The sequence below is a fragment of the Schistocerca nitens genome, chromosome 9 (genome assembly GCF_023898315.1).
Source record: "Schistocerca nitens isolate TAMUIC-IGC-003100 chromosome 9, iqSchNite1.1, whole genome shotgun sequence".
In the NCBI taxonomy this organism is placed as follows: domain Eukaryota; kingdom Metazoa; phylum Arthropoda; class Insecta; order Orthoptera; family Acrididae; genus Schistocerca; species Schistocerca nitens.
In genome coordinates, this window is record NC_064622.1 from 277,020,519 (window position 1) to 277,164,697 (window position 144,179).

Consider the following 144,179-nt stretch of genomic DNA (forward strand, 5'->3'; position numbering starts at 1 on the left):
TTTCAGGTCTTGCGTCAGAATGGTCTTCGCTTGAGGAAGGACAAATGTGTGTTTTTTGCTCGGGACTTACCCTACCTGGGGCATGTCATAAATGCCCAAGGTATACATCCGAGTCCAGAGCACCTCCGTGCCATACAGGACTTACCTGCTCCGCAAGATTTGAAACAGCTACAGAGTGTGCTGGGTAAAATTAATTATTATAACAAATTTCTGCGAAATGCTTCTTCCATTTCAGCTCCGCTTCATCGCTTACGCCGTAAAGGTGTTCCGTTCGTCTGGACGACGGAATGCGAACGCGCCTTTCGCCACTTGAAATCGGCGTTACTTTCAAATACTTGCCTTACGCCATTCGATCCCCGAAAACCTCTTTTGTTGATGGTAGATGCATCGGATTTCGGGATCGGTGCTGTGCTTGCGCACAAAGATGGCTCGCATGATCGCCCTATTGCCTTTGCGTCAAAATTGCTCTCATCTGCGCAAAGAAATTATTCACAAATAGAGAAAGAAGCTTTAGCTCTCGTGTTTGGTGTTACCAAGTTCCATGACTTCTTGTATGGTCGTCACTTTACAATCATCACGGACCACAAACCTTTGACATCGCTTTTTCATCCGAACAAGCCTGTACCTCCACGTACAGCGCAGAAATTCATTCGCTGGTCACTTTTTCTCTCGCAGTACCGCTACGATATCTTGTATCGGTCCACTGCTCAGCACGGCAACGCTGATGCGTTGTCCCGTTTGCCTGTTGCTGAGGATAAAGCATTCGATTCTTCCGAACTTGCTTGCATGTTCCTTGATTCGGAAGCCGATGACGTGGTCGCATCGTTTCCGATTGATTTTCGTCGTGTAGCTACAGCCACTGCTGCTGATCCTGTCCTTGCTACTGTTTTGCGTTTTGTTGCTACGCAATGGCCCTTGTCAAAGTCACGGATCGCGGATCCTTTGGTTCGCCGTTTTTTTGCTCACAAGGAGAGACTTTTTGTACGACGTGGTGTTTTGTTGTTGCGTTCCGATAATGATCAATCCCGAGTCGTGGTCCCACGATCGTTACAGTCCTCTGTCTTAAAGCTTCTTCACCAAGGACATTGGGGTATAGTGCGTACGAAACAACTTGCTCGTCAGCACTGTACTTGGTTCGGAATCGATGCTGCGATTACGCATATGTGCTCCTCTTGCGTGGCGTGTGCCGAACAACAATCCGCACCGCCGCGGAAATTCTTTGCATGGCCGAAAGCCACTTCCCCTTGGCAACGCTTGCACATCGATTTTGCTGGTCCATTCTGGAATGCTCGATGGTTGGTTGTGGTCGATGCTTTCAGTAATTTTCCTTTTGTTGTCCGGATGTCTTCCACGACGTCTTCTGCCACAATCCAAGCCTTGTCTGCTATCTTTTGCATTGAAGGTCTTCCGCAGACTGTTGTTTCCGACAATGGCCCACAATTCATGTCCGCAGAATTTCAGTCATTCTGCAAAGCCAATGGTATTCAACATCTGACTTCCGCGCCGTTTTCGCCTCAGTCAAACGGTGCCGCTGAACGATTGGTCCGGACTTTCAAGTCCCAGATGTTGAAATTGAAAGAGTCGCATTCTCGGGAGGACGCTTTGTTGCTCTTTTTGTCTTCGTATCGCTCTCAGCCCGGCGATGGCCGCTCGCCGGCTGAATTGCTCCATGGTCGATCTCATCGCACCCTGATGTCTTTGCTGCATCCGCCGCATCAGGTTCCTGTGCAGCGGCAGACTCCGGTTTTTGCTCCTGGCGACGTTGTCTATTATCGCAGCTATCGCGGTTCACGGCGTTGGCTCGCAGGGCGCATTCTTCGCTGCCTCGGCCGCGCGATGTATTGGGTTTTGGGGGCCTCTGGTGAGGTGCGTCGGCATCTCAATCAGCTGCGCCTCTGTCGTCGCCTGGGTTCTGCCGCTCCCCGTCTGCTTTCAGCGACGGTGCCGTCAGGTCAGCGCCCTGGGGACCCATCTACTGGCTCGCCTCATCCCCAGGTGTTACCGACGCTGCCTTCCATTTTGCCTCATGGCGTCGCGCCGCCGCCGCCGCAGCCGCCGCCGGCGCCGCCCGCAGCGGACGCTTCGCTGCAGCCGCCTGGCGCCTCCCTGGGTCACGCGCCGCCGCTCGCTTCCCGTGACCAGCCGTCCTCCGCCATGGACCTCTTGCCCGCTCCGGACCAGATGTCGTCTTCGCCCGTCGGGTGCTCCGACCACATGGAGGTCGACCCTTCGGCCCCTCTTGTCTCCTTACGTGCGCATACACCTCATGTTGACGTGCACCCTGGACTAGGTTTGCAGGCGTTTCCTAGCTCCCCTCGGACCGAATGGCCGGGTGCGGGTGGCACAGCCTCGCCTGTTGTTAGGCTCCCCACCTCATCGCATACGTCAACATGGGGTCCTCCCCACGGCGGGCGGAAGCCTTATCTCACGACCGTTCGCCGATTTGCGGGGGAGGAATGTGGTGTCACCGCCAGACACCACACTTGCTAGGTGGTAACTTAAATCGGCCGCGGTCCTGTAGTACATGTCGGACCCACGTGTCGCCACTGTGTAATCGCAAACCTAGCGCCACCACATGGCAGGTCACAAGACACGGACTAGACCTCGCCCCAGTTGTACGGACGACATTGCTTGCGACCAGACGTACGAGCCTTCCTCTCATTTGCCGAGAGACAGATAGAATAGCCTTCAGCTTAGTCCATAGCTACTACCTAGCAAGGCGCCATTTGTATCAGTGCTAATAGCGTACTAATATTCAAGAGAGATGTATTCCAACAAGAGAATAAAGATAAGTATTAAACGCATCTACGTACTTTTCCTCTTATTCATTAATAAGTCTCATGTTCCAGAACTTCAAGCCCGTCTGCGTTAGTTTAGCGTGCACCTAGCTACCTCATTGTGTCTATGCTTTCTGAAATAGACACAACAAACAGGGAAGATGCTAGGTGGGTAAGGACAATGACTAACAAAGGTTGAGGCCTGCACGGTTGTGGGAACATAGGTTATGGGAACATAAGATATATGGGCGAGAGAGTTCCCACCTGCACAATTCAGAAAAGCTTTTCTGAATTCAACCTTTGTTAGTCATTGTCCTTACCTATATATCTTCTTCCCTGTTCCCATTCCAGCACTAAACAGCCCTCTATTCCACCAACGCACCCCGTCTTTTTACTTCTCTCCTTTATTGCTACCCCCCACCCTCTCTCCCCCACCCCCAGTCTAACCTCCTGACTGCACTTAGCTGCCCTACCCTCTCTCCTCCCCGTCCCTGCATGCTCCCACAGCAGCTCTTTACCGTCCCCCACCCTTACCCTGCTATCTCTCCCCCTTATCCCCACCCAGTTGCCTCTCCCATCATGCACTGCTGTTCATAGTCTGGCTCCAGCTGCCAGAGGCTGTGGTCTTGTGTGTGTGAGTTGTGTCTGCATGAATGTGTGTGTGTGTGTGTGTGTGTGTGTGTGTGTGTGTGTGTGTGTGTGTGTGCCTGCTGTCTTTTTTGACAAAGGCTTTGTTAACTGAAAGCTTATTGTGTGACAGTGTTTTTGTTGCGCCTATCTGCAACTCAGCATCTCCAGTATATAGCTAGTAGCAATTATCCTTATCATAACATTGTCACATTCCATCCTGGATGTTCCTGTTGGCTGGATGTTTTTCCCATTTACAACCTTCAGCACAATCCCTTTCATATCATGTAACGTAGCCTGCTTTAGCTAACATCGATAAACGTTTGACATTACAGAGAAGGAAGCCCAAGAGACAACTAGATTGTGGACTGGTTGGCTGTTGATGATGACATCAAAAAGATTTCCTGGCATCTTGGTGACTTTTGTTCATGGAGCATTTTCATCTGTGGCAGCTTCACATCCATAGATGGTCACCTCACCCTGATTTCAGTGGCTAGGTGACATGCTGGTACCTCTGTATGGTGGTATGGAATGGCTATAGCATTCCAGAGTATGGCAATTGGCTTCATCCGACAGCTGACTATAATTGTCCGAAGTTGAATGGTGTGGATACAGCTGATGTAATGGTTGATTTTGTGTGGTATAACAGGCAATGAACACATGTCTTCTCTCTCTCCAGTAGTGTACATTTTGTTGGATTCTGTACAATTCAGATTCACATTGTGGCATAGGGCCAAAACATTCTGTGTGTAGGACTGTGTCATTTAACAATGACACTGGGCACTGTTCTTCAATTATTCTGCTAAGTGGACTTGGTGCTGATTGTCATCAAACTTTTCTTCTGCTTGGCCTGGTATTTGTTGCAGTGATTGAGCTTCTCTTTTGTGTCCTAAAACCACTGCTGGGCTGTGCCATCCAAGTAAAAGTACACGTTTACCAAACACATCATGTCATCCCATCTGTTGTATTTGGCAACTTGGTCAAGACAGAACCATTGTCTCTGCATTACAGTGATGGATGTCTAATTTGCAGCTGACTTACTGCTGTTTCAGAATCCACTTGTTTCCTGAACATACTGATATTAAGAACAATGTACTTTTTGTATTTCAGTCCCTGTCCATGTAGGTTATCGCTTTTACATTATGTAGTTGGAGCCGTGGTGATGTAGATACTTTGAAATACCTGGCATTCCCACCAAAGAATGTCCCATTGAAACCACACTCAAGTCCATGTCTGAAAGGGCCATCAATGAGATACAACACTTAGCACTGAAAGCATGTTTAATAGACCACCACCTTATACTCATCACAGAACTGAACTGCTGGGCTGAGGATGCAGCTATTTAGACAAACATAAAATATCCCAGGATGCTAGTGTTCATACAAAAATCAAATGTTGCAGGATATACAAACATTATGTACTTCAAGAACCTCCTAGGAATGGCAAATATAGAATAACAAAAAATAATTGCTGGTGGTTGGGTTTATACTACCAACCCTCATCACACCAACCAATTGTGCTAACAATTCCACCACACTGCATGCACCATTGGTTGCAGCACTATTCCTAGATTCCTCATTTAAAACTCGTTCTTGAAACTTTTGCAAGTAAATTTTTATGGTATAGTGTCCACGTATCTTCAAATATCTGCCAGTTCAGTTGTTTTAGCATCTCTGTGGTTCTCTCCCAGAGGTCAAACAAACGATCATTTGTGCTGTGCTTCTTTGTAACTGTTCAGTATCCCCTGCTAGACCTATTTGACATGGGTACCATGCAATTGAACAATGTTCTGGGATGGGTTGCACAAGTTCTTTGTGGGCTATCTACTCTGTAGACTGATTCCATTTCCCAAGTATTCTGCTTTACTTATGACTGAGCCTGATGTGATTGTGCCATTTAATATCACAACAGACTGTTGTGCCCAGGTATTTGTATGAGCTGGCAATTCCATTTGTAACTCATTGATATTGCAGTCATTGGATACTGCAATTTTTTTTCTTTTTTTTTGTGAAATGCACAGTTTTATATTTCTGAACAATTAAATGAACTAGCAGTTCTTCACACCACTTTGAAATTTTATCACAATTTGACTCAATATTTGTCCAAGGTTTTTCTGACAGTATTTTATTATATATTACAGCACTATGTGTGAAAAGTCTGAGGTTGCTGTTAACCCTGTCTCCATCATACAACATGCACAAGTGTCCCAGCACACTTTCCTGGAGCATGCCTCTAAATAATTCTCCATCTGTTAATGAATCTCCATGAAATATAACATGCTACTTCCTTTCTAAAACTAAATCCTCAATCCAGTCACAGATTTTGGTTGATATCCCACACAGTCAGATTTTTGTTAGTCGAAATCAGTGTGGAAATGAGTTAAATGCATTTTGAAAGTCAAGAAATATTCATATAACTGACTGCCTTTGGCTATGGCTTTCAGGATGACATACGAGAAATGCACAAGTTGGGTCTCAGATGTCTGATGTTTCCAGAATCAATGCTTCCTGGTGTGGGGTGGTGGCTTTTGTTTGAGATACTTCATTACATTTGAGCTTAGAATATGCTCTGCAGTTCTACTACAGAAGGATGTCGAAGACACTGAACAGTAGTTCTGCAGGTCATTTCTGCTATGCTTGTTGCAGACATGTTGTTTGTTGTTGTTGTTGTGGTCTTCAGTCCTGAGACTGGTTTGATGCAGCTCTCCATGCTACCCTATGATGACAGAACTGGGGAGGAGAGTGCCATTTCCATCTCTGCATCATCACCAGCAGACAGGTCCCAGTGCAGAGGAGATGGGGCTAGCCCCACCAGCAACAATGGCAGAGGCAATGATGATGAGGGGGTTGGTGCAGGCGGCCCAAACAGAACAGTAGGCAACAAACCTGACTCTGGGGGCATGACGATGTGCTGGGTGAGCACTGGAGCACAGGGTTGGAATGCATAGGGGGTGTGGACATGCCAGAGGGTGGTGAGGTCATGAGGAGCCTGATGACAGAACTGGGGAGGAGAGTGCCATTTCCATCTCTGCATCATCACCAGCAGACAGGTCCCAATGCAGAGGAGATGGGGCTAGCCCCACCAGCAACAATGGCAGAGGCAATGATGATGAGGGGGTTGGTGCAGGCGGCCCAAACAGAACAGCAGGCAACAAACCTGACCCCAGAGATGGAGTGGCACCCAACACTGGGAAGCTGGGATGAAGCTGGGACCCCAGGGTGGTGCACATGGAGGAAGCAGCCAATGGGATGTGGGCACCTCCACAGCAGGCGATGACAGGCTCGAGGCAGAGGCTGCATCTGCGGACTGGTACCTTCTGGCAGTGAGCAGGGGCACAGCTAATCAAAGTTGTGCATCATCAGCCCATCGGCTGTACAGACGTCACAAAGATAGGATACCCAGCAGTGGACAATAGTAGTCGGTATCCATTTGGGCCGGCAACCAAACCTTCACACCCACACCAATGATCCTGTGCGAAGTGACCCAACAAACCCGATCATGGCAGGTACAGTGCAAGTTACAGTAGGTGGAGGAGCATTCATGGCTGCCAGCCATGATGCAACTCAGCTTGGCTCCACTCCCCCATAGGTGTGAAATGATAGGTGCTCAGAAAAATGAGAAGGACATCGTCTGGCAAAGAGTCCCACATCAGATGTTTTCATTTGGATGTTGAACATATGCACTAGTTATTCCACCTCACCGTTTGATTGAGAATGGCAGAGCTGTAACATGACAAATGCCATGATGGGAACAAAACAATTGAAAGATGTGAGAAACGAACTGGGGTCCATTATCAGAGACTTAGGTACATGGAAACCTCTCAGTAGAAAAAACCTTCAAAAGTGTATGAACTGTGGCCTCAGCCAATGTCAAAGCATACTAGAGAATGTAAGGAAACTGGGAATATGCATCCACAACCAAGAGTCAATAGGAATTGAAGAAGGGACCCGCAAAGTGTACATGAATACATTCTGTTAGCAGGGTGCCATTTTCCTCCAATCCACTTCACCCAATTCGTCACTCTTGATTCAAAACCATATCCCTCTCCACTCTTCCCTCAACCCTCCTCCAAACATCTACCCACACAAATCCCTTCCTCCCACCAACTTTAAATGCTACATTCCCATGATACCCTTATCCCATGGTACCTCATCTATGTACCTATTTTGATCACTCAACACATCAGCTTTTCCATTTTGCCTTACGCAACTGTCTCTCTGCTTTTATATATTCATGTCTGAAACTCATTTATCTGTGTCTACCTTTTAATGAATCACCAAATCATCTTTTTACATTTTAACTTATGCAACTGACAATCTGTCTTTTTATTGCACAAAATGTATCCAGCTTTTATATTATGTCTTCAAAATTGAAGTGTGGCAAATTGCACCCCCTGACAGCCCATCCCCTGCCCCTACAGGACAGAGAGGATGAAATAACAAAAAGGAAACTGTCAGATTAAAGCTTCCTACTTTGTAAGAACTGCACTCATACCTTACCGTTTGGGCAGATACTGTGTTCATATAGTTTTGTCTTTGTGATTCCGGTGTCCCTTCTGTTACCACTATACATAAAGCAATGGTATATATCTGATCCAGTTGTAGATCATCCCTACCTTTTCACTTGCCTACAATCATAATATGGTACAGATCATTATTTCCATGGATCCACCTGTGGATCCACCTGACCACGGATTAGACCATCTCCTTTCTACAGGTCCACCTATCCCTTACTCTCCAACACCTAATAGCTGGTTAAAGTCAGTAGGCTAAGGGAAAACTTGGCCAGGCAAATTTGTAAGAACAAGGGTGTTAAGCTGTGCATACAGTTTCAAAAATTTTAGATAGGGTGGACCTAACTTTATGTAAGTGGATGGAGTTCATGGTCAGGCCAGGGAAGGTGATTAAAGTTTCATTGGGAGAGGATGTGAAAGGAGTGGAGGTGTATTGTTGGGGGAATGTGAAAGTATAGTTGTGGCAGAGTACTGGAATCAGTGAGCAGGGGGGGAACTAGGGGGTGGATAGTGCCAAGTTTATGGATATGTAGGATATTCAGAGGTGTTCAAGGTGGAAGTGTAGGCTGAGAAATTTTATAAGTTGGTAGAGAATGTGGGTGGGGAAGGGTAAGCAGATCCAAAAGCCTAGGTGAAGTGAGGGTCTGTAGGTTATGATAAAACGGGGGTGGAGCAGAAGTCCATGCCACATTGGCACAGCAGAGGATGGTCGGAATCAGGGCTTTATAGATGTGGAGAATTGTGGAACTGTGCAGTCCTCATGTTTGGGTGGTTGGTGGGTCTAGTACTTTTAGTCTATTGTGGACTTTTTGTTGAATGGTTAGTAGACGGGGCTTCTACATTAGTCAGCAATCAAATATTAGTCTGAGGTATATAGTGTGTTAGTTAACTGAATAGGATGGTCATAAATGGTAAGGCAGTGGTGATGGGGGAGGGGGGGGCGAGGTTTGGGTGGTTCAGCCTGTAATTATTGCCTTGGTTTTAGTTTTGGCAGGGTTGATTTTGGGGAGCCACTGGTTCCACCAGGAAGTGAAGTGATTGAGATGGAACTGGAGGGATTGGTGGGATTTCTGGAGGATAGGTAGAGGAAGGCTGTGTCATTGGCATACTGGATGAGATGACCAGGAGGAAGGGGCTTTGACATATCGGCACTGTTGAAGAAATACAGGAGAGGCGAGAGGACAGAAACATTGGGTTGGGGCATACCTATAGTGGGCTGCTAGGTATTGGAGTTGGTGTTGTTGATAGTGACATAAGATGGGCAGTTAGACAGAAAGCATGTGATGAGGTGGACATAATTTTTGGGAGGTGCATAGATCTGGAGCTTAAAGAGGAGCCCAGAATGCCATATATGGTCATACGCTTTCTCAAAATCTAGGGAGACAAAAATGATGGTTTTCCAGTTGTTGATTTGGTGGGACAGGATATGAGTAAGGCACAGGAGCTGATAATCAGAGGAAAAATTGAGATGGAAGCCACATTGATGGACAGGAATGGGTAGCCATTGTTGTAGGAATTAATGGATACGTCAGGATAGGGTAGACTCAAAGATATTGTTAAACACAGAAGTGAGTCTGATGAAATGGTAGGTGAAAATGTCAGTGTCAGGTTTATTAGGTTTGAGGAAGAGGAGGATTTGAGAGGTTTGATGTCGGATACTTGCTCCGAGGAAATATTGTGCAATTTGCACAACATGATCCACTAGCAAACCCGTGAAGACTATTTACCACATTTCATTAGTTTATGCAAAGTACACAAAAGCATATACAGTACTTGAGCTAGTGGTGAGAGAAAATCAAATTAGTTTCATGATGACTAGTGAAATAGTTTTAAGATTTCATGACACATAGTTCTGGGTACACTTACTGTTAGTCAGTATCCTCAACAGGTTGCCACTATTTTGCTCCTGCTGTATACACTTATCAAAGTACATCTTTTTACATTATCAAAAAACAAAGATGATGAGACTTACCAAACAAAAGTGCTGGCAGGTCGATAGACACACAAACAAACACAAACATACACACAAAATTCAAGCTTTCGCAACAAACGGTTGCTTCATCAGGAAAGAGGGAAGGAGAGGGAAAGACGAAAGGATGTGGGTTTTAAGGGAGAGGGTAAGGAGTCATTCCAATCCCGGGAGCGGAAAGACTTACCTTAGGGGGAAAAAAGGACAGGTATACACTCGCACACACACGCATATCCATCCGCATATACACAGACACAAGCAGACATTTTGGCTAAAAATGATCAGTGATGTGAGAAAAACGGAAATGGAAATAAAGCAAAAGTTAATAGAACTAGCCAAAATGGTTGTTTAATAGGTGAAAGGAACTGTTTGTGAACTAGAAACGGTGGATTTTATAGCAGCGGTAGTGTTGAAAGCGGAAAAAAAAAATTTTTTTTGGTTATGGTTTGGAAGTGGGTTACGTATTATTACGTATTATTGAGTATATATCGGCGGGATAAAATTATATAGTAGAGTACGGTAAAAAGGAGAAGGTAAATACAAAGTGAAACTACTGGCAAAAACAGAAAGAGAAAATAAAACGACAGAAAAGATTTCGAAATGCAACAGTGACAATAACAAACGTAATTGTTGGGTTCAAATTAATGATATGAATATAACAGCGGGAAACATTCCACATGGGAAAAATATATCTGAAAACAAAGATGATGAGACTTACCAAACAAAAGCACTGGCAGTCGATAGACACACAAACAAACACAAACATACACACAAAATTGTGTATATGCGGATGGATATGCATGTGTGTGCAATTGTATACCTGTCATTATATGTCTAAACAAAGCTCAAATACCTTTATCAGTACTTCTGTGATAATGATTCTGAAAGAAGAATCTTCGTGAACAAAAACATCACATCACAGCTGACTAATAGATCAGAACTGTTCAGTTTCAATGATTTTAGCTTGCCAATGAATTCCCAGAGTTCTGCAAGTGATTATTACATATTTCCATAAGAGGCCTTAATAACAGCACCAAGTGTGTAACACTTATAGTTTGGAGAGCCAGTGTTACTCACTACTGGATGCATAGGAATTTCTTTCTTATGGATGAAAATGAATGTGTGTTTGCATTGTTTGTCTTGTGCACTGTCTTAGGGGGAGAAGCACTGGAGGCTCTTGAGCAGACTGGATACTGTTCACTGGTATTGTGCCAGAAGTTGAAGTGGCTGGCCTATGACGGGATATATGCCACATTGATTGTTTGTCATATAAATACATGTTGTATGCTTGATCTTTTTTATAATTTGAAGTAGAACAAAACAAATGAAATGACAGTATACAAGGTGTGATTGGAAAGTTTTAAGAACGGATCTGCTACTGCTTACAGGTTTGGCGGACAGGTACACGGAGGGTGGGGAGTGAGTCATTGCCTTGTCCTTGAAACGCCCTCTGACAGGAAACTGCATTTCCTTTATTCAGTTCACTGTGACAGCTGTTAAGGTGCGGGTCTGTTAGGGCTTGTTGCCAGATACTGTCTGCATGAAAATGGACATAAAAATGGAGCAACGAGCTTGTGTGAAATTTTGTTTTAAAACTGGGAAGTCAGCTTCTGAAACTTACAAACTATTAAAAACAGATTTTGGAGATAATTGTATGAGCCCGTCAGATATTTTTGTCTATTTCAACAGATTTAAAAATGGCTGTGAATCATTTGAAGATGAACCACAGTCTGGCCGTCCTTCCACCTCAAAAACGAATGAAAATGTTGTGAAAGTTCGCCACTTAGTGCACTATGATCATAGACTTACAATTAGGGAGTTGGCTAATGAACTTAATTTAAGTTTCTATGGAGTTCGGTCAATTTTAACTGAAGATCTGAACATGCATCAAGCATCCACAAAATTTGTTGCAAAAGTGTTGTCAAGTGACTAGAGACAATACCGACTTGAAGTGTGCCAAGAACTGATTAATCAGACTAAAAACGACCAAGATTTGTTAAATAGGGTAATTACAGATGATGAATCATGGGCATATGGATATGATCCTGAAACCAAAGTACAGTCTTCGCAGTGGAAGACTCTAGGTTCACCACGACCAAAAAAAGCACGACAAAGTCAGTCGACAGTGAAGACAATGTTGGTGATTTTTTTTTATTCACTGGTATTGTGCATCATGAATTTACCCCTGGAGGACAGACAATTAACCAGCAATACTACAAATGTGTCCTTGAGTGTTTGCACGAAAAGGTGCGGAAAGCCTACATTGTGGAAAGACAGGAGTTGGGTGCTACACCATGACAACGCCCTGGCTCATCATGCCTTCTCCATCATTGAATTTTTGACCAAATTCAAAATTCCTGTGCTTACACAACTGCCATATTCCGCTGATTTGGCCCCTGTGAACTTCTACCTGTTTCCTAAACCGAAATTTTCACTGAAAGGGAAGTGATTTGACTCGATTGAAGACATCCAGGCAAATACGGAGAGCGTCCTTAACACACTTCAGGAAAAAAATTTCCAGGAATGTTTCCAAAAGTGGAAACACCATTGGAGTCAGTGTGTTTAGTCAGAAGGGGACTACCATATTTACTCGAATCTAAGCCGCACTTTTTTTCCGGTTTTTGTAATCCAAAAAACCGCCTGCGGCTTAGAATCGAGTGCAAAGTAAGCGGAAGTTCTGAAATATGTTGGTAGGTGCCGCCACAACTAACTTCTGCCGTTGAATATATGTAGCGCTACACAGGCATGCTTTACAGGCACAAAGATAAATACTGGCGCCAAAACCTCTGCGTCAGTAAATAAATTTTAAAAAAAGGTGGAAGACGAGCTTTTTTGTCCGCCCCGAATTTCGACCACTGCATTTTCATACATTATCCAACGAAGTAAATACAAATTCCGTATTGTTCATCTTCGAATGTAGCAGCGTTTCAATGTACTACGAAAATCCGACTGGCAAGACCGTTTGCGATGTTAAAACCTCTGCGTCAGTAAATAAATTTAAAAAAAAAGGTGGAAGACGACCTTTTTTCTCCGCCCCGAATTTCGACCACTGCATTTTCATACATTATCCAACGAAGTAAATACAAATTCCGTATTGTTCATCTTCGAATGTAGCAGCGTTTCAATGTACTACGAAAATCCGACTGGCAAGACCGTTTGCGATGTTAAAACCTCTGCGTCAGTAAATAAATTTAAAAAAAAGGTGGAAGACGAGCTTTTTTCTCCGCCCCGAATTTCGACCACTGCATTTTCATACATTATCCAACGAAGTAAATACAAATTCCGTATTGTTCATCTTCGAATGTAGCAGCGTTTCAATGTACTACGAAAATCCGACTGGCAAGACCGTTTGCGATGTTTGTCAGAATGGCCAATTCTACGTTCTGATTTTTTTTTCTACCTGTGAGAAGAGATGGTTGCTAATGGGAACTTTTGTGAATTCTGAATCACATGCAGTATTCTCTTCACCATAAGAATAATACGAATATAAACATTTTGCCATGTATTCTTTCGTGTTTGCTGCTATCTCATTTAAATTCTGTCTGCCTAATAAACTACGAAACTAGAGTGAGACAACACAAACGCGGAAGTATACACATATGTCATGTTCATATTCGTATTATTCTTATGCCTAATAGTGATACAGTCAGAAATGAAGCACGGCAATTGACTAGATTTTTAAATCTAAGATGACTCTAATTTCTGTGCAGAAAATAATGTACTAAAGAGGCGTCTGCAAAGATTTTCAAACGGAGAAAAATTTTCGCTAAACTCTCGTTCAGAACATCTTCTATCATACGCAGTTTATTATTTGGTTCTTGTTGATCATTATCAAAGAAAGCAGCAGTGTAAATAACAACAAATAGCAGTCTCTTGCCATTGTTTCGCTACTGAGACAAATACTCTCTCTTTTTTTTTATTGTAAGCGGCGGTAGCACGCACAAAAGCAAACCATGCCGCGAGCGGCGACAGGTCGTGAACATTCATTATCGGAATGCGACAAACAATGCATGACACAGTACAGTAATGCATTTTCAGCTTAGAGTGACGAAAATACCTATAACAAAGAGAACGGGAATTATCAGATCAAAGAATAATAAGCAATCAATTCAAACCAGACGAAGCACGTGAAAAACGAAGGGTACCCGCATAAAAAAGGACGGAGCGCCTGACGCATAGCAATGGCTACCTGGTAAAGCTTAACTGCTAAGCTTACGGCTCGAACCAAACTACTGTAGCTGTATCGTCATTCATTCGACCTGAATTCTGTCTCATATTACAATGGACCAACTTTGTTTCGATTTGGAGGTGCGGCCTAAAACTTTTCTCTCCCCTTGAATTTCGAGTCTCAAATTTCAGCTGCGGCTTTGATTCGGGAAATTATTTTTTCCTTTATTTCGAGTCTCATTTTTCAGGTGCGGCTTAGATTCGAGTGCGGCTTAGATTCGAGTAAATACGGTATTTTGAAGGCGATGCATCACAGTAGCATGTAAGTACCACCATTGTTAAGTTACAAGCCCATTCTTAAATTTCAGATACAAATGTTAGAAAAATGAAAGCTTAAATAATTATATCCCTAGTTAAGAATTTATAATTTTAGTTATTAGAAAAACAATGTAAGGATTGATGAAATGCAAACTTATTAGATCTCACTATCATTCTATTATTTTAATTGTTAGTGATACACACAATGTGAGTTTTGGTTTGAAGAAATGCAAACTTACTAGATCTTATTATGGAAATTTTAATTTTTTATTACTATTTGTAATTACAACAAAATTTAAATGTTTTTGTCAATAAAGCATGTACTTATTCACAGTGTTAAAATATTTTTATACTTCTGAGAGTGCATCTGCCAACCAGTACCAGTATTTGCAGAAGAGTACAAGTCATTATAGGGCAGTGAATATCAGGTTGCATCTGTGTAATCTTTGTTTTCACAGAAATGTGCTTAAAATTTTATGAAATGAGCAAGTGAATTTATTTGAGATGTATAAGTTTTTATTTAAAAATTATCCAGTCACAAGTGACAAGTAGAGTGGTGGCAAAATTCAACAGGAATGGCTTCAGACCTATTTTATTGCAACAAACAGATACAAACAACTAATTTTCTCAACAACTGGATATACAAGTTAGTATTATTTTACTGGCTGCTTGAAGAGACTAACATTGCACAAAGTTTAATAATAATTTTGGAGCAACAGCAATTAATATTCTGATTTCATCAGTATTGTAAGCAGGGTATGTTACAAAAGACAAGTAAATTACATAGCCTCTCCAGCCTTTTTGCTTGTTTCCTCCATTGTCATGTCTTGCTCCACTTCTCTGTCAGCAGAAACCAGTAAAAATCAGAAGATTTTGGTCAAATAGGATATGTGCTTCAGAATCTGCTATCCAATCTCAGAGATCCTACAATACCGTAGCAAAGTAGCAGCAAGAATTTTATATTTTATTGTTGAATATTAGTGAACTGTGTAGATGGCAGCTGCCTGAACTGATAGCACTGCTGCCACACAAACCACATTAGCAATAGATCTCTGTTCAGAAGCAGAAGTTTCTTTAGGATGCTACTTGGACAAAATGACATTGTGACAACTGAATGCATTTACATAGTCCAGGGACAGGGTTGTTCTTATATAGAGAATATAGAAACATGAGAATAGAACTCCTGTACCTCTCCTGGTTGATTTTTAAACCATCTCTTTCTCCTGGTCAGTTTTTGCACCACTTCTTTCCCTTTGCCTCTGGCCATGGGTCTATCCTGCTACCCATTTGATGGGTCTACTCTCATGAGTCAGTTCTCTAGCTGTTTGAGGTAAGTTTAAGAAAAGATGTTCTGTACAATCTCATGCAAATATTTCTCCCTAGCCTCTATTTAATAACATGAATGTATAGCTGGCAAGTGGAAACCTCCTCCTATTAGTATAGCATGATTGGAAAGTTTACCTGCAATATTTTTCAGGTTTCTCTGAATCATTCTGCCACTGTAGCTGCTGAGACATATGTCTACAAAAACCCATATGCAATGTTTATCCGCACATTATTTGCATTCAAAATTTGTAATAACTTCCCCACTTGCTATTAAGTTTCCTACATCAAAAAATACATACCTTTGGTGTACAGCATAGCTTTGCAATACATTTTTCAATTAGAGTTTAAGATTTCACTGTTATTTATTTCTGGTTTCTGTCAGCTTTCTATTCCTAATCTATATGGTTATTATTACTGTCAATAAATAGGAGTATTTATAATACCTTACCACAGATGCTCTTGCAGTTAAGTAATGCAATGCAAACATTTTCTCTTTCTGATCTGTAAGGAGAAACATTTTTATTTTGCATGTAATTTGGCTCACCTACACCTTTCTTTGATTACGAAAGTTCATCATTGACATGTTGACTGCTGCACATACAGTGATGGACTTTTCATCAGCAGGCTAGGCCAGGCTATGGCAGCAGGCACGGGGCAGTACTGTGGCAGCTGGAGATTCCTCTAGACCAAAAAAGCAACCATGTGTAGACAACACACACTTTTGTATCCGAATAATCAGTTCCTTATCTGGTAAAGAGGGCCTTACAATTCTCCACACGATTTTAGATTGTCACAGAACTATCTGAGATTCTGATGTAAACCCTACATTAGGCTCAAAGCCAGTGGACCACAATAAAGTCTGAGTATGATACTGCAATTTGAAGGTGGTGCTTCCATCTGTATGCAATGCTAGCTGCCTTGACTTATTAAGCCAGTGGTCTAAAGGTATCAAGAATTGTCCTTGAATGCAGGTTGCAGGGGTCATGTGTGTCAACATGAGCTACTATGTCCAGTTGGTTGCACCGAGTGTATTCAATAGCTACCAACAGAGTCCGCCCCCCCCCCCCCCTCCCCTTATCATTTGAGGTGGGGTCTCTTAGAAGACAAGTGTCCACTGTCTTTCCTACTCAACCAGTCAAATATTTTTTGGAAGTGCTCCTTTAGCCACCTAAAATTATAGATCCTCAGTGCTTGTCCAAACTTTACATGAAATTCAGCCACAGGCCCTACACACAAGGAATTTTGTGCTCGGTCTGATGTGCTTCTGTCAGTGAGCAGCTGTGGGTTTTCTCAGCCAACAATACCATACAACATTTATACCTTATATCTTTTGCTAAGGAATATGGGACATTAGTGTCGCCAGTACACTCATTTGCTTTCCACCCAGATATTTGTGAAGTTAGCATAGTCCAACATTTCCAGGAATGCTGAAGGTGCCATGGCTTTTGCCACTGTAACTCACGGGTATCTTGAACATGTTGATCATGATCATCACTGCTTTTAGTTGTTTCCAAACAGTGGACAACTATCCTTGTGTTAGCACATCAAAAGTACAGTACTATCCATTTCTCACTGTTCAGAACCATGTCATTACATGAGATTTTGTGCTAATCAAAGCAATTAGAGAGTAACAGAGAAACTACAAAAGCTCTACTTTGTGGTCCAGATGGGCCAATTGGGGCCAACCAACTGCTGTGTCACCTTCTGCAAGCACCATCATTTGGATTGAGTGTTGAGAGGCATAGGGTTACCACACTGCTCTCTCGGCTGTTGTTGGCTTTCTTGACCTCAAGCCACTACTTTCAGTAAAGTAGCTTCTCAAATGGCATCATGGGGCTGAGTGTACCCTGTTCTATTCCTCCCACCAAGGACAAATCCCTGACAGTACCAGGAATTGAATCCAGATCCCCTGCATACAGCCAGACAAGTTGATCACTGAACTATGGAGTCATTCAGAGAAACTACAAGGAGATTGTTATCAGTAGAGATCAGACTGCAGGGCTGTTGCACTGTATGCAGTGCAAAGCTACACTGCTAAAATCATGATCTACAAAGAATTAACACAGGAAAATGGAAATGAACCATGATGCTTCTAGACAGCAGTAATTATAACACACTAAGTTCTTCCTTGAGAACTGAACCTGAAGTTACTGAGAATGACACTGACACTACTGCATTGCACACTGACTGCAGCTCTGTAGGTTTCAGAAAAAAACTAGGTAAGAGCTTTCTGTTGCTTGCAGTATTTTTGGGGTGAATATAGGCAACTATCTTGAAGGAGTTTCATCGAATTTACAAAATTTCAGGTGAAATTTCAGTGAATGTGCAGTGTTGCTTATGTTACATTGCACACTAAAAGTCTGATTGTGTGCCCTCTGGTATGAGAAGGTGAATATTCTTAAACAAAAGGACTGAATGAATAGTATGTATGTAACTCTTTGAGCTGAGAGAACTAAAGTAAAAGAAATGAAGATTCTTGCAGCCATCATTTCAACATCTACATCTGCATCTATCCTCTGAAAACCACTGTTGGAGGGTAAAATTCATTCTGCCATTCCTGTATGGATCATGGGAGGAATGCTTGTCTGAATGCCTCTGCATGTGTAGTAATTATTCTAATCTTATCCTCATGGTCCCTATGTGAGCAACACATAGGGGGTTGTAGTATAGGCCTAGAGTAATCATTTAAAGATGGTTCTTGAAACTTTGTTAATAGACTTTCTCAGTATAGTTTATGCCTGTCTTCAAGACTCCTCCAGTTCAGTTCCTTCAGTATCTCTGTGACACTCTCCCACAGATTAAATAAATCTATGACCATTCATGCTGCCCTTCTCTGTATACATTCAGTACCCCTGTCAGTCCTATCTGGTATGGGTTCCAGAATCAGTTGCACGAGTGATTTATAAGTAATCTCTTTTGTAGACTGATTACACTTCCCCAGTTTTCTACCAATATATTAAAGTCTACCACCTACTTTTTTCATGACTGAACCTATGTGCTCATTCCATTTCATATCCTTACAAAGTGTTATACCCAGGTATTAGTATGAATTGGCTGATTCCAACAGTGTCTTGTCGATATTTTAGTCATAGGATGCTACATTTTTTTCATGTTCTGAGGTGCAGAATTTAAGATTTCTGAACATTTAGACAAGTTGCCAATCTCCGCACCACATTGAAATCTTATCAAAATATTTATGCAGCTGCTTTCAGATAGTACTTGATTACAGATAACTGCATCATTTGCAAAAAGCATGATTTTTACTATTAATATTGTCTGCGAGGTCAATAATATACAACATGAACAGCAAGGGTCACAACACACTTCCCTGGGGCACATCTGAAGTTACTTCTACATCTGATGATGACTCTCATTTTCACTAAATTCCAATTATTCTGCTTCATCACATAAGACAACACACTCAACTTAAATATAATTAGCTATTTTTTTTACCTCTAAAGCAAATTCATTTCCTGGATTTATCTTAGATGTCATTTTGTACTGCGTGCTGAGCATTTTTTATCTTTGGAGATGACTTTTGTTTTCTTAGAAATTTTGTAATGTACGTGAACTCTTGACCACCACTGTTTCTTGATATTATATGTAGTCTTCTCTTGGCTGTACAAAATATTTTGAGCTCTTAAACCCAAGGTTTGGACACAGTTAAAATACTTACCTGGCTGATTATTTACCATATCAACTTTAAGTCCTCATATAACTTTAAGCTATGCATACACACACACACACACACACACACACACACACATATACAGTTCATTTTTTATACTTGCCATTTTAGCATCATAACTTGTAATAACTTGTATGGCAACCAATTTACATAGCCGATCAATATACTAATACTGATTCTGTTTGTTTCAACAGTGGATTGTAGGGAAAATGTGGTTAGCTATAATGCTTTGGATGTTTCACAAACTCAGTTACTTCATAAGCTAAGTCAACAAATAAGACTTCGCTCATGAAGTACGAGGGCTATTTGGAAAGTAAGGAACGATAGGTCACAAAATGGAAACCACAGTGAAAATCAAAACTGTTTTATTTGCAATGGTTAGCTACACTTTCCAGCTACTTCTCTACACTGTTGCCACTCAGACTTAGACATCTGTCGTAGCATTGTACCAGCTTTTCAATTCCCTCGTTATAGAAGATAGTCACCAGCGCTTTTTGACAATTTTCTACTCTGGACTGCAGCTCGTTGTCTGTGTCAAAATATTGTCTTCATAGCCAGTGGTTCATTTGAGCAGATATGCACCTCAGGGGTAGCCAATCTGTGCAAAGCTTCATCAGATTGTTCCTTACTTTCTGAATAACCTTTGTATTTTTAAGGCCTTATATAGACTTGTATGACAAATATGACTACATGATCTTTTAGATGTGTGAGTCCTCTTCTGCTGATGACAGTATTGTGGGTGATCAAACACTTCTTATCGAAAACGCTGCAGGAGCATCTTCATTGCCCCTACAGAGTGCGGCCGAGAATTGTCATATAGAATGAACCGCATGACAGTTCTGTTATGTGGATGGCATAGCTTCAGGTGAAATCTTTCGCCAGGCCCTCATACATGGCAGGAGACACTAATTTCTAGCCATATTTACGTTCTCACTGTCAGCTCAGAATGGAAAAGAGTGACATGAAGCAATCGATGGGCGTACTAGACACAGTGTCCAATGCATCTGTGCTAAGCTTTATCAGATTTTCACTGTATTTTCCATTTTGTTACCAATTTTTCCTTACTTTCCGAATAACCTTCATTATTTTTAAGGCCTTATATAGACTTGTATGACAAATATGACTACATGATCTTTTAGATGTGTGAATTCTCTTCTGCTGATGACAGTATTAAGTTATCTTCCAGTTTTATTTAACTAAGAAATAGTTTACAAAATTGATACTGAATTTTCTTAACATTTTTTGTAGACTCTTGCCTGATATAAACTACAATATTAGCCAGATACAAATTATCATGGCACTTGCAACTAGTAATAGAGGAATTCATCAATCCACAGTTGAACGATGGCATTCTAGAGGAGAGTGATAGTGCATGGGGAGCAGCCATTGTTATCATGCCAAAGAAATCTGATGATGATAGGGGTGAAGAAATATAGGTTTTGTTGCAATTACCAACAACTGAATGCAAGAATAGTGGCAGGTGCATATCCTACATTGAATATAATGGAAACATTGGACAACCTTGGTCAATTTAAATACTTCTCCGTGATGAATTTAAAAAGTGAATATCGACAGTTGAAAGTTGTTCCAGAAGACTGGGTGAAGACTGTGTATACCAGTCCATGGGGTCACTATCAGTGTTGACAGATGTTTGGACTTAAGGATACACCAGCTATCTTTCAAAGATTATCAAACGGAGTGCTAAGGTGATTAAAGCCTTGTCAGTGTATGATCTATTTAGATAATATTATTATGTTTTTTAAAGATTTAGAGGAACACACACAATGGCTGGAAGAAGTTTTTAAGAGATTTTGTTTGGCATATTTAAGTTATATGTAGAAGAGTGTCATTTCATGTCCACAAAGTTAAACCATATAGGTCAAGCGATTAGCCAAGACAGTGCAAAGACTGACATAAGATTAATATGGGCTGTCCATCATCTCTTATGTCTGCAAATAATGAAACAACTCAAATCATTTTAGGTCTATGTAATTATTATAGAAAACTTGTCAAGGGATTTTCTGAACTGTTAATTTCCTTGTTAAAAAAGGTCTGAAATTCTAATGGACAACCAAATGCCAAACTGCATTCAAGAAATTGAAAGAGATGCTAACAACTAGCCTGGTATTAACATTTCCAATTTATGGAAACAAATTTAGCCTATCCTGTGATGCAAGTAACAGATAATTGAATGTATTCTGAGTCAGGACATAAATGGCAAGGAAAATCCAGTAGCATATGCATCAAGGCAGCTGAATAAAGCTAAACAGAATTACCCAACCACAGAGAAAGATATGTTGAGTGTCATATATGGTATTACCTATTACTGTTGTTATCTGTACAGTAGGGAATTCAAAGTTATAACAGATCAGGCAGCATTAAAGCAAACCACAACAGGCATACATTTTCAGGAAAATCTATGTGTTTCTTCATTTACTTGTCAATAGTTATAAACATGTTTGCCCTAATAATTAAATTTAATTAAAATTAGTAAGTAGTCAAATAACATGAAATTCACTAAAACTTCTTGCAAATACAGATGGTTTTTCAAAATTGTATTATCTTTCAAATGTCATATAAAAATATGATCAGTGATAAAAAACAAGAAAAGAAAAAAAAATTGGAGCAGGAGCCAAGCCGTCACCTCACAAATGTTTGTCTTACTATGCTCGAACCCACTTTGCTTCCTTTTAGGCTCGTATTGTAAGTAACATTTAACTACTGTATCTCAGTAAGATGTATATACACTATACATTTATTTACATCTAATTGCATTTACATTGCAAAATAATTTATTGTTTAATAAGACAGTTAATTACATAAATGAAACACACATTGCAGCTGTTTCTCAATATATTTGCTTTCAGTAAGAATGTTAGCTATGTAACAGTGATATTTAAATAAAATGAAAAATATGATGCAAAAGCTGAATGATTGTAGATGATATGTTAGTGATTCAATGAACAGTTTCCACCAAGCTACTTCTTGCCAGTGGCATCATCATATTGTTTCTTAAATACCATAACGTGTTGACGATAATTTTCTTCATATGACTTCACTGCTGTCTTTGCTCGTTTGAACCATGCATCAACATTAGGATATTTCTTGATGTTAAAACCAACAGCCTGTAAACAGTAAACTCAAATTAATTAGTTAATGCATTTGTATAACTAAAAAAGGATACCTTGCAGATATACTAATGAGCAATCAACTAAATTTCAAAATTTTCTGCTCAGATTTATGTTTTGAACAGACTGCTTTACAGTTTTTAGACTAAATATAATTATTATTTCTGTATACCATTTGGCACGTAGAAATTTTGAAAACATTATCGCACAAACAGAATATTGTTTATGTAACCTGACACTTCTCATGCCAACAGTAGCATTCTGAGATGATTTTAGTGTACATGTAGAGGACAGAAGGACAAAAGGGAGAGTTCCTTGAATTTAGTAAACACTTATGAGCTACTTCCAACAACTGGTGATCCCTATCTGAAACCATTATCACAAACATAGATAGCAGGAATTTACAAATTAAATGTAGCTATGCAAAGTTAGCAGATTACAGTGCACTAATTATGGAACTACACACAAAGGCTATGAGCAATCAGCAGTGAAATATATGGCAATCAAATTATGAGTTCCACAGAAGAGTTGTTACAAAGGGAAAACTAGTTGCACTCAGCACTGCACAGTCTGAGATTGACTGTGGACAGAAAATTGAAGAAATGGTACCTAATGAAACATTAAATTGCTGTTCCAGAGACTTGAAAACCTAGTTAATGATGTGTTTGCACTGATACCTAAAAAATTCATATGGTCAAATCAAAAGAAAGACAGAAAATTATCAAAGAAAATATGGGATGACTATAATTAAAGTGCAACTGCTCACATAGATCCAGTGGGGGCTGTAATTATCATATGACAATGAAATTAGGTAGACATCTACTGTGTTCGAGTGGAACCAACTGCAGATCTGGCACTGTGCACTGTCTGTATGACAGTATGACATCTATACTCTCAGTTGACAAGCCATAGTGTGAGTGAACAGCATGGCTGATGAGAAGAGAGACTGTGCACTGTTAGTGAAACTACACACATCATAAAGTTTTGCATCACCCTGGTTCCCAGAACTCCTGAAGGTAGACGTTGACTGTGGATATTGTATCACAGACACAGTCCCTTTGACTGTCCAGAGATGTCACTAAAACCACCCAAAGATGTAAACAACCATGCATGAGCAGCGGCTATTAGACGGAGGGGGTCCGACAGCTGATCAGTTCCAGTCATTCCACCAGGAAGGAAGTACATAGCTCCTGTTGTCTGTAGTTCAACCATGCCTAGATGGTCAATACTGTGGTTTGATCATGTCTGCACTGTTACTTTGTGCAAGGAAACGCTCTCAACAAGGGAAGTGTTCAGGTATCTCATAGTGAATCAAAGCGATGTTGTTCGGACATGGAGATGATACATAGAGACAGGTACTATCGATGACATGCCTTGCTCAGGCCACCCAAGAGCTACTACTGCAGTGGATGACCACTACCTATGGATTATGGCTTGAATGAACCGCGACAGCAACGCTACCATGGTGAATAACACTTTTCGTGCAGCCACAGGACATCAAGTTATGACTCAAACTGTGCGAAATAGGCTGCATGATGCACAACTTCACTCCCTATGTCCACGGCGAGGTCCATCTTTGCAACCATGCTGAATGGACCACTCAGGATTGGCATGATGTTCTCTTCACCCATGAGTGTCACATATGCCTTGAACCAGGCAATCATCGAAGACATGTTTGGAGGCAACCTGCTCAGGCTGAACGCCTTAGACATGCTGTCCAGTGAGTGCAGCAAGGTCAAGGTTCCCTGTTGTTTTGGGATGGCATTATGTAGGACCGACGTATGCCGCTGGTGGTCATGGAAGGCACCGTAATGGCTGTACGACACATAAATGCCATACTCCAACCAACAATGCATTCATATCAGCAGCATATTGCCATGGCATTTGTCTTCATGGATGACAATTCACACCCCCATTGTGTACATCTTAAGAATGACTTTCTTCAGGATAACAACATCACTCGACTAGAGTAGCCAGCATGTTCTTCAGACTTGAACCCTATCGAACATGCCTGGGATAGATTGAAAAGGGCTGTTTATCGAACAACGTGACCCACCAACCACTCTGAGGGATCTATGCTGAATCGCCATTGAGGAGTGGGACAATCTGGACCAACATTGCCTTGATGAACTTGTGGATAGTATGCCATGACGAATACAGGCATGCATCAACGCAAGAGGACGTGCTGCTGGGTATTACAGGTACCAGTGTGTACAGCAGTCTGGACCACCACCTCTGAAGGTCTCACTGTATGATAGTATAACATGCAATGTGTGGTTTTCATGAGCAATAAAAAGGGCAGAAATGAAGTTTATGTTGATCTTGATTCCAATTTTCTGTACAAGTTGCGGACCTCTCAGAACCAAGGCAACACAAAACTTTTTTTGATGTGTGTATTTTATGTGAACAGCAGCAGTTGCATTACTAGATTGAGAGAGTATCACCAAATGAAATGTATGAGGAGAAACATGATGTCATTATTGGGTTTAAACAAGACAATAATGAAATTTGAGAACACAGGTGAGCGTAGTGTAGAGGAAGGCACTCTATCCCAGTGGAAGTTACGGACAAGGCTGCTGTTGCTGTAACTGATCATACAGTAGGTGCTGCAGGTACTACTAGTGTTCAAGCAGTGTAAGGAGGTTGTCCATCCCATGGTCAACAGTACAGAAAGTTTTTTGGTCTATTTTACACTGGTACCCATACAAAATCCAGACAGTCCGGCAACTGAAAACTCAGGACTCTTAGCAGCATTCTGAATTTCCTCTTTGATTGCTACTTTAACAATATGGATCTTCATTATATTAACATTAATTATTATTATAGACATAATATTTCTTTAAAAATACTGAAACTATAAAGATATATCTAAAAACAAAGATGATGTGACTTACCAAACGAAAGCGCTGGCACGTCGATAGACACACAAACATACACACAAAATTCTAGCTTTCGCAACCAACGGTTGCTTCGTCAGGAAAGAGGGAAGGAGAGGGAAAGACGAAAGGACGTGGGTTTTAAGGTAGAGGGTAAGGAGTCATTCCAATCCCGGGAGCGGAAAGACTTACCTTAGGGGGAAAAAAGGATGGGTATACACTCGCACACACACACATATCCATCCACACATATACAGGTGTCTGTATAGAATTTTGTGTGTATGTTTGTGTTTGTTTGTGTGTCTATCGACGTGCCAGCGCTTTCGTTTGGTAAGTCACATCATCTTTGTTTTTAGATATATTTTTCCCACGTGGAATGTTTCCCTCTATTATATTCATGTCATTAATTTGAAACTATAAAGAGATATAATTCAATTAATTACCAAGTATTTCATTTACACTGAAAATTTTTCTGTGCAAATCAGGGTGTCTTGATTATTCAATGTATTATGGCATTGACTGAAACTGATGACATGTGGCTGGACAATATTCCATGGGGTGACAAGGCACATTTTACACCATGGGACGCAGCAAACACACAGAACTGCCAAATTTGGGGTCTGTTAAATAGCATATTTTTCATGAAGGGCCATTGCGCTTGCCATATGTGACGTAGTGGTGTGGATTCATAAGTACCTTTATTTACAGTCCATTCTTTTTTTAAAAGAATACACCCAGAGAGCCTGTCAGGAGTACCATGATGTCTGCACCTTATGGAGACCTCCTTGCACAGCACATGATTCTTGCTTGGGAAGAGCATACCTGTGTGGAAACCATTGGTTTTATGTAAAATGGGGCAACACTTCATGTCACTTGCCCAGTTAAAGAACAGCTGGATGCAACCTTCCATGAACGTGTTATCTCCAGAGATTTTCCAGATGCATGCCTGCACAATCACCTGATCTGAATCTATGTGACTTTTGGTTCTGGGAATATCTAAAGGAATACACTTACCAGAGATGCAGTGGTCTATATCTAATATGAAAGCCAGTGTATAGGAATACATTACTCAGATTCCACCAGAACTGCTGCAAGCAACTGTTAATCACATCGTTTTGTGGATGAACATCATGTCTACATCTATGGTGCTTGTCTACATCTACATCTACACGATTACTGTGCAATTCACAATTAAGTGCCTAGCAGCAGGTTCATGGAACGACCTTTAAGTTACTTCTCTACCATTCCACTTGTGAACAGTGCACAGGAAAAATGAACACTTAAATCTTACCATGCAAGGCAGGATTTCTCTTATTTTGTTATTATGGTGGTCATCTCTCCCTATGTAGGTGGACACCAACAAAATAATTTCACACTCTGAAGAGACAAAATGGAAATTTCATGAGAAGGACCTGTGTCGGCAAAAAATGCCCTTGTTTTAATGACTGTCACCCCAATTTGTGTATCATATCCATGTCACTCTCTCCCTTATTTTTTGATAATACAAAATGAGCTGTCCTTCTCTGAACAAATTGTGTAATTGTTGGTTAATGATAAAATCATCATATGTTATGTCTTTCTCACTTCTTTGATCTTTTCTGCCCAGGTCCCATTCCTAATCCATTACATACCCAAACGTTTCTATACGTCTTTCTTGTATTCACATTGCCAGATTTGCAGCTGGTGGCCAAAATTGGAATCAATTTTTGACCACACTAAACTGGTTTCACATAAACATATTAGAATATCTACCAAATTTCTCTGCCATACAATAATTAAAGCCCAGATTGGACCTCCATGAGTAGCTGCACCTTAATTATAACCAGATAGTACATACCTGAACTAGCTAACTGAAAAAAAATTGTTCTTATCTTGAATGACCTGTTCAAGGTGGCCACAGACTTTGAAACAACGTGTGCATTTCATTGTAATTAATTAAAAGCTGGAAAGTTATACAGAAGAGAGGTAGAGGAAGGAAAGAAGAAGAACAACAATAGAGTTATAATAGAAGCCTACAACCCACAAGAAGCAGACTGGAATCTAACAAATAGCCATGGGAAAAAGCCTACCTTCTCCTTAAAAGCTTGCAGTGTCAATAATTTTATCAACTACTTTACTGGAGTTATAGAAAACACTATATATGACATTGCATGCTGGGTATAGCTCCTGTTGTGACTATAACACATAAAACATATCATAAAATGGAAAACTGAAAGAAAGTGAAACCTAATGGCATCTGAAAATAGTGAAAGCACACAAATCTTCAAAGAATGAAGATATTTATAGGATAACCTGTACAGTTCTTAAGGAAATTATTTTGAAATATTTCAGCCAGTAACCAGAGCAATAAACAATTTCTTATTCACTGGAATCTTCCCAGACTTGAAATTGGCATGGTCAGTACCATTTTACAAAAAGGGAGACCAATGCTTTGTGTCAAGTTACAGGCCAATTTCAATTATTCCACTCATAGCCAAGTAATGGAATCAGTAATGAAAAACCAGATTCTGGACTGCTTTGAGAAAAACAATTGTGTCTGTGCTGCACATCATTTTTGAAAGGGAATAACAGACTGCAGATGTCAATCCAAGAGGTAACATCTCAGGAGCAGAAGTTAGAATACAGTGTTCTGCAAGGTTCTGTCATTGTCTTTCTTCTTTTATTTTCATTTTTGTAAATGATATAAGCCAATTTGCTGATAACACTACTCTTATTTCCAAAGAAAATAAGTTTCAGTCAGTACTGGAATGAGATGTGTCAGTCAGAAAGACCAAGGAGTGGTCCATCTCATATCAGACAAACACAAAATAAAAAAAACTTTGCATGTGGTACTCAGCCTCAGCAAAAATATGTGCTAGGGCTACCTACGAATCATTGAACTTTGCAATAGATCACATAATTTCATGGAATGGACACAATGAGCATGTATGCTGTGGCTAAGGAATGATGCATAAATACTAATATATTGTCAGATACTGCTAAAACACAGCATTTCACGACTTCAGTAAGAATAATAATGTCTTACAACATGAACTTGCAGCAAAACAAGCTAGGATCAATTCCCATTTTGTTTTGTTATTTTCCTCCTTAAAAAAATATTTATTTATTTATTTTGTCATTAGTGTTAGTGAGACACATACCATAAGATAGAGCTGTCATTTTGCTATTCCAAGTATAAGACCAAGCCCAACTTTGCTAAATTACATTAGTCAGAATAATTTCCTAATTAATTTAAACCATTTCAAGAAACTAGTTTTGCTAAATTTCAGTTCAATTAGCTAGCAGTAATTATTTCCTATTCCAGTCACAGTGGTGACATGTAAACAGATGTAATTACTATATTACTGATAAAGTTATGAAAATAACCCATAGAAGTCCTTGTTGTTGTTGTTGTTGTTGTTGTGGTCTTCAGTCCTGAGACTGGTTTGATTCAGCTCTCCATGCTACTCTATCCTGTGCAAGCTTCTTCATCTCCCAGTACCTACTGCAACCTACATCCTTCTGAATCTGCTTGGTGTATTCAACTCTTGGTCTCCCTCTACGATTTTTACTGTCCACGCTGCCCTCCAATACTAAACTGGTGATCCCTTGATGCCTCAGAACATGTCCTACCAACCAATCCCTTCTTCTAGTCAAGTTGTGCCACAAACTTCTCTTCTCCTCAATCTTGTTCAACACCTCTTCATTAGTTATGTGATCTACCCATCTAATCTTCAGCATTCTTCTGTAGCACCACATTTCGAAAGCTTCTATTCTCTTCTTGTTCAAACTATTTATCGTCCATGTTTCACTTCCATGCATGGCTACACTCCATACAAATACTTTTAGAAACGACTTCCTGACATTTAAATCTATACTCGATGTTAACAAATTTCTCTTCTTCAGAAGCACTTTCCTTCCCATTGCCAGTCTACATTTTATATCCTCTCTACTTCGACCATCATCAGTTATTTTGCTCCCCAAATAGCAAAACTCTTTTACTACTTTAAGTGTCTCATTTCCTAATCTAATACCCTCAGCATCACCCGACTTAATTCAACTACATTCCATTATCCTCGTTTTGCTTTTGTTGATGTTCATCTTATATCCTCCTTTCAAGACACTATCCATTATGTTCAACTGCTCTTCCAAGTCCTTTGCTGTCTCTGACAGAATTACAATGTCATCGGCGAACCTCAAAGTTTTTATTACTTCTCCATGGATTTTAATATCTACTCCGAATTTTTCTTTTGTTTACTTCACTGCTTGCTCAATATACAGATTGAATAACATCAGGGAGACGCTACAACCCTGTCTCACTCCCTTCCCAACCACTGCTTCCCTTTCATGCCCCTCAACTCTTATAACTGCCATTTGGTTTCTATACAAATTGTAAATAGCCTTTCGCTCCCTATATTTTACCCCTGCCACCTTTAGAATTTGAAAGAGAGTATTCCAGTCAACATTGTCAAAAACTTTCTCTAAGTCTACAAATGCTAGAAACGTAGGTTTGCCTTTCCTTAATCTAGCTTCTAAGATAAGTCGTAGGGTCAGTATTGCCTCATGTGTTCCAATATTTCTACGGAATCCAAACTGATCTTCCCCTAGGTCAGCTTCTACCAGGTTTTCCATTTGTCTGTAAAGAATTAGCGTTAGTATTTTGCAGCCGTGACTTATTAAACTGATAGTTCGGTGATTTTCACATCTGTCAACACCTGCTTTCTTTGGGATTGGAATAATTATATTCTTCTTGAAGTCTGAGGGTATTTTGCCTGTCTCATACATCTTTCTCACTAGATGGTAGAGTTTTGTCAGGACTGGCTCTCCCAAGGCCGTTAGTAGTTCTAATGGAATGTTGTCTACTCCCGGGGCCCTGTTTCGACTCAGGTCTTTCAGTGCTCTGTCAAACTCTTGACGCAGTATCATATCTCCCATTTCATCTTCATGTACATCCTCTTCCATTTCCATAATATTGTCCTCAAGTACATCGCCCTTGCATACACCCTCTATATACTCCTTCCACCTTTCTGCTTTCCCTTCTTTGCTTAGAACTGGGTTTCCATCTGAGCTCTTAATATTCATACAAGTGGTTCTCTTTTCTCCAAAGGTCTCTTTAATTTTCCTGTAGGCAGTATCTATCTTACCCCTAGTGAGATAAGCCTCTACATCCTTACATTTGTCCTCTAGCCATCCCTGCTTAGCCATTTTGCACTTCCTGTCGATCTCATTTTTGAGACGTCTGTATTCCTTTTTGCCTGCTTCATTTACTGCATTTTTATATTTCCTCCTTTCATCAATTAAATTCAATATTTCTTCTGTTACCCAAGGAGTTCTACTAGCCCTCGTCTTTTTACCTACTTGATTCTCTGCTGCCTTCACTACTTCATTCCTCAGAGCTACCCATTCTTCTTCTACTGTACTTCTTTCCCCCATTCCTGTCAATTGTTCCCTTATGCTCTCCCTGAAACTCTGTACAACCTCTGGTTTAGTCAGTTTATCCAGGTCTCATCTCCTTAAATTCCCACCTTTTTGCAGTTTCTTCAGTTTTAATCTACAGTTCATAACCAATAGATTGTGGTCAGAGTGCACATTTGCCCCTGGAAATGTCTTACAATTTAAAACCTGGTTCCTAAATCTCTGTCTTACCATTATATAATCTATCTGAAATCTGTCAGTATCTCCAGGCTTCTTCCATGTATACAACCTTCTTTTATAATTCTTGAACCAAGTGTTGGCTGTGATTAAGCGGTGCTCTGTGCAAAATTCTACCAGGCAGCTTCCTCTTTTATTTCTTAGCCCCAACCCATATTCACCTACTATGTTTCCTTCTCTCCCTTTTCCTACTACCGAATTCCAGTCACCCATGACTATTAAATTTTCGTCTCCCTTCACTATCTGAATAATTTCTTTTTTTTCGTCATACATTTCTTCAATTTCTTCATCATCTGCAGAGCTAGTTGGCATATAAACTTGTACTACTGTAGTAGGCATGGGATTTGTGTCTATCTTGGCCACAATAATGCGTTCACTATGCTGTTTGTAGTAGCTTACCCGCATTCCTATTTTTTTATTCATTATTAAACCTACTCCTGCATTACCTCTATTTGACTTTTTATTTATAACCCTGTATTCGCCTGACCAAAAGTCTTGTTCCTCCTGCCACCAAACTTCACTAATTCCCACTATATCTAATTTTAACCTATCCATTTCCCTTTTTAAATTTTCTAACCTACCTGCCCGATTAAGGGATCTGACATTCCACACTCCGATCCGTAGAACGTGTTTTCTTTCTCCTGATAACGACATCCTCTTGAGTAGTCCCCGCCCGGAGATATGAATGGGGGACTATTTTACCTCCAGAATATTTTACCCAAGAGGACGCCATCATCATTAACCACACAGTAAATCTGAATGCCCTTGGGAAAAATTACGGCTGTAGTTTCCCCTTGCTTTCAATTGTTCGCAGTACCAGCACAGCAAGGCTGTTTTGGTTAGTGTTACAAGGCCAGATCAGTCAATCATCCAGACTGTTGTCCCTGCAACTACTGAAAAGGCTGCTGCCCCTCTTCAGGAACCACGCATTTGTCTGACCTCTCAACAGATATCCCTCCATTGTGGTTGCACCTATGGTACGGCTATTCATTTAGCCAATTTCCAAAACATGGTAGAAACATCAACATTTGATTGGTTTCCAAATAACTTACACTTTTGTGGGTAGTGTTGTTTAGTTAGCTATTTTTGCAGTTTTCATCATCAAGGCTTACTTCAGTCGAAACTCTTATTGTAACGTAAAGTTCACACCAAAACCAATTTTTCTGCACTACTCAATTAATTTCTAATTGTATTATTGAAATTGTTTATTTAACAATGTGAAACTTTAGTAGCCATTTTTGCAAAGCTATATAAGCACTGGACCTGAAGCCATTTTTAAAGTCAGTCTGTTCTGAGAGTGGAATCTGTGTCAGTCACAACAGCAATAAGGTAATGATGCAATGACATGTTGTTATGAATAAGAAGACAGACAGTGACAGGGATAATAAACAATGACTGCTGATTAACTGTAATATAAAAGTGCTGCATGTATTGTTCATTGGAGTGAGACTGCTGTTGGTTGGTTAGGTTATAATGCATAGTGACTATTGATGTGTAATTAGAAGGTGCAGTATGTGCATGCTTTGTAAACTAGATCTACCTGCATAATTAAGACACAGACTGGCCATAATTATTTTAGTGAAGGGTCTGACATTTATGGAAGTAAAACTGGTAGAACCAAATGTGTCTGTGTTGATCACATTATTGGATACAGATAGTGCTGTACCCAACCATAATTACAGCCAATTTCTCACCATGACTGCTGCCACCAAGGAATTACAAGCTGATTTTTGACCAGGTATGTTGCAAACTGTCCTCAGATACAGAAGAAGAGCTTAGATCATACATAGCTACAAAAATACTAGCACCAATGATCCACATAACAATCCTCCATTATCAGTCATCTTTATCTGTACCAGTATTACATATCGTACTCTGAGAACAGACATAACGGCCAATATGAAAATAGTGATGATCACTGTCAAAGTCTCTACTGATTCTGTAAACATAAATCACGTAAAGCCAGCTTGCATTCTTTACGCTTGATGCCTTAAGTGCTAAGGATAGAAGTATGAAGGTGGGTTTGTTATTTCTGCTCTCTCAGAGCTTGTGATGCAACACCACGCAAGTGCCTAATAAATGAAACATAATGCATAGTGCTGGATGGAGAGCCATCCACCAACACAGAAGTAATATCTGGTGTGGTTCAGGGATTTGTAACAGGACAGTACTGTTCAGGTAATAATACTTGCAGTCCCAGACTCCTTGCAGATGATTGGTTGTCTGTAAGGAAGAATTATTTAATAAGAGTTGTGGCATTGTACAGTTATTTCTTGAGAAAATGTCAGCTGGGTGTAAAAGCTGCCATCTATCTATAAATGTGGAGAAATGTAAACTTCTGCAGTTCACAAAATATAAAAATTGTAGCAGCCTTATATTATGTGATTAATGAATGTCATTTAGTCTGACATATTATAAAAGTAGCTGGGAATAACAATATATAAAGGTATTATCAAAACCAGTAAATAAATTTAGTTTTTGTTAGACGTGGGATTACTTGTAAGATACTGAAAAAAGAACAGTTTGTCTATAAACAAGGTTTATTATAGAACAGTTATATGCCTTATACAGAATACTGCTCAAGTGTGCAGTATCTACTTTAGTTCAGATTAAAAGGTGACCTCAAACATATACAATGTAGGATGGGGCAAATAGTCACAGGCATGTTTGACTAGTGTGAGAGAACAGAAATATTGACAAATTGCAGCTGAGAGATGATAGAAGAATGTACAGTGAGTATCAAGAAAACCTCCTTACAAATTCAAAGAATGAGGTTTTGGGATGGAAACTATGAATACTGAATGTACGGTTCTTGGGTCTGACACTAGATCACTTTTTGTGGATTTGATAGTATTTATCTGAGGCAACTGGTTGACATACTTAGATGGTTGCTGCTGATTAACCATCAAGGGAATATAGTGGAATTTATATAGTGTGCTCCGGCAACTGTTCTAAGAGCAGTATATTCAACAGAAGTGTCACAAAATACAAATTTTCTTCAGCTCCCTTTGCATTCATCTACTAGAGGTAAGCTGACAAAACTGGAGTAATAACGGCTTGATCAGAGGTACACAAGCAGCTGTTCTGGCACTAGTCATAGTATTATTCATCTGAAGATCATGTTTGCAAGAATAGCAGTAATAGAGTGTGCACTGAAAGTTGCCTTCAAAGCATTGTGGCACATGATACAGCAATATTGAAACTGCATGCATTGCCATAGCCCAAGGGTGGTACTGAAATGAAATGATTGCATGGCATTGTTGGCCAGTATGTCCCAGTTAGGTTCGGCTGTCAAGTGTAAGTCTTATTTCAGTCGGCACCACAACTGGTGACTTGCGGCCAATGATGAGGATTAATTGATGATGAGGACAACACAACACCCAGTCCTTGAATGGAGAAAATCTCCGACCTGGCTGGGAATTGAACCCGGGCCCAATGCATGGGAGGCAAGCATGTAACCACCCAGCTAAGCAGGCGAATTAAGGGTGGTACTTATCATGTACGAATCCTTTTACTAGAGAAGAGGCATAAAGGACATCAATAGGTGTTATGTGATGCCTTCACATAGCAATTCAACTTGCACAGTGACTCATATTACTATAGACCAGACAACTCAGTATGAGTAATGCATCCCATTGGCCATTGCTTGACAAGCATCAGCTGGAGACCAGAATCATCCTTGCTAGGGTGTGTGGGTTGAAATCCTTTAACCTAGAGTGTCCCATGAATGTTTAATTGGATGTAAGTTTGGAAAGCGAGATAGTCAGTCTAGATACATGATGTCTTCATGGATACAGGTGCTTTTCCTTTGGGTCGATGCTGTGTTATCTGTCAGGAAACACGTGCTGTGGCACACATGCTCATAATGTGATTTTGAAGCTGTCATATCTGTCCATATGACTTAAATACTGGTATGCCAAACACAAACAATATACAGTCACAACCAGTTGATCAAGACATCTGCGCACACATACTGTTGTCTGCACTCATAAGTCTGGCTTCAGCTGCCAGAGACTCTGGTGATGTGTGTGAGAGTTGTGTCTGTATTTATGTGTATGTGTGTTTTTTGTCTGTTTTTGACAAAGGCCTTGTTGGTTGAAAGGTCATTAAGTGACAGTATTTTTGTTGTGCTTATCTGTGACTCAGCAGCTCCAGTATATGGTGAGTAGCAATTAACCTTTTCATAATATTGTTACATTCCATCCTGGTTTTTCCATTGTTTGATATAGTAATGGTAGATGTTTGTAGGAGAAGTGGCTTATCATCCATATGAGATAGCTGAGTTTATTATGTGAAATGTTAACACTATTGTATGTGTAAGAGCAGTGCAATACATGTTATGGCATGTAGTTTCTTTAGCAACCTGTCAGTATTTAGATTTCGCCTTAGTTTACAATCGCTGTGATTATAAAAGAATTCATTTAAATGATAAACTCTAGAACACATAGTATTATTCATAATGTTTTCACAAACAGTACTTACATCTGCAGTACTAACTGATGTCAAAATTGCATAATCAGCAATGGTCATTGATGTACCAGCTACCCACTGCTGTCCCTCAAGAAATGTATTCAAGAATTCATAGGCTGTCTCCAATTCCTTTAGTTTCACAGGATCAAATTGTTTTGCTCCCCAGAACATTACAGGATACTGTTAACAAAATGATTTGTATTATGCCAAATGAAGAATAATTTAAATTAGAGACAAATACATTATAAAAACTCTACACCATCATCATCATCATCATCATCATAAGTCATTTGTCATCTTACTGGGGTCATTCTGTTAATTTTCAACACTTTATTTCTAATGTACTAAAACAATAAATATAATAACTTTTGAACTGATTATGTGACTTAGTTGTTAAATTTGTTCAGTTTTCTTTCTGATGGATTGATTATACATTATTACGATCTTCAAATCAAGTTTGACTCCTCCTTTCGCTACTAAGCTCTTCCATTAGTTGTACTTGTTTGACTGAAGCATAGGCAAATAGTGCAGTGCCATCAGCAGACTGAAGGTGATTCAAGTATACTGCTTTGAAATGGTTTTTTTTTTCCAATTTATGGGTGTGAAGACATCCCCTAGGTCTATTGACAATATGTTTCATTATATGGAATATCCTCACCTGACTATTACATCTTCTGAATTTCCCATTATAATTATGAAATCTGATGGAAACCATAACAGCACTGATCAGTTTTGGGGTAATTGTGTACCTCTAACAACATTGTGTACATAATTTTATAAACTCCTTTTGTATCACATTGCCTTCAGCTTTAATCATTTCTAGTGAAACACCATCCTCTTGAGGCACCTTCATCTCATGATATCTCCAATAGTTTTCTACATTTCACTTTAATTACTAATTGCCTTTGTCCCTTGATTACCTCTTGAGCTTTAAAAACATTTACAGAAGTCTTCAAATTCTTGTTCAGATTTCCCTCTGTTGGTGGCTTCTGTGACATTTCCCACATTAACTCTTTGAACATGATGTCTATCCAAAATAGTTTTCTGTTTTTAGTTTTAATTCTCTAAATGTTTTCAGTTGGTCCTCTAATCAAAGTTGCCTTACACCTTTTCATACCATCTTGAAGATACTATACAATTTTTTTAAATTTAATTCTGCATATTCTATGTCAGTATTATCACTTGTGTGTAATTCTAGACACCTCTTTAATAGGTACCTTGTTACATTTGAGATTTTCTTTTGTTTAGCCTTCTTGCTACTTGCCAACTCTTTTGCTATGTGCCTAAGTAACTCTGTTAAATAATATCACGTATGTCTCTATTATCTTTTAAATTATGAGACAAAACTGATGGCCACTACTTAAAGAGGCAATATTTGTAGTACTGCTGATAGACACATACAAAAGTAAAGGTGATAACAGTACACTAGCTTTTAGAATTATTAGTCCTGCCCTCAGGGAGGGGAGGGGATGGTTTGGGCAAGATTAAAAAGGGAACACATGCCAATGAGAGCAACGAGCAAAAGAACACACCCATAGTGAAAAGGAAGATAGGCCAATAAACTGCATTTTCCAAGATGATGGAGTTGTCATTTAATGTAGTCTAATATATCTCCCTATTTTTATTGTAAATTTTCATAATCTACATTTCTCATTTTCTGCCTGATGATATATTTTCTGTCCAGCTTTTTATGTAATTTCATTGTGCATCTAACTAGTCTATGATCATTTGGAAATTGAAATAGTTTCAGTTGACTTGAGTGGACTACATTACATTATTTTTGTAATAATCAGTCAATGATTCAGGACATATCTTTTTGGCATTCTTAATGATGCTGTACTAAACCTACATAAAAAACTACAGAAAATTGAATCACCTTTAATTAGAGCCCTCTTCACTTCTCTTGGTGTTTTCAAAAGTTTTTGAGGGATTGTTCTAGAATATTGACTCATGTTTCTGAGCATAACTTGTTAATTGCTTCTCTCTTTGGTTTCTGTGAAGAATTCTCTATGGAGGAAGTCATATAGTAACTAACATACAAAGTACTGGTAGAGATAAACAAGAAAAAATATCCTGTTAGGATGCTCTGTGATTTTGCCAAAGCCATTGATTGCAAGGAGCACAAAATTCTATTTGGAAACAGTAAAATATTGTGGTATCAAAGGCATCCTTCTAGCATCAAGAAGTATTACCTTCATTGTAGAAAGCAGAAGGCTGTATTTGTAGACTGTCACATACATGGAACTGACAGCAGAAAAGGAAACAAAAATATACATTGGACCACATGGGACAGTACTGAGTACACTCTTTTACTTAATCTTTACAATCAGTCATCCAGTGATTTTAAAAAAATGTCCAACTGTAATGTTTGTTGGTAGCATAAGCATGTGACTCAGAGATCCATACTGAAACTTAGCTCTCAAGTGCTAGTCTCATAATGACTCGCAATGTGTAATTCTAAACATGCAAAAATTGATCTGCAAACACCGGAAATAGACACTAATGTCCATATATTAAATGATACACCATAAGTAATGTTTCTTTGATGTCCAGTTGGATAACAAGGGAAAATAGTCAACACATAGAAAAACTAATCAAGATCTCCAGTTCACCAAGTTTCTCTGTAGTGGAAGTAGTCTATCTCTCACTCAATTGATGTAAAGACAAGGGTGTTGGTCCATTTTGTATATTTTAATTTTTTGTTGTCCCATGGAAGTATTTTCTGGTGCAGTGCACCTCCAGCAAATACAGTATGTGTTCATCAGAAGTGAACAGTGAGAATATTGTGTAAAGTGGACAAATGTTCATCTTGCAGAGATCATTTCAATGATATTGGTATTCGTACATTCACTTCCCAGTACATTTACTTTGCAATAGTTTCTGCTGTTGAAAATAAAAATAAGTTTCAGCCAAAATGTGATTTCACAGTTAGAATAGAAGACACAGTACAGCAGTGGTATTCTAGTGTAAAAGAATCCAGCGAACTATTATCTAACATAAAGCATGAAGCCAAAGATCCCCACCAATTCAAAATAAATTTAAAAATGTGCCTCATAAATGAAAATTCTTATTAACTACTCTTCTCATTGATAGTACCTAAACAGGAGCTTTTAGAAATGTTTGCATTCCTAAGGTCACTATTATTTCTGTTTTAATCTAAGACACTTTTTCTCATACCAGCCTGTAAGTCTTTCCTGACTCAGGGTTCTGGGTGATTTTTCCATAACTCTCTCAATTTTCTAAATGTCACCAGTCCTTTTCCTTTATTCATCGTCCTTCTCATTCAACCCTTCTGCCAAAACAAGGAGCCACTGGCTCCAAAAGCTTGCACATTTCCTTAACTTCTGTATGTTTCTGCTCCTCATTGTAAATGTGGTAAAGGGAAGTCCTGGGAGAAATACAAAAAGTGGAAGGAGTAAAGGTAACAACTCACTGTTTAGTTAAGGGGTGAGCAGTCAAAAATCACATGAAAAAGATGGGAAATTTTCAACCAATATCTTACGTTGGAGTTAACTAAATCAGAAAACTCTCTCTCTCTCTCTCTCTCTCTCTCTCTGTGACACACACACAGACCTATATCGTCCCATGTAGTTGCACTGATAATGCAGCTTGACTGCAGTGAGGCATTGTCTCTGGTGGAATGCGTGAGAGGACAAAAGAGGTGAGGGAAGGGGGAGGGGCACAAGGGTGGTGACAAAGATAGCTGATGGATGAGAGAGTGAGATAGCCGGAAGATGGATAGAAATGTGGCATGGTGAACTCGTTCTGGCACAGGCATGAAGGGAGCTGTGTGTGGCACATAGAAAGTGTAGAAATGTAGCTCTGCATGTGTGTGTGTGGTTTTTTTTTCTGCATCAGTTAGCACTAAAGAAGGGGTTTTCATCTGGAGGCTGAAGTGCCTATGTTTACTTACAAATATGTTGTTTTTGGATGGGCTCCAACTTGAGCAAACACAATTTTTTTCTTATTTTACCAAGCCATATTTCATTGTAGTTACAGCATTGTCAGTGGATCTCATTTTCTTTCTATTAACAGAGAAATTGTTCTTTGAAGCAGGAGACTGTCTGATAGCTTAGCAACATTTTTGATCTTGTTTATGTGCTTCTTAATTGCTTGATACCTCAAATATGAGGGGTGCTCGTAAGTCATATGTTTGAAAAAAATTAATCCTGCTTTTCTGTTTGGGTCCATATGACCCAAAATGGTTATACATTTCATTTCTTATTATTTAAGTATCAAAATAACTTTATGAAATTTGGTGATTTTGTCTGAAAGTGCAAGGACACTATGTAGTTAAATAAGATTTATAATATTTTAAGTCATCTGGTCATAAACCTAAAGAGTTACATATGTAATGTTTGGGTCAATAAGACACAATATTAAAATGACTATTCTAAAGTTAAATACTTTCTGGTTGCCTTATATTTTTATAGTAGTAATGACTTTCATTGTTCATTCTTACTCTCAACATTCAACAAGTTAACAAAGGCGCTGCATCTACTACAATGGACTTGTTACTATGACTTTTCAACTCATCGAATTATCCATTGTTTCTGCTCAGTTTGTGTTCTCTATTGTTTGTGATCAGTCTGAATTGTGACATTGTGGCGATTACATCATTGACTGATGCTGAGTTGGAAGAATTAGTAAATAGCTCAACAGACAAAGGATCACTTTCCAAGTTCGAAGATCATGTCAGTAATGCATCTGAAAGTGAGTGTTCTGATGACATTGATGAAAGTCCACAGCCTATTCAAAGTAGTGTACAGGCTCTATTTCTAAAAACAGGAATACAGAATGGCAGTTGCAACCACTAGCACAACACGACTGCCTACCTGCTTTGAATGTCATCAGGAGTACCCCGCGAGTTATCCAGGTATGCAAGCAGTTGAATAAATGATATAAAAAGTTCATTTGAAGTATTATTTTCTACAGCACTTCAGAGTGAAATAACAGATATGTCAAATATTGAGGGGCACTGAGTTTATGGTAAACAGTCAACAAACATTGATGATTCCCTTTTTCACGCATACTTTTAGGACTCCTATTCCTTGCGGGTGTGTATCATCACTTGAGGCATCCACAAAAAGTTTGTGGGATAAGGATACTGGGCAGAACGTATTTGAAGCCACCATGTCCCTACAAACATTCTGTAAAATATCACACATCTTGCGATTTGATAAGAAATCTGCAAGAGAGGAAAGATGACATACTGAAAAACTCACCGCAATTCACAGCGTCCGGCAGAAGTGGTTAGAAGTCTTTCCTAAACTGTACAATCCAGGGGAAAATTTCATCATCAACGAGCAGCTGGTAGCATTTAGAGGCTGCTGTCCATTCAAGCAGTAAATCCCAAGCAAATGGGCAAAATATGGGAAAAGGATATGGACTTTGTGTGATAGCAAATCTTCATATGTACTGAAAGCCCAAATTTATACAGGAAAGGAGAGTGGAGTGGCACCAGAAAAAAATCAGAGAATGAGAGTAGTTGCTGATCTTATCTCTGATTTGCAAGGTCAAAATGTAACATGTGACACTTTTTCACATCATACAAGTTGGGACAGTTGTTTCTGAAAAGGAAACTAACAATGTTAGCAACCATACATAAAAATAAGCCAGAGCTTCTACAAAATATGGCCAACAAGGAACTTCACAAATGACACTATGGCACTCAATTATATTCCTAAGAGAAATAAGAAAGTTGTACTAACGAGCACTCTCCACCATGGTGGGCAAATAAGGCTGATAACAAGTCAGAAATGATTTTAGATTATAATTCAACCAAAGAGGCTGTAGACACTTTCAATCAGCTAAAAGGTACATATACATGCAAATGAAAAATCAATAGATGGTCCATTATAGTTTTCTACAATATTCTTGATGTTGCTGCTGATAATGCATGTCTCTTGTGGACTTCAATTGACCCTAACTGGAGTGCTTGAAAACTGACTAGAAGGGGAATATTTTTGGAGGTAGGTGGAAAGTTACTGATTCCAGAGCACATTGCATTGAGGAAGCATTTTCCAAGAACAGAAGGTTCTTTGAGAATGGTCAGGAGAATCCTGAAGGAATGGCAGATGTGTCTAAATCAGTAACAACAAGAAAATCTACTAAATCTGCACACTGTAAGTTCTGTCCTTCAAGCAATAACAATAAAAATAACATGTTGTGCGGAAAGTGTAATAAACATGTATGCAAAACACATGTCCTCTACTTGTGTCCAAACTGCAGTGAATAAGAAGGAAAGAAAGTGATATGGGCCAACAGGAAGATGGTTGTTGAGAATGATTTTTTGGTGGAATGTCTATTGATCCTAATATACATTGCATGAATATTAAAATAATAGATTTTCTTAGCGACATTCTGTGTATTATTATTATTCTTTCCTTTCTCAGACGTTATGTCTGGTTAAAAATGGCAAGTGACACGGACCTTGATCAAGCATGACTTCCTTTTAACTGTACGGTATATGTTACATTGCATTTAGGAACTTTCAGGTAATTGAACATGTATCAATAATTACAGTTGTATACATATGTTTGGATGTAGCTATATTGCGTTGATGTACTGGTGGGTATTGTGTGGTATGACTCCTGTAGTTGATAGTATAGTTGGTATAATGTCAACTTTCTCCTGATGCCACATGTCCTTGACTTCCTCAGCCAGTTGGATGTATTTTTCAATTTTTTATCCTATTATCTTCTGTATATTTGTTGTATTGGGTATGGATATTTCAATTAGTTGTGTTATTTCTTCTTTTTATTGGTGAGTATGATGTTTCATCTGCTATAATGGTTCTGTTCCAGTATAATTTATATTCATCATTCACCAGTACAGTGGTGCATACTTGTATGTGGGAACATGTTGTTTTATTAGTTTATGTTGTATGGCAAGTTGTTGATGTATTATTTTTGCTACATTGTCATGTCTTCTGGGGTATTCTGTATTTGCTGGTATTGTACATCCACTTGTGTAGTGATTTACTGTTTCTATTTGTGGTTTGCAAAGTCTGCATTTATCTGTTGTGGTATTGGGATCTTAAATAATATGCTTGCTGTAATATCTGGTGTTTATTGTTTGATCCTGTATTGCAATCATGAATCCTTCCGTCTCACTGTGTATATTGCCTTTTCTTAGCCATGTGTTGGATGCATCTTGATCAATGTGTGGCTGTGTTAGATGATACGGGTGCTTGCCATGTAGTGTTTTCTTTTTCCAATTTACTTTCTTCGTATCTGTTGATGTTATGTGATCTAAAGGGTTGTAGAAGTGGTTATGAAATTGCAGTGGTGTAGCCAATGTATTTATATAAGTGATTGCTTTGTGTGTTTTGCTAGTTTCTGCTCATTCTATAAAGAATTTTCTTAAATTGTCTACCTGTCCATAATGTAGGTTTTTTATGTCGATAAATCCCCTTCCTCCTTCCTTTCTGCTTAATGTGAATCCATCTGTTGCTGAATGTATGTGATGTATTCTATATTTATGGCACTGTGATCGAGTAAGTGTATTGAGTGCTTCTAGGTCTGTGTTACTCCATTTGATTACTCCAAATGAGTAGATCAATGTTGGTATAGCATAGGTATTTATAGCTTTTGTCTTGTTTCTTGCTGTCAATTCTGTTTCCAGTATTTTTGTTAGTCTTTGTCTATATTTTTCTTTTAGTCCTTCTTTAATACTTGTATTATCTATTCCTATTTTTTGTCTGTATCCTAGATATTTATAGGCACCTGTTTTTTCCATCGCTTCTATGCAGTCGCTGTGATTATCCAATATGTAATCTTCTTGTTTAGTGTGTTTTCCCTTGACTATGCTATTTTTCTTACATTTGTCTGTTCCAAAAGCCATATTTATATCATTGCTGAATACTTCTGTTATCTTTAGTAATTGGTTGAGTTGTTGATTTGTTGCTGCCAGTAGTTTTAGATCATCCATCTATAGCAAATGTGTGATTTTGTGTTGGTATGTTCCAGTAATATTGTATCCATAATTTGTATTATTTAGCATGTTGGATAGTGGGTTCAGAGCAAGGCAGAACCAGAAAGGACTTAATGAGTCTCCTTGGTATATTCCACACTTAATCTGTATTGGCTGTGATGTGATATTGTTTGAATTTGTTTGGATATCAAGTGTTGTTTTCCAATTTTTCATTACTATGTTTAGGAACTGTATCAATTTAGGATCTACTTTGTATATTTCCAATATTTGTAGTAACCATGAGTGGGGTATGATGTGTTGGTGAATGTGCCAACACCTTGTAGATAGAGGAGGCCGAAAATGCACGCTATCTAACGCAGACGGGCGTGAATTCTGGAACAGGATAAGTAGTGAATTCTAATAAGAAAAGTATGCAGCTCCTCGAATACTTAACTTTTATTTATCCTTGTTGTGAATACAGCATTCTTGATGAGACATTTCATACGATAACTATCAAACTATGTAAGGCTAATGGCGCCTTGCTAAGTTGTAGCCATTAACTTAGCTGAAGGCTATTCTGTCTCTCGGCAAATGAGAGCAAAGGCTTCGTCCGTATAGTTGCTAGCAACGTCGTCGTACAACTGGGGCCGAGTTCTCGTACGTCTCTCGAGACCTGCCGTGTGGTGGCGCTCGGTCTGCGATCACACAGTGGCGACACGCGCGTCCGACATGTACTAATGGACCACGGCCGATTTAAGCTACCACCTAGCAAGTGTGGTGTCTGGCAGTGACACCACAGGGTACACTATCAAAAGCTTTTTGGTAATCAATGTATGTGTAGTGTAGCGACATTTGTTTAGTTTTAGCTTGATATGTCACCTCTGCATCTATTATCAGTTGCTCTTTACATCCTCGTGCTGCTTTGCAAAAGCCTTTTTGTACTTCATTTATAATTTTGTTCTGTGTTGTATGTGTTATTAATTTCTGTGTAATGACTGAAGTTAATATTTTGGATATTGTTGGTAGGCATGTTATGGGGCAATATTTAGCTGGGTTTGCTGTGTCTGCTTGATCTTTAGGTTTCAGATAAGTTATTCCATGTGTAAGTGTATCAGGGAATGTGTATGGGTCTGCAATGTAACAGTTAAATAATTTAGTTGGATGTGAATGTGTTGAGGTGAACTTCTTTAGCCAGAAATTTGCTATTTTATCTTTTCCAGGGGCTTTCCAATTGTGCATAGAATTAATTGCTTGGGTGACTTCATGTTGAAAAATTATCACTTCAGGCATTTGTGGTAGCATCTTGTATGTGTCTGTTTCTGCTTGTATCCACCGTGCATGCCTGTTATGTTGTAGCAGGTTTGACCATATGTTGCTCCAGAAGTGTTCCATGTCTGTTATGTTTGGTGGGTTGTCTATTTTAATGTGTGTGTTATCTATTGTCTGATAAAATTTCTTTTGGTTTGTGTTGAATGTTTGGTTTTGTTTCCTTCTATTTTCACTTTTTTTGTATCTTCTAAGTTGTTTGGCCAATGCTTGTAATTTCTGCTTCTTTTCATCTAATTGCTCTATCGCTTCTTGTTGTGCGATTTTACCTAACCTTTTTCGTTTTTTTTTCTGACATTTCATTTCTTATAAATTGTGTTGGCTGTCCGATGTCTTTTCTCAGCTTTTCTATTCTGATCTTTATCTTTATTTATCTTTATCTTACAGCTCGAAACATGTATTTAACATGCATGGGCAATGTTATAATAATTACATTCAGATTATTGATACACAATATAAATAGATTACATGCTACTAAGTAAAATATCATTGAAGTATATTTAATATAGCATTCCTGAGGTCAAATCATGTCAGCACCATACTGTATGGGCACTTCAATACAAGCCATTTTTTTAACTCGTTTTTAAAAATTCTACCAGAAAGCTGTTTCAGGTTGTTTGGCAGAGAATTATAAAATATTGCTCCCTTAATTAATGGGGTATTTGTTGTTAGATTCAATCGTCTGCTCACCATATGAAAGTCTGATTTTTGTCTTGTATTGTAATCATGGATTTCCATATTCCTGTTTGTCACTTTTTTGTCTTTTTTCACTAATAATATTGATTGGAACATATATACTGCATAGATAGTCATAATATTAAACTTAATAAACAGGTTTTTACATGAAGTTCTGGGTCTTACTTTTGCCATAGTTCTTATTACTCTTTTCTGCAATACAAATACCCTTTTTATATTGTATTGGCTACACCCACCCCACAATACAATTCCATAAGATAGATGGGGATACACCAACCCAAAATACGCTATTTTTATTGCTTCGATATCTAAATATTGAACTAATCTCCTTAGTAAATACAGACTAGATGTTATTTTACCACAGACATGATCTATTTGCTGATTCCACGAAAGTCTGTCATCTATATATATCCCCAGAAATTTACATTCTGAACAGGTATTTTCCTGAATGTCCTCATTTAGAACAGTATTTTTATTTGAACTACTTGTCTTAAAATAAATTAAATTAGTTTTGTTATTATTGACCCACAGGTTTTCTTTTTCAAAATGTGTTTGGGCTTTTTCAACAAAATTCTGTACCACTGAATTTAGGTCATCATTACTACGTGCCCAGCAAACCCCAGAGGTGTCATCAGCATACATAGTAATATGATGTCTGGTGTCTAATACTTTTGGGAAATCATTCACGTAGCAAATAAACAAGAAGGGGCCCAAGATAGAGCCTTGTGGCACACCAAAATTTATGTTCCTTATCTTTGATCTTCTTTTTGCAATTACCTCTCCATTATCATACACAACTTCTGTGCATTGTTGTCTATCTTTAAGGTAAGATTCTATTAAAAGCAACAGTTTCCCACTGACACCATTATAAGCAAGTTTACTTAAAAGAGCGCCATGATGGACTCTGTCAAACGCTTTGGAAAGATCTAAAAACACTCCTGCCGTTTCGTAACCCTCATTTATTTTCTCCATCAGACAGTGTACAAACTGTACTGCTGCAGATATGGTGCTCCGACCACTTCTAAAGCCGTGTTGAAAATCTCCTATTAAGTTATTCATATTATAGTGCTCAATTAGGATTTCTAGCATTATTTTTTCAATTAATTTACCAAACACTGACGTTAAGGCAACTGGTCTGTAGTTCTGTGGCTGTTTTCTTTCCCCTTTTTTATATAAAGGTTTAACTAAAGCAAGTTTCAGTTTCTTCGGAAACACACCTTCTTCAAGTACACAATTTATTAGATGGACTAACGGTCTGGCTAACTCACCCTTGCATTTTTTCAGTAGAAAAGGAGAGAATTCATCCCATCCAGCTGATCTTTTATTTTTTAGGTTGTCAATTAGCTCTGTTACATCCTTGATGGTTACTGTAGGTAGCATACAAGAGTCCCTTTCCTTTTCCTTATCATATTTAAACGGCCTCTCCTGTTTCATGCAAGTATCATTTTCAATAGCATCTATAAAGTAATCATTAAATATATTGCTAACTATATAAGGATCAGAAAAATTATCATTATGTATACTTAACTCTATATTATTAATTTTAGTTTTTGAATCAGTGTTCCTCATATCATTAACTACTGCCCAGCACGACTTTGAGACACAGTCAGAATTTCGGATCTGTTTACTAATATGTTCTACTTTCCTTCTCCTTACTTCCTTGCGATACTCATATTTATATTTTTTATAATCCTCTTTATATGAATCAAGACTGGTTTCTCTGTGTAGCTTATACATATACTCCATTCCTTCTTTGAGACTTTTCGTTTTTTCATCAAGTTTTACACGTTTCACTACTGGAGGTTTATTTTTATTTACATTCATCTTCTTTGCCGGGATAGTAATATCAATATGTCTAGTTAAAATTTTTACAAATACTTCCCATTTGCTGTCAACTCCCCTTTCTCTATAAACTGATTCCCAAGATTCTTGACCCAAAGTATTCTTTAGCAAGGTGATGTTGTATTCAGAAAATAATCTTCGATTCTCAAATTTTTTGTTTTGTTTAAGTTTATTAAGACAACCAATCACTAATAATTGTCCTAGATGATCAGATATGTGCCCGTTTACAGTCTGTGCCGAAACAACATTTTCATAATTGGTCATCACATGATCTATGGAACTGCTGCTTGTCTCAGATATTCTAGTGGGCACATGACCAAGTAGATCTTTAATATCATAGGATCTTATGCAGTCTTGTAAACCTTTGCATTCCTGGCTGTTGCTTAGTGTGTTTATATTAAAGTCTCCTAACATTACAATATTTACTGTATTGCCACCCTTGCTTAGCTTCCCCAATACACTATCCAGTGCTTCCAGGAAAACCTCGAGGTTACCAGAAGGGGCTCGATATATACCTAGCACAATAAGTGGGACGGATACAATCATTAACTTAATTATCACTGCTTCAAAGTCTTTCTCGATACAATAATCCTTAACCCATGATACTTTTTCTACAGAACTTATTAGGTTACATTTCCTTACGTAAGTAGCAACACCCCCTCCTTTATGTTCTGTTCTACAAAAAAACGATGTAAGATTATACTCCTGTAACTTATAATACTGAATATTATGGTTACCTTTTTGATGCTCTGTAACCACGATTACATGTGGAGCTAGATCTGTAACTAAGGCCTCAAATACATCGATTTTGTTACCCAAGCCCTCAATATTATAATGTAAAAATGATACATTAGTACAATCATGAGAGGATATATCCTTCTCAAGGTTAACATTATCACACAAATTGATAGTTTCTAAATTGGGAACACTGAGGGACTTTTTTATCCTAAAAAATCAACAGTCTTGACACTGCAGTGAGGAATTATTTCGGTTTGCTTGCTCTGCAGGCATATATAATTATCACTTCCGTCTTTCGTGTGTATGACATCTGAGGTACAAGGTATCACATTTGAATTATCGCATTTTGTTTCCACAATAGCTCTGTTGATGTCAGTTGCTAGAGTATTCTTGCCCAGACGATTAAGATGTAGTCCATGTACAGTGAAGCTGCTTCTTTGATAACTGTTAAGGTCCAGCAGTCTCACATTTTTTAACTTGGAGCAGAAATGTTTTAATTTTTTATTTGTAGATCGGATTTCTCGGTTCACACACGACCAGTCGGGCAGATCAAATCTCGCCGGAATATTTGACAAGATCACATTTGTATGGGACAACATCATTAACAAAACAATCAACTTTTTAATAAATGAACTGGCCTCGTTGCAATAAACGTCGTTTGAACCTGCTATAATAACAACGACATCACTTTCTGTAAAATCGGTGCAGTCGTTGTTTACAGAGCTTGTTACATCAACAAACTTCGCCCCAGGTTTAATAACGGATGAAATGCGCACGTTTTCTGTGGTCGAGTTAGACATACAATCTGAAATATTAGGTGCATGACTATCTCCGTAAATTTTAACATTCTTTTTACACTGAAACTGAGCTTGTTTAACCTTAGGACCACTTTTTGTAGTTTTGGTGACACTACTTGCATTTGCAGTTGCACTTTCACACGTGGTTTTCAATTCTTGTTGCTGTTTTGTTTTATGTATTTCACCCACATCGGACTGTTTTTCAAGTATTAATCTAGAATTTTCTTCCTTTAAACATAGTATTTCAGTTTTTAATGCCTGAATGTCATTTTGAAGTAATTTTATAATTTCATTTTTGGAGTCCACTATAGTTGCAAGATCGGCCGTTTCGTTATGTAAACAAGCGTGACACGTCCACGGAAAATCTTCACTGATGTATTTTAAGTTTATTTTCGCGCACTTTTCGTGTAACCAATAGTTGCACTTGACACACCAAATACCTTTCATAACTCGCTTTTCACATTCTTTACACGACGAACTGCTTATTTTTTGCCTTTTGGACGAGAGCACAGTGCCACTACACTTTTCTATCGGCGCCATCATGATTCTGTAGCCTGTGTTGCCATGCTGGCTTTGTGGGTTTCTTCTGTGTGTTGGTTGGTTCTCATCTCTGCCTAGTGTGTATATTTAGTGTAGTGAGTGCTCCTATATAAACCAAGTAGTTGTAACTCTTCCATAGTTGTGTTTTCATTTATTTTGTTGTGTATGATTGTGCTGATAGTTTTTATTGTTGTTTTGACTTGTGGGTTATTTGGCAGTCTATGCAAGAATGGCCTAATGTTTGTATTTGTGTCTTTGTATTCTATATATGTCAGCTGAAATTTCTCTTCTATATCTAACATGTGTGTCACTTCGTGTTCTATTTGTGCTTGTTCTGGTGGCTGTCTTAAGATTTCGTTTTCCTCTGATTGTTTAATTGATGCGTGTTGGTCTTTGTTTGTTTGCTCTGGGATATTTGATTCCATTACTGTATTTTCTTTTTCTTCTGATTGCACATTATTTTGTTCCAGTATTTGTTGTACTTGTTGTTTGATGTTTTCTAATTCTGACTGGGGTATCCTGTTATTTTTTATTATTACACTGATCTGATCAGCTAGCCATTGTTCTGTTAGAAAATTTTAATTCTGGGTATCTGGTAATAAATGTTGTGTATACTTGTGATCTGTATCCAGTTTTGTTGGTTCCTAGGTTTGTTGCTTGGTAATAACAGAACATGAGGTGTTGATTAACTTCATCTGACCATCTCATCCTCTGTCTTTGTTTTCCTTCTAGGAAGCATATCCTGCAAAACACTTCTATTAGGATTTAAATCATTTTCCAGTTGGCTAGCAGTGTCGTTACCTTTGTGGGCGGGAATAGGGTTCAAGCGTCGTCCCCGACCATGACGGCGCTTGTCCGAGGCTTCTTTAGTTCTGTCCTAAACCAAGTAATCACACTAAAAGGGGGGTTAGCCCTATTAGTGGTTTGTTCTTTTCGTCACCTTTTACAACTGGCAGAACATACCGGAGGCCTATTCTTTTCCCGGACCTCCACAGGGTTTATTATTATTATTATTACTATTATTATTATTACTGCTTTGATCATTAACAACATACTGTAATATAACAACAATGCCTTTGGCATATAACAGTACGGAAAATACATGTGAGTAGAAGTTTTTTTCAGCTTTTTATTATGTCGGGTCATATTGACCCAAGCAGTACATTTGTTTAGTAAATGTGAAGAGAACAGCAGAGTTAAATACTCAATGGATTTCTTGTTGAGCTGAACACATTTGTGGCATCTTTGTTCCAGCATCATTAAACCACCTAAAAGTCTTGCAGAAACAAGATTTTATTCTCAACTTTCCTTTGCATTTGGAGATCAGTTATTTCTTGAATTTGTTGAGAAGTTGTACTTTGCCATTATGATTTTATCATGTTGTAAGTAATCAATAAGCAGGATTCCATCTTTATCCCAAGAGGCACATGAGAGCATCTTGCCTACTGATCTTAGTGTTCTGAACTTCTTTGGATGTTGTTAGCCGCTGTGTCTCCATTATACAGACTTTCTTTGGTCTCTGGATAATTCTTGTATATCCAAGTTTCGTCCACTGTGATGAGAAAATCCAAAAACCCCACAGGATCCTGGTAAAACTTGACAATATGGACTGTGAAGCAACCACTCATTCAAGCTTTTGGTCTGTATTGAAACATTGTGGAACCCATTTGGCTGAGAGCTTTCTCATATCCAAAATGTCACAAATAATATGACCTCCATATTCTCAGGATATTCCCAGGGTCTCTGCTATCTTTTTAGCCATTATCCTCTGGACATCCAGGATCACAGAATTAACAGCATCTACAGTTTCCAGAACTGTGACTTGAGTTGGCCTTCCAGGATGCTTATCCTCTTCACTTTTCAAATGCCCTGTTTTATAAGTAGCAACCCAATTCTTGATAGCAGAGTAAGAAGGGCAGTTGCTGCCCAATGTACCAGACATATCATCATAAATTTGTTTGGCCATATCCCATTTTAAATAAGATACTCAATCACAGCATGACTCTCTTTCACTGTGAATTCTCTATTTTCTTGCAACATATTTATTTCAAACCTGCACAGGAAGAGAGAGAGAGAGAGAGAGAGGGATAGTTACTGCTATGCAATTACTGTCACATGTAATGTAAAAAACAACACTTAGCACAAAAACATCAGAATGAGTGTATACCTATTTTAGCTAGGAAAAGCCAAAGACTTATCAGCACCCACTCATAATCTCTGTGTCTTCTGAGAGTAAATCATCATCAGTGTACTCACTGCTGAGTGTCATGATCCCATGATCCAAGTGTCTCCATCTTGGGTGGTTACCCACTTTCTCTTAGATTCTGCTGAAGATGTAGATTGAAGAGCTTCTTGATATGATCCATCATCCTGCTCTTCCCTTCAGTCTTTCCTTCCATAAGTATTTTTTCTAGACTTTCTGCATTTCTTCTCAGAGTATAGCCAAAGAACTGGAGAATATTTTGGTTCAATGAGAGGAAAGCCACCAGGAGATTAAGTTACTTAATTGTGTACATATTAGTTCTTATTTTGTTCTGTTTTATATGCAGCATCCTGCACCAGCACCAAAGCTAAAATCTGTCAATATGCTGCTTGTCTCTGCCCTTGAGGGTACACGTTTCATATCCATAAAAAAAGACAGAAAAAAACAAGTATTTTGACAAGCTGGATCTTTGTAATGTTCCTTGTCACTGTCCTGCCAGATATCGGAGAACTTCTTCATAGCCCTCACCCTAGCATAATCAACCGTCTTTATCATCATTGCAATTTCCTGTATGGTAGGTGGCTGTTGCAAAATAGCTCAAAGAATGTACAGCATCCAAATCCTTTAACTAACCTGTAAGTTGAAGAGGGGCACCAGCCTTTTCAGTAGTTGCAGGGGCAACAGTCTGGATGATTGACTGACCTGGCCTTGCAACATTAACCAAAACGGCCTTTCTGTGCTGGTACTGCGAACGGCTGAAAGCAAGGGGAAACTACAGCCGTAATTTTTCCCGAGAGCATGCAGCTTTACTGTATGGATAAATGATGATGGCGTCCTCTTGGGTAAAATATTCCGGAGGTAAAATAGTCCCCCATTCGGATCTACGGCGGGGACTACTCAAGAGGACATCGTTATCAGGAAAAAGAAAACTGGCGTTCTACGGATCGGAGCGTGGAATGTCAGATCCCTTAACCGGGCTGGTAGATTAGAAAATTTAAAAAGGGAAATGGATAGGTTAAAGTTAGATATAGTGGGAATTAGTGAAGTTCAATGGCAGGAGGAACAAGACTTTTGGTCAGGTGAATACAGGGTTATAAATACAAAATCAAATAGGGGTAATGCATGAGTAGGTTTAATAATGAATAAAAAAATAGGAATGCGGGTAAGCTACTACAAACAGCATAGTGAACGCATTATTGTGGCCAAGATAGACACAAAGCCCACGCCTACTACAGTAGTACAAGTTTATATGCCAACTAGCACTGCAGATGATGAAGAAATTGATGAAATGTATGATGAGATAAAAGAAATTATTCAGGTAGTGAAGGGAGACGAAAATTTAATAGTCATGGGTGACTGGAATTCGAGAGCAGGAAAAGGGAGAGAAGGAAACATAGTAGGTGAATAAGGATTGGGGTTAAGAAATGAAAGACGAAGGCGCCTGGTAGAGTTTTGCACAGAGCATAACTTAATCATAGCTAACACTTGGTTCAAGAATCATGAAAGAAGGTTGTATACATGGAAGAATCCTGGAGATAGTAGAAGGTATCAGATAGATTATATAATGGTAAGACAGAGATTTAGGAACCAGATTTTAAATTGTAAGACATTTCCAGGAGCAGATGTGGACTCTGACCACAATCTATTGGTTATGAACTGTAGATTAAAACTGAAGAAACTGCAAAAAGGTGGGAATTTAAGGATATGGGACCTTGATAAACTGATTAAACCAGAGGTTGTACAGAGTTTCAGGGAGAGCATAAGGGAACAATTGACAGGAATGGGGGAAAGAAGTACAGTAGAAGAAGAATGGGTAGCTCTGAGGGATGAAGTAGTGAAGGCAGCAGAGAATCAAGTAGGTAAAAAGACGAGGGCTAGTAGAACTCCTTGGGTAACAGAAGAAATATTGAATTTAATTGATGAAAGGAGGAAATATAAAAATGCAGTAAATGAAGCAGGCAAAAAGGAATACAGACGTCTCAAAAATGAGATCGACAGGAAGTGCAAAATGGCTAAGCAGGGATGGCTAGAGGACAAATGTAAGGATGTAGAGGCTTATCTCACTAGGGGTAAGATAGATACTGCCTACAGGAAAATTAAAGACACCTTTGGAGAAAAGAGAACCACTTGCATGAATATCAAGAGCTCAGATGGAAACCCAGTTCTAAGCAAAGAAGGGAAAGCAGAAAGGTGGAAGGAGTATATGGAGGGTCTATACAAGGGCGATGTACTTGGGGACAATATTATGGAAATGGAAGAGGATGGTAGATGAAGATAAAATGGGAGATACGATACTGCGTGAAGAGTTCGAAAGAGCACTGAAAGACCTGAGTTGAAACAAGGCCCCGGGAGTAGACAACATTCCATTAGAACTACTGATGGCCTTGGGAGAGCCAGTCCTGACAAAACTCTACCATCTGGTGAGCAAGAAGTATGAGACAGGCCAAATACCTTCAGACTTCAAGAAGAATATAATAATTCCAATCCCAAAGAAAGCAGGTGTTGACAGATGTGAAAATTATTGAAGTATCGGTTTAATAAATCACGGCTGCAAAATACTAATGTGAATTCTTTACAGACGAATGGAAAACCTGGTAGAAGCCGACCTCAGGGAAGATCAGTTTGGATTCCGTAGAAATATTGGAACACGGGAGGCAATACTGATCTTACGACTTATCTTAGAAGAAAGATTAAGGAAAGGCAAACCTACGTTTCTTGCATTTGTAGACTTAGAGAAAGCTTTTGACAATGTTAACTGGAATACTCTCTTTCAAATTCTAAAGGTGGCAGGGGTAAAATTCAGGGAGTAAAAGGCTATTTACAATTTGTACAGAAAGCAGATGGCAGTTATAAGAGTCGAGGGGTATGAAAGGGAAGCAGTGGTTGGGAAGGGAGTGAGACAGGGTTGTAGCCTCTCCCTGATGTTATTCAATCTGTATATTGAGCAAGCACTAAAGGAAACAAAAGAAAAATTTGGAGTAGGTATTAAAATCCATGGAGAAGAAATAAAAACTTTGAGGTTTGCCGATGACATTGTAATTCCATCAGAGACAGCAAAGGACTTGGCAGAGCAGTTGAACAGAATGGACTGTCTTGAAAGGAGGGTATAAGATGAACATCAACAAAAGCAAAACGAGGATAATGGAATGTAGTCGAATTAAGTCAGGTGATGCTGAGAGAATTAGATTAGGAAATGAGACACTTAAAGTAGTAAAGGAGTTTTACTATTTGGGGAGCAAAATAACTGATGATGGTCGAAGTAGAGAAGATATAAAATGTAGACTGGCAGTGGCGAGGAAAGAGTTTCTGAAGAAGAGAAATTTGTTAACATCGAGTATGGATTTAAGTGTCAGGAAGTCGTTTCTGAAAGTATTTGTGTGGAGTGTAGCCATGTATGGAAGTGAAACGTGGATGATAAATAGTTTGGACAAGAAGATAATAGAAGCTTTTGAAATGTGGTGCTACAGGAGAATGCTGAAGATTAGATGTGTAGATCACATAACTAATGATGAAGTATTGAATAGAATTGGGGAGAAGAGGAGTATGTGGCACAACTTGACAAAAAGAAGGGACCGGTTAGTAGGACATGTTCTGAGGCATCAAGGGATCACAAATTTAGCATTGGAGGGCAGCGTGGAGGGTAAAAATCGTAGAGGGAGACAAAGAGATGAATACACTAAGCAGATTCAGAAGGATGTGGGTTGCAGCAAGTACTGGGAGATGAAGAAGCTTGCACAGGATAGGGTAGCATGGAGAGCTGCATCAAACCAGTCTCAGGACTGAAGACCACAATGAACGAAGTTGTAATCATGCTCCTCAATAATTATCTTGGATTTGGACATGATGAGATTGATGTCTAATCCCCATGATAGACTAACCCCCTTTACTTTTGTCAGTAGCCTAGTAAGTTCACCTTCGCTGCTTACTAAAGGCACGGTGTCATATGCAAATCAGAGTTTGTTAACAGTTCTTCCACCAACTGACACATTTTAGAGCTTCCCTAATGAGTTTTCTGGCATATATGTTGTACTGTTGGGTGATATGACACTTTTAGATACTTTGGAGAAATCAAATGTTTCAGCACTGGAGCACTGGTCTTCACAGTTATGAGGCTATCAGTGTATAGAATTCTGACCAGTGCTATCAAGTGCAGCGGGTCATTGAATATTCTTAGATGTCTTTGTCACCTTTATGTTTGTATATGAGAGAGAAAGTAAGTCACGAAATTAACAGACTCAGACCCTTGCTTTAGAAATGTCATACACAACAATGAGCAGACCTACTAAAATCATTGTAACAATGAGAGGAATTCATTGCCACTAATACAATAACTGTAGCATTATTATTATGGAAATTCATATTGCCAAATATTATACTGTTATTGATGTATACAGTTTTACTACTGCACTTACATAATATGCAGAAAAACGTCCATAAAGTGTTGACACATTAAAGAAGAGTCGCTGGTTCACTAGAGCCCGTTTCTTAGCATCTTTAGGATACAGAGAGTCATCTTTTGCATACTGATCCACCAAGTATGCAATAATAACATGGCTGTTAAAGTAATTGAGTGTTATTAGAATTATTTTAATAACATAGAAAAAGTTAAATATTCATCAAAATCACACAAAAAATAGACAAAATGGGTGACAGAACGAGACTGAATGAACAGTTCATTTCAATTTTATTTTAAACAGCACATAAAAAATCCTTATCATTCCAGGTACATCTCAAGTAACTAAAGTATGATATTATTCAGAAGAGGGGAGCAAACCGTATATTGCATAAAATAGATAATCACACTTCTTACAGTGGTCTCTCTAAGGATTTTAGAATACTTACATACTTCTCAGTACACTTTCTTCTGAAAACTCTTTGTTGCCAACAACAAATATCAGTTTTAGCTAAACTATGATTTACAAATTATAATACCAACAAAAAAAATGATTTTCTTACAGGCTTCACCATTTGTGTAAGATTTAGACTGGAGTTATTAACTCTGCTGCAAAGGTGTTCAACGAGCTCTCAACTTACATGAAGCAAGAAACTGGGAGTGAATATAACACGTATCATTAGCCACTTAGTATAAAAATTATATGATTATCTACATTCAAGGAGTAAAATTTCGAGGTAGCTACATGGCAAGTCGCAATGTTTATTCTAAAGTAGTAGTCTTTTTTAAACACACCTTTGCAGTTAAAATACAGTGTTTATTTTCATTGAAAAATACCAGTACAATCCAGTAAATATTATGCTATCAATTGATAAAAAATAATATTTATCTAATACAAGTTAGGAAGCAGATGCTTTAACAAAAATAGTGGCTTTCTGTCTAATTTACTAGGTTACATTTAGCTGATGTGATCAAATTCACATATAGTATTAATGCAGTGTACAGATTAAGTTTCTATGAACTTTGTACAGTAGGAACCAACTGAATGAGGCAGTGTAGTTGTTAAGACACTGACTCCATATGTGGGAGGATGGAGTTTGGTCTGACTCGGCATCCTGATTTAGGTTTCCTGAATCATTTTGGACAAATATCATAATTATTACTTCAGTAAGATATCAGCTGACCACTTGTTCTATCCTCATATATTCTGTAAGTTGATGATACCTCCCAAGGGGATCACAACGCTTCAGTGAGTTCATATTTGGCTACCATGGGGGCCCAGCTTTTGCAGCACGTCTTCTCTTTCTGTGCTACATGTCTACCTTCTTGCTATTCTTTTTTCCCTTGGGAAACATGTCTTGCATTTTTTCAGGAATGAGTGTTGCAGCTTGATAGCCCAGCATTGGAACCTGTTTTTCTTTCTTTCTTCATTCTCCATCTCCTCTCCTTCCTTCCTTTTGGCATTTGAGGTTTCTCTTCGTTTCTTCTTCCTCCCTGTGAGCTGGCTGCTACGTCTGATGTGTAACAGGTGACTGTGTGTGATGTGTAATTTCCAGCCCAGGTCGCACATACCCCCTGGTACAGGTCAGGCCCAGGGAGGGGTGATAGCCTGTGCTGTTACCTTCCCAACTGCCAATTGGTCCCTGTCACTAGCAAGTTACTGCTATTCGAAATACCTGCATTTTATCATCCGGCAATTTTAGTACTGTTCTTGCTATGCCTTGCCTGCTGAAGGATGTGGTCAGCCAGGTTTACAACTTCCATTTCAGCACTGCAGTTGTCAAATCACTCAGTATCATGGTAGCATCCCCACCTCCTTCTGCAGCTGCACAAAAAGCCACCAAATCTTTGCCCCCAGTAGCAAAAACAGCTGCTACACAACTGGAAGGACAGAAAGGATAAAAGGAATGCTCCTGCAATGACTTTTACATCCCTCCAGCCAAAAACTATCTGAATCTTTGTCTGCCAACCAGGAAGGCTTTAAGAAATGGAATAAAGGCAAATGGTCATCTCCTTCCTTGACTCAGAGATCCTTTTCAACGGTGTCACCACATGATACCCTCACCCGGCTGCCCTCCATTTTGCCAGTAAGCACTGCCTATCATTTTTCTTCCCTGGAATCCGCAGTCTGACCCAGAGAGAAAGCCAATGCCTCTGCAAATTTCTTGGAACAGGATCCTCCAGCCTCTGAATCCCGTAGCAATGCATCTTCGAAGGCTGGCTCTTGGCAGCCCTTTCCTTTGTTCCATCTTCCCCATTCCCCTTTGTGACTCCTCTCCAATGGAATGTTTGTGGCATTATATCCAACAAGGAGGAATTATGGCTGCTCTTCGAATCACAGCATCTGGTTGTTTTCTGTCTCCAAGGAACAAAATCACATCTTCGCAACCACTTTGATCTCCCAAGTTTCCTTCCAGTTTGCTTTGACCTTCCTCCCAATGACAGCATTCCATCTCATGGGGGAGTTATGCTGCTCATCCAGGATGATCTCCATAGCCAAACCATCTCACTGAACACTGACTGCAAACTGTTGCAGTCTGCATTTTCCTTTCTCGCTTCAACTTTTTTCTTTGAAATGTCTACATCCCTCTGTCATTCACTGTCACTAGGGCAGACTTCCTCCAGATTGTTGGTCGACTTCCTCACCCCTTTTTTGCCCCCTGGTGACTTTAACATGCACCATCCCCTCTGGGGCTCTTCAAGATCCTGTCTGACAGGTGCCTTCTTGGCTGACCTTTCTAATCAACTCAACCTCATCTGTCTTAACACTGGAGCTTCCACATTCTCTCCAGACTCCATGTACACTTATTCCAATCTGGACCTCTCATTCTGCCCTGCCCAGCTTGCCTGTCATCTCAAGTGGCCCATTCTCTCTGACACGTACTCAAGTGACCATTTGCTGTGTGCTCTCCATTTGCTGACTCCTACCACACCTACGTACAAATCAAACCGACAGCTTTCTAAGGCCAACTAGGGCTTCACTCCTGTCTCGCGACCTTCAATGAACAACAAAATGGTTCAAATAGCTCTGAGCACTATGGGACTTAACTTCTGAGGTCATCGGTCCCCTAGAACGTAGAACTACTTAAACCTAACTAACCTAAGGACATCATACACATCCATGCCTGAGGCAGGATTCGAACCTGCGACCGTAGCAGTCACGTGGTTCCAGACTGTAGCACCTAGAACCGCTTGGCCACACTGTCCGGCTCAACGAACAACATTCTCCCAGCATTCATGACTAGGTAAAGTACCTTACGAACATGATCCTTAATGCCGCGGAGCATTCCATACCTGGCACTTCATCTTTACCGCCCCTTGTCCCGCTCCCCTGGTGGACTAAGGAGTTCCATGATGCGATTTGCATGTGGAGATGTGCTCTCTGCATTTTTTACTGTCATCCTATGATAGGAAACTGTATTTGATATAAAGAGTTGCGTGGACAGTGTCATCACATTCTTTGGGATAACAAAAAAGCTAGCTGGATTTCATTTACTAATTCCTTTAACAGTTTCACTCTCTCTTCTATCATGTGGGGCAATCTCCATTGGCTATCTGTGATCAAGTCCGTTCTCTGATTTCTGGCCTGACCATAGCAGATAATGACATTGTGGACACTATTGCTTTCTCAAACACCTTAGACCGCTATTTTGCGGAGATTTCAAGCTCCACACACTAACACCTCACCTTCCTTCCTCAGAAACGTGTGCAGGGGGCTCAGGTGATACCATTCTCCTCCCAGAATCGTGAATGTACAAAGCTGCCTTTACTTTGAGGGAGTTAGTCATTGTCTCCTTCTCGTTGTACCTACAGTAGAAGCACCTTTTTGCCACCATCCCTGACAATCAGACTCAACCAAAGACCAATGCTGAACCCTGCCTGACTCAGTTCACTACCTCATCCAACTATGATCCACCCCCACTGCCCCCTAAATGCTGCCATTAACTTTCCACATTTCTTAAACTCAAACCTTGCCTCATCATCAATCCCTAAATCCCTTGACATGCAAGCTAACCTTACACTGTTCTGAACCACAGAGATTACTTGGCAGAAGGACTCTGCCAGCTGTCATTAAGCCATCTACAAATCCTGCCATAGTGAGCTCATTTGAGAAGTTCAGCAGGATCTTCAGTCTTTCCTCAAATCCTAAGGCCCATCCCAGGACCTCTCCCAGGAGTACATCTCTCTCCTCACTCCTATCAGTCCCCTCACTCCTTTTCCACGCTTCTTAAAGTCCATACATGCAACCACCCAGGATGCCCCATGGCAGCTGGTTACTGTGCCCCAAATGAGAGAATTTCTTCAGCCTGTCATCCACAACCTACTCTCCTACATAAAAGATACCAACCATTCCCTCTACTGACTCTCCACGGTTCCTGTTCCTTTACCACAAGCTGCCCTACTTGTCATTATTGATGCCACCTCTCTTTACACTAACGTCCCTAATGACCATTTCCTTGCTGCTGTTGAATATTACCTCTCCCAGTGCCCAATGGATTCCAAACCTACAACTTCTTTCCTAGCCATGACCAACTACCATATATCATCACCCTAATTACTTTTACCTTGACGGCATCACCTACAATGAAATCCAGGGTACAGCAATGGACACCCGTATGGCATCATCCTATGCCAACCTATTCATGGGCCATCTAGAGGAATCCTTTCTAACCACCCAGAACCCGAAACCCTCACATGGTTCAGATTCATTGATGACACCTTTGTGATCTGAATTGAGGGTACGGACACCATATCCACATTCTTCCAGAGCCTCAATGCCTTCTCCCCAATATGCTTCACCTGGTCCTCTGTAAACCAACAAGCCACCTTCCTTGATGTTGATTTCTACCCCAAAGATAGTTACATCAGTACCTCTGTCCATATCAAACGTACCAACCACCAGTAATACCTCCACTTCAACAGCTTTCACCCATTCCATACCAAGATGCCCCTTCCATGCAGCCATGGTCATTGCATCTGCAGTGACAATCAGTCCCATTTGAAATACATTGAGGGTCTCACTGAGACCTTCACAGACCGTAATTACCCTGACAAACTTGTAGAGAAACAGATCCCCCATGTCCAATGCTTTATATCTCCAGCCACCACCCCCACTTCCCAAAGTCCCACTGTCTGCCCATAGATAGTGGGCATTCCCATCATGACTCAGCACCACCCAGGACTGGAGCAACTAAATCACATTCTCCACCAGGGTTTCAACTAACTCTGAAATGAGGAATGTTCTACTCAGTATCCTTCCCACCCCTCCCACAGTGGTATTGTGTTGCCTACCGAACCTACACAATATCCTTGTACAACCCTACCCTGCTTCCAGACCCCTTGCCTCATGGCTCATATCCTTGTAATAGACATAGATGCAAGACCTGTCACTTACATCCTCACACCAGCACCTACTCCAGTTTTGTCACAAGCATCACGTATCCTACCTGTACCTGTGAGATGAGTCATGTGATCGACAAGCTAAGCTGCAACCACTGTACTGAATTCCATCTGGGCAGGACAACCAACAAACTGTCTGTCTGCATGAATGGCCACCAACATACTGTGGTCAAGAAACAGCTGGACCACCCAGTTGCTAAGCACGTTGGCCAACCCAGTGTTCTCCATTTTAATGACTGCTTCACAGCCTGCACCATCTGGATCCTTCATATCAACACCAACTTTCCTGAACTTCAAGGTGGAAACTCTCCCTGCAGTATATCCTACGTCCCTATAACCTTCCTGGCCTCAACTTTTGTTAGTATTGTCGTACACCCACCTATCCCATTCCTGTTCACACTCTGGCACTACACAGTCCTCTGTTCCATCTGCATATCAGTTTTGTGAGAAAGCTGCCTGACTTATGACTGTGGAAGACAACTAGAAAACCATTATGGAACTCAACCTCCAGGTATTGAATGTACCTCACAATCCACCAACCTATGAAGGGAGGGTCAGAGCAATGTCAAATGTTGATGTCACTTTACCAAATATGCAGCAGCATGCTGTGTGACAGGCTGGAAGGATGCGAGTGGAATGACATTGAGTGACCACAATATCATACACTATACCATCACTGGAATGGAAATCCAAGACTCCACAGAAAACACGCTTATAAGGCCCAAATAAAAGCTCGAGGACACTAACTGGGTAGAACTAAGAAGAATTTTTCAGTGTCCAGGAAGTCCATCACTGGGTGATAACATAGACGTTAAAGCCCAAGAATTGACACTGGCTCTACATAGAGTGATGGAGGCATCGATAACTGTCAGCAGAGGTCTTCTAAAGGAGTACTTTGCATCTGGACCGAGGTGCTGCATAAATTAAGATGCTAAACATGAAGAGTCAGGGAGCTATAACAGAACACCATAACCCAAGAAGAAAAAGTCCAAAGGTTGCATAGATACACATATGTCAAACAAGATTTTAAGGAATATTTGTGGAAAACAAAAAATGGAGTGATGGAAGCAATTTGTGGAGGCTAACTTAGAAATCGATCCCTGGGTGTACAATATAACATAGTATGGGAGAAAGTACAATCACCAACAGTCTCATCCATGCTCAGAAGGAATGATGGGCTGATATCAGAAAGTTGGGAAGTCAGCTGCCCTGCTAGGGGAAACTACTTCCTGATGATGAAGAAGAAGGCAATAGCGTAAGTTACAGAAAATGTGGGAAGAATATAGAAACAATAAACTTGTGTACCCCTTTGCACAAGAAAAAATTAGATAAATAATTTTAAGACTGAAAAAGGCAAAATTTCCAGGACCAGACAGCATCCCTGCCGAAGTAATACTAGTCTTATGTGACCAATTAGATTGTTACTTCTGTGATCTGACAATGAGTGTCTCTAGCAAGGAAGGGTCCCTGCACCATGGAAGAATGCTGAAGTGATAATGATTAGTAAAGGGAAAAATAAGGATCCAATGAAATCCGAATCCTACATACCAATTTGTCTTTTGAATGTTCTTGGCAAGATATTTGAAAAACTATTATGCAAAAGATTACACTACGTGTCTAGAAGAGGCAATTGAACTGAAGACGGAATTAATAAGTCAATTTCACTAGTGACAGGCACTCATTCTACGTGTGCTCTAGAGATAACCTACAATGGCCGTCCTTCTGTGGTCGCCCTAGAGATTTGGAGTGTCCAGAAGCGCCGTATAATTGCCTGAGAGATTACTGCCACAGGTGATATGCTTCTTTAGCATGCCCAGGAACGAAAGTAACGATGACAATAACAAAAGGCTGCCCACAGGATCAGTGTGCGGTCCAGAGTTTTGGGATGTAGCACTGGAGTCTACACTGCAGAAGTTACATGGCAGCTGTAACATAAGTGGACTGGTGGCATTAGCAGATGACGTGCTGTTCGTTGTAAGTGGTGACTCTGGAAGAACCATAGAAGACAAATGTAATGCGGCCCTCCACGAACTTGGAGGCTGGTGTTAAAGTGTTAAACTGTCACTAGCACCTCATAAAGTAACGTAACTCTTGCTGAAAGGGAACTTAATAAGAAACCCTAAAATAAAATTAAATGATGTAACCGCTAGGAGAAGCGCAGCAATGAGATATCTTCTGGACGAACGTTGTAACTTTGCACATCTTGTAGAAGAAGCAGGCAGAAAAGGTACAAACATGATGAATAAAATTATATCCATTGCAAATACGCAATTTCGGCTACCCTTGAAGACAGAGCATACCACCAGACCTGTATATGTTAGCATCAGTCATGGGGTATGGTGAGAGCGTTTGGGCTCATAGATTGCAGCTAGTGAAGCCAGCCTCAGTAGTGAGAATAGTTGAATGAGGTGTGCTACTAAGATTAACGGCCGCCTACTGTAAAAGACGCTTTGTTAGTAATTCTGGGAATATGCCCACTGGATTTGGAAATCAGGAAAAGGGGAGTCTTCAACTGGCTAAAGAATGGTAATCAAATGGAAGTACGAAGAGTGCTTTGAACTGAGGCCAGTTCGAAAAAGGCAATTAAAGATTACGAATTACAACTGTGGCAGGGATGAATGGGACACTTCAGGCGCAGGCAGGAGAATTTAAAATTTCGCCCTAACTTCAGGGTGAGATTAAAAGCGAGATTTCTTAATCCATAGAGTGTTTGATACATTACCTGACTGCCCATGGCCCTTAAGCCACGTATCTATCGAAAATCAGAAGACAAATGAATGATAGCTGTGCCTGCGCCAGTGTTGGGACACTAGAACACACACTGTGGAACTGCATTCTCTATGAAGATGCAAAGGGTAGTGGACTTCAGGTATTAAGGATGTTGGATCCCATAGCAGCACCAAGGAGGGAGTCGACCTGATGCATCTTGGACGATATTGCAGCCGCAGTATCCAGGAAAGCCAAGGAAGACATCACGAGGCGTCCAACCACAAGTTATCATACTGCCATCCAGGCTAGACACATACTCTGCAGATAGAGGGAAGATAATTGATGTCAGCGACCACCGACTTAAATACTGTCCCAAGAATGAATACTGTATCATGGAAATGTGGACTTCAAGAAGTAACAGTGATGGTGGTTTGCTAGCAGTAGTGGAAGCGGTGCTGACATGCTGCCTGAATCCCATGGAATCCGGCAGACTATAGTAGTTGACTGGGACAGTATGAAAGCAGATCCAGTAGTGGAGACAACCATCTATAAGCTAAATGCACCAAAATAAATGAACAAACAGAAAAAATTTTGTAGTCAGAATGAAATTTTCACTCTGCAGCCGCGAGTGCACAGATATGAGACTTCCTGGCAGATTAAAACTGTGTGCCGCACTGAGACTCGAACTCGGGACCTTTTCCTTTAGCGGGCAAGTACTCTAGCAACTGACCTATCCAAGCACGACTCACGACCCATCATCAGAGCTCCAGTTCCGCCAGCACCTTGTCTCCTACCTTCCAAACTGCACAGAAGCTCTTCTGCGAACCTTGCACTCCCGTAAGAAAGGATATTGCAGAGACACGGCTTAGCCAGAGCCTGGAGGATGTTTCCAAATTGGAATTTTTACTCTGTAGCGGAGTGTGCACTGATATGAAACTTCCTGACAGATTGAAACTGTGAGCCAGACCGAAACTCGAACTCGGGACTTTGCCTTTCAGAGGGCAAGTGCTCTACCAATTGAGCTACCCAAGCAAGTTTCATATCTGCACACACTCCACAGAAGAATGAAAATTTCATTCTGGAAACATCCCCTAGGCTATGACTAAGCCATGTGTACACAATATCCTTTCTTCCAGGAGTGCTAGTTCTGCAAGGTTCGCAGGAGAGCTTCTGTGAAGTTTCGAAGGTAGAAGACGAGGTACTGGCAGTACTGAAGCTGTGATGGCGGGTCGTGTGACGTGCTTGGGTAGCTCGGTTGGTAGAGCACTTGTCTGCGAAAGGCAAAGGTCCTGAGTTTGAGTCTCGGTCTGACACACAGTTTTAATTTGCCAGGAAGTTTCAAATTCTGTAGTGCTTGTAGTAGATTAGTAACTAGGTAATTGGTTAAGGGTTTTAACGTAGTTTTGTAGTAGTAGAAGTAGTATTTTTTAAAATAATTTGTTACCATCCACGGAAATGTGATTTGTATGGCCTATTTTAGCTTTTCAGATAATAGGCTGTAATTATAAAGAGTAAATAAATAACTAATACACACCCACAGTCTTTTTACTTCTCTCCTTTTCCATCTGATGAAGTTCTGGCATACTTCTTTGCTTTGTACATATACAACTCCATACACAGTCAGCCTATCTGAAAAGGGGCCGTTATTGATCTCCTGGGGTTACCCAGTGATCTCTGTAGTGGACACTCACACTTATGACATACACTGGAGTGGACTCTAGTAGTCATCACTGGTAGGAGTGGACATATAATTTTTGAAATAGCAATCATACAAGAGCACTTCATGTGACACTGCAGTCAGCTCAGGGTGCACTAGCTAACTGATATTCGCTCACTATCTGAGCTCACCTTGGCCTAAGTAATCACCCAAGACTGCCACCATTGCCAACTAAACCTCCCAGTCAGCCCAGCTCCTGACTCTATTTCCCAGACTTCCACATGCTGCTCACCAGCAATCTTCTACTTTGTGCCCAGCTTGGTTTAGGTGTGACTTCTGCACACACCAACATCCACCATGACAAGACCACCACTGCCAATGGACTTTATGGCACTTATAGAGTCTGAGCCACTGCTAACAATTGTGAAAGTTGACACGTCGCTGGAGGAAGATATCCCTGAGGTCCTGCCATTGTCACTAGTTGTTAACGAGCCATTGGCTGGGAGGCCCGTCTCCTCTGCTCCCTGCATAGTTGTTCATGAATCCAACCTAGGCACCCCTGTTCCTATGGATGAGTAAAACGAGAAGGTATTTACACTCCTGGAAATTGAAATAAGAACACCGTGAATTCATTGTCCCAGGAAGGGGAAACTTTATTGACACATTCCTGGGGTCAGATACATCACATGATCACACTGACAGAACCACAGGCACATAGACACAGGCAACAGAGCATGCACAATGTCGGCACTAGTACAGTGTATATCCACCTTTCGCAGCAATGCAGGCTGCTATTCTCCCATGGAGACGATCGTAGAGATGCTGGATGTAGTCCTGTGGAACGGCTTGCCATGCCATTTCCACCTGGCGCCTCAGCTGGACCAGCGTTCGTGCTGGACGTGCAGACCGCGTGAGACGACGCTTCATCCAGTCCCAAACATGCTCAATGGGGGACAGATCCGGAGATCTTTCTGGCCAGGGTAGTTGACTTACACCTTCTAGAGCACGTTGGGTGGCACGGGATACATGCGGACGTGCATTGTCCTGTTGGAACAGCAAGTTCCCTTGCTGGTCTAGGAATGGTAGAACGATGGGTTCGATGACGGTTTGGATGTACCGTGCACTATTCAGTGTCCCCTCGACGATCACCAGTGGTGTACGGCCAGTGTAGGAGATCGCTCCCCACACCATGATGCCGGGTGTTGGCCCTGTGTGCCTCGGTCGTATGCAGTCCCGATTGTGGCGCTCACCTGCACGGCGCCAAACACGCATACGACCATCATTGGCACCAAGGCAGAAGCGACTCTCATCGCTGAAGACGACACGTCTCCATTCGTCCCTCCATTCACGCCTGTCGCGACACCACTGGAGGCGGGCTGCACGATGTTGGGGCGTGAGCGGAAGACGGCCTAACGGTGTGCGGGACCGTAGCCCAGCTTCATGGAGACAGTTGCGAATGGTCCTCGCCGATACCCCAGGAGCAACAGTGTCCCTAATTTGCTGGGAAGTGGCGGTGCGGTCCCCTACGGCACTGCGTAGGATCCTACGGTCTTGGCGTGCATCCGTGCGTCGCTGCGGTCCGGTCCCAGGTCGACTGGCACGTGCACCTTCCGCCGACCACTGGCGACAACATCGATGTACTGTGGAGACCTCACGCCCCACGTGTTGAGCAATTCAGCGGTACGTCCACCCGGCCTCCCGCATGCCCACTATACGCCCTCGCTCAAAGTCCGTCAACTGCACATACGGTTCACGTCCACGCTGTCGCGGCATGCTACCAGTGTTAAAGACTGCGATGGAGCTCCGTATGCCACGGCAAACTGGCTGACACTGACGGCGGCGGTGCACAAATGCTGCGCAGCTAGCGCCATTCGACGGCCAACACCGCGGGTCCTGGTGTGTCCGCTGTGCCGTGCGTGTGATCATTGCTTGTACAGCTCTCTCGCAGTGTTCGGAGCAAGTATGGTGGGTCTGACACACCGGTGTCAATGTGTTCTTTTTTCCATTTCCAGGAGTGTAATATCATACCACTCCAATAATGTGGAGAGGAACACAGAGAATGACCACAATATTATCTGTATGGCTCTCAGTTCTGCCTTTGGCAATGAAACGTTTAGGAGACATGGCAGACATATCACGCAGAGATGACTATTAGCCCTCTATGAGAAACAAGTACCATGCACAGTGGGTGATCTTACAGATCATATTTCACTACTGAAGCTACTGTTACACCAATTCTCAAATACAGATTTGACCTTGCTTTCTGTACCTGGACTTTGATTTGGATCACTGTGTGGTGTTGTGTAAGACAAATCTGATTTTCATTCATCAGAGCTGAGTTGGACTTGTGACAATAATTTGTTATCAGTCAGAGAGAGAAGTCTGATTGTGGGATGTGGTTCAAGGCCACCCGCATGGCAGCCGGTGAGGCCGGCGGCGGAAGATGGTGAGCGTTTGGTCAGCGGCAGATCGCACCACGTGGACCACTCAGTTTCAAGCGGCTGGCAGTTCCGTGACTTCACGAGGGTTTACCCCGTTCCAGCACACGGCTTGAAGACAATGCTTAATCCACGTCTGCATTGACTGCACACAAACGCAAACTAGTACAACAAAGTACGATACGGGAAATGAAAGGGGAATTGAGACGAATCATCCGCAATGCTGATACGATTTATACGAATTTTACATCAAAAGATATTAAGTAAACAAGTCTGCAACATGTTTTGTTTATGTTTTGAATCAGTGTAGGTACAGAGTAAAGTGGGAGCTCGTTTTAAAGATCTTGTCGAAACGCAACAATTGACAGACATGTGTAATTTGCAGCATTAATACACCACTGGTAAAACGCCAATTATATTAATTTGCTGCTAATAATTAATTAAAACAAATAATACAAGACAGATACACGAACAACAAGGTAGTGTATGGTAGCGGGTGTCATTATACACATTTCAACATGATTCGTTTATGATATTTGCAATTACTATGATGTGTTGCCCTTTTTATTAATAAATCTTGCATAGTTTTGGCCTTTTTGTTTAACCTTTGCATGTAAATTATGATCAGCATTCAGAAAGAGCGCTTAGAATCCATGCAGAAGAATAATATTGTTTAGTGGCACAAATGGGCAAAAACTATTTTCGCACTCTGCACAGATAATTGCAAAACATTAATTCTGAGCAAACTATTGCAGCTACAAATTTCTGTAACATGTGTTTAGTGGTGGGAATTTGAGGAGGCATATAATGGTGCAAACATAATTAAGATTGCTCTTCTATGTAAAATATTATGCAAAGAAGTGGTGATCGATGGAAAGCAGTTAGGTGACGTAGCTTGAGGAATTTCGGATCGAGGGTATTTAATCGGAGCTGAGACAAACCTCCAGGTCAGAGCCCTGCACACCCTGCGCACCTTTGCTGACGTCGGACCTGTGTTGTTCGACGCGACAGTATGGTGACGCTTTTACGATTCCAGAAGTGTTGAACTTAGCTGAATTTCGCGTGTGCAACCAAATGGGAGATATAATTATCGCAAAGAATCCGGACTTGGGATATTTTCAATGTAGGGCACAGTAGGGAATGGGTTTTTTTTTTCATGCGTTGTGTCTTTTGATGATTGTTTTTGTAAGCAAATGGGACTTTGCTCCAGAATCGTACCTGTGGGACTCTGTTTACATTCGATTGCTGAAGCGCTACTGTAGGACTCTATTTTTGAGAATTTCGAATTGTGTTTTGGGATACCAACGGGACTTAGTTTCCACGTTGGACTCTAATTATTTTCACCAGGTTTAGGTGATGGATTCTGAAACAGTACCATTGGACTTTAACGGTGTTTAAACCAGTCGCAACTTTGAATATTTTGTGGCATCCGACACTTAGGAATTTGGGCCAATGTCAAGTGAACTTTAAATCATCGGCATTAGGCCATGTTTTAGTGAACTGATCGTTTGCTAAATTTCAATCGACGTTATTCAGCATTCAGCAATTTTTATTGAAATAAGCTTGCTCAGTATCGCTATTAGAAGATCGAGCAATAGTTAAAATGGCACGTATCAGTTTGGAAGATACCACAAGTGAACGTAAGACATGCGTTCGATTCGTCATTCGACTTCAGTCTCATTTGCTTACAAAAACAATCACCAAAAGACACAACGCATGAAAAAACCCAGTCTCCAAGACCTATTGAATTAAGCTTGTTCAGTATCGCTATTAGAAGATCGAGCAATAGTTAAAATGGCACGTATCAGTTTGGAAGATACCACCAGTGAATGTAACACATGCGTCCGATTCGTCATTCGACTTCAGTCTCCAAGACTTGTACATTTGTACTTGTCAGACAGCAGAGATCATACCTGAGTTGCACGACAAGAGTCAGAGAGCAAAAGCATTTACAGCCCCATTCCCACTCTGCCAACTGTCTCAGTTGGGGGCTCATCCCAGATTGAAGCATTTGCAACCCTAGTCCCATTCCACCGACCATCGTAGACTCAAGCTACTTCTGATCTTAACATTCACTTTTGATTGTACTTTTGGTTATCAACGTATAGTCGCTCTTTGTGGCCAAGCGGTTCTAGGTGCTTCAGTCTGGATCTGCGCTGCTGCTATGGTCGCAGGTTCGATTCCTGCCTTGGGTATGGATGTGTATGATGTCCTTAGGTTAGTTAGGTTTAAGTAGTTCTAAGTCTAGGGGACTGATGACTTCAGATGTTAAGTCCCATAGTGCTCAGAGCCATTTAAACCATTTTTTTATAGTCGCTCTTGGATTCCATGTCATAAATGTTTTATAGCTGCTATTTGCCTAGTTATCATAGGACTATGACACATAAATAATCATTTTGTTACTTACCATATATCCTCATCTATAACTCAAAGTGTTGTCTGTAATGACTAGTACTATTAATGACATAGCTAATATGAAGGAAGACCTCATAGGACTGGCAGTTGTCGCAAATGGTAAATAAATGTAATTTTTTTCTTGCGAATAGGTGGAAAGACCATTTCTTATTCAGTTATATGACCGGTAAATAAATACTGAAAATATAATACTTGTAAAATGTCTACGAATATGTGTCCAGAGTGACATAAAGTAGAATGTCTAGCTGCAGGAAAAGCACATATGGGACACTGATTCAGTGGAAAAATCCTAGGAAAATGAAATCCACACATCAAAGAGGTAGCTTATTTAAAATAGCCCTGCTTAACCAATTCCTCAGTATTGCTCAGCAGTCTTGAACTTTACCAGACAAGATTAGATGAGGGGATACAGGAGATCCAAAGAAGAGTCATGATTTCGTCGACGGTTCATTTAGTCAGCACGAAAGTATCATGATGAAGCTCATCAAACTCAAGTGGTAGCACTAGAAGAGCGGTGTTTTATATTCTAGAAAAGTATATGAGTAAAATTCCAATAACATTTGTTTGTGATTATGAATGATAGTTACAGTGGTGACATATACCAGAATAACAGTGTTATTTATCTACAAATCCTTGGTAAAAGCCTTCTGATATGGCCTGACTCATACAGTTTACTGGCTCATTTTGACTACTTTCCAGTCACATCACCACAACAAGTTAATAGCTATCAGTATGTCAAAGGTAGTTTGTTAATAATTAAATTTTGCTAGGAGTGTGCTCTATCTCTATATACATTCTCACATAACATGATAAGTTGTCTTTATTGGTTAATTCAAACATAGAATTCAAACAACAGACAAGCCTGGCAACTTTTCTCCCACTGGTATGAATCATATGAAATTAAGATCATTGCAATTTGGCATCGAAATTTACAACACCCATTTTGCTGTATTTCCACATACTGTAATATTTTACACATGCACAAGCAAATACAGAATATCTCAGTGAAGCGCAAATTATCTCACCTCTCTGAAAGACAGAAACCATTATCATTTAGTGTTGGGACTGTATGTTGAGGATTCATTTTCAAAAACTCTGGTTTCAGATGGTCACCTGCTCGAAGATTGGTGAACTTCATGTTCAGCTTCACACCTATATCCTGAGCCACCATTTGAACTGTCATGCAAGGAGCACTGCCTGGCCAGTAGTAAAAGTCCATGGATGCCATTGTGAGTCTGTAAAAGTGAAAAAGAGACTTCAAAGAACATGAAACTATGACGAAGCTGCTAATAGTTTTTGTACTGGGAAGACATGTGTGAGATCATTTTGGAGAGTGCACTTCTTCATAAATTGAATCTTTTCTAGAAAATTGTTGCAGGAGTATTTTTATCCCAAAAAATTAGAGTGTTTTCATGTATCGATCATATTCATTGTATTCCATAGGTTCAATAAAGAATGATAACCTTCAGGGATGGGGTCACTCTTTGCTGCTTTGGATCACGTTCAGATTCCATCATATTGTTTCAAACGGTCCCTAGTGGTTCAATCCTTTACACAAGAGCAAAGGTTTTGGTCATACTACACTCCAGAGGACAATCAATTTGAATAGATGGCAGGTTCATCGTGTCCTTAGAGAATGGATGAATCATCCAGAGTGTGTCATCAATGTCAACATTTTCCAACACAATCGGCCCATTGTTCATTGCACTCTAAACCGTCATTTTCATCTGTGAAATATGTGTGAGAATCAAAGCCCCAAGGGAAGGGATGGTTTATTAACATCTTTGATGCCACCCTCTGAGGCCTTTTTGTGTTGATTCTGAGTGGTGGTGTGTCTGAAATGTTTTTCTCCTCCCCCCCCCTTAAGAAAACCACGTGATTTCAAAGCTGGGCATCACGGTTCTGACCTCCATCACAAAGGAATCAAGAGAAGGGGTGAAATATAGGTAAGAAGGATTGTGACAACCTTCCCATCAAGTGACATAGCCACAGTGCTGTTGGACAAACTTTGGTGAAATTTGATGCTATGTGAGATTAGTAACCCACCTCACATGAAATTCTGATCTCTGGTGTCTTTTTCTGTATGTGTCAACACACTGCTGTCCAAAGCATTGTCAAGCTGGAGGGTGATGTTGTATGGCACTACACCTTTGCACGATTGTGGAGAAAGGTTGTAGACACCTTTGATACAAATTTCAACCTTCCGCATTGCAATGGGAGACAAGTATGGGGCTTCTATAAACTGACACTTTAATTCTGTTGCACATTGTATATGATCAAACAATTTGTGGCAGTGGCTAATAAAGTATATTTTTAATTCACTTGTGAATGGCTTAGAATTACCAATTTCATGTTTTGCATTACTTGGTAGTTTGTTGAATATCTTTGTACCAGACTACTTAATTCCACTTTGAAACCAACATAATTAGCTGAAGATCACATGAAACTTCTTTGTCTCTTATTCTAATTGTAGAAGTTACATTTTGGCCAAAACTGATGTTTATTATCAGTTTCAGTAATAGAAAGTTATAAGGAGTAAAACTTCTGGGAAGTGGGTGTAAGAATTCCAAGATAGTTAAAGAGACCTCTGCAAGATGTCCACTTATCTACTTTAGACAGTATTCTCATAATTGCTCACTTCTGTTGAATAAACACTATTCTTGCTTTATGTTCCCTACACCAGAAGACAATTCCATAAGACAATGTGGAGTAAAAATAAACATAGTGAGCCAAAACCTTCTCAATCTGTTCAAGAATTACCTGAAAAATTATTCAAACAAACAATTCGTGACTGGCTAGTCCTCCACCCATTCTATGACATAAGAGAATTTATCAACTGTAATATAATACTATAATGTTAACAAGAAACCTGTTGTTTCTTTCAAACTATTAATTGTATTTTAGTATGTATATGACGTTGTCTATTGCTGTAATGGCCGAATGACAATAAAATTATTATTATTATTATTATTATTATTATTATTATTAATACAATGAGAGATAATTCTTAGTGTAAAATATGCTGAACTGAGTTTCTTCTTTAGTTTCCATTTTAGCTTTTCCTCCATTTGGACTCTTAAGAAAATTTACACAAAATTGTAATGTGGCTCATCAACAATTCTAATCTGAAATTCTTTTTTAGTTTTAGTAAATGGTATAGTACATGATGATACAAATTTTCAGTGAATTATCTGACAGTGAAAAAAATTACAGTACTGGTATTCAGTAAGTATTTATTTCTTGAACCACACTGACATGTTGATCAATTTGCCCTTCAAAATAGTACACTGTTGGTTAAAAAATAGATGCCCAGTAGCATATGAGGGGGTACCCCAAAAAAATGGAATTACTTATAAAAACAAATTATTTTCAAATTGTGTACAAAACAACTTTATCCTTTTCAAAATACTCTCCATTACAACTAATAGATTTGTCCTACCAGTGTTTCCACTGTTGGAAACATTTTTTTGTAGTCATCTTTAGAAATGACTGACAGCTCCTCCCTTGGGTTTTCTCCTTCACTTCCTCAATGTTGTCAAATCAGAGTCCTTTCATGCTCCTTTTCATGCACAGAAATAAGAAAAATTCACACAATGCCATATCAGATGAGTAAGATGCTTGGGACAGTGGAACCATGGCATTTTTAACAAAAACTGTCTAACAGAGATGGCTGTGTTGCAGGTGCATTGTCATGGCGGAAGAACCAGTCTGCTGTCTGCCACATTGTGTCTGTTTTGATGAACACCGTTGCTCAATCTTTTTAAAACTTCCAAATAAAAGGTTCGATTGTTGGTCTGACCTGGGGGAACAAACTCTGAATGAGCTACACCCTTGGCATCAAAAAAGAAAAATCTGCAATATATTAATGTTTTATTTGACTTGATGGCATTTTCTTGTACGGGGTGACAATGACGTCTTTCAGTGGCTTCACTGTTGCTTTGTTTCTGGGTCATAACCATAGCACCACGACTCATCACCAGTAATGACCTTGTACAGGAAATCTTGATCAGTTTCAAGTTGTATTTTCCAAGCATGTCATGTTTCAACTCGACGTTCCTTTTGATTGTCAGTCAGAAACCAAGGAACAAATTTGGCAGCAACCCTCTTCAATCCAAAATCTTTCGTTAAAATTCGCTGAACTGCGCACCAAGATAACCCACTAATCTCTGACAGCTGATCAATTGTCAAACCAACAGAACAAGCCAGGTGGACAACTCTTTATTTTTTTTTTTGGGTACCCCCTCTTTTATGGACTCATATTGTGTCTGACATAGTTCTACAAGTGACAATATTAACATATTAGCATAGGTTCTTCACATTTACATTGACCATCTGCAGTTGGCTGACTGAAACTTATTACATCTTAATGCCTAGTCAGGTTTGAGTCCATTGAAAACATATGCCCCGGTGACTGTATTTATTTAAAGTAGAAATGGTTACAGCAATATGGTGCAAATAATATTTATTGCAGATCCAGATTTCAATAGCAGTGTGGTTATTTTCAGTGGTAAAAGACATATAAAGAACCTGAGTTGTTGTGGAAATCAGCCTTATGCAAATACAATTAGTTTATTTGTATATTTACTCAGACAAGTTTCGATACCAATGTGACATATTCTGTGAGTCAACTTTTTATTTCTTAAAATTACATCACTAACTGAACTGTATTATTACACATCGGTTTTAGTGCTCGTTTTCGCTGTTTCGTACTCAGTGAGTACGTCGTCAGAAGTGTTTGCTCAGATCACATTTCGACACATTTTGTGTAAGTGCATGTGAGGTGAAGTAGTGAGCGGAAATTTGTGAAAAACTGAGTGAAAACAATGCACTAAATGGCAGTTGGTTGAGACACCAACCAGGGACACGAAACAGGATGAAAAATTTTACAGATGACATGCTGTCAAAAGAAAAAAAAAGAAAGAAAAAAAAATGAAAATGAGCACTAAAACTGATGTACAGTTCAGTAGGCGATGTAATTTTAAGAAATGAAAATTCCACCCATAGAAGATGACACATTGGTACCGAAACATGTTTGAGTAAATATAAAAATGAACTAATTGTGTTTGCATAAGGCTTGTGGCAACACTGAGGTGCCATAACATCCATGGCATGCAAAAACGCTTTGGGCCAATGCGGCCATTATGTTCTGTCTATGTGATACTTTCGATGTGTAATGACGTATATCTGAAGCGTGACAATAAATGTGCTCATTGTTTTAACAAGTCGATCAATGGGTTGTTATTTATAACGATAAGGACCCAAAATTCCACATTGGTGACCCCGACGACAGTTTGTGACGCTCTTCCCGTGTTCTACGTGAGTTCAATAACAATAACAATCGTGTGTGTATGAGTGAACCGCCTGTATCGTCATGTGGCCTACGCAACGAGGTGTACTGCCGTACGATTTCTACGGTCAGAATCTGACCATGCCATCCACCTGCACTACGCATGAACACTATACATCGAACATTTCGAGGCCCTCCGTCCTGCGAGTGGATTGCAGTACCACAACACTCACAGACAACGCGTACGTACCGCCCGCCATCTTGCCTCAAGATTGTTCTTTCGAACATACAGGACAAAGTGTGAAAACAGATCCGGACATTCCACCGCTAATGTCACACGCTCAGGGATGCGCAACCCCCCTCAGAACTTTGCACCAACTTTCGGAGCAGTGCCACTACACGGCTGCTACATCATCCGCGCCGCAAATCAGTTCCGCGCCTGGCTACGCACAGCCTCAATTTTCTGATCGAACTGAACAGTGTATAGTGAATGTGACCTCTCCTAGTACCTCGCCCACTTTTGCTAGACATCAGACAGCAATAACGACCGATCCGAGGGGTGTAACAGTTTAAACAGTTTACGGGGCCCCCGGCCTAACCCCCCTCCCACCCTCCCCCGCCCCCCGGCAGACGCCATATTGACTGCTCCCACACCTGTGGCTGTGGCTCTTACACACCCAGTGGTCGTGGATTCCAAACCAACTAAGTTACCTAAACTGCCGACTTTTGCAAAAACGCAGCCCAACACATGGTTCGTGTTAGTCGATTCTATTTTCGCCACCACAGGCATTGACTCAGAAGAATCAAGCTTCGTGTTTTTGGTGGGACATTTGCATGACCATTTGTATTTGATTAGCGACATTGTGATCAGCCCGCCGCCTTCACCGAAATATACGAACGTGAAACTCGTCTCCGGACGAGATTATTCATCACATCATTCACGAGGAACACCTGCACAACCTCACCCCATTGGGACTATGGCGACGACTCCGCGCCCTCACACCTGTGGATTTGCTACCCGATACAGCGTTATGGTTGATGTGGCTTGTCAAAATGCAGGAAGCATTACAACTACAGCTCCTGCCGCTCACCAACAGCACCTTGGATGAGAAGCTTTCAGTCACGGATCGAGCTTTCAGGATTATTAACAGGCGAGTGCACAGCATGAAGAGTGGGGGTAGCGATGTCAACAGCACGCCACCCGCCCTTCCCCTTCCAGGATTCAGGCGAGCTCGCTTTCTCAGCGCTCACGCTACGACAGCGGTGACATCTGCCCGCCGTCATGGGGAACCAGATACAGCCTCCACGACATCCGCCATGACAACCGACACACTGCACTGCAGCACTCCACAACGGGCACAGCCGACACCAGGAGCTCTACATTACCCCCACCTAATGCAGCCTGGCCGCTGTGTTGGTTCCATGCCAACTTCGGCGATGCAGCCAGGAAATGTCGCAGCCCTTGCGCGGCGGGAAACGCAGCTCACGAGGTGCCATAGGTGCAGCGTCTCACGCACAGGAAAAAAGATGCCTTAGCAACAACAGCATCTAACACGGTAAGCGCCGACAGTTGTCCATTCGCTCTTGACCTCGTCTCAGGAACTAAATTCCTCGTTGACAGTGGTGCTGATACGAGTGTTCTTGCACCTACCATGTTAACTTCCTCGCCCAGACTCACGCGGCTAATGACTCTCACTCAAAGTGTTAGGTACGGCACCTTTAACGCTCAAACTGTCAAAAAGACTCGAAGCTTTCGTGGACTTTTCATGTGGCACAGGTGACTTGTCCGGTGTTAGGCATTGACTTTCTGCGACACCACAAATTTTCGCTAGACATTCCGTGAAGTACATTAGTCCACCAACCTTTGCAAAAGACTATCGCCTTTATGGCCACTGCGTCTGTACCAACCATTCGGTCAACAAACATTTACATTTCACTATTGCAGACCGAATTTGCTCTTCTTGCAGCCAAGTTAACTAGTAAAAGTTGCAACGTGCTACTACAACGACAAGAAATCAGTGAACTCAAGCAAACGCAGGCCAAGCTCATCTCCCTTATCGAGCGTACCGAACAGACATTACAGAACATGAAATCCGAACTCGCCTCACTTCCAGGTATTCGCTCTTCTCACAAACCCGCGTGCGCTCAAATCATTGACTCATTGCACGAGTGTTCGAACGCTAATGACGCACCCCGCGCGCATAGCATGTTGTCAATCATGAGTGGTGCATGTCACAAACTCAGTACGACTGAGGGCCCTCCGGTCAGACACCGACCACGACGCCCGAATCCACACAAAACTCAAAGCAGCGAAAGCAATCATCTATGACCTATTAAAAGCAGGCATTGTACGCCCATCCTCCAGTGACTGGTCGTCACCGATTCATCTCACACCGAAGAAGGATGGTTCCTACAGACTCTGTGGCGATTATACACGTCTCAATGACCGCACAATCATGGACAATTATCCAGTGCCAAACATTCAGGACTTCGCTTCTCAATTGGCTGGCGCTAAAATTTTCAGTGTGGTAGACTGTGAGAAAGCGTATCACCAAATACCAATGTACGAACAAGATATCCCTAAACCGGCCATCACCACACCCTTCGGCCTCTTCGAATACGTTTACTTGCCTTACGGATTGAAAAACGCCGCCCAAACCTGGCAGAGCTTCTTAGATACAGTGTTACGACCCCTACCTTTCTGCTATGCGTACCTGGACGACATTTTGATCTTTTCTTCCTCTCGGGAGGAACAAAAGCTTCACATCTGGGCGCTGTTTGACACATTACAATCCCATGGTGTGATCGTCAACAAAGACAAATGCAAACTGAGACAGGATTCATTTGTTTTTCTGGGACACACAGTTTCAGCCGATGGCATCCGGCCCACACAAAAGAAAATAGACATTATCAAACAGCTGCCGATACCAGAAACATACCATGAACTCCGCCGGTTCTTACGAATGATAATTTTTTCCGCCGCCACATTCCAAGAGCCGCGGAACTACAGGTCTCCCTCACAGACGCACTGCGCGGGCCACAAACGCCAGGCGACAGGCGCCTGCCGTGGACAGATGTCATGCGTGAGTCTTTCAAAGAACTCAAAACCGCACTCGCGGAAGCCATCACGCTTGCCCATCCACACCCGGATGCAACACCTTCGCTCACCACGGACGCTAGCGAAATATCTATCGGCGCAGTATTTCAACAGCACAGAGGAGAGGTGGTGCAACCTCTTAAAGTTCTTTTCAAAAAAACTTTCTCCCTCTCAGTGCAAATGGTCCGCTTTCGACAGAGAGCTCTTAGCTGTCTACAAAGCCATCAGATATTTCTGCGAAGACGTCGAGTGACGCCCCCTCACGATCTTTACAGACCACAAACCTGTCGCCCAAGCACTCACAAATCCTCCAGCCGACCGACCTCCTAGGAGGTTCCATTATTTCGACCTCATTTCACAATACACAACTAATGTACAATACGTTCGAGAATCCGACAACATAGCCCCTGATTATTTCTCCCGGATCTTTGGCATATCTTCCTCAATCGACTTCGAAGCTCTTGCTCGAGCGCAAACAAATGGTGACTCCTTGGCGAGCCTTTTATCTGAGAATAATCACTCTCTGCGCCTGGCGCGCAAGATGATCCCCGGCACACGCTCGGAGCTATGATGTGACACTTCCACTGGCGTGCCACGCCCCCTCGTCCCCTCCTCTTTGCATGGCTCGGTGTTTGACGCACCGCACAGTCTCGCCCACCCGAGCATTTGCGCAACTACGCACATCATTGCCGAGCGTTTCGTAGGGCCTTCGCTTCGCAAAGACTGTCGCGACTGGTATCGCACTAGTTTTTCGTGCCAGCGGTCCAAAGTCGAACGCCACTCCACACCCCCCCTCTCAGGCGTCTTCCACTCTCCTTCTGGAAGACTCCACCACATCCACATCGACATTGTCGGCCCCCTTCCCCAGGTGAATGGTTACCGATACTTGCTTACTTTTATCGACAGAACAACTAGATGGGTCAGGGAACCCCTCTAGCCGATATTTCAGCCGAAACAGTCGCCAACACTGTCCTCTCCACATGGGTCGCACGTTTTGGCTGCTCCAAAACCATTACTACATACCAAGGTCGTCAATTCGAGGCTGTCCTCTTCACAAAAGTGTGCGAGCTCTTCGGCGTCGGCCGCATTCGCACGTCAGCCTACCACCCCCAATCAAATGGCTTAGTGGAACGATGGCACCGCACATTAAAGACAGCGCTAATGTGCCACGAGGAATTGTGGTTACATGCCCTCCCGTGGGTACTGCTAGGCCTCCGTTCTGTACATAAAGATGGCCTGCAGTGCTCAGTGGCCGAACTGCTCTATGGCGAGCCGTTGACCCTACCAGCCGAGTTTGTCGAGCCTTCACCACTCCAAGATACCATCGAATACCCAGTGCTAATCTAGAACATACGACAGACGATACGAGCGCAGAGAGCACCTGCTCCGAAAGCACATACTCCGCCTAAAACATTTGTGCACGCCGATGCTTAGGGACAATACAGTGCGCGTCGCTCTGCAACCCCCATACACAGGCCCTTACAGGGTACTTAGGCGCTCGTCGAATACATTTGACATCTGTATCAAAGGAAAACCCTCGATAGTGTCAGTGTCTCGACTAAAGCCGCCGTGGGTCATTGCAGACAACACCTCCAGCGACCCGACGCCACCGACCACGACGGACGACGACCTCCACACTGCCGCCTCCTCAAGGGACGACACGCCGGCCATGCCCCTTCCCCAACGCCAGAAACCCTCACTGGGCAGAGACCGGGGTCCACGCCCTTCACCCTACCCTCTCTTGCTGTGCCCGTCACACACTTCTCACCAGACATTCAACAACCCACTACTGTCCCCATCGACGTCTCACACTTTTCACCATCTGACATCTGTATAACTACCACAAATAATTCTCTGTTAGACATCCATGCTCCCCCCCCCCACCCCCCCACTCCGCTGACGATGACACCTTCCAACTTTCCGTTCTCCACTCCTCACCAATCCCCAATTCCTTAGATCCTTCCCACATTCAACCTTTCATTGAAGCCACAGGGACACTGTATGTGTTGTACCCCGTGTCTCCGTCTATTCTCCCCACCCCGTCACCTCACGAACCTGTCGCCGCATTTTCCCACCGGTGTGGCACCGTGATTACATTTTTCCGTCCAAAAGGGCTCAAACCCCGGCCCCGCCCCGCCCCGCCCATTTCCCCCTCCAAACGAAGACGGTGCGACACCTGCACCCTCCCCCCCACAACCCCCACAAGAGCCAGAGCCTCGTGCTCCGCACTGCAAGGGGGGCGGGGGGCTCTGTGGCAACACTGATGTGCCATAACATCTCTGGCACGCAAAAACTCTTCGGGCCAAGGCGGCCATTATGTTCTGTCTATGTGATACTTTCAATGTGTAATGACATATATCTGAAGTGTGACAATAAATGTGCTCATTGATTTAACAAGTGGATCAACGGGTTGTTATTTATAACGACAAGGACCCAAAATTCCACAGGCTGATTTCCAAAACAATTTAGTTCTTTAATCACAAATACGGAAGAACGAAAAGAGGAGCTTCAAATCTTAGTGAAATGAGTATATAAAGTACCAATTACAAAAAGGTTACGTGCATGCCTTATTCTATGTACAGTAGTATAAGCTTTAAATGTACATCAGTGATCAAATATGTGCTAATAAGTGTAAGTTTTAACATTTAAACTGTTTATATACACATGTGGCGTCTCTGGTGCAGAGTGCCCTATCTTTGGCACCTTCCTTTTTTGGACTGGTTGTTCTTGTGTAAACTTTCAGCATGTAGATGTGTAGCAGCCATTCTTTGTTATATGTACAAGTGACCAGTAAATGTGTATTCAATATTAAGTGTCTTATCTCTCTATTAATCTTCCGTGATAACCACAGTGGCGACCCTGGAACGATCATCGTCTCATCAAGTGTTATTTGTGCTTGTTTTCGTCATTCTCAAACATCATGTACCAGACTGCATTTTTTCCACCACAATGGATGTACCAATGTCTTTCACTGCAAGGGTAATGGGTCCCATCAACTATGCCGCTTGTGACCATGTGTGGACAAGTGTACCACCTGCTTCGAACTCGGTTAAAAGTGAATAGTTATTTATGCCTGGCCACGCCAGCAGCCATCTAACCTTACCTGGTTCAACATGACCACCGCCTGGTGTGGCAGCACAACAGCCACAACATGGACAGTGCCTGCCACCTAACCACAACGTGGACGACCTTCTAGTTGAAGACACTGTGGTTTATCCTTCACATACATCATTACCTTCGGGATGGCTTGACGTGCCAGCAAAGTTCCAGGACAGTGAATCGAACATTTCTACACATGGGGTAGCACATTCTAATTTACATAGTATCACAGCAGTTCCCCCCTCCCCCCCACATGCTGTTTCAGTGACGACAGTTGCCTTGACTGCGTTGGTTTCTGTGACTGTCACATCGTGGTTGCACCACGACCACCTTCCGCTCACTTTCGTAACAGCACCAGCCATTCCACCGATGCCTGTTACCAGGTCCACCGCCCCATTGCTCCACCATAACCGCCCCCCCTCTCTCTGTTGCACTGGTACGGGCTGTTACACCTGCACTGTGTTCTTTGTCAGACTTGCCAATTGGACACACCTTGCCAGTTGATACGCCCACTCCCTCCATATCATGTGCTGCATATGGCCACTACCCCACCCAGACCTCAGGCAATGCACCGTTCACCACTACTGCTCTCCCGGTTTCGGAGGCATCCTGCTCTGCCCGCACCAAGCATCATCTGCCAGAGCTGCCTCAACATTAGTTACCAGGCAGTTTCCCTAAGCTACCTGCATTGCAAAAAGACAACCCAAAAACTTGGTTCGCCTTGGTGGACCACCACCTGCACATCCACAGCATTTCCAATGACGGCGCCAGTTTTGTCTGCCTGGTGAGCCATCTCCACGCACATACGGACTCATCAGCGACTTGCTCCTCTCACAGCCCACTTCGCACAAATATTCGATGGCTAAATCACTGCTTATTGAATGCCTTTCCTGCCCTCCAGCAGTGGCGATCCATCACATTATCCAAGAGGAGCATCTTGATTACCACACTCTTTCTCAATTTTGGCAGCACCTATGTGCATTAATCGATGACCAAGCATTGTTTGACACTGCCCTTTAGACGTTGTGGATAGTCAAAATGCCTTTGTATCTGCAGCTTCATCTGCTGTCTCACGTCACTGATCCACTCGAGGTTTGGTTACACAAGGCAGATCAGGCTTATGCCATCATTCGTCACCGATGCCGCCAGTCACGACCGACATCTCATCCACCCTCAATTGGCTCACCTGTGCCTCTGGTTCCGCACTCTGCTGACAGATGCTGGTGCGCTCACCTCGGCGCCTCAGATGCCCTTCAGGAACTGCCACCTAGCAGCCTACAGGATATACTGTCAGTGGGCTCCTGACAGCCTCCAACCTCGCCCGAGCAGTGGCCCAATCGGCTACTGGCCCCGCTGCAGTCAGCTGCAATCCCCACCCACACTGCATCGTCCTCCCAACTGGCCTACCCACTGTGCTGGTTCCATGCTACTTACGGGGATGCTGTTCGCAACTGCCGTGCGCCCTGCACCTATCGAAACAAGACTAGCAGGCACGTTTAAGTGCCACATCCCACCATGTACCTTCACGGTGCCTATCTTCTGACGCTGCACCACTCACTTCAGCGACTTGACGCCTCTATGCCACAGATATCTCGACTGGCGTCCGCGTTCCCAACAACACTGGCGGCTGACGTTAACATCATACCGGCAAGCACGATGTCGACGCGCTGTCCCCCTCTACCCTCACCTTGATCGCTGCCATCCATTCTTCCATTGCATTCCAAGCCTCCATCAAGATGTCACTCCACCTCTCACCAGTTCACGCCTTACCTTGGACCTTCCACACTGCCGATGTCGATAAACCTGTGATTGGGTTGGACTTTCTACACCATTACGAACTTTCACCAGACCTGCAGGCCACTGCACTCAACCACCCATCCGGCTCTATGGTTCCATGCACACCTGAGTTCAGCACCACTCCACTCTCTGCCTCCTTGGCTACACTTTCCATGTGTGGTTCCCTGGTCAAGTGCATAACCACACAGCTCTCTGATCTGTTGTATGTGCACTCCCAGACTGATGAACTCTGCACCCAGAAAGATGAATTAAGTTCCCGCATCACCTCTGCCAAATTGTCACATGCACAGCATACCATACATCGCCTATCTGCAGGCCCACAGCGAGGCGGCCCTGCACATGCCTCTACAGCGTCTTCTCGCCAACCTGCTCCAGTGTTGAGCATTCCACTGACTGTTGTTTTCTTCGCATCACTGCGGATGAATCTCCAAGATGCACCTGTGTGCGCCCCTCCAGATTCTTTGCACTGCTTCACTCCTGCATCGCGCCTTCTGTCGCCAACTGAAGCTGACGCCCTGCCTATGTCACCCTGATTCATCAAGGAGAGTGAACTAATGTTGCCTGTGGGTACCTTCTTGGTCCCTCATGTTGACTTCCCTACGAGATTATCGGCCATCAGTAATGGCACTTGCTGTGAGATATGCACCACTGATGGCCGACCTGTTCGTTGTAAGGCCAGGCGCCTTAACACTTCCAAACTTCTGCACACTACGGAGATCATTCGGGCATCCTCCATTCCCCCAATAGCAACTGGTCTTCCCATGTTCACCTTGTTCCCAAAAGCGACGGCTCCTTATGCATGTGTGGGGACTACAAGTCCCTTATGCCAGCACCATTATCGATAACTACCCCATACCACACATCCAAGATTTCACACAGTTGCTTCATGGTTCTACCTTTTTCTCTGTATTAGATTGTTCCAAAGCATATCACCAGATTCCTGTGTGTTCACCGGATATTCTGAAGATGGCCATCACCACACCCTTTGGCCTATTTGAATACTGTTACATGCCTTATGGATTGAAAAATGTTGCACTCCCTCTGTATTTTGCTTACGCTTACTTAGACAACATCCTTACCTTTTCCTCCTCTGCTGAGGAGCATCAAGTTCACCTTTCTTCAGTCCATTCGGTCCTCACTGCTAATGGCGTGGTGATCAACCATGATAAATCTCAACTATGTTCCACATCTGTTACCTTCATTGGCCATTCCATCTCTGCCGATGGCCTCCAACTGACGAGTTCTCGTGTCGAAATCCCTCTCCCTGACAATTATGTGCAGCTCTGTCATTTTCTGAGTATGGCAAACTTTTACCACCGCCATATTCCTGAAACTGCCTTCGTCCAAATGGCCCTCACCGACGCTCTCTCTGCCAAGCACACCACTGGAAAATGGAAGTTGGAGTGGACCCAGCCTATGTTCGACGCTTTTGGTAACCTTAAAACTGTCCTAGCCAAATCTGTAACACTCACCCACCCTAAGCCTGTGACCCGTGTCTCGATCATGACTAATGCCACTGTCTCAGCTGTGGGTGCTTTCTTTACAGCAGCACACTGCCAACTCCACCCTGCCCCTCCGCTTCTTTTCCAAGAAACTGACCAAGATCCTGTGCAAGTGGTGAGCATTTGACCGTGAGCTGCTCACAGTATACGAGGCTATTAAACATTTTCATAGTGACCTTGAGGAGCGACCCTTCACGATCTATACCGATCACAAGCCACTCGTGGACGCTGCTTCTAATCCTGCCGAAGACCTTCCACCCAGGCGTTTCCGCCATTTGAACTACATACATCTGTCAGCACTCTTCCGACACATGATATATCTGTGGCACGGAGAACATTGTGGCAGGCAACCTTTCCTGCATCTGTGTGTTAACCGCATCCCTGGACCTAGAGGAGCTCGCCTGACTACAAGACGATGACGATGATATACAGCAACTAAGATCAGACAATGGCTCATTGCTCTCTGTCCAGCCCCATATACTGTTACCTGATTCAGCAATCCCTGTCCTTTGTGACACATCTATAGGCACACTTCGCCCCCTGGTCCCCATCACCCTTTGTCATAGGGTCTTTACCACCTTGCATGGCTTAGCTTACTCTGGGACACAGGCCACGACGTAGCTGGTTACGGAGTGCTTTGCCTGGCCTGGTGTGAAGCACGACTGTCGCACTTGGAGCCATGCATGCGTTCCGTGCCAGTGCAGTAAGGTTGGCAGGCAAGCCCAACCTCCTCTGGGCAAGTTTAACATCCTGAAGGGCATTTTCAGCACGTCCATATTGACATCGTTGGTCCCCTTCCTCTGTCTGAGGGTTACAGATATATCCTATCAGTTATCGATCGTGTGACCCGCTGGGTTGAGGTGGTCCCCCCTTACTGACATCAAGGCTGAGACTGTCGCCCATTCCTTCAACAACGTGGGTTGCTCGCTTTGGCTGTCCCCTATCTCTCACCACCGACCAGGGACGCCAATCTGAGTCACCCTGTTCGCACGACTCTGTGTACTCTGTGGCATCGCCAAGTTTCATACCACAGCTTACCACCAGCAGGTAAACGGCCTCATTGAGTGGTGGCACCGCACACTGAAGGCTGCCCTAATGTGCCACGGGGGCCTATGGTCAGAAGTATACTCTTAGGAACTTTCAAGCACATAAAACAAATAAGGTAGTTCTAATTAAACACATATTTTCAGTGGACAAGTATTTGTTCCACATATTTACGTGATGTTGTTGAAAGTTGATTAGCTTTAACACCAAACTGTCTAAGTTTCAATGCATTTTGTATGAAAGCTATGAGATAAGACATTATAGAGCAGAAAGATTTTGGGTCTCTTAGACGCACTGCTGCTGATATGATAGCTTATAACACCATTTCTGTCTATTAAACAAATGAAACTCCAGGTAAGAATATCAACAACGTAGGAAAAGAGAGATTACTACTTCCTGTAAAGAAGACACATGAAGTTGCAGACAGGTACAATTAAAAGACACTTGCATAAAGCTTTCGGGCACAGCCTTCATCAGCAAAAAAGAAACACATGCCACTCATACAAATAAGCAAGCATAATGCACACAGGACCGCCAACTACAGCATCTCGGGCATTCCGACCTGAGATGCTGGAGTTGGTGCTGATGTGTGCAAGATGTGTGCTTGCTTATTTCTGTTGATTCTAATTCCTTCAGATGTACTCAAATTTTAACAATGTTTCAAGAAATTTTTATTAATTTACGTCTTTTGAACAAGATTTTTTGTATTTTTAAACCATGTTCATTGTAAAGCGTGCAATAATAACTTATGCCATTGGTTAGTTCACACTATTATCTCGTGTATGTGTAAGTGTAAAACATGTCGCTGTGGTTTAGTTACAGCCACCTTATTTGTTTTGTGCAATAAGCTTTTAAAACTATAAAATAATAAATAAAATGACAAAGCATACGAATTATTAAATAAAGTTAATACATGTTAATCCATCAGACATGTAAGCCATCAGACTGTAGATTAGTATGACATTCACTGAAACCAGCTCCACTACGCCTGTTTATCGATTCATTTAGGAAAGTATTAAAAAATTATTCACAAAATAATAAAACACAGGTCACTTACGTTAACAAAAACACAAGGAATTAATTACATATACACACCTTCAGACTGATGTTATTTTGTTTGACTGTTTTGTCGATTTCTTAGTGAGGTTTTGTACTGGGTTCTACATTCATGGGTGGTTTTTAAACATCGAAAATTATTATATTTTTCCTATCAAAGCCCACCAACATTCTTCCAGAAACAATTTTTTCAGTTGAAATAGTCGGTTAAAACATAACAGCAATAATATACCTCTTTAGACACTTAAACATCAGAGAAAGAGTAGGTAATGAAACTACTGAGTTTCTGAAGAGTTATGGTATAATTGCTGTCTCAACTTTCTTACAATACGTTTTTGAACAGCAATATTTCCTAACTTGCAACATTTTAAGAGAAGATAAAGTGCTCTTTTTATTGGGAACTTTAAAATGCAGCGTATTATTTCTGCGACATACACTTATTAGTGAGGTCAAAATACTGTGTGCATGTGGTCTTATAAATCTGAATATTTATTCGAATACATTTGTGTAAAAAACTTTGTATCATGGTAATCAACGAAATGTTAATTTTATTTTAACCTAGAAGAACAAGAAAAATACATTTTGAAGGATGCTCTTCAAATTTCATGTAACTATTGTGATAGACTAGAGAGTAAAGGGACAAAAATACGTTTGTGTTAGGAGTGGTATTGAAGCAAGTGCATTGTTCCACCTTGCACCTTGTTTCACCATATTCCATTTAGTGCACTTCGCCACTGATACCTGTTTCTGAGACAGGCACAGGTCCAAGTGGAAGGAAGGAGGAAACGTATTCCCCCCCCCCTCTCCCCCCATGCTCCAAATAACATTTTCGCTAAAGCATGTATATTTTTACATGTACAAAGCAACCACACAGAAAATTATCTAGCCCTATATTCCCTACCTAAGAAAACAACAATATACTTTGCAGAAGCCACCGCAATCAGAGAAGCATAAAAAAAGTAAAAAGAAAGCTAGCTTCTTGCTACTGCGAAATGAAGGCTTTATCTCAGCCCACAACTGTAAATATGCGTTATTGGCAAAATGTCGTTTCTACAGTTGTATTTCATCCTAGTAGCTTCACACTAGGACTACTGATATTTTTAAAAATATCGGGCTTCCGATATATAGAATTTCGAGAAAATATCGCTATCAACCCTCGATGTCTCGGAAGAAGCTTTGATATATTTCGTTAAATCAGTAGTAAAAATATCGATGTACAATCTTATGAAAATATCGGCGCGCATTGTAAATATACGGCCGATTTTAGAGCTGTATATTTACGTATTGCTTTATTATTAGATATGTCTTACATCAGCCTGTTTATCCCCCTTAGAGCAAGGATTGCAAGGAAACCGATGCATGTTCTTGCTTAGCGATAACCACTTTGCTAACAGTGGTAACTGCATCAAAGTGACACAATAAAAGTGTCGACTTCCCTGTTTTATCATTTCTGTAAATTCTGGCGACCTAGCAGTCGTAATGTCAAAATGGCATGAATGTTGCAGTTTCTACTAGTAGCGCCAAGTGCGGATTACATCAGCATTTCCCCTCACACGTTTCCACCCATCGCAAAGACCAATCCTGTCATTTAGATTTTTGTTCATCATTTTCAGCAACTGTTTCTGGTCGTTCTTCAGCATTCGTGGCATCCATCTGGAGGACAATTTTCACATTTGTAAGCCTTAGTGCAGGACTGTGTACACAGATCCCACGGAATGCCAGCTTTGGAGGCGGTTTGTATCACATTCATTCGGCGATCCTCCAAAACAACTTTCTCCACTTGCTAAATCATGTCGTCACACTGGCTGGTGCGGGCCCGAGATTGTCTTGGTTTGTTGCCACATGACGTTCTGCTTTCTTTGAACTATCACATCCGTGAACACACGTTAGACGCATCCATTTATCACCCAACTGGCGAGAAATTTTAGTCGGTGTTACACTACCCAAAGGAAAAAAATAATTATTACACACTTTTCTTATAATGAAAACGTTACCATCTTAGATATGAAAAATAGTCATCACTCTCGCCACTGTCCCCAGTTTCCCCCCTGCTCATTGATTCTTGTCCTCTGCCGCTCCTCTACCACCACATTGCCCCAACACTACAGCTCCACGCCCTCCACATCCTCTCCCAACGAAACTTTAATCGTCTCCCATTATCCAACCATGAAACTCGCCTTGTATATATCCGTCCTACCACATCCGTGGGAGCCCTACTATACTGCACTTGTCAGAGCTCCCTTCCCCTTTCAATTCTCTCAATCCACTCCCTAAGTCTTGGTTCGGAACTGTATCCCTCTCCACTCTTCCCCCATCCATCATCGAAGCATTCACCCAAACAAACCCCCTCCCAAATGCTACCTTTAAATGCTACGTTTCGCCGGTCCGTGTGGCCGAGCGGTTCTAGGTGCTTCAGTTTGGAACCGCGCGACCGCTACGATCACAGGTTCCAATCCTGCCTCAGGCATGGATGTGTGTGGCGTCCTTGGGTTAGTTAGGTTTAAGTAGTTCTAAGTTCTAGGGGACTGATGACCTCAGATGTTGAGTCCCATAGTACTCAGAGCCATCTGAACCATTTTTGCTACATTCTCATGATACCCTTCCCCCTGGCAGTCAATACCCGCTCATCTTCAGTCATCCATGTATCTCTTTTAACTAGTCACTCATCGACCTTCCTGATTAATTTCATGCAGCTGTCTATCCGTTTTTTTTATCTTTGTGTGTGACTCTCATTTTCCATTCATCTGTATCCATATTTAAATTCATCACCGAATCAATCTTCGATGATGTAACTGACGTTCTGGCTTGTCAACTGCCATGTCCAACTTTTTTTAAAATTTTCCTCTCATGCGGCTGAAGAGAGGCAAATTGTATCCATTAGCAGCCCCCCCCCCCCCCCATGCTGCCCATATGGCGACAATAAATAAAAACAAAATCTCGCCGCTGCTGCTAGAGTTTTCTGGTATGTCTTTGCAATTTTCAAGCTGCTAGGTTAGTTTCGTTATCGCTGCCATGTTGTTAATCATCGCTGCTCCGCCATCTATTTGCACCAAAGAGGAACAACGTTCAGTGATCCGATTTTGTGGTCGGAAGGCTTATCAGGGGCCGAAATTCATCGAAGACTTTCAGTACAGTACGAGAACAGTGTTTTACCACAACCGAGTGACTACGAATGGATTGAAAAATTCTGAAATTGTGGCACAAGTGTTACGCACGATGAAGAAGCCGGACGACCGTTTACCGCCACAAATGAAGAAACCATTGAGCGTTCACGTGAAATGATTCTCTTCGACAGACGATTAACATTGACGAATTGGCACTTTGTCTGCAAATTAGTTACAGTTCTGCCTACGAAATCATCCACAACAGACTTGGGTTTCATAAAGTTTGTACAAGATGGGTCGCAAAACAACTCTCACAATTGCATAAACAAATGCGCTTGGACAGCTGCAAAAAAACATTTGGATCGCTATGGTAACGAAGGGCACAACTTCTTAGACAGGATCGTTACTGGTGACGACATGGATCCATCATTACGAGCCGGAGAGTAAACGGCAGAGAATGGAATGGAAACATCCAAATTCGCCGTGCAAGAAAAAGTTCAAGACCCAACCGTCCGCAGGGAAACTGATGCTTAAGTTTTTTTTGGGACGTACGAGGTCCAGTACTGGAACATTATGGGGAAAGGGGCACAACAATAAACTGTGTACGTTACAGTGAGATGCTTACTGCCAGGCTAAAGCCTGTAATTCGAAGCAAACGCCGAGGATTGCTGTCAAAAGGCGTGTTATTGCTCGACAATGTCTGTACGCATACTGCTGCCCACACTGCTGAAACGCTCCGGAAACTCAAATTTGAAGTACTGGATCATCCCCCATATAGTTCCGATGTTGCCCCTTCCGACTGTCACTTGTTTGGTTCACTCAAACAGGCATTAAGGGGCCGTCGATTCGCCTCGGAAGAAGCAGTGAAAGAAGCGGTGCATTTCTGGCTCGTAGCTCAACTGAGAACCTTCTTTTAGGAGGGCATCAGGAAGCTTGTACAACAATGGACTATGTCGAAAAATGATGTTCTTGTAAGTTTCCTATTTGATTACCATAAAATTTTATAACTAGTTTGCGGATAATAATTCACTTACCCTCGTAGTATTTCATTAGATTACATTGGATGTACTTTTGTGTCCAATTTACCTGTAATGGGGATCCTCATGGATGTAGAACATGTCTAGAACCACAATATACAATCAAAATTTACCAAGTGATACCGGTTGCGGAATAAGTCAAAACATCTTAAACATATTTTCAGTTAAAATGTAGGAACCATTTTGTCACAAAACATGTAAATGTACAATATATTGAGTTTTATATCATAACTCTTAGACTATTGTAGCCACACATCATCAAAGAGGTAAATCAGTCTACATCACTTGAGGCTTGTTTCTCACTTTCTTCAACTTCTGGCAGAGTTTACGTATGGTGTACGCTGTCTCAATCCTGTGATGCAAACTGCTTGCTGCGAAGAATGAAACTTAGCAGAGATTCGGTGATGATTTGAGCAGCCATGTCGTAGTATTCCATGAGGCCCACGGTTACTATACAAGATTGCATTACTACTAACGATTATGTGATCATTTTGGCTGATCAGATCCGTCCCATGGTACATCAGTTGTTTCCCACCCATTGTTCCAAGACGACCCTGTTCACTCAGCTCGCATCATCCAGGACTGGTTGTGTGTGCACGAGGATGAACTATCCCATCTACCATCGCCCCACAGTCACGAGATCTCAATATTATTGAGCCTTTGTGATCTACTTTGGCGAGAAGGGTGCGTGGTCGCAATCCACCACCATCATAGTTACACTGTGTGATCAAAAGCATCTGGACACTTCGCTGAAAATGATTTACAAGTTCGTGGCGCCCTCCATCGGTAATACTGGCCCACCCTCAGCCTTCATAACAGCTTACACTCTCGCAGGCATACGTTCCATCAGGTGCTGGAAGGTTTCTTGGGGAATGGCAGCCCATTCTTCACGGAGTGCTGCACGGAGAAGAGATATCGATGTCGGTCCGTGAGGCCTGGCACGAAGTCGGCGTTCTGAAACATCCCAAACGTGTTCTATAGGATTCAGGTCAGGACTCTGTGCACGCCAGTCCATTACAGGGTTGTTATTGACGTGTAACCACTTTGCCACGGGCAGTGCATTATTAACATGTACTCGATCGTGTTGAAAGATGCAATCACCATCCCTGAATTGCTCTTCAACAGTGGAAAGCAAGAAAGTGCTTAAAACATCAATGTAGGCCTGCGCTGTGATAGTGCTACGCAAAACAGCAAGGGGTGCAAGCCCCCTCCATGAAAAACACGACCAAACCATAACACCATCGCCTCTGAATTTTACTGTTGGCACTACACACGCTGGCAGATGATGTTCACCGAACATTCGCCATACCCACGCCCTGCCATCGGATCGCCACATTGTGTACTGTGATTCATCACTCCACACAACGTTTTTCCACTGTTCAATCGTCCAATGTCTACGCTCCTTACACCAAGCGAGGCGTCGTTTGGCATTTACCGGCGTGATATGTGGCTTATGAGCAGTGGCTCGACCATGAAATTCAAGTTTTCTCACCTCCCACCTAAGTTTCATAATACTTGCAAGTGAATCCTGATGCAGTTTGGAATTCCTGTGTGATGGTTTGGATACATATCTGCCTATTACACATGACGACCCTCTTCAACTGTCGGCTGTCTCTGTCAGTCAACAGACGAGGTCGGTCTGTACGCTTTCGTGCTGTACGTGTCCCTTGATGTTTCCACTTCACTATCACACCGGGAACAGTGGACCTAGGGATGTTTAGGAGTGTGGAACTCTCGCGTAAGACGTATGACACAAGTGATATCCCAATCAACTGACCACGTTCAAAGTCCGTGAGTTCCGTGGGGCGCCCCATCCTGCTCTCTGACGATGTCTAACGACTACTGTGTCACTGATATGGACTACCTGGAAGTAGGTGGCAGCACAATGCACCTAATATGATAAACGTATATTTTTGGGGGTGTCTGGATACTTTTGATCACATAGTGTATCTATTTTGCAGGAATAACGGTATAAGATTCCCTTGAAAACCATACATGGCCTGTATTTATCCATTCCGAGACGACTGGAAGCTGTTTTGAATGCCAAATGTTTTCCTGCTCCGTGTTAAGTATGGTAATACGTTATCTTTTGGCATTGTCATACCTTTGTCCACCCATTGCATATAAATCAGTCGGTTCTACTAAATTCATTAGTAGAGCGGAGGAAGTTGGCCACCAATAAATCCTTCAGGTTTCACTGAAACTGAACTTTACTAGTAGTTAAACTTGGCTGCTAGCAAGTTACTGAACATGTGTTCCTGAATAACACACGCTTTTCTGGACCAAAGGAAGTGATTTTAGATCTTTGTTAAGTTTATTGTTGTTCCTAGTACTGCTTCCACGAACTGAGCTGTTGGTTTTTAAAAAAAAAGAGATATAGTTCTTTCAATAAATTTCAATAAGGAATAAATGTATTGGGAAGCAGTAGTTAGTATTCCTGTTTCCTAGAAAAGGGCCCTGCAGGACGTTTCTGCGTTCGCTGCACAAAGCGAAGTACGCTAGCGTTTTAATTTTTATATCCCCATGTCTGACAGCATTCTCATTGCAAATAAAAATTTGTTCAGACGATTCAGCTGTTGAGTGTTGTCCTTCTCCAAGGTGAAATTTATGAAGCTGTATTCCTAAGAGCTTAACATTGCCAATCTCTTCTATTTGCTTATCGTCATAATTTAGGTATATGCTGGGAGGGGGGGGGGGGTGGAAGTGCACTTCTCACAAGTTCTGGACCAAGTTTTGAATTGTATATACTATGTATTTTCAGACTTTAGTCACAAAGAACCGACTAGGCACCATTCATTAATGTTCTTGAAAATTTCAGCAATGGTCTTTCTAAAACTTAACTTTACTTCCTGTTTATTGCAATGTTTATATCGCCAAGAAATGAAAAAAATGGCATCTAATAATGTTACTGATGATAGATCGTTGATATTCACAAGAAAAAGTAACTATCCCAAGATGGACGTGGAATACCACATATAATTAGTTCACAATTGGATGATTCCTGATAACTTATACAGGACTTTATCCTACTGTCACTCTTTATTTCGTGGCATAGAGATACAGCCTGAACCATTTTGTATCATTTCCTGTTATGCTACAGCATTCTGATTTACTTAAGAGGCTGTTATGTCTTATACAGTCAAATGCTTTTGACATGTCACAGAATATACGAATAACTTGTAAGTTATTGTCCAAAGAATTAAATATATTCTCCCTGTATGTGTCATTATCCTTCGCATTGTCAGAACCCTTTAGAACAGGGCTTCAGGGCTTCACAACATACGTGCTCGCAGAGCAAGGTGTGAGCAGCAAGGCGCGAGCACGGAGCAGCGCGAGCACGCTACCCCCACTACCGGACCAGAGCGGAGAGTGGGGAGAGTCATGTGGGGTACACAACAGCTGCCGCCAGTCGATGTAAATCCGCGGCCACCTGCAGGGATATCACTCACGAATTATTACTGCGACAAATGAAACAAATAAAGGAGAATGTACACGTGCCACATAATTTTATTAGCTTAGTGTATGCCTCTACCATCTGTAGACACTGAAACTAAAGAATTCCACGACAATCCTATATTTTCAACACTTTCTTCAACACTACTTAAAATATCACCTCCGGTTGTAGTGTTCTTCATGGCTACTACATCGAGGAGCTCCTCCCTCACCTGAAGATCTCTGTTAACACCTCTAATAAATATGGCAAGCTGCGCTGTTCCAGTGATATCAACACTTTCGTCCAGAGCTAGAGAATACCCCATAAAATCTTAACAGATATTTGAAAGCTGGCTCTGGACGTCGTCTGCCATGTCCTGTATGCGACGCATAATGGTCATGTTAGATAATGGCACAATCCGAAACTGTTCAACTTGAGATGGACACAAATGTTCCGCTGCAATTACCAAACATTCTTTTATTAAATCGCCATCAGTTAAGGGGCGCAGGGATTTTGCTAAAAGCAAAGCAATTTTGTAACCCACTCTGAGAGCTGCCTCAGTTGATTTTTCTTCGTCGTCCAGATCTTCTTCGGATAGCTTCCTTTTATGTTTAATAACTTCCTGTGCACGATCTGGTCAATCACATTTTCCAAGTCCGTAGTCTTTCGCGTGGTACGACATATAATGTCGCTGCAAATTAAATTTCGTAAAAGAATTCAGCGTTTTGTGACATACTAAACATTTTGCAACACCATCTTTTTCAGTAAACAGATACAATTCCTCCCAATGGGGGTTGAACTGCGAAAGCATGGTTGGGGTTACACAACGACGACTTCACATGATTCTTAACCAGCGAAGTGACTGTTAAGGGCTGATCGTAGTACTTTAAACGTTACACAGTCGGCGCGAATTCAATAGGCACGCTGCGGCCCTATTCAAACGTGCGCGCGCATTTCCCCTCCCTCCCCTCTCTCCGTACTCCGCGACCTTGCAGCTGCTCGTGAGCACGTGCCTGAGCAGACGTGAATACTCGCGCTCAAAACCGGCCAGTTGTTAAGCCCTGCTTTAGAATTTCAAACTGTGGCTTTTACAATATATTATTTGAAGTGAGGTGGTCAAGGAACTGATTATGTATTACTCATTTCCAAAATTTTATACAGTGCTGTCAAAAGAGAAATTGGACGTAAGCTTGGCGGTATTTCCTTGTCTCCTTCCATATACGGACGCTTAACTTAAGCATATTTCAGCCAATCAGGAAAAATGATAAATTTCTGGTTACATAAATAACTGAATGTGTTACTAAATTCTGGAGAACATTTTTAATTCACTTTGTTGATATTTTATCGTAACCACCACAATTATTTGATTTTAACTATTTATGGTGGACCTTACTTGCAACGGTGTAGTAAAGATCATATTCATGTTGCTGGAGTTATCTGTAATGGCTGGTCTGAGATATTCTGTGGCAGCATCTATGAACAACTCCATCTTTTCAGTGACAGTTGTGAAATGCTTTTAAAACTGTTTTGCGTTGTTGCATACTTCTGTTATCAATGTATCATCTGCTCTTAATACTATGTGCCCCTCCTTATCTCCGATTCTACCAGTCACCGCTTTTACTATTCCCTACATTGTTTGAATTTTGTTACATGATGTGACTATTTTATTCTCACCATGCATTTGCTTTAATGTCTGTATTTTCGTGTGCAATATTTTGTTGAATTTTCCTCTAATGAGCTATAGTATTTATATCAGAGTTGTTTCGGATTCGGATTGACAGATACAGCTTGCTCTTTGTCATACAAGATAAATTTATTCCTTGAGTAATTGGTGGCTTCTTAGTAGACTTTGGTCTAATCTGGGTGACTTTTGGCGGAAAAAAGCTTTCAAATAAAGTAAGAACATTATTAATGAAAGTACTGTACTTTACAGGCACGTCATTAGCACTGTATACATCACACTAGCTCCTTTTTTTTGTGGAATTTTCTAAAATAATTTTTGACTTAGGTCTACTGACTACTCTTTTGAACTCTGATATATCAGATTTTGTATTCTGATCAGTAATATTAACGAAAGGAACTGTATGACATGATCTGAGAAGCAATTGAATATTATTTCTGTAATGTAATTTTGTTCATTAGCCCATTTATATGGATATTATCAATGGCTGGTTTTGAGCGATTATCTAACCTAGTTGGAAAGTTTACCGTAGAAATAAGATTGAATGATGAAGTTACTGACGGAAATAAATTCTTAGTGGAAGAGTTTTAAGAAAATCGATATTACACCCACCAGAAAGTACGATTTTTTTTATTGTACATATGGCTCTTGAGCTTCGAGGTGATTGAAGAACAGATTAAAATTACCTGTGGGCGCCCTGTACACTTACTATTATAAAGGATTCATCATAGATTTGTTGCAGACAACTACACCTACTGCAAAAAATCTTAGGTAACTATTAACTTCCAAGCTATTAATATACAATAAGAACAACAGAGCTTCCAACACACTTCCCTAATGTACACATGAAGCTACTTCAACATCTGGCGACGACTCTCCATCCAAGATAACATCCCTGTCCTTCATACCAAGAAATCCTCAATCCAATCACAAATTTCTCTTGATACCACATAAGTTCGTACTGTCGATAGTAGGCTTAGGTGTGATACTGAGTTAAATGATTTTCGGAAGTCAAGAAATATTGCATCTACCTGCCGGCTTTGATCCATGGCAGTCAGGATGCTATTTGACAAAAACGCAAGTTGGGTTTCACATAACTGATGTTAACGGAATCCAAGATGTTTGATTTGGAGGAGGTTTTTCTGTTCGAGGCATATCATTATGTTTAGGGTCAGAATACGTTCTAAAATTCTACAGCAAATGGATGTCAAGAACACTGTATGGTAGTTTTTCAGATCACTTCTGCTATCCTTGTAAACAAGTGTTACATGTACTTTCTTCTAATCACAGGGAATAGTTTTTTGCTTAGGTGATAATGGTACGAGGGTCACTCCAAAAGAAATGCACACAATTTTTGTAAAAATACAGTTTTCATTCTGCATGTGTGGAAGTTTTACAGTGTGTAGATACATCCTTCCCGCTTGTTTTCAAACTTAGTTCAACCTGTTCCCGTGAGTGGCGCCGTCACAGGATGTCTTCAAGATGGCTGCTACACTTGACGTTCGTCAGAAACAATGTGCTGTCACAGAATTCGTGTGCTGTGAAAACTAGACAGTGGGAAACATCCACAAGAGGTTGAAAAATGTGTATGGAGATGCTGCTGTCGATCGCAGTACAGTTAGTCGGTGGGCAAGCAGGTTACATGATGAAAGCGGGCACGGCAATATTGAGCATTGTCCTCGCAGCAGCAGGCCTCTTACTGCACACACTCCAGACAATGTGCAGAGAGTTAACGAATTGGTGACTGCTGACAGACGCATCACAGTGAACGAATTGTCACACTACGATGGGATAGGGGAAGGTAGTGTTTGCAGAATACTGAAAGTGTTGGCGTTAAAAAAGGTTTGTGCCAAGTAGGTTCCCAAGATGTTGACATGGGCTCACAAAGGAACAAGAAAAACGGTTTGCAGCAAACGTTTGGAACAGTAAGAGAATGATGGAGATGAATTTCTTGGAAGAATTTTGACAGGTGATGAAACATGGCTCCATCATTTTTCACCAGAGACGAAGAGGCAACCAATGGAGTGGCATCACGCAAATTCCCCCAAGAAAAAAAAATTCAAAACCACACCTTCTGCTGGAAAGGTTATGACTACGGTGTTTTTCGATTCCGAAGGACTCTTGTTTTTGGACATCATGCCAAGAGGAACCACCATAAATTCTGATGCATAAGTGAGGACACTGAATAAACTTCAAGCTCGACTGAGTCATGTTCGAACACATCGGCAAAAGCAGGATGTTTTACTGTTGCACGACAATGCACGGCCACATGTCAGTCAAAAAACCATGGAAGTGATCACAAAACTCGGATGGACGACACTGAAACACCCGCATTACAATCCTGACCTGGCTCCATGTGAGTATCATCTCTTTGGGAAACTGCAAGACTCTCTTCATGGAACAAAGTTTGAAGATGATGTCTCCCTTGTGCACGCTGCCAAACAGTGGCTCCAACAGGTTGGTCCAGAATTTTACCGTGCGGGTATACAGACGGTGGTTCCAAGATGGCATAAGGCAGTTGAGAGGGATGGAAATTATATGGAGATATGAACATATTGTTCCTAAAGGATGTATCTACACACTGTAAAACTTTCAAACATGTAGAATAAAAGATGGATTTAAAAAAAATAGTGTGCATTTCTTTTGGAGTGACCATCGTATATGGTAGTTAAAACGAGGGCTAACTCAAACCCAAATTCTTTGTAGAATAAGACAGGGATTTCATCGGGTGGAGCCTTGTTCAGTTCTACCATTTTACTATTTCTCGACGCCACTGATACTAGTGTCTACAGCACTCTTTGCAGCAATGCGTGAAGTACAATGTGGCAGTACTTCTGTGTCTCCCTTAGTACAGGAATATTTAAAACCAGTGATCAGCATTTCACATCTTGCTTTGATATCGCCAATGTGTCACTTGACATAGGGCCAGAATGTCTTTGGCTTTCGTAAGAGATCCTTTGCTAATATTCTGTCATGGTAGTTGTCTAAGGCTTCATTGCCCCCTTGACGGTGAAACGATTTTCATTCAGTATCTCCTTATCTATAGCACTTTGCTTTGTTTTGCACGTATTGCGCTGTAGTGTCTGTTTTTCTAGAAGTTGCTTTGTGAGGACTGTATACCATTTAGGGTCCGTCTCATCACAAACCGTTCTTCTAGGTACTTATCTGTCAAGTGCATGGTCAATTATTCTTCAAAACCTATCCATTGTTCGTCTACATGCTCTTATCTGCAGCTGAGTGTTTGGAGTCACTCAGTGAGATACAATGGTACTGCTCTTGGTGAGCATATAAAACCTTCTACTGGGTTAACTGCCGTTTATACTTTGATAATGGTTGCTGCTCATGGGCACTGATAGCAGTCTCGTCTTCAAAGACGTCTGGTCTATTTGATGCATTAGGGGTAATATGTTTTTATCGTGAGTGGGCATCCGAACTCTCTGTTGTAAAACAGTTTTCAGAGAACGCATTTAGTAATGTTTCGTAGAAGGCCTTTTCACGCCCAACACTTACAAAACTGCAATCATCCCAAGCGATTGTTGGATGATTAAGGACTTTAGAGTGTATGTGTGTTTAATGTTTTCAGTTGTATTACATACAAACAAATCATTGAGAAGTGTGCATTTTGATCCATTGTCAAGTCGTGTTGATTTGAATAAACGAATTAACAGATTAAGCAGCGCTAATGATTAAACAAATAATGAGAAGACTTTGGCAGGAGGGGGAGGAAGAGGAGTGCGGAAGTGGCAATGTCGAAGTTGTCGTCGACACATTTTACCGCTGTTCCTATCCCATTCACAGTATAATGCTTTCAACTATGTCTTTTCTATCCTTTATCAGCGAACCAAGCAAATATGGTGTTTTTACGAGACGACTTTAGACATGTCTCTTTTTCATTAGTACTAGCGATGGAAGAAGACTGTCAGTTCAGCATATTCTCCTTAATAAAGGCACGTTTCCCTCTACGTTTACGATGTGAATGGTTGCTTACCTAATAGGAGGAACGAATGCTGCAGCTGCTGCTTGAGCGCTAGTGTTAACTGATCAGTCACTCTTCTCTGCACTCATTTTAAGTTCACCCACTATCAGTTTGCGAATGTATGATACCGCGTTATCATTGCGTCATTGTTAGGAAGCTGAGGTGTGTCATTCGACTGATAGCCAACGGAGTAAATACGTAATTTTTACACAGAAAGAGATAAGATTTGTGGAACTGTTACCAACCACTACCTGGCGACGGTGCGTTATCTTAAACCAGCCGACATCTCAGAGTGCCGCCGCCTGTGGAGAAGACGTTCACGTGTTATATGTCGTAATGGAGTTTCTGCGATACGCAGCTTGTCCATTAAAGCTCATTTACGATCACTCACAACATTTCACTAATTTGGAAAATCTGAGCCCCCCTCTGACAAGTCAGGTGGAAAATCAATAATTTAACGGTGCATAACCAAGAATGCACAACTTTTAAATAATGATGGACGCAACTTATATTTGCATTGAATACTGACATTGATGAAATTTCTGAAGAATTGCTGAAAAAAATGGGTAACAACAGAAAAGAACAATGCTTCAGTGTAATGCAAATGCAAATGAGATTTGGCATCATTGGCCGGGAGGCCCCTTGCGGGGCAGATCCGTCCGCCTTGGTGCAGGTCTTATTACATTCGACGCCACACTCGACGGCCTGCGCGCCGGATGGAGATGAAATGATGATGAAGACAGCACGACACCCAGTCCCTGAGCGGAGAAAATCCCCGACCCAGCCGGGAACCGAACCCGGACCCGCAGGACGGGAATCCGTCGCGCTGAACACTTTTTTTTTCGATATAGTTCGTTGCGTTTGGTCGGGGCGGACGTCACATGACATCCGTTCAAATTGATCGTTGGTTCCTTGACTCAGTTTTTTTTATTGCAGAGAGCACGCGGCCCTCTGACCGAACACTCAGCTATCGGAGCGGACATTCAGTGTAATAAATGACTGCTGCGAAAGAGGTGTCAGACCACAGGACTTCACACAGTGCAGAACTGTTACCATATCTAAAATGGGAAATGCAGATGATTGCACCAGTTATAAAACACTATCAATGTAATCACATTCCTCCAACACATTCATTAACATATTTAAAAGGAAGATAAAAGGAAAAGTAAATAAGTACACTGTAGAAGACCAATTTGGATTTAGATAAGGCAGAGGAACAAGAGATGCAATTGAAGACTTGTGCGAGCTATTCGACAGGATGATGGATATAAACAGAGGAACTTATCTTACCTTCATTGATTTAGAAAAAGCTTTTGACAATGTGAACTTCGATCTACTCTTTAGAATTATGAAAAATATGGGATTTGACTGGAAGGATAGAAGTACGATTAATCAACTGCAGTCCGCAGCTCGTGGTCGTGCGGTAGCGTTCTCGCTTCCCACGCCCGGGTTCCCGGGTTCGATTCCCGGCGGGGTCAGGGATTTTCTCTGCCTTGTGATGACTGGGTGTTGTGTGCTGTCCTTAGGTTAGTTAGATTTAAGTAGTTCTAAGCTCTAGGGGACTGATGACCATAGCTGTTAAGTCCCATAGTGCTCAGAGCCAATTTAGTCAACTGCATCAGACCAGAAAACAACAGTGAAGATCAGTAAGGAAGAGGAAGAGGCCAAGATTAGAAAGGAAGTTAAACAACGTTGTCCTCTATCCCATATTTATTTATTGTGTTCATCGAGGAAACTATTCAGATCACGAAGGAGAAGACAGAGGGAATAAAAGTCAATGATGATAGTTTTGTTATATTTGCTGTGACATCGTGATAGTTGTAAACCCCGAATAAGCATTAATAGAATGTGGCAAGTCCTATCAGACACTCTTAAACTATGGAAATTGAAAGAGAAGAAACGGAAGAGAAAAATAATGGTAATACGGAAAATTATGGAAGAAATTAAAACCAGTATAAAAACTTATAATGTCAGAACTGATTGGGTGAAACAATTTTGTTATCTCGGAAGTACGATCACAGAGGAGAATTCACTGATTTGACAAAACTCACGAGATACCTCCTAACATCGTGTCGGACCTCCTTTTGCCCGTCGTAGTGCAGAAACTCGACGTGGCATGGACTCAGCAAGTTGTTGGAAGTCTCCTGAAGAAATGTTGAGCCATGCTGCCTCTATATGCTATCCGTAGTTCTGTGCGCCACTGATCACGTAGAACTAAGTAATAGGGGTGGAAAAACAAACCTGAGACAGAACTGAGCTGTACTGAATGCAAGTTCCAAACAGAATAGTAAGATTGGCATTATGTTGCTAACAGCAAGTACTGTTAATGAATGAACAGGTTTGTTTCCAAACAAGACATAGCACACATCATTTATATTTTCAGTGTTGTTCTGATGTATTCAGTACATCTCAAATACCAAACTCTGTGTAATTTGCACCTAGATCAATTAATTATTTGCCTAGTTCTTTGAAACCTTCACCAGAAACAGCATTACGAGGACTCGTGTCCTTGGCACAGATTGCAACACACTTCCATGTTATACTGTTATTCATTACTTCCAGTATTCCTGAAAGAGCTGTGTCAGTGTGGGTTTTCTTACAAATTTGTTGTTTTAAAAGAGTGGTTCCTGACTGGAAACACAATAATGCAAAGCAGTGTATGTGCAATATGTACCTACTAGACTTGATGTTTCCATCCACAACCAATCAAAATTTATTCTACTCTTCACTGATTAAAATCCCCCTATTTACTTACTCAATGCGTATGCATTGGTTTCAGTCTTCCTCCTCACTGCAATGGCTTTCTCATGCTGCACGATTATTTACACATAAATGAGAAGACATTGCTGGATAGAGTCAAGCACAATGGACATGTTGAATGTCTTTGGAATGAAAGATGATCTAGGGTTAATAAACGAAATTTCTGACTTCTACTTGAATAGGGCATTGCAACAACTGAATAGTGTAGGATTTTGTACTCTAACTGACCTCTCGATTACGTCCCATAAATGTTCGATGGGATTCATGTTGGGCGATCTGGGTGGCCAAATGATTCGCTCGCATTGTCGAGAAAGTTCTTCAGGCCAGCACAAACAGTTGTGCCCCGGCGACCTGGTGCACTGTCATCCATAAAACAAACCCGTCGTTGTTTGGTAACATGAAGTTCACGAATGGTTGCAAATGGTCTCTAAGCAGTCCCACATAACCATTTCGGGTCCATGGCTCCGCGAAGTCTGCGCCACACTCTAAATCTACCATCAGCTCTTACCAACTGAGAACGGGACTCACGTGACCAGGCCACGATTTTCCAGCCATCTAGGGTCCAATCGATATGGTCACGAGCCAAAGAGAGGCGCTGCAGCCAATGTCGTGCTGTTAGCAAAGCCACTCGAGTCGGTCGTCTGCTGCCGTAGCCCATTCACGCCAAATTTCGACACCTTGTCCTAACCGATACGTTCCTCATACATGCCACATTGATTTCTGCGGTTATTTCACGCAGTGTTGCTTGTCTGTTGGCACAGACAACTCTTCGAAAACGTCGCTCCTCTTTGTCCTTAAGTGAAGGCCGTTGGCCACTCCGTTGCCCGTGGTGAGAGGCAATGCCTGAAATTTGGTATTCTCGGCACACTCTTAACACTAAGGATCTCGGAATATTGAATGCCGTAACATTCTCCGTTCAAAGTCTGTTAATTCCCGCGTGTGACCATAACCACGTCGGACACCTTTCCACATGAATCACCCGAGTACAAACGACACCTCCGTCAATACACTACCCTTTTATACCTTGTGTAATCCCATGACTATTGTCAAAATGGTTCAAATGGCTCTAAGCACTATGGGACTTACCATCTGAGGTTATCAACTACTTAAACCTTACTAACCTAAGGACATCATACACAGCCATGCGCGAGGCAGGATTCGAAGCTGCGACTGTACCAGCAATGTGGTTCCGGACTGAAGCGCCTAGAACAGCTCGGCCACAGCAGCCGGCTGACTATTGTCACCTCAGTGTATATCGTAAGGGAAGTTAAGAGATAGACTGCATTGCCAAGAGACTAAGAGAAGCATTTTAACCGGTAAACATATCAATTTATGTCAGAAAATCCTTTGCAAAAATCTTTTGTATTGAGTACACTTGAGAGGTGGCACGCCACTCTCACACACTAACAACACTGTCACTTTTTCTGCTTCCATTGATATTTGTCGAATTTGTGTAGCGTAGATCTTCAGTATGTGTGAGATTTCCTTTTCGTTCGCTGTATTACAGTAATTGCATTAAAATTCCAAAAGCTACCAGAGATGGGTCAAATGCTAGAGCTGCAGCTTATGCAACTTTTGATAATTCGGTAGAAAAATGGTTCAAATGGCTCTGAGCACTATGGGACTCAACTGCTGAGGTCATTAGTCCCCTAGAACTTAGAACTAGTTAAACCTAACTAACCTAAGGACATCACAAACATCCATGCCCGAGGCAGGATTCGAACCTGCGACCGTAGCGGTCTTGCGGTTCCAGACTGCAGCGCCTTTAACCGCACGGCCACTTCGGCCGGCAATTCGGTAGACAGAGAAGGAAAAGCTGTACAGCGATCCTCTCACAACACTGATTTAATTGAGACAGACAGGATAGTGCCTTACAGGATTTATCAGGTTAATTTTTCGGTGTCAGACATGGAACAAGAAAGTACAGTTGGGACTTCTGATTTAGGCAGCGAGTCTTTAGGACGTAATTTGTTACAACAGTCAGCTGCACCCACAGCTGTTAATCAAACTGAGACAGTCTCTACTCCTTCCAGCAGTAATGCCAAAGATAAGCACAAAGATCTTTTGCAGATACTATTATCAGCGTTTAAAAGCGTTAAGGGAGACAATAAAAGTTTTAAAGAAGATATGAAAGGAAGTGTTAGTGAAGAGATAAAGCGCTTCAAGGCTAAGAAGACACAAATTAGGCAAGATATACGTGAGCAGTTCAACTCTGTAATACATAATCTACAGTCGAGAGTTGAATACATTCAAACGGCCGAAATCTTACGGTTAGAACAGCAGGACAGCCAGTTTGGAACTCAGATACAAGGTCTTCTAGAGCATCATTTAAGGCTAAAGAAATAGTTATCTTAGAATAGTTATATACAGTTACCAAACAGGCAGACGAACTTTCTGTAACCGTGACCCAAATTACAAACAGTAGACAAAAATTCTGATGTTACACAGCCTATTCTCTTTGCAGAGTCGGAATAATATCTTTCTCTTCATCGTTTTAAATAGGGGAAGATGATCATTAATGAACGGCACAAGCCTGATGTAAGGAAACTACATGACCGGCTGTCCGGACTGAACGGAAAAACAGTCACCGGCATACTTTGTATTTTAGTACTCCTGACGGACTTTCTTATTTGTGCCATGTAGGTGCACTGACACGCGAACACAGTGCGTTACGCAAACAAAAAACGCGCGGATGCCTCACACAGCGCGAAAAATAATTTGCCCTCTCAGTACGTTGACTCACTTGATTACAAATATTTTCTTACAGTTCGAAAGTTTGAAGTTTTCGAAATTCTGACAGTGACACACACCCCAAAGAGTGGCTCCAACAATTCCAATACTATCTCCCTCCTATTTGGCGATTTGGTATCTGAACCAGCCGCAAGCAATCGCACGAGAATGCCAAACGGAAGCTGGATTTTATCACGCGTTCTTTTCGGAATACTGGTCTGCAGAAACACAATACAAGAAGCAAAAACGGTATCTTTATTGTGGTGTCACCGCCAGACACCACACTTGCTAGGTGGTAGCCTTTAAATCGGCCGCGGTCCGTTAGTATACGTCGGACACGCGTGTCGCCACTATCAGTGATTGCAGACCGAGCGCCGACACACGGCAGGACTAGTCTAGAGAGACTCCCTGGCACTCGCCCCGGTTGTACAGCCGACTTTTCTGGCGATGGTTCACTGTCTACATACGCTCTCATTTGCAGAGACGACAGTTTAGCATAGCCTTCAGCTACGTCATTTGCTACGACCTAGCATGGCGCCATAGTCAGTTACTATAATTACTTCAAGAATGTATTCTGAACAGATAATATTGTGAATCGTGTACCGTCAAGAGCGACGTTCATCATTAATGGATTAAAGTTAAGTATCAAACGGATTACGTCCGCTTTCTGAATTCTAATTCCTTGTCATGTTCCAGACCTCAAGTCAGTATAGTCCTTCCCTCCTCACGCCAGCCTGCGTGAGCTAAAACGCGTACATTTCGGCCTCCTCTAGTAACACGGTGTTGGCTCTTCAGCCAACATAATAATTATCCTAAAGAATTTTGAACAATCAGACTTTTCCAGCCCGGCATACTATTTTCAGCACACGATAACGCAAGAATCGCTTCGTATCGAGTCCATACAGTCCCTCTGAATTAATAAGAATTTGTTCGACTAAACTATGGACACGCTTGTGGCACATTATTTTGGCAGGACGCTGTCAAGATGTCAGCGAGGTTCAAATGGTTCAAATGGCTCTGAGCACTATGGGACTTAACATCTGAGGTCATCAGTCCCCTAGACTTAGTGCTACTTAAACCTAACTAACCTAAGGACATCACACACATCCATGCCCGAGGCAGGATTCGAACCTGCGACCATAGCAGTCGCGCGGTTCCGGCCTGAAGCGCCTAGAACCGCTCGGCCACCGAGGCTTTTCAAAATTTACTGCAGAAACTCGAAGCTGAAAGCGAGGAATTTTACTCGCTAAATAAATGCAGAGACGGCAACGGACAAAATTTCCAATCCCAATGAAACAGGTCAGATGATGGGTATTCTGAGAATCGGGACAACAATTATGAACAGAATAATGAGTTCTCTAATAGTCGTGATCATAATTATTATTAAACTGTTGACATTCACGAGATCAGTCGTACAATCGCCGCCACTTCAGACATAGGATGTGATTTTAGAAACCAAAGAAGTTACGGTAGTAATGGTGATTGTAACAGAAATCACTATAAAGAAAGATAACAGTAATTGTCGCGATAGACGAAACTTTAATTCCAATCGAAAAACTGAGAATGCTGATTTCAGATCAGATGACTATCATTACAACCAAACACGAGACAGTTCGCGTGATCGTCACAGTTATTGCGGAAGAAATAATCAGGAGAGGAGCGTTCGTGGAATTTTCAGTCCTGAACGATGAGCTGAAATAGTTGAGATTAGACCACATGACACTAATGATAATGTTAGACGTGACGAGCCATTACAGTTATGACTGATGGCACAAACGGCAAACGACTCCTTTGTCGATACAGAGAATTCCTCCAGTCATACCAAAAAGCATACATTGTGAACCCATTAGTGAACAAAATGAACAATGTGAGCTTATTAGTAACCAAGATGAAGAATAGATGTTAGATGAAACAGTCCATAACCCTGTTATAGAGGCTGTTGAAGACCAAGCACTAAATGTAAGTGAAATTAGTGTTTTTGACTGGATAACTAATTACATGCCTTGGTCAAATGATAGTGAATGTGAAGCAGAAGTACATCTACAAGTAGTAGGGAACATAACTAATGATACTGTAGTGGGTTTTTGTGACCCTTCCTTAGGAAAAATGTTCTGTGTCATGGATTCAGAGCAGAGGCGAATAAATTTTGTCCAGTTTGATGATATTAGGGACACCTTGTTGGAAGAGAAGATAGACATTCAGAACATCTTAATCCGTCGTATAGTGTCAGTGTATGTTGGACAGGTTTCCTTATTAGCGGTAGTCCTTTTTCGTTTATCAGTGAGAAGCTTTCAGTAAATGTCAGGGATCAACTGTTTGTCCAACATTTCAACTGCAACGAACCAAAATTAAGAGTGTAATTACTACTAAAACTGTAGAGGTCAGAAACCAAACACGTTTGGATTTCGTTTGCCAAGGTCATCAGTTCTCTGCTAATTTCTTAACTGTGCCACTTCTTACTACACAATTCTACATCTACATAAACCCCACAAGGCACTTAATGGAGTGTGGCCGAGGGTACTTTTTGTACCACTAACTGACCCCTCCAACCCTCTTCCACTCGCGAATAGCGCGTGGGAAGAATAATTGTCGGTAAGCCTTTGTACTGTCTTTAATTTCTCGAATTTTCGAATTTTTATCCTCATGGCCATTACGCGTGACGTATGTAGGGGGAAGTAATGTGTTGTCCGACTATTCCCGGAAAATCCTCTCTTGCAATTTCAATAGCAAAACTCACCGTGATGTACAACGCCTCTCTTGTAACGAATGTCAATGGATTTTGTGAGCACCTCCGTAACGCTCTTGTGCCGACAAAGCGATCCCGTGACGACATGTGCCGCTCTTCGTTGCATCTTCTCTGTCTCTTCTATCAGTCTTGTCTGGCAGGGATCCTAGATAGATGAACAATTCTCAAGAATGGGTCGAACAACCGCCTTATAAGCCACTACCTTCTTGGATGAGTTACATTTCCTTAAGATTCTTCCTATGAATCTGAGTCTGGCATTCGCTTTTCCCACTATTTGTTTTATGTGGTCATTCCACTTACGGTCACCCCGGATTGCTACTCCTAGATGTTTACGGCTGATACTCTTTCCAGAGGTTTGGCATCAATAGTTTTGCTATACAGCAGTGGATTTCTTTTCCTATGTATGTGCAATATGTTACGTTTATTTACGTGCTGGGTCAACTGCCAGAGCCTGCACCATTCATCAGTTCTCTGCAGGTCATTCTGCAAATCATTACTATCTTCTGGCGTGGGTATTTTCTTATACACAGCCGCATCATCTGCGAGCAGCGTTAGAGAATATCCGACGCTTTCTACTAGATCATTTATATACGAGGGTTGGAACTTAAGTAGTGCAACTATTTATTCACAACCGATACAAAAGAGTTACATGTTTGCACCTATTACTGTCCTTCAAAGTAGTCACCAGCATTGTGTAAAACCCGTTGCCAGCGATGTGGAAGGCGTAGTATACCGTTAGCAGAGCCTGTTCTGTTGATGGTGCGAATGGAGCGGTCTACTGCCTGCCTGTCGAATCTCTGGAACAGTTCTGAAGCGAATGCCACGAAGTGGTTCCTTCATCTTCGGAATCAAATCAAAGTCACAAGGACTTAAGTCCGGGGAATATGGTGGATGGTAGAGCACTTCCCAGTCCCATCGACCGAACAGAGCAGCCACATCTTGCGCTGTATGCGCCCTCGTATTGTCGTGCAAAATGATGGGTGGCTTCTTCAGCAAAGCTGGTCGCAGGTGATGCTCCAAAAACGAACTGTAATACTGGGCGATGACGGTCTGCCGTGGAGGAACATAATGCGTTAGGATAACACCATCACAGTCGTACGCGAGAATCACCATAACTTTCACCATACTGGGGCTCAGACGCACTTTCGACTTTCGCGGCAACCATAAAGACGCCATTCGTTGGATTGGCGTTTCAGTTTTGGCTCGTACGATGTGGCCCATGTTTCGTCCAGCGTTACGATACGGCATAAGAAAGCCTCTCCTTTGCGCTCATAGCGCTCCAAGTGCGTCTGAGCAGCGTCGTAAGGCATCCATTTCTGCATTTCCGTCAAGTCATGCGGAACCCATCGTGATGAAATTTTTCGCATGCCCAGGCTTCCTTCAGAATGCGAAGCACAGTCGTATGCGCTAATCCAGTTTCGTGGGCGAGCTCACGAATCGTATGGCGTCTATCACTGTCCACTAACGCAGCAACAGCATGCAGGGTCGACCTGCCCGATGCATGTCTGCCAGTTTGCCGACCTTCGTTGAAGGCTTTTACCCAACGTGACACTGTTCTGTACGGCAATGCCGATACTCCGCATGGCTCTCGAAGACCTTGATGACACTGTCATGCTGTATGACCTCTGGCACATTCAATCTTGATCCAACTGCGTTGTTTCTGTTTCAAAAACATAGTGACACGGTTACCTTAAACCGCTCGCTCACAATTGACCGTGTTCCTCTCGATTGTGGGCATGCCGGTGACGTGGGACTGGTAGTCCATTTGCTCGGAGTAAAGGTAGGTATGTCAGCAACGTGTGCTATCAGCGACAATGGTAGATTCCATAGCATAGTGTCTCCGCAGCAGTGTTGCCACTATTTAAGTTCCAAACTACGTACATCGTAAACAGGAATGGTCCTATCACACTTCCTTGGAGTACACCAGAAATTACCGTTACAGGTCGATTTTGTTCCGTTAAGAGCGACGTGTTGAGTTCTATCCACAAGGAAATCTTGAATCCAGTCGCAAATCTGCTCCGATACTCAATAGAGGAGATTTTCCCTCTCCAAGAACGTCATAATTATTGAGCATAAAACATGTTAAATAATTCTACGACAGATGACGTCAACGATATAGGTCTATAATTATGTGCATTTGTCCTACGGTCCTTCTTAAAAACGGGAATGACCTGCGCCTTCTTCCAGTCGCTAGGTACCCTTCGTTATCTAAGCGATCTGCGATAAATTACTGCTAGAAGGGGAGCAAGTTCTTTCGCATAATCTTTGTAGAATATTATAGGTATCTCATCTGGTCCTGACTCTATTTCACTACTAAGCAATAATAGTTGTTCTTCTATTTCGCGATCGGTTATCTCAATACCTGTCATTTCGACGTTCCTACGACGGTTGGAAGCAGGGACCGTGCTACGATCTTCCGTGGTGAAACAATTTTGGAAGACCGAATTCAGTATTTCGGCCTTCTCTCTGTCATCTTCTGCTTCGGTGCCAATACGGTCACTGAATGACTCTGAGGTGAAGTTCTCTTTGTTTTCTTATCTGTTTTCAAACACGGCTATTATACCTTGGTAAGGCCTTTCCCATCCCTTAGGACCTTGCTCTAAACATATTTGTCTACGGCATACTGCACGATTCCTTTGAATTTTTTCCATTTGTTTTCCACATCCTCGTTATCATCACTGAATATACGATACTGACTGCTCAGATACTCTGAAATTAGTGTGCTGTCACTCTTGCTAAGCAAAAATATCTTCTTACCTTTCTTAACATTCTTTGTCAGACTCGTTGCCATGGATGCTGTCACAGCCTTATGATCACTGATACCCCCTCTACGTTAACTGATTCGATGGTTTCAGGTCAGTTTGTCGCCAGGAGGTGTAAGTCATTACCCTCACGCGTTGGTTTATCGACTATGTGCTCAAAGTAATTTTCAGACAAGACATCTATACCTGGCAAATTGAAGTCACCCCCTGTTACAACGGTATGATCAGGAAAATTACTAATGATATTCTGCAAGTTCTGTCTGAAGCGCTCTACCACTACAGCTCCAGACCCAGGCGGTCTATAAAAGGATCCGATTACCATTTTTGACCGGTCTTTGACACTTACCTTCACCCAGGTTAATTCACAATCGGAATCCGTGATAACCTTGCTAGATTTTATCTAATTCTTTACTGCAATAAACATACCGCCACCATTGGCGACTAACCTATCCTTACGACAAATATTCCAATTTGAACTTAGGAATCTGCCGGCCGGAGTGGCCGTGCGTTTCTAGGCGCTACAGTCTGGAGCCGAGCGACCGCTACGGTCGCAGGTTCGAATCCTGCCTCGGGCATGGACGTGTGTGATGTCCTTAGGTTAGTTAGGTTTAATTAGTTCTAAGTTCTAGGCGACTGATGACCTCAGAAGTTAAGTCGCATAGTGCTCAGAGCCATTTGAACTTAGGATTTAGTTGTCATTAACGTTCGGTTTCAACTGACTTTCTGTTACTGATACTGTCCGTGCTTTATAACCTTCAGTAAGCGGTACAAATTCTGGAACCTTTCCATGGATGCTCCTGCAGTTTACGAAAATCATATTAATCTTCTCTATCACTGATCTGCGACGATGAACGTTCTCTGAGAACATTCCGGCTAATTTATCAGGCAAATCGTCTTTGATCCCAAGGGAGAGGTTTCTGTAACCTAAAAAAGCCCCATGTGCAGGCCACACGTACCCTGCTACCCTAGTAGCCGCTTCCTGCTTGTAGTGCACCCTTGACCTATTAAGGGGAACCTTACAGTTCTGTACCCGATAGCGGAGCTCGAGAAATTCGCATCCGATACCGTCGCAGAATCGTCTGAGCCTCTGGTCTAGACCTTCCACTCTGCTTCAAACCAGAGGACCGCGATCAACCGTGGGAACGGTGCTACAAATAGACAGCTTAGCCTGCAACCCGCGTGTAGTGCTAGTTGCCTTCACTAAATCAGCCGTCCGCCAAAAGGAGCCGATGATGACCTCAGAATCCAAGCGCCAGGCGTCATTCGTGCCGACGTGTGCCACTATATGCAGCCGGTTGTTCCCTGTGCGCTAGACAGTTGCTGGCAGGGCCTCTTCCACATTACAGATGAGACCCCCTGGCATACATATGAGTGCATGCTGGTACTCTTTCCCGCCTTGCCTGCTATTTCCCTGAGGGTCTCCATCACCTGCTCCCAATGACAACGTACCTACCCTCTGCACTTTTCGGGACTGGGCAAGAAATCGGCCGCTGGCTAACAGGAGAGGCATCCGGCGTTGGGTCAGAGTTATTGTCAACACTGGGTAGCACCCCATACCTGTTGCTAAGGGGTAGGGACCCAGCCATGTGGCATGCTCCCTCTTTCGCCTTCCGTCCAGTGACACGCGAACCTGCTACTGCCTGCCACCCGCACTTGAGTGAGGACAGACCTATCAGATGTTGCCTATCAGAAGATGCAGCGACACCCAGGTCGTCAGGGGATTCCGAAGCACCAAAGATGTGGCAGGTCTCGTCCAGAGAAATCAATACATTGTTCTTCCTGACACAGATCATCTTCAGACATTGGAGGAATTGTTGCAGAAATTTAATCGTGTAAAGCTGTTATCTACTTTAGATGTCAGAACAACTTTTGGCAAGTACAACTGGACTCTGCTTGTAGGAAATATACAGCTTTTCTTTGCTTTGGTACCTATTACCAGCTTTGTAAATTGCCCTTTGGACTTAAAATTTCTTCTTCTGGCTTTATTCATGGATTAAACTCTATTATTACCTATGTTGATGATATCCCCACTATGGAAAAATCATGTTTAGAACATAACAGTCTTCTTAATTCACTGCTATAAAGTATTTGCTGTGTTTGCAATCACAGTTAATTTGGGAAATTCACGGCTCGGTAAATCTCATATTAAATTTCTTGGTCTGCAAAAAAACCTGTACCTACAATTAAACATCAACTCAGAAGGTTCTTATGACTCATTAATTTCTACCATTGCTTCATTAATCTGAAAAACTTGACCACTCCCAGGTTGTATGAGTTGACTGGTAAGAATATTGTGTGGCGCTAGGACAAGGTAGCTCAGGATGGATTTCAAAATTTGAAGGGTGCACTTCTTGTTGCATTTATATTGCATCACACAGATCTGTCATGTGACTTTTGTATTTTTATTGACAGCTCCAAATTTGGACTTGACATGCACGTTTCTCATGAATGTGGAATATGATATCATTACACAAAGGACTATTGCAGTTGCGTGTCACATTTTATCTAAATCGGAACATAATTACTCTTTGACCGAAATGGAGGCTTCAGCAGTGTTTTGGGCTGTTGATAAATTCCGTTACTTCTTGAATGGCAGCCACACCAAGGTATATACTGATCACCATGTCCTTCAGTTTCTGATGACTGGTAAATTAAATAAAGATTGTCTTAAGCGCTGGGCCTTTGCAGGAGTTCCATTTTGCCATTGTTTTCATTCCAGAAACACAAAACATAGTAGCTGACACTTTGTCTCATTCACCTGTTACTCTTGTCAAAACAACTGAAGAAGACTGTCAGGAAAATAACCTTAGTATCTTTTACTCTCAGACGATTGCTTTTGATAATTACATTTCACTAACATTTGCTGACATCGCTAAGGAAGAAGATAAGGATCCTGTGTGGAGGGAATCAAAGACATTGATAGGGACAGTACAGTCGTGAGACAATTTTATCTGATGCAGAACAGTATTCTTTTCAAATGTAGGGGTCTTGGTAGTGAATTATGAGTATATGTATTCCCGATGACTCAGTGAAAAAATTTTTGTGGTATATACACCTTAGTTACGCCCATTTTTGGGCCCAGAACTGTTTTTACAAGTTATGTGACCCATGTTTTTTCACAATATGAAGAAAAGAAAGTGTAGCTATGTCCAAAGGCAAAACCTCCTACGATATCCCACTCTGCTCCACTGTTTCCCATAATCCGTACTAAATTAAAGCAACTTGCAGCTATTGATTTATTTGGATCCCTTCCCAGAATAAAAAAAAAAGTTTTTGCGGTAGTAGAACTTATGTCAAAATTTGTGTCTTTTACCCCAATAATTAGAGCAACAGCAAAATCTGTATTTACATCATTTGTTAAACAGTTTTTGAAGAAAGTTGTTCACATAGAAAAAGTAATATCTGATAGTGGACTTCAGTTCTGATCCCAGCATTGTTTGTGTACAAAGTGTCAGAAGAAAATTAAAACTGCCTTTATCTCCTTGTAACATACATCTTCAAACCCATCTGAACACTTAGTGAAGGAGCTTGGAAAACTCTGCAGATCGTATTGTCACCGCAAACACAACACTTGGGATAGATATTTTCATTTGTTTTAGAAGGTTCTGAATGAGTTACCAAATAATTCTACATCTTTGTCCCCTCTTCTGGTTTTAGAGAATAACCAACCACCTGACAGAATCAGGGAAATTGTACCATTACCCAAACAGAGAAGCCTACATCAATGTGAAGTGATTCATTTAGTCTCAGCCAAGATTAAGGGATCTGCTGAAAATAGGAAGATGCATAAAAATCAAACGATGTTATGCAAGAAAAAAAGGGTTTTCGGTGAAGTCTCGCCACCTTCTTCGCATGGGAAAATGACTCTATCATAAGTTATTTCTTCTATGTAATGGAACATTTCTCGTACGTCACATTATTCACGAAAATGCTGTGGAAGTGGAAATGATGGGTATATTAGTTAGTAGCTGATGTCTTCTCGAGCTGAATGTTAACTATTTCTCTCTTAATTCATGGTTCACTCCACTTCTTTTACTGCCTGATTTAGGTAATATGTGTAAATAACTTTCTCTTACTATCGTGGTGTAAGTATAGTGAAGAAAGTTTTGAGACTGGTTGGTCTTCCACTACAAGAAATTATTTTTCTATCTGGTGATAAATGTGATTTGCTAAGAACTTTTGGTAATTTGTAAATGATGTTTCAGAAGTCATTTTGAGATGTTTGAAAATAGTTATATGACGCTAACAATCTTCAGCTAGTACAGAGAAATGACCTTTCAGCTTCAAATGGATATGTATATTGCACGAAACTGGACATTGTGCAAAGATTGACAGATAAGGCTTATAGTATGACATTTATGTGAAAAATACTGAGACCAAAAGCTTAAAAGTAATGTCCTTATGATGTAACTGTATTTGTGTGACGAATTAAGATGTTCATATTACGCAATAATTTAAATGGTACTTACGCAGCGCAGTACTGAAGGAATTGTACATATGTATTGAACTCTGATATGTGTGTCTAGGTGATGAGATGTTTTTAAGAATAAGTATTTCAGGAAGCCAATGAGCAGTAGAAGACGATGTCATTTCAATAGTGATGGTGTATGTCATTGTTTTTATGGATTATTATTTCAGGTAGCCAATGAGGGGTAAGGGAAGATTTTTGTCTCAGTAATGATGTTTTATGCCCTTTAATATTAACTTTACAGGTGCACTGTGTAGCCGTGGAAACAAGAACCAAAATAATTTGACATCAGCATTTTCTTTCAGAACTGTGCTTTGTATGTATGTCTTTATGAGGAATTTACTCAAAAGATAATAGAGTTACCACATGCTACCCGATCTTTGAATTTTCGAGAACTTGCAGCTTGTTATTGAAAATACAATTAACATGTTACTCTTTTATCACCAGGAATGACAACGGTTTTATAGTAGTAATGATGCCACTAAATTTGACACTTCCTAAGATGATGTTGCACCTACGTCTTTTTGCTCCAATAGTATAAGATGTTTACTGGTGCATAATTGACATTACTTGTACTCTAATAAGATTTTCTATTTTAAGAGTGTGTATTCAATAATTATCTATTTTTATGATCATATGTATTCCTGATGTTATTGTACATGAGATATGTGGTAATTACTATTCTGACCAGATAGATAAATGTATGTAACTTAAGAAACTGTATCCAAGTCTTTTCATTTAAGTGAGGTATCTCAAAAATGGAGATATGTATTGACATTTGATGATAGATTGATGATTAACTGTTTCCTTCTTTAAGCAAGTGGTTGAATTACACTAGAACGTTACTGAGAAGTCTTACATGCAATTTATATGATGCCCATGTCATAATATAACCATTTCTACTATACATATATCAGATAAGGGTTTTTGAATAAGGCACATGTACAGAAAATTATCATATCTTTCAGGACAATCCATTTTGGCACTAAAATGTATGTAAACTTGCTGTCTATTTCATTTATAAATTCGTTTAATGTTTTCTGGACACACACGAGAGATGATCTTGTTAACATGCACACACAAAGTTTAATGGAATGAATTATGCTGGATGGCTTCATGCAACTTGCTGTGGCACTATGTTGAGTGTCACACCATGTCTCAGCTTATGAAAGATGGACCAATGGAAACACTGTTCATTATTGCAGTTCTACAGCAATGATTTTAGCTCTTCAAATTTGGGTTGTCAGTGGATATTGTGACAAGACAGTTCTTCTTCCCCGAGTCTGCCTGGATAACATACTTATTTTGAGCTCTGTGGTAGTCAGAGGAGAAACTAAAGGCAAAATACTATGCTTCCAGAGTGTGCCCAAGGAATGTGTTCATGCTACCATATTGGTGCAACTGTGATAAGCGTGTGTCACAAAACAGTGAGGTCTGTGACATTTTTCTGTAATTTTTTTCCTCTTATTGCATGAGGTTGCCTTCATAGGTTTTCTCAACAATTCTGAACAGACAATTGTAAGCACTTTTGTACTATACTGTAAATGTGTATATCTTTCCCGGTTTATCTGAACTGACAAGAATATTCACTTGTCTTTACAAGATTTTCTGGAAGATTTGAACAAACAATTGTAACTACTTTGTAAAGTTTTGTACCATGTTGCGTGAAATGTGTGTATCTGTCTTACCTCATTTGACTGGCCAGGAGTTCTTACTTTTCCTTATTGATCTTTTTAAACAGTTGTACCTTATTGTAAAACTGTATGTATCTATGCCACTGTATCTGACTAGATTACTTACTGGAAGCTTGGTACCCTTGTTTGCATCTATGTACTGTTCCTTGTGTTTCCACTTTCGTGAAATATGTGTATCTTTCTTACTTGATTTAAATTGCCCAGAATCCTGATTTGTTCTTATAGGGTTTTTTAAACATTTGTACAGCTAATTCCAATGACTTTGTAATGCTTTGTACCTTATTGTAAAACTGCATGTATCTGTGCCACTGTATTTCACTAGATTACTCATTTACCACAGCAAGCATTTTAGTACCATACTGTAAATGTGTGTATCTTTCTTGTTTTATTTGAAATGACAAGAATATTCCTTTGTCTTTATAAGATTTTCTGAAAGATTTGAGCAATTTTGTACCTGTTCACTGATACTTTGTATACTTTGCCACCCACCCCAGGTACTTGTACTACACATTTTGTACCATGCTTTTGTGATTGCTTCTTTGGAGAATTTTTTGAGTGCCTCCTGCTATTGTATCGGCAAAAACCAATCTGCAAAATTTTTGTTTAATGGGGGAGGGCTGATGAAAGGGGGCTGTACTATTTGCCATGATGATTTTCAGGAAGGTTTGGCTATAAATGTAAATGAAGTAGCGAATTTGATAAATGTACTCAAGCTCTGTAATACTGACATAATCTATGCTTTGTAAGATTATATTTGCGACCAGAGATGTGGATCGGAGAGGTTAACTTTGCTTTGGCAGACTAAGAGTGTAGCAGTAGCAGAGTGTGTTGGACAGTCAGGGAATGTACTTGTTTTTAAAAAAATGTGTGGATTTTATGATAACATGTGTGGATTTTATGATAACGTGTTTTGAAGAACGATATTGAACAAATGAGGTTATATTAATGGAAGAATGATAAAACTCAACTTTTAAGGTAATTCAGTTTTTTAATTATATTTGTGACTGTGTAGCTTCCCACTGTTACAATATTGTGTATGGTTGACGTTTATTGTAGAAATTTTGTAATGAAGCATGTGGTCTTATCTTATAGTTGAAACAAGTGCCAAGGGTAGCAATTGTACACAGGAGGGTTATTAATAAGTATTTTGCTAACTTGTCTAGCTGTGATAACTTTATGAAAAGGTGTACTGTTGTCATGGTTTAATGAAGCACAGTTAAACTTTGAGTCTTTCTTCTCATTTATCAGTTACTAGGATTAGTTCCCCATTTTCATTGACTTTTACGACTCTGTTGGCACACTCGCACTGCATGTCGTGAGTTGTGTACTGAGAAACATTTATGAAAATTGGTAAGATACTGTCTTGCGTTGCACGTCGCAATTAATGCAAATGAAATTTGATTTTTGACAGTCGTATCATTATATCAAATAACAAGTGCAGAGTGTTCCATGCGTACAAGTAGGCCAATAAATTTAATTACCAAAGTTCATGTCCACTGTAAGGCACAGAGATTGGCAGAGTGAATTTGTGAAAAGAGAACCAGTATCAGTTCAGAGGTTTAATATCAGTAAAAGATTTCAGTAAAGTGTTATCTTGTCAGTTTTCAAGTATTTTATCAGAAAGTCAGAAGCGTAAATTTTAATGTTCATTTGCTATGTAACTAGAATAACATTTCTGGCACAGTGATTGTTTCCAAGACTAATGAGAAAGATTAGTAATATTTAGGGGCAACATTTTATACCGAGTTATTTTGTTTTGCAGTCAGATGCCATATATAAATTTCATTGTGAACGGATTGCTTTCTCGCAGACAAATTGTGTGATGTACTGCCTAGTCTGGATCTCACATCGTGTAACGTGAGCTCCACATCTTTCCGTTCAAAAACAAATACAACTTGACGCTTACAGACACGAGTTTAAATTTGTATTAAACTTTCAGCTGAAGCAAAGTTACATCGGTCTCTGTAGTTAGTTCTCAATAAAACTTTTACTTTTTGCGTGAAAAATTAACAACCACTATTTTGGGGTTTATACATTTTCTGGTACGACATTTTTGTCATTCGATCTTGAGGAAGTAATTTAGTAAAAAAAAAAATGATTTTTAGCACCTCCTAATACGATATCACGGGTTGATAATTAACTGGTTTTATTTTCCCTATTGTCCACAGTTATTGTGGTAGTTCCAAAAAAAGTAAAACATATCATACACATTGAAAAGTTTGCAGTAAAAAATGTAGTCGCTGGCCAGTTTTGTTTGGTGCATTTTGGGCATTACAGTGCTAAGTATTAAATGTAACTGAGACAGCGAAATTGTTTTTAGCGCTGGAAGGAGAGCCACACCTCTTCCCAGTCTCTACTAGACACGTGATATAGTGAGAGGCTGTCCGTGGTGAGGCTGGCACTTAAGCACCACAAGCAAGGCCTTATGTAGTGCCTTGTTGCTTGCACCGCTTCCGTGGGAACACAGGTGTCACACAGATAATCATTGCGGCTTGTGACCTTTATTGCAACATGTCGTTATCACATATCGTACTGCTTCAGTGCGAAACGCGACTTACCCTTTTATCATCGACGACTTGCTCTGCTGAGAATAAAGAGTTGGAAGAATACGACAACTTCTCAGTCGGCACGAATTATGCATGAAAGAAGATAGACGAGTAACGAAACGTTATCTTTTTTCTGAGTCCGTTGAGGATAACACATTGGAGAAACTCAAATACTTCCTGATCCGCTTAAATCAGAAACAACATGCGTGTGGGAACGCTACACATGTGAATAACAAAACTTTTCAGACAGTAATGGAATGGTACTTGCAGTCTCACAGAATATTCGTTACTCAGTTAATGGATACGTATGATATGCAATAGCCCTGCCTCATAGAATCATGGAATGTGGAATCGTACCATACAGTGCCTTCACTTTTTTGGCGTCATGTGGTATGTACGTGAGAAGATGGGTGGTGAGGGGATGGACAATGGCAAAGTGCAGTTTACCACCTGTGTATCAGCCCAAGACATGGTAAAGGTACTTAGCCACTGTAGTGTTCATTATGGGTGACATGAAGAAGACATGTGAAGTACAACATTAACAAGTAACAGCAATAGTTCTCCGAATATATGCGTTTTTGTAGGGAGACTCAAAAGTCGGAAGAGTGGCCCTATGTGACACTCATCCTGGCATCGCCAGATGGAGTAGTAGACAGTTGGAGCATGTGGCATCGGACAAAGGCAATGGCGCCAAATACTGGCTGTTCCAAAAGGATTCATATGATTCTCAAGGGTGCATCTTCTACATGAATGAAGATGTATGTAGTTACAATTAAACTGCAGCTACTCACAGACATCCAGTGTGGGCTGTAATTATACCACACAGAAATGTTGGTAGCTACTCTAGTGCATTAATGTAGAACCAACTTACGCCGAAAAAAGTTCGTTCCAATTTTAGCCTCCAGGTGCAAATTTGGCACTCTGAATGCGAAAAAGACATGTAGAAATGTTCCTATATACAGGGTGTACTTAAAGTCTGGAAACACTTTCAGTTATTTATTGCACAAGAACCAAACATTGTACAGATATCATGCACATGTCATTTCGAAGAGAAACCCTGAAAGTTTTTGTTTTTTTTTTTCATGTATACCGTCACAGCGTAGCTTGGTAATTTACCGATAGTCAGCGCTAGTCGCAAACATGGCGAGTTCGGGTGCTGAGCGAGCTTTCTGTGTGTTGGAGTTCGACAAAAACAAGTGTGCTACAGCTGTTCAACGGACATTTAGAACCAAGTACAATAAGAAGCCACCAACAAGGAAGGCCATTTACCACTGGCACAACAAATTTGTTACGACGGGTTGATTGTGCCCGGCAAAGAGAAGCGGACATCCCAGTGTGAGTGAAGTGAATATGGAGCGTATATGAGAGTCATTCATAAGGAGTCCCAAGAAATCGGTGAGTCTTGCATCCCGTGAACGCGAAATGGCTCCAATGACAGTGTGGAAAGTCCTGCGACAGAAGCTGCCTATGAAACCATTCAAATTGGAGCTTGTGCAGAAGCTCAACGACGACAACAAAGACAAGAGTTTTGAGTTTTGTTCGCACTAGCAACAATTGAATGAGGATAGGGATGGCATTGTTGATCACTTAATTTTAGTGACGAAGCCACTAACGGTGAACAGGCATAATTGTCGAATCTAGGGTAAAATGGCTCTAAGCACTACGGGACTTAACATCTGAGGTCATCAGTCCCCTAGACTTAGAACTTCTTAAACCTAACTAACCTAAAGACATCACACACATTCATGCCCGAGGCAGCATTCGAACCTGCGACCGCAGCAGCAGCGCAGTTCCGAATCTGGGGTACAAACCATCCACACGAATGCACTGAATTTGAGCGTGATTCCCCAGTAAATGCTTTTTGTGCCTTGTCTTGTCGAAAACTGTACAGGCCATTCTTCTTCACTGAGAGCAGTCACTGGATATTCCTACTTGGACATGTTGCACCAATGGCTGATGCCTCAAATGCAGTCGGACTCTTAGTTCATCTTTCAGCAGGATGGGGCTCCACCTTATTTTCATTGTGAAGTTAGTGGGTACCTGAACACAGAGCTGCCAGATCAATGGATCGGCTGTGCTACAGAATGGGACAGCTGTTTCATGAAATGGTCTTCCCGATCACCAGATCTCACTCTGTGTGACTCTTTTCTGTGGGGGCACATTAAAGACCTGGTATATGTACTGCCTCTACCAAGTGATGTAGCAGGCTGGGATGGGTATGGCAAGATTTTGATTACTGTATTGACGTCTTCTGGGTCACTCGTGGTTTGCATACCGAATGTTTGTAAAAAAAAAAAACTTTCAGAGTTTCTCTGGGTATGTCCATAACAAATACAATATGTTCTGTTGGCGTTAGTAGTTCTGCACTCATAGGTAGCTAACCACGCCTAGTACACGTCCACTGCAGCACTCTGGGGCCACAGCACAGTTGTGACACCTGAGGATGGGCTTATGAGAGCCTGAAACCGGTCATGATAATAAAACAAATTTACAACTGAAGCGGTATTTTCAACCTATAATGGGGTAAAGAGAATTCTAGGGCTCTTTTGACATCAAATTCAAATGCTAATTAATGGATGGAATAACCCTACACCCCCTCTCCACTTATCCTCTTGTTATGCTAATTGTTTTATGAACCCCTGTGAATTGATTTATGACCCTCTGGGAATAATCTGGCTTTCTGAGGAACTCCCAACCCCTCCCCTTCCTCCTCCTTCTCTTCCGCCCCTCTTGGAAAAGGGACACTTTTTTTGTCACCTCTAACGCATTTCAGTTCCGAGCCACTTTTGCCCTCTAGGGAAATCCCCCAGCGCTGGAGTACAGCATTGTATGGTAGTGAAACATGGACTGTGGGAAAACCGGAACAGAAGAGAATCGAAGCATTTGAGATGTGGTGCTACAGACGAATGTTGAAAATTAGGTGGACTGATAAGGTAAGGAATGAGGAGGTTCTGTGCAGAATCGGAGAAGAAAGGAATATGTGAAAACACTGATAAAGAGAAGGGACAGGATGATAGGACATCTGTTAAGACGTGAGGGAATGACTTCCATGGTACTAGAGGGAGCTGTAGAGGGCAAAAACTATAGAGGAAGTCAGAGATTGGAATACATCCAGCAAATAATTGTGGACGTAGATTTCAAGTGCTACTCTGAGATGAAGAGGTTAGAACAGGAGAGGAATTCGTGGCGGGCCGCATGAAACCAGTCAGAAGACTGATGACCAAAAAAAAAACCCCTTTTGCGTTTGGTTCCTCTAGACATCGGACGAAATAGATTTCCCCAAAACAGGTGAATTGAGTCACTGGCTCAGTTTCAGTGAAAGACAGTACCTCGAACGTGTTGCTTAGGAGTATCGGTGCAACACCCTGAGTCCTCCCTGGCCCCTATCCACCCTGTGCCGGACACCTAGCTCTGCCATTGAAACGCCACTCGCCGTCAAATGAACGAGTAATGACACATCCTGTACTTTCTGTGGAGGATACAGGATCCACAGGACAGGATAGTACTTCAGGTACCACGTGATTCTTGGGAGCTCTTCCAAGGCTACCAATCCCAGCAGCTGCCAATCGTTTAACAATAGTCAGGGCGATTGCCAGGTGCTTATTAATGTCAAACAATTCTTTCCGTATTCGAGAATAGTATTCACAGTGGGACTGTAGTTAAACTGGTGTGATATATTACACGCCAGTGAATAAATACCTTTAAATTAAGGTCGCTGATCGTCTATTGAGTTAAAAAGTTGCTGATTCCCTATAAGAATTGAAGCAAATACACAAAACGGGATTTCTAGTAAGGCAACAGAAAAACCTGTGGTAAATATTATTAGCTTCATAAAACTTTTTGATTTAATTACAGTTGTCAACAAACTCGAAAACAGAGTTAATTTACAATAAATGTAGATAATATGTAGGGCTACTCCTCTTTAAGAGCACACTAGATGTAACACAGTATGTTGGTTAGAGTTTCTCTGTTTGAATAACAGCTGATCTGATGCGTACAGCATAGATACAAGTGTGGAGGCATCTTCTGCACTCTACAGTGCTCTGATATAATCTTAACTTAGAGTACTTAGTTTATCACTGAAGCATGTAGGACCAATGATAACGGTCTTATCAGACAGCTTCTTAAAATAGACCATTATTAAAGAACTAAAGTCTATACTGGGACGCAAAGATAACAGGGTTCTAGCAGGTACTGAATGGATTTTCCCTCATTTTCTGAAGTAAGTGATACTTTGGTGTTTGTATTGTGCACTTAAACCGGTTATCAGCACTTTTCTTAGTTATGAAGCAGCTATAGTCACGGGAAATACTGACACGTATGACATATATTGTCACTACACATAGCCCGAATAAAACATTGTGAAATCTTGTGCGAACTTTCAATGTCTAATATACTATTATTCCAGCAAATGCCAGACGTAATTTATCTTCCCAGTGATGCATTTGAAGTGAGGAGTACCTCAAAACGGGTTCTGCAACATTATTGACGGTAATTGCTGACCAATTGCTCAGAAAATGATTACAAATAGCTTCGTAAAATTCACGGACTAGCGATTACACTTTAGGATTAACACAGACCGAGATAATACGCCACTCACCTCGTTCATCTTTTTGCAATGCTACGTTCTGGACAAACTGATTCTTGCCAGCCACTCTTTCAAAAGTCTTCCATTTTCACATTCCCTTGTATTAATAAGAGAGCAACTTGTAACTATGTGAGAAAGACTTCAAAACACATAAATATCTTCCTCCTGCCGAAGTCCTGCATAATTTTAAAAGTTAACTATACCAAGGTTGTCATGCGGGAATGATTATTTATAGCTGTTGCGTGATCATGAAACAACACCGGCTCTTTGTTTGATGCAGCCCTCCGTGCTACACTATCCTGCACAAGCTTCTTCATCTCCAAGTAACTACTGCAATCTATATCCTTCTGAAACGGCTTAGTGTATCCATCTCTTGGTCCCCCTCTACGATTTTTACCCTTCCACGCTGACCTCCAATACTAAACTGGTGATCCCTTGATGCCTCAGAACATGTCCTACAAATCGATCCCTTCTTCTAGTCAAATTGTGCCACAAAATCCTCTTCTCCCAAATTATATTCAGTACCCCCTCATTAGCGACGTGATCTACCCATCTAATCTTCAGCATTCTTCTGTAGCACCACATTTCGAAAGCTCCTATTCTCTTTTTGTCTAAACTATTTATCGTCCATGTTTCACCTCCGTACATGGCTAAACTCCATAGAAATACTTTCAGAATTACAATGTTATCGACGAACCTCAAAGTTTTTATTTATTCTCCACGGATTTCAATTCTTACTCAAAATTTTTTCTTTTGTTTCCTTTACTGCTTGCTCAATATATAGATTGAATAACATCGGGGAGAGGCTACAACCCTGTCTCACTCCTTTCCCAACTACTGCTTCCCTTTCTTGCCCCTCGATTCTTATAACTGCCATCTGGTTCCTGTACGTGTTGTAAATAACCTTTCGCTTCCTTTATTTTCACCTGCTACCTTCAGAATTTGAAAGAGAGTATTCCAGTCAGCATTGTCAAAAGCCTTCTCTTAGTCTACGAATGCCAGAAACGTAGGTTTGCCTTTCCTTAATCCATCTTCTAAGATAAGTCGTAGGGTCAGTATTGTCTCACGAGTTCCAACAGTTCTACGGAATCCAAACTGATCCTTCCCGAGATCGACTTCTACCAGTTTTTCCATTCGTCTGTAAAGAATTCGTGTTAGTATTTTGCATCCGTGACTTATTAAACTGATAGTTCTGTACTTTTCACATCTGTCAACACCTGTTTTCTTTGGGATTGGAATTATTATATTATTCTTGAAGTCTGAGGGTATTTCGCCTGTCTCATACATCTTGCTCACCAGATAGAGGAGTTTTGTCAGGTCTGGCTCTCTCAAGGCTATCAGTAGTTCTAATGGAATGCTGTCTACTCTCGGGGCCTTGTTTCGACTTAGGTCAAATTCTTCACGCAGTATCATGTCTCCCATTTCATCTTCATCTACGTCCTCTTCCATTTCCAGAATATCGCCCTCATGTACATCGCCCTTGTATAGACCCTCTATATACTCCTTCTACCTATCTGCTTTCCCTTCTATGCTTAGAACTGTTTTTCCACATGAGCTCTTGATATTCATATAAGTGGTTCTCTTTTTTCCAAAGGTCTCTTTAATTTTCCTGTAGGCAGTATCTATCTTACCCCTCGTGAGACAAGCCTCTACATCCTTACATTTGTCCTCCAGCCATCCATGCTTAGCCATTCTGCACTTCCTGTCGATCTCATTTTTGAGAGGTTTGTATTCCTTTTTGCCTACTTCATTTAGGGCTTTTTTATATTTTCTCCTTTCATCAATTAAGTTCAATATGTCTTCTGTTACCCAGGGATTTCTACTAGCCATCGTCTTTTTGCCTATTTGATTTTCTGCTGCCTTTACTATTTCATCTTTCAAAGCTACCCATTCTTCTTCTACTGTATTTCTTTCCCCTGGTCTTGTCAATCGTTCCCTAATGCTCTCTCTGAAACTTTCTACAACCTCTGGTTCCTTCAGTTTATCCAGATCCCATCTCCTTAAATTCCCACCTTCTCGCAGTTTCTCCAGTTTTAATCTACACTTCACAACCAAAAGATAGTGGTCAGAGTCCACATCTGCTCCTGGAAGTGTCTTACAATTTAAAACCTGGTTCCTAAATCTCTGTCTTACCATAATATAATCTATCTGAAACCTTCCAGTGTCTCCAGACCTCTTCATCGTATACAACCTTCTCTCATGATATTTAAACCAACTTTACCTATGATTAAGTTATGCACTGTGCAGAATTCAACCAGGCGACTTCCTCTTTCATTCCTTACCCCCATTCCATATTCACCTACAACTTTTCCTTCTCTTCTTTTTTCTACTATCGAATTCCAGTCCCCCATGACTATTAAATTTTCGTCTCCCTTCACTATCTCAGTAATTTCTTTTATCTCATCATACATTTCTTCAATCTCTTCGTCGTCTGTGGAGCTACAGTGGTTGGCATTTAAACTTGTACTGGTATGGTAGGCGTGGACTACGTGTGTATCTTGGCTGCAATATTGAGTATGCTGTTCGTAGTAGCTTACCCGCGCTCCTTTTTTTTATTCATTACTAAACCTACTCCTGCATTACCGCTATTTGATTTTGTATTTATAACCCTGTATTCGCATGTTCCTCTTGCCACCACCGAACTTCACTAATTCCCACTATATCTAGCTTTAACCCATCCATTTCCCTTTTTAAATTTTCTAACCTGCCTACCCGATTAAGGAATCTGACATTCAATGCTCCGATCCGTAGAACGCCAGTCTTGTTGCTCCTGATAACGACGTCCTCCTGAGTAGTCCCCACCCGGAGATCCGAATGGGGGATATTTACCTCCGGAATATTTTACCCAAGAGGACGCCATCATCATTTAACCATACAGTAAAGCTGCAAGCCCTAGGCAAAAATTACAGTTGTAGTTTCCCCTTGCTTTCAGCCGTTCCCAGTACCAGCACAGCAAGGCCGTTTTGGTTAATGTTACAAAGCCAGATGAGTCAATCAACCAGACTGTTGCCCCTGCAACTACTGAAAAGGCTGCTGCCCCTCTTCAGGAACCACACGTTTGTCTGGCCTCTCAACAGTTACCCCTCCATTGTGGTTGCACCTACTGTACGGCTATTTGCATCGCTGGGGCACGCTAGTCTCCACACCAGCGGCAAGATCCATGGTTCTTGGGGGGGGGGGGGGGGGGGATATTTTACTGGCACTTAGAAAAATGTACAAATATATTAATTCTCAATACTGTGTTACTGTTACGGTTATTTTATTGAATTCCATTGCTCATGCACCTGAAGTATTTTCTGGTTTGGGAAAGACAATATAGGAAACGTAGTAATAAATCCTATAACCCTTTCCTGCTTAGCTGGATAGTTTCTTTGCCAAATCTGTGTGGTGAGCCATTTCTTTCTCCTAGTTGACAGGCTCATTGACTGACAATGAAATGTGTCATTGTTGAAATATAGAACCTGCTCTCCATTGACTTCAGGTATATTACCAGATTGCCTTCTTGTTCTGCAGTGAACACGTTTTTTAATTTCGCATCTGATTTTTCATCTCTGTAGTTGGGATTATTCTTAGCTTTACGAACCTATTCTTTGAACGATGATTTTGGTAGATTAAACTCCTTAGATGCTTTTAAATTCACTTTTTCAGAAGATAAAATGGATGAACTAGTATTTCCATTGATTTAACGTCCCATTGTTGTCTACCAGTCTTTCTAATGTAAGTTCACACCATCTTAAAAAGCTAGGTACAAATGAGGTATATAGTTTGAAATCTACTTGCATCCAAAAATTACTGACAGAATAGGATACTATCGCGTTCTGTCCCGTCCCATTCCGGCCCAAGAGTACATTTCAGATTAACAACTCCAGTAGAACATAATAACAGACGCACTGAAACTAATGTATGGCGAATGGCACGCACTTTAAGATTACATATCATTTATTTGCGTAAATTAATAATTGACGATTTATATCGCGTTGAAATTCAACCAAAGTTATAAAAACACAACTGTAACGTGAATGAAAGTCATTCTCTTACAAATCGCACTCCAAACCAAGTCAAAATGGCTGCAGCACCTTCCCCAAGAAGGCGATCTCCCTTCCATTCAGAGACCTAACTAGGCCCACAATGTCACGAGAACAGGTTGCAGCACTCTTCAATCCGAAAAACAGCACAGTCTTGTTGTTTCCCGTTCTAAGTAATTGTGACAATGCAAGTCTACGATAGGGACATGGTCCATTGGCTTAAGGCACAGTATATGCACAACACAGGCTACGTGATCTCTCGTACACCATTCTGAGGTGAGCACAATTTTTTTATTTTCACGTGTTGTGGTTGTAATATAATTGTGTCCGGTATTGCGTTTCAAGTTTCCGCCAACACCGCAACGTGTTAGGTTTCTTTCGAATTAAGAAAATCATAAGAAAACTGAAGTATCTTAAGTATGGTATTCCGATCCCTAAAAATGATTTGAAAGTGTGGCATTTTTAAAAGTAAACACTGACAATTGCTGTACCTATAAAAATGTTCGAATATATTACTGATCAGTGGATCAAAGCAAGTCGAGTTTATCATGAACTGAATTGGATAGTAAGTGAACTCTATTCATTTGAAGAAATCGTAAAAACAAGACAGCAAAAAAAGTCAGGAGAATAAAAAATGTGGTTTTGAAACATTCAAATGCTCACAAGAAGACAAATAACGAGTCATCTGAAAAGATTTTCTGTGAGGAAATTCTTGAACAAGAAATTATACAAGGTTAGTAGAGTTATTCTTCCACCTGGAAATAATTTTTCAGTGCGACTTACAATTTATTTGGAGGCACCACTAGGTGACAACCAGCTACAGTGCACTGAAAGGAAGTACCCCAATGTTAGTTACTGGATGTAAAAAACCTAGTGCACAACGCATGTTTTTAACCCGAAGCAGCTAGAAATCGACATTGTGGAGGTGAGAAACGGGTTTTTAATCAATCACTGCTTGTTTATTCTATACTCTAACGGAATCTGGAAATCTTCTGACGTTTGTGTGAATGGCTGGCTACAAAGGTGTAGATATTGAGACTACGAGAGATAACTCTAGGCACGTTTGGAACGCCATTGATAAAATACAAGTCCAAAGAACCGACTGATGTACTGGCTAATCGAAATTTCGAGTGTTTTATCACTCAATCAACGTAATCTCAATCACAGGGAATACCAACGGGTATAATCCATAATGTCTGTGCATGTGGCTAGTATCAGATGTGGTGCAATCTTGCGATATCTTAGTGACATCTAAATCGTTACCATTCGGTAAAACATCAACTAATACCAGCACAATGTAATTCTAAAGTGAGACATGTACAATGAATAAAATTGCTCTTGGCAAGACTTACAAAACTATTCCAGGCTGCTGCTCAAAAACGGTTTTAAAGGACGGAGGCGGCGGGTAAGGATGTGAGTGTGTGTGGGGGGGTGGAGGGGGAGGGCTATTTGGATGCGAGGGGGGAGAGTGGAGGAATTCAGAGTAGAGCTCGTTCTTCTACTCTCGCAAACGCCGCCATGTCATGTCTCAGATGCTACAGTTTTGAAAACTGTTCAAATGTGTGCGAAGTCCTGAGGGACGAAACTACTGAGGTCATCGGTCCTTAGACTTACACACCATATAAATTAACTTAAACTAACTTATGCTAAGAACAGCACAAACACCTATGTCCGAGGGAGGACTCGAACCTCCGGCGGGAGGGGCCGCGCAATCCGTGACATGGCACCTCAAACCTCGCGGCCACTCGCAGCGGCTAGAGTTTTGAATGGTAAATCGTCTATTATAGAAAGGGTGTGTGAGAAATGATTGAAATTGTCTCCGTGATTTAGTTTTTTATGTTGAATTGCAATAATATTTAGGCTTAAGTGCCCATTTCATGGCCGTTGATAAATTGTTCCTAGTCAATTCCTTGTCACTAAACCTTTAAAAGAGACGCCGCACGCAGTTCAGAGTTTGTATGAAAATTCCTCCACGTACATGTTCAAATGATGGCGACAAACAGGTAGAAGAGGCTGACAATATTAAATAATTGTAATTAGAACTTGATGATTACTTCAGTTGGGAAAAGCGTTCCACAGAATACCTGAAACCACTAAAGAAATCTTTATTTGCAATGCAGGTGTTGTCAGACATAGGGGATACAAAAACAAAAAATGATAGCTTACTTCGCTTACTTTTGATCCATAACATTATACGGGATCAATTTTGGGGTAATTCATCAAGCCAAGTTTAAGTTTTCTGAGTGCAAAAGCGTGTAATACGACTTACTTTGTGTTGTGACTCAAGAGGCAATTCAGAGGCTTGCTGCTAGATTTGTTACCGGTAGCTTCGAGCAGCACGCATGTGTTACGGAAATGCTGCCTCAACTCAGAAGGAAATCCCTCGAGGAAAAGCGACATTCTTTTCGAGGAGCACTAGTGCGAAAATCTAGAGAAGCAGATTTGAAGCTGACTGCAGAACGATTGTACTGTCTCCAACATATGTTTTGCATAGGGACCACGAAGGTAAGATAAGAGAAGTTAGGACTCGTACGGAGGCGATAGACAATCGTTTCTTAAGTGCTCTATTTACGATTGGAACAGGAAAGGATGTGCATGGTAGTAATACAACGTACCCTCCGCCACGCACCATACGGTGACCTGCGGAGAAGCTATGTGGATGTAGATGAAGATACCACTGAATCTATCTCCAGAATTGTGTCTGTGTTGAACACATAGTTCTAGAGCATCACGTCATAGACATTGAGATGCATGATAACTAGCTTATCTTTAAAAAAGAAAATAAAAAAGGGGATGGGGGATTTTAATTCTTTAAAGAATAGGGGATGGAAGTTACTGGTTGTGAAGAATCCGCTCGCGTCTCAGAAAACTCTGACTATAAACTTCCTGAAAGATGAAATCAGTTTTGCATATTTTCGTTTATGGGTGTGGTGTCACCTCGAGACACCACACTTGCTAGGTGGTAGCCTTTAAATCGGCCGCGGTCCGTTAGTATACGTCGGACCCGCGTGTCGCCACTATCAGTGATTGCAGACCGAGCGCCGCCACACGGCAGGTCTAGAGATTTCCTAGCACTCGCCCAGTTGTACAACCGACTTTGCTAGCGATGGTTCACTGACAAAATACGCTCTCATTTGCCGAGACGATAGTTAGCATAGCCTTCAGCTACGTCATTTGCTACGAACTAGCAAGGCGCCATTATCAGTTACTATTGATATTGTAAATAATGTACAGACAAGAGCTACGTTCAACATTAATGGATTAAAGTTAAGTATTCCACCATATACATCCTATTTTTTCTAGTCTAAATTCCTTGTCCTGTTCCAGACCTCACGCCAGCCAGCGTGAGCAAAAAAACGTGCCTTTCGGCTTCCTCTATAAGGGTTGGCTCTCCTGCCAAATCACAACATTTTGGCGACGAGGTTTTCCGCGTTCTTATCGATATTGCCCTGATTTACTTGTGTAATGGCTTCGCCACAATCTCCAGATGTACTGTCCGAATTTTATCGCTTACAGAATCAGCAGACACAAGCCTTATTGGATGCCCTTGGACAGCTCGTCCAGGGTCAACGTGCAATGCAAAACAATGCGGCAGCCGCCGCTCAACCGCTAACGCAGCCACAACACGCTGTTGCACCGACTTTTCGTCCTTTTGATTCTGCACTGGAAAGCTGGACGGAGTGGTCATGCCAATTTGGATTCCATCTCGCCGCCTACAGAATTCAAGGTAACGAGCGGCAGCCTTTTTTGTTAGCATCCGTCGGGGTGCACACGTACCGTGTGATAGTCAAATTATTTCCCCGACGCGACATAGCAACTCTGTCCTACGACGAAAGTTTGTCTGCATTAGTTGCATATTTCAAAGAATCAGTCAATGTAGTTGCAAAAAGGTATACCTTCTTTCGTACAAAACGTACGGCCGGTCAAACTAATAGGGAGTGGGTTGCAACCTTGCAAGGCCTTACTAGGGATTCTGCTTTTGAGTGTCAATGTGGACTCCCTTATTCAGATACTATGGTACGTGATGCAATTGCACAGAACGTTTCTGATGTTCGTATAAGGGAACAGATTTTGAAACTAGTCAATCCCTCCCTTCAACAAGTGATGGACATATTGGATCGACAGGACACACTTGACTTTGGTCAGGAATCATTTGAAACTTCACCAGCTGTGTATCACGTTAACCGGCCCGCCGGGCGAGCTGCACGAAACAGTAAACAGCCCTCGTGCCTGGCCGCCCAGCTGCCACCAGGCTCTCAGCCACGTGTGCCGCACAGGCAAGCAAATGCAGTGCTAAAATCATGCCCGCGGTGTGCTACCAGACATTCGCGTGAGAATTGCCCGTCACGCCAGGCTATTTGCTTTTTCTGTAATAAAAAAGGACATGTTCAGAGTGTTTGCCAGAAAAAGCTCAGATTGGACACTCACAACGATTCCAGGCCCTTTGCTTCGCGCCGGAATCGGAATTGAACGAGGATACTCAGGCTCGTGAACCTTCGCCCATGGAAATTCATGTCGTTCATTCCACTCCGCCCAGTGCCACTCTCTCTAACAGTGACTGTGTTCGTCCCACAAATAGTGTGCGTCGACATCGCCGGAAATCCCGTCATGTCACAAGTGATTTTGTACCAGTGTCACTTCACGTTGCACGAGACAGTCGCTCGTGTCGTCAGCAGGACAATAAACTTTTTGTAGACTTGGACATTAACGGCAAAGTGATCCCATTCCAGCTCGATACCGGAGCTGCAGTTTCACTCATCAATCAAGACACCTACAAACGGCTGGGCACACCTTCGTTGCGTGCCGCAAATGTTAAGTTAAATAGCTATTCAGGACAAGCAATCCCTGTGTTAGGACAGTGCAGCCTTCTTGCAACATACAAAGGACAAACAAAACTTGTGTCATTGTACATCCTTCGTTCTTCATCTGCAGTGAACTTGTTTGGTTTCGATTTATTTCAATTGTTTAACTTGTCTATAGTAAATCAGGTCCTATCAGTGAACCAGACTGTGCCTTCAGACAGTGTTTCTCGTCTATGTGAAGAATTTGCAGACATTTTTGCACCGGGCCTTGGTTGCGCTAAGAACTATAAAGCACATTTGGAACTGAAAGTCAGCGCGCAACCGAAATTTTTCAGAGCGCGCAATGTTCCCCACGCATTGCGTGATGAGGTCACAAAAACATTACACGATTTGGAATCACAAGGTGTAGTTGAACGTGTGCAGGCTTCTCTCTGGACATCACCCTTAGTAATTTTGCCAAAACCTTCTGGAAAAGTGAGACTTTGTGTGGACTTCAAGGCAACAGTGAATCCACAACTAGTGATTGCAACTTTTTCTTTACCCCACCCGGAAGATCTTTTTGACAAACTGTGCCCGGGTAAATATTTTTCGAAGTTGGACCTAGAAGATGCGTACTTGCAAATACCGGTGGACGAAGAATCCCAGCGCGTTTTGGTGGTTAACACGCATCTTGGTTTGTATCAATTCAAACGAGTGCCATTCGGGTGTGCATCCGCCCCTGCATTTTTTCAGCAATATCTGCAAACTGTTTGTGCGTCGGTCCCTACTGCAGCAAACTATCTGGACGATATTGTCATCTCCGAACAGACGGAAGAAGAACATTTAGCCAATCTCAGAACATTATTTCAGGTCTTGCGACAAAATGGTCTTCGCTTGCGGAAGGACAAATGTGTGTTTTTTGCTCGTGAGTTACCCTACCTGGGACATGTACTTAATGCCCAAGGCATACATCCTAGTCCCGAGCACCTCCGTGCCATAGAAGACTTGCCTTCGCCGCAGAATTTGAAGCAGCTACAGAGTGTGCTGGGAAAAATCAATTATTATCATCGCTATGTGCGCCACGCCTCTTCCCTTTCAGCTCCGCTTCATCGCTTACGCCGTAAAGGTGTTCCGTTCGTCTGGACGACAGAATGCGAACGCGCCTTTCGCCAGTTGAACTCGGCGTTGCTTTCCAATACTTGCCTTACGCCATTCGATCCCCAGAAACCCCTTTTGTTGATGGTGGATGCATCGGATTTCGGGATCGGTGCTGTGCTTGCGCACAAAGATGGATCGCACGATTGCCCTATTGCCTTTGCGTCCAAATTGCTCTCGTCTGCGCAAAGAAATTATTCACAGATCGAGAAAGAAGCATTGGCTCTCGTCTTTGGTGTTACTAAGTTTAATGATTTCTTGTATGGTCGTCACTTTACCATCATCACAGACCACAAACCTTTGACATCGCTTTTTCATCCGAACAAGCCTGTACCTCCGCGTACAGCGCAGAAATTCATTCGCTGATCTCTTTTCCTCTCGCAGTACCGCTACGATATCTTGTATCGGTCCACTGCTAAGCACGGAAACGCCGATGCGTTGTCCCGCTTGCCTGTTGCTGAGGATAGAGCATTTGATTCCTCCGAACTTGCTTGCATGTTCATTGATGCGGAAACCGATGACGTGGTCGAATCGTTTCCGACTGATTTTCGTTGTGTAGCTACAGCCACAGCTGCTGATCCTGCCCTTGCTACCGCTCTGCGTTTTGTTGCTACGCAATGGCCCTTGTCAAAGTCACGGATCGGGGATCCGTTGGTTCGCCGATTTTTTGCTCACAAGGAGAAACTTTTCGTCCGATGTGGTGTTTTGCTGTTGCGTTCTGATAATTATCAGTCCAGGGTCGTGGTCCCACGTTCGTTACAGTCCTCTGTCTTACGGCTTCTCCACCAAGGACACTGGGGTATAGTGAGAACGAAACAACTTGCTCGTCAGCACTGTACTTGATTCGGAATCGATGCTGCGATTACGAATATGTGCTCTTCTTGCATGGCGTGTGCCGAACAACAATCCGCACCACCGCGGAAATTCTTTGCATGGCCAAAAGCCACTTCGCCTTGGCAACGCTTACACATCGATTTTGCTGGTCCATTCTGGAATGCTCGATGGTTGGTTCTGGTCGATTCATACAGTAATTTTCCTTTTTTTGTCCGGATGTCTTCCACGACGGCATCTGCCACCACCCAAGCGTTATCTGCTATCTTTTGCATTGAAGGTCTTCCACAGACTATTGTTTCCGACAATGGCCCACAATTCATGTCTGCAGAATTTCAGTCATTCTGCAAGGCCAATAGAATTCAACATCTGACAGCCGCGCCGTTTTCGCCTCAGTCAAACGGTGCCGCTGAACGATTGGTCAGGACTTTCAAGTCCCAGATGTTGAAGTTGAAAGAGTCGCATTCTCGGGAGGACGCGTTGTTGCTCTTTTTGTCCTCGTATCGCTCTCAGCCCCGAGATGGTCGCTCGCCGGCTGAGTTGCTCCACAGTCGTCCTCATCGAACCTTGATGTCTTTGCTACATCCGCAGCATCAGGTTCCTGTGCAGCGGCAGACGCCTGCTTTTGCTCCCGGCGACGTTGTCTACTATCGTCACTATCGAGGTTCACGGCGTTGGCTCGAAGGGAGCATTCTTCGCTGCCTCGGCCGCGCTATGTATCTGGTTTTGGGGGCCTCTGGTGAGGTGCGCCGGCATCTCAACCAGCTGCGCCTCTGTCGTCGCATGGAATCTGCCGCTCGCCGTCTGCTTTCAGCGACGGTGCCGTCCAGTCAGCACCCTGGGGATCCATCTACTGGCTCGCCTCGGCCCCAGGTGTTACCGACGCTGCCTTCCATTTTGCCCCATGGCGACGTGTCGCCGCCGCCGCCTGTTCTCCCGCCGGCGACGCCCGCAGTGGACGCGTCGCTGCAACCGCCGGGCGCCTCCCTGGGTCACGCGCCGCCGATCGCTTCCCGTGACCAGTTGTCCTCCGACATGGACCTCTTGCCCGCTCCGGACCATATGGTGTCTTCGCCCGTCGGGTGCCCCGGCCCGAGGGAGGTCGACCCTTCGGCCCCTCCTGTCTCTCTGCGGGCGCATACACCGCATGTTGGCGTGCACCCTGGAGCAGGTTTTCAGGAGTTTCCTAGCTCCCCTCGGACCGAATGGCAGGGTGCGGATGGCACAGCCTCGCCTGTTGTTAGGCTCCCCACCTCGTTGCATACGTCAACATGGGGTCCTCCCCACGGCGGGCGGAAGCCTTATAACACAACCGTACGCCGGTTTGCGGGGTAGGAATGTGGTGTCGCCGCCAGACACCACACTTGCTAGGTGGTAGCCTTTAAATCGGCCGCGGTCCGTTAGTATACGTCGGACCCGCGTGTCGCCACTATCAGTGATTGCAGACCGAGCGCCGCCACACGGCAGGTCTAGAGAGATTTCCTAGCACTCGCCCAGTTGTACAACCGACTTTGCTAGCGATGGTTCACTGACAAAATACGCTCTCATTTGCCGAGACGATAGTTAGCATAGCCTTCAGCTACGTCATTTGCTACGACCTAGCAAGGCGCCATTATCAGTTACTATTGATATTGTAAATAATGTACAGACAAGAGCTATGTTCAACATTAATGGATTAAAGTTAAGTATTCCACCAGCTACATCCTTTTTTTTCTAGTCTAAATTCCTTGTCCTGTTCCAGACCTCACGCCAGCCTGCGTGAGCTAAAACGCGTGCCTTTCGGCTTCCTCTATAAGGGTTGGCTCTCCTGCCAATCCACAACAATGGGTGCCGGATTTCCTTTATTATTTTGCATACCATTAAGTTTTTAGCACGAAGTGGTGGGTGGATAAACGTCTCATCCAAAGCATAAGACTGTCATGCTAAAATGGTCGAACCCCTGCTCTGACAATCAGTCCCCTAAATCATTTTGGCCGACATTCAGGACATGCATAAACAACTTGCACAAACATTTCTATAGTCAATTATATACGTAAAACGTGCCGTACATTTTATTCTGGTATTCCTATGCAGTCAAATGGCTCTGAGCACTATGGGACTAAACATCTGAGGTCGTCAGTCCCCTAGAACTTAGAACTGCTTAAACCTAACTAACCTAAGGACATCACACACATCCATGCCCGAGGCAGAATTCGAACCTGCGACCGAAGAGGTCGCGCGGTTCCAGACCGAAGCGCCTAGAGCCGCTCGGCAACATCGGCCGGCCCTATGCAGTCAGCTACAACACGCAACTGAGTTCGCCGATCGTCCAGTATCATACTGTGTACCTACTAGAGATTTTCATTTGTAGCTGCAGTTTTTGGGGACGTGTGGGTTATTCCAAGAGACGTTTGCTCACATTGTAATACAAGTTACCACCTGCACGTATGTACACATGGAGTGCTCTAGCTGATCACCCTGACAACTTAGTGTGGCATCAAATAGATGACATTCTGATTAACAAATGGACTGGAACTTCGGTAACGAGGGTACGCAACTATCCAGGAAACGACGTTCCTCAGACCATGTCCTACTATTAGGAGAAATAAAAATAAAAATTACAGATGACAAAAGACATACAGAACATCGAACAATAGAATACGATAGACTAAGGATGAAGATATCAAAAGCAATGTAACAACAAAAGTCAGGGAAATAATTACAGATACAGTCAGTCCACAACTAGAAGAGGAAACAGACATGAACGGCGTATGCGAGGAAATGGAATAATTACGGCAGATGTAATGGAGAGTGAAAATGGTTACAAGAAGAAAACACGAAAGAAAGATTGGACAACAGATGAAATTTGGCATTATTTGAAAAAAAGAAAAAAATATAAAAACGAAAGAAACACGGACAAATATAAGGACATAAGAAAGGAGATACGAGCAGCAAAAAATAAATGGCTGAAACAACAATGTGAAGAGTTGGAACGACTGCAGAAAATACACGACGACTTCAGCTTACATAAAAAGATAAAGGAAACGGCTGGTATATCTCGTAAAAATATCTTCTCAAACATAGAAAATGAAAAGGAGAGATAACATAGGGCGATCGCCAAAAGAAAAATATTTGTGAGGACTACATTAACAATATTTTTCCAGATGAAAGACCTGAAACAGAAAATAAAATTGACATGTCTGTCTGGTCCTGCCATCACGATTGTCGAAATCAGAAGAGCAATAGGAACGGCAAAAGATAAGAAAGCATTTGGTCCAGATGGGATACCAGTTGAAACGCTGAAACTATTAGACGGTAACAGTGTGTTAGTTTTCCAAAAGGTATTTAATAAGATTTACAATACGGGTAAAAATGGCTGATGTTACACTTCATCCCTTTGCCCAAGAAGAGCAAGGCAACAAAACGCGGAGATTACAGACTAATTAGCCTTATAAGCCACAAGCTAAAGATATTTCTCTACTTGAATCACTGCGAAGCATGAAAGAGATATGGGATCTTCACAGTATGGATTTAGACAAGGTCTAGTGGGAGGGAAGCATTGGTCGCAGTTCAAATATTGGTTCAGAAATGCTACGATCAGAAGAAGGATGTAATGGTGTGCTTCATAGATTACGAAAAAGCCTTTGACCTTAAACTTGTACAAATTTTGAGAAGACTTGACGGAGACGGAAAAGATATTCGCTGCATATAGTATCTATATTCGAAACGAACAACTGAGATTAAAACTGACAACCAAGTGATAGAAGCACAAAGAATCTGTAGAGGAGTTAGCTAAGGAAGCGTGCTCTCACCATTCCTCTTTAATCTGTACTCGGAACATATATTCCAGGAGGCGCTTGAAGATCGTGAGATGGGTATCAAAGTAAATGGAATATGGATTAACAACATACTCTTTTCTCGCGTCAGTGGGCGCAAATAGCGAACGTATAGTTAACGTATCGAAAGAAACAACTAGGCATTAATGGAGCCGTGTCTAGGGCAATGTTCTCAAAATTCTCCATGAAGGCTTTTGCTACAGTTGGAGCTAACAGGCTACCCATTGCAACGCCAACCGTCTCATCTTAACATTGGCCGTTGTACAGACAAGAGGAACGTTTCCAACCGATTTATCATACACAAACAACAGTCGACCGGCGTTGCCTGGTGAAACATTGTTGTGATGCCTCGTGTAAGGAGGAGAAATGCGTACCATCACGTTTCCGACTTTGATAAAGGTCGGATTGTAGCCTAGCATGATGCAGGTCCTGTACGGGCCTTTCTGGATACAGAAAATGTTCGACTGCTGCCCTGGCCAGCACATTCTCGAGATCTCTCACCAACTGAAAACGTCTGGTCAATGGTGGCCGAGCAACTGGCTCGTCACAATACGCTAGTCACTACTCTTGATGAACAGTGGTATCGTGTTGAAGCTGCATGGGCAGCTGTACCTGTACACGGCATCCAAAGCCTGTTTGACTCAATGCCCAGGCGTATCAAGGCCGTTGTTACGGCCAGAGGTGGTTGTTCTGGGTACTGATTTCTCAGGATCTATGCACCCAAATTGCGTGAAAATGTAATCACATGTCAGTTCTAGTATAATATATTTGTCCAATGAGTACCCGTTTATCATCTGCATTTCTTCCTGGTGTGGCAATTTTAATGGCCAGTAGTGTAAGAAGACGTAAGAGTGTGCGTAAATAGCTCGACTACGCGACTTACAAAGAATTGACCACTAGGTCCAAGGGGTCCCAGATAGGCACGTTCATAAATAGCGCCATTCATCAAAACTGACCGTAATGTCACCCCCACTAAGTCGGAGTAGGTTAATTCGGCTGATAAAACATGCTGACTTTTTAATACGATGTTCGCAGTGTCCCACATGTGGAGCTAGGAGAGTGCCCAAGTACTTCGCTAGCTTGTATGTTGGTGCACAAATGGCGGGTACGGTGAGGCGGAATGGCGTCCCGACCTTGTGGGTCTTCAGTACAGCATAAACAGTAGGTGGTCAAGGTGAATGTAGTTGCTTAATGCGAGCTGTTGTTACTTTCGCTATGCATCATCAGGAAAAAGTGCTTCCTCACCTTTGCTCACTCTTTCTTTTAGAGTTACCAGTTTTTCTACCGCGTCCCTTCGCTGAATTATTCATTCTGTTTTCCCTACACATTGTACCATCAATGAAGACACGCAAGTAACAGGCTGCAACTCGTGTAACACATCTTGCACTTACTTCATTTAGCTTGAACAAGTCATAGGAGTTACATCTCATGCCTTTTACTGACATTCGTATCATCTACATCAGCCCTTTTACACTGGCGTCCAAAATTAAAGCAACAAACAGAAATTTTGCAAGGTTACGTTTATCTTGCCACAAAACTATGTAAACAGGTAACAGTAAAGTAGAAACAATGTAAAGAACACAGAACGTAAACAACTGTTACATGCGTAATGACAGACAAAAAAGTTCTTTTTTTTCCAACTTGACGGATTTGCACACATTCCGACAACTAGTTAATGTGCTCAGCAAGGGGTGTTATCACGTCTGGCCGCAATACAGGCCTGACAACAACGGGGTATGCTGTGAGTGACGTCCTCAGTCTCATGTTGAGGCAGTAACACCCATTCCTCCTGCAGAGCTGCACTCAAGTTATGGAGAGTGGTTGGTGTATGCTGACGTGATGCAGCCTGTCTCCCTATCGCATCCCAGACATGCTATATGGGCTTCAAATCGGTAGAGCAAGCCGGCCACGCCTAAAGTGCGGTATCTTCCGTTTCCAAGAAAATATCAACCACCCGTGCTCTATGATGTCGAGCATTATCGTCCATCAATACGAAGTCTGGGCTCGCACCACCTCACAACAACCGCACGTGAGGTGTAAAGATCTCGCCCTGATACCTGACAGCAGTTAAATCTTGCCGATTCCCCTATATAATTTCTTGAAGAGGTGTTCGAATGGTCAACATAATCTCTGCCCACACCATTAAGACTCCTCCTCAATCTCGGTCTCATTCCACAATGTTTGGATTTTGAAATAGTGTCTCACGTTCCCTCCAGATGCGAATACGTCGAGAATCACTCTCCAGACCAAATCGGAACTCATCTGCGAGAGGAACATTGGACCACTGTTCGACCGTCCAGGGGGCATGTTGACGAATCCAGTCAAGACGTTCCCTCCTGTGAAGACGCATCAGAGGTACACATACAGAAGGTCTCTGACAATAAAGGCTACTCTGCCTAAGCCTTCTGTATACCGTTTGTCTCGATACAACACGTCCAGTAGATGCTGCGAGGTCAGATGTCAGTTGCCGTGCAGTACTAAGGCGGTAACGTCGTGCCCTTACGGCTAAATAACGGTCCCCTCCTTTTTATATCACGTGGTGCTCTGGTCTTCGGGAAACTCGATAAATCGTCGCCACATCCGAGAAAGATTCACAATAAGCCTTCGGGCCACATAAGTTTGCAACTGTCCTGCTTTCATTCTTCCTATGTCCCTCCGCCATAGAGAATCTGGTAGGCGTCTCCTTTGTGCCACATTGCACAGTCTGTGACTGTATACACCGTGACTGTGGATGCGGGACTACCCGGCAAACACTACCACGTTTGATAGGTGCCCTGACGTCATCGTTGACGCTGTTGTCCATTGACAGGAATGCCATCTTCCATGAAGAACACAATTTTACGGACATCTGGTGACATTTTGTATGATTATACCGTGTATTAGACACAACACGCGGAAATAGCGATTTGTTGCTTTAATTTTGGAGGACGATGACCCTTCAATTGTTGTGTTTCGTAGTAACTACACTCCTGGAAATTGAAATAAGAACACCGTGAATTCATTGTCCCAGGAAGGGGAAACTTTATTGACACATTCCTGGGGTCAGATACATCACATGATCACACTGACAGAACCACAGGCACATAGACACAGGCAACAGAGCATGCACAATGTCGGCACTAGTACAGTGTATATCCACCTTTCGCAGCAATGCAGGCTGCTATTCTCCCATGGAGACGATCGTAGAGATGCTGGGTAGTCCTGTGGAACGGCTTGCCATGCCATTTCCACCTGGCGCCTCAGTTGGACCAGCGTTCGTGCTGGACGTGCAGACCGCGTGAGACGACGCTTCATCCAGTCCCAAACATGCTCAATGGGGGACAGATCCGGAGATCTTGCTGGCCAGGGTAGTTGACTTACACCTTCTAGAGCACGTTGGGTGGCACGGGATACATGCGGACGTGCATTGTCCTGTTGGAACAGCAAGTTCCCTTGCCGGTCTAGGAATGGTAGAACGATGGGTTCGATGACGGTTTGGATGTACCGTGCACTATTCAGTGTCCCCTCGACGATCACCAGTGGTGTACGGCCAGTGTAGGAGATCGCTCCCCACACCATGATGCCGGGTGTTGGCCCTGTGTGCCTCGGTCGTATGCAGTCCTGATTGTGGCGCTCACCTGCACGGCGCCAAACACGCATACGACCATCATTGGCACCAAGGCAGAAGCGACTCTCATCGCTGAAGACGACACGTCTCCATTCGTCCCTCCATTCACGCCTGTCGCGACACCACTGGAGGCGGGCTGCACGATGTTTGGGCGTGAGCGGAAGACGGCCTAACGGTGTGCGGGACCGTAGCCCAGCTTCATGGAGACGGTTGCGAATGGTCCTCGTCGATACCCCAGGAGCAACAGTGTCCCTAATTTGCTGGGAAGTGGCGGTGCGGTCCCCTACGGCACTGCGTAGGATCCTACGGTCTTGGCGTGCATCCGTGCGTCGCTGCGGTCCGGTCCCAGGTCGACGGGCACGTGCACCTTCCGCCGACCACTGGCGACAACATCGATGTACTGTGGAGACCTCACGCCCCACGTGTTGAGCAATTCGGCGGTACGTCCACCCGGCCTCCCGCATGCCCACTATACGCCCTCGCTCAAAGTCCGTCAACTGCACATACGGTTCACGTCCACGCTGTCGCGGCATGCTACCAGTGTTAAAGACTGCGATGGAGCTCCGTATGCCACGGCAAACTGGCTGACACCGACGGCGGCGGTGCACAAATGCTGCGCAGCTAGCGCCATTCGACGGCCAACACCGCGGTTCCTGGTGTGTCCGCTGTGCCGTGCGTGTGATCATTGCTTGTACAGCCCTCTCGCAGTGTCCGGAGCAAGTATGGTGGGTCTGACACACCGGTGTCAATGTGTTCTTTTTTCCATTTCCAGGAGTGTAGATGGAGATCGAATCCACAACAGGAAGTTGTGCTACCGCCACAAACAACGCGCTGCCAGCCGCAGGTCGCCGTTGCTCCAGCCGGCAGTTTTCAAAGGGAAGACTTAAAGGAATTATCACCTTGAAAAAATAAAGTTACGTACTCAGTTTTTTGTTTGTAGCAAGTACAATGGACAAAACAAAACTGTTCGCACGAAAAATGGCTAAGACTCACATCGGGC

General features: G+C 41.8%; 1 protein-coding gene across 3 annotated transcripts; it reads right to left on the reverse strand.

Annotated features, from left to right (window-relative positions):
* Nucleotides 1–22,220: 22,220 nt before the first annotated feature.
* LOC126203351 (glutathione S-transferase 1-1-like) lies at nucleotides 22,221–100,795 on the reverse strand. 3 transcript variants are annotated; one of them, XM_049937642.1, is made up of 5 exons: nucleotides 100,684–100,795; nucleotides 71,584–71,793; nucleotides 55,959–56,100; nucleotides 35,503–35,670; nucleotides 22,221–22,510 (listed from the first exon to the last, which is right to left on the reverse strand). In XM_049937642.1, the coding sequence occupies exons 2-5, from the start codon at nucleotides 71,784–71,786 to the stop codon at nucleotides 22,364–22,366; spliced, it is 660 nt and encodes a 219-aa protein (XP_049793599.1). In that variant the 5' UTR covers nucleotides 71,787–71,793; nucleotides 100,684–100,795; the 3' UTR covers nucleotides 22,221–22,363. The 3 variants fall into 3 exon arrangements, with proteins under 3 accessions (XP_049793599.1, XP_049793600.1, XP_049793598.1); XM_049937643.1 differs by lacking the exon at nucleotides 100,684–100,795 and adding an exon at nucleotides 94,865–95,000; XM_049937641.1 differs by lacking the exon at nucleotides 100,684–100,795 and adding an exon at nucleotides 91,631–91,732.
* Between the last annotated feature and the right edge of the window lie 43,384 nt (nucleotides 100,796–144,179).

What these genes read in the sequence shown, in the direction of transcription:
- LOC126203351 (XM_049937641.1), bottom strand. Translation starts at nt 91,662, where the DNA reads ATGTTCTACATCCATGAGGATCCCCATTACAG. An exon ending in CATGAGGATCCCCATTACAG is followed by an intron (nt 71,794 to 91,630) that starts GTAAATTGGACA and finishes TCACTTTTACAG; the next exon opens with ACTCACAATGGCATCCATGG. An exon ending in GACGTTTTTCTGCATATTAT is followed by an intron (nt 35,671 to 55,958) that starts GTAAGTGCAGTA and finishes TTTTGTTAACAG; the next exon opens with TATCCTGTAATGTTCTGGGG.